This window comes from Battus philenor, unplaced genomic scaffold (genome assembly GCF_028537555.1).
Source record: "Battus philenor isolate CCGP_79_NKW_IND1 unplaced genomic scaffold, ilBatPhil1.0.hap1 SCAF_1, whole genome shotgun sequence".
NCBI lineage: Eukaryota > Metazoa > Arthropoda > Insecta > Lepidoptera > Papilionidae > Battus > Battus philenor.
In genome coordinates this window covers 11,979,722-12,123,900 of record NW_027181661.1, presented here as the reverse complement: position 1 = coordinate 12,123,900, position 144,179 = coordinate 11,979,722, and the positions used below count along the sequence as shown (strand labels likewise).

The following is a 144,179-nucleotide window of genomic DNA, read 5'->3' as shown; positions in this document are numbered from 1 at the left end:
ATGCAACGCCAGCGACCACATGATTAATGGCGTCCGAATTTAAATTGTCGTTTGTGTTTGGATTGGAACGCGCAAGAACTGTTTGACACAATATTAAATGTGAATGCTACGTGGCTGCTACCGAGGAGTGATGGCCCAAGCAGAAGTTCCCTCCTGGAGGCCCTTGAGTCCGGTGAAGTTGTAGTATGTAGCAACACGTTCCGAGGCTCTCCTGAGGGCTCGTGACCTTCGCTACCTTAAAAGAGTTCCTCTAGGCTAAGCGCCCTTTGCGCTCTCGAACTAGCAGAATGTGCAATTGACACTAAAACAGCAGCATAATTCAGGTAAAACTAAGGCCAGTACAGTACTCGGGTAATGTTGAAAGCGTGGTTTTAGTTTACTATTATTGGCTTATAGTGCCACAAGTGCAAAAGTATTATTAATAATACATACCATTAAAAGTACTTCAAAGATTTATTACCGAAAATTTTCGGAGGTATATATTCAATTATGTACGTTTATAAAATCATAAATATCCAATTATGCAGAAAAGTTAGTAAATATTTTTATTCTTTTAGCGATGTGAATACCATTAATTAAATTATATGTTTTATTAAAACAGAGCGATTGTCAAAATTTACAAAGCGCAAAATTAAAAAATGTTGCCAGTAAGTCATCGAATCTAAATTTGGGAACGTGCTTAAAGATCCAGTTCATTCCGGTTCTAAGTCAGAGTAAACACGCCGCCTTATGTAGAAACAAATCGAATCTCTTAAATATTATAGATTAAGACGTATAAAACCATATAGTCGACAGAACACGAAACAAAAAATAGTGTAACAAGGTCGTTTTCGTAGAAGCTTGCTCATAATGATTTAATTAATTTTATAAGTGGCCAAGATTTGAATAACACAAGGATGTTACCCATCGAAACGAAAATCGTAAAAAAATATCATACAAGTAAAATATTCGTATATCCATAATAATACCGAAAGATATTATAAGGTTTTCACTAACTTGTGAAAAGTATTGACAGAATTACGTGAAAATATTAGTAAAGCATTCCATTTTTGAACTGTATTATTTTAAAACATAAGTTTTAATAGGCCAGCTATATCCGATGTACATCGTTCGTATCAGTGATTTATAGCACTACTTATTCTTTAAACACATGAAAACGTAAATTGAAGTCATACAATTTACGAGCATGTGATCAAAGTATCAGGTTTGATTACATTAAGGATATTAATAGAGGGCAAACGGAGGCACAGAAATACGACTTGGTCCGAATAAACTTTTTTTTATACACAACTCAGTGGCCTTCTCTCCAAATTGACCTTTTAACCAAAGTGGGTTCTTGATGTTGTATTTACATCGCAACAAAAAAAAAATTAAAAATCCTATTTAAAGACCAAGTGTATTAGCTCCGTAATCAGACCAAAAGCGTATCGTTACATCTTCACGGTTCTAGATTCAATTCTATTGTTTTACATATCATACATACGAGTCACACATGAGTACTCGGTACTGCTCGCACTTAACTATAAATAAATAAAACAACGATTCACTATACAGGTGGTTCCTAGGTGTGTAGCGCAGATTACAGGAATATGTAAGTAAATAAATTCCGAGTTAAAGAGATCTGCTAAGCCAAGTCTCATGTTAATGTAATAATAAGTGGGACTAGCACACACGCTGTACACTTAAAAATGTGATAAAAAAGACCTGACAGTTATTTGACTACACAAAGTTCACAACATCGCAAAACTTATTTACTTAAAAAACTCAGCAGGAATTCCCATAAATTGTTTACTATTGTGGCTACATTAAAAAATTAGATCACGTTTCAGAAATCGACCCGCGAAATCACGTCCGCTTTGCGAGAAGTAAATGTAATCCTGATCTTATCGAGCTATCGATACTTTTATGGAGTATTTAAAACAACCGGGCCTGCTACAACGAATAACAAGTACGCTCATAAAACCAAAATTGTGCGGTTTTGTTGGAAATGTACGGATTGAATAATTTCCTGAAAAATACATACATATTCAATGATAGCTTTATGATCTTTTGTTAAAATAATAACACCGGATTTTCACTGTTGCCTAAGTGGCAATTGCAGAGTCCGCTAATTTGAAAAAGCAGGGGACGCCTAACGTAAGACCTCTCTTAAGGCAGCAAAGCTCTAGAGCTACCAGGGTAGCCACGGCTCGAACTGCTACATTCCACCGGATTCCAATCCGCTATCCTCGAAGCCGCCAAACTCTTACATCGCTTCGGTGGACGCTCCATAGAGTAACTAAGCTATAGGACCTGCACGAGAAGATCTCCGGTTTTATACAAAATGAACAATTGTTGAGGACAGAACATAATCTTTATATTTGGTATAAAGGTACCAGTCAAAAAGTACTAAAATAAGTATTATTGCTGTCGACAGTAGTCAGAATAACAAACACGGACGAAAAAGATTGTGACGCCTAATTCTACCCCGTGTTCTTGTAACTTGTAACGTGCTAATCTTTATTGTTAATGTCGCAAAATGTACACCGGATCGCGTTAATTTTGACTTAGATATATATTAAAATCTTCTCTCTATTTTGGAACGAATCATAGAACGCTCTTCCTTTCCAATAAGAACGGTCGAAAGAGATCAGATCAGAGAAGAGATCAGATGCATTCAACGTTTATTGATGACTTTATCAAAGTCAAATGTCCACCTTGTAAGTGGACGTCTTACGCTGCGCTTAAAGCCCTATATACCTTGTTCCCTGAGGCCCCGGCAACGATATGCTCTGCGGACTATGAGACCTATACACTGCCACTCTCTCTTCAATCTTAATTTAGTCAAACGAATACTAAAAGTATATGGATAGACTCGAGGATCATTTAAATCCAATTTTCTGCAAACATTTTTTGTTGATGACGCTGTGATATCTCTTATATTTATTAAGTGTAATGTCTCCACTTTGATGTAATGAGGATACAGCGCACTGGGGGGGCGCACAGAACAATATACAGATGTAAGGATAATTGAGACATTTGCATAGACATCGACAGTTGTAAATCGCAGGACGTGGCCCATTAGGCGGCATGCGACGTGCTGCGATGACCACGCAGTACTGTCGACGCTACCGCACCAGATGGTTAGGTTAAATTTCATTTATAACAAGATTTGACCTTTAAGTCTATATTTAAATGCCCTACCTAACAACACAATTTTCTAAATCTATATTGATTAATTAGCATCTCAGTGTAATTAGACAGAAATTATGTTGAAATGAATTTAAAAGAAAATGGTACAAAAGTTTTTCACAAAAATTTATTATTGTAAAGTTATTGTAACTTTTGTTTGCAGAACAGAGTACGTTTTTATTTGTACTGATAAAAACGTGACATGTATTTATATCTCAGAATAACAAGTCCGCTTGTAATTCTGAAGTATAAATGCGTCAATAATAAAAATACAAGAGGTGAGAAGTGTACTCATTATTTATAGATTTTTTTGTTCATTATCATCTTCAAAAATATATCCGGCATATGAGAGTAGCGATCTAGCGATATGTATTGACGCGAGAGGTTCTAATCACTATGCCACGATTCCAACTTTTAAGATCGGTGTAGTGTCCACTCTTTCATTGAGTGATATCACTTAAACAGGATCTGTATATTTTGTGAATTGAGATATAATCGATAAAGCAATATGTCATAGAACATAACATCTAGCGTGATAATATTATAAAGGTCTTTAATTTTATACTTTGAGCCTGGAACGAGCATAATGAACAAATGAACAAATAATTGAAGAATTAAATCATAAATTATAGGTTCATTAGCTAAAGCATCGTTAGTAAAAATATTATTATTAGACTAAGTTCATGTTAAATTACTTAAAACGGAAGGTTACGCCATGCGCCAATACAGTGTCTCAATTAAAAAGATATAATTTAAATTTATTCGCTTATATGTTTAGTATAACTCTACCAGGGTGGATTCTTGTGCTATCTTCTGTAAAAAATTGTAAGTCTTCTTTATAATTTTAAATATATGACAAAAATAACTTTTCAAATTTAATCTTGACTAGATTAATACCACGACTACGCGATTCTTTACAAATTACAGTATTTTTTTTGAAAATTTAATTATTCAGCTAATACTATTTAGTACATTAACTTAATATTTAATTAAATTAATTTGTCATCTAATATTATTATTTTAAATTGTATTATTGTTTTATTTTTACTCAATTACCATTTAGTTAACAAAAATAGTTAAAAACAAAAAATTAAGTTAAAAACAAAATTCCTTAACAAAAGGTACACACGTGGCTTATGTAAGATATTAATGGCTTAAAGGTAAATTTTCACCCTCAAGCCATTCGTCCAGATAAGTTATTTTTTTTGGACCAGACTTTCAACCTTGCCCAAGAGGAATTTGCGATTTCCGCGGTTTTAAAGGCAGCAGGGTGCAGTGGTCGCCTAGCTTAAGACTTCTTTTATACTATTGAAGATCAAGTCTCTCGTCTGGTGCCTCGGCTACATACAACTATTTTTCCGGATTAGAAAGCCGCTGAGCTCCTAGATCGTTTTGGCAGACGCTCCGAACGAGGGGTTTTCAACTTGGGATGACACTTGTTGATAGTACCCGTTTAACATAAAGAGACAAGGGTGCCCGAGAGTGCCGAACCACGGTTAGTTCAAATGAGCACTTTGCTCATCTCATTGCTATTTGGAATTTATTTTGTCACGCAAAATTCCTCTGCCATTAACTGGCAGAGAATTTCTGTAATTTATTTATAGCTTAAGTTCAATATAGTCGGGCAGTTTTTAAGTGTAATGTACACCTACACTTAAATACAGCACGGTTGTTGAACCGTTGCGCTTTGTCATATAACAGGACTTACAATTACACATTTTCCATTTTTGAATATAACAAAGTAAGATACATTGTTATATTCATCGCCATTGTACTTTATTTTTATTTAAGAATATTGTTAACAGCTACGGTTTTTTTTTTCGGTTAAAAAATTACTTTCTCAAATATTTACTATTTAGGGTTACAATGTTGTATGAAAATGTTTGCAGGACCTTGCAAGCTTTATAACAGCAATCTAAAAGTTGTTGAATAGAGATATAAGTGAAGAGTGTGAGGCATATAATATTTGTTAATTCTTTGCGATAAAATTTGTTGTTTATTTTCCCTCGCATACGTGAGACACCTCCGGTTAATATTTCAATACTTGGTCTATATGGTAACTTGTCTATCTTACTGCGAAAATAATGTACACCCTAATGATCATCCAGTTTCCTTAGGGAGCAAAGATTGAGAGCTTATACAACCGCTGTCGTACTGGCCTTAAGAGCAAAAGGCGACCACAAAACGAGAGGTGCTCAGTTGCGTTCATCAAGCTTCATCTCTGGAGGGCGACGCTCGACGAATGGAACAGGAGGTACGAGGAAGGCGAGATAGATTCGGTAACGGGTGTATTTTCCCGGACGTCGAGTCGACCTGCCGTGCGTTTTGCAAAATCATGCTGGACACGGACTGGCCTAAACGCTTTCGTAGTATGGTGGATTCTCAGAATATCTACCCAGGTTCAAGCTCAAGGAGAGTCTCTCGTGTATCGGTGACCCAGCGATAGGCTAGCCCGTGGTGGAAGTAATTGTTGTGCTATCTCGTATTTAGTAGTCATAGAGCAGGTACAGCTAAGAAGGGGGTTAGATAGCAAGAGCTTAGTCAACAACCAACACTTGTTAGGAAATGGCGATAGTCGTCACATATTCTTACGCTACAAAAATAACTGTGATGAAGAATGGGAGGTGACAAAAGGAACTTTTGTAAATAAAAGTAAAAAAGAGAAAAAATTTATAAACCGAAATGTTATTAAATTATTAAAGAAATCAAAGGCCCTATTTCAACAATAACAGGGATAGGAACTAACTATTAAACTCTTATGCTTTAAGCGTATGCTAAGTAGTTTAACGTAAAGCACTAGTTCAGCATCAAGAGGCTTTGGACAAAGTTTACTTTCAGCCAATTATCATAATTTATACACGAAATACTATTCGTAGATTGTAACTATTACTTCTGGAAACGATATTCGTTGACATTGTTATAATCCGCATTTAAGTGAAATATTTTTTTCTTAAACGCCTTATTATCGATAATCAAATCATAAAAAGTATTCGATTTGATTAAATAAAATCGATTTTGATAATAAAATCAAATTTTATGGCGTTGCGAATTCCTATTCGATTAAATTTCTTAAAAATGATAAAAGCATTATAAGTTGTATTTTCTTGATATCCTTTAATTAACTCCGGAAAGGATAAATGATATTTTTGCAGTGGACATTGATTTAAATGTTATGCTTGGTCGCCTGGAAAATCTGGACAGGACGAGAGGAAGTAGTTGCCCTATTGTATATTCACCTATAGCTAGATTTTAATTTTTGGTACAAACGATATATGTATATATATCGTTTGTACTAAATATTAAAATAAATAAATAAATAAATATATATATATATATATATATATATATATATATATATATATATATATGAACATACATATATATACATAGACATATGTATACATTTAAATTAAATAACTTGGACACTTTTGTAGCGTGCCTAAAAATATGTACTAAAATAGTGCCAACATGTGCTAAAAGCTTTATGCAAAGATGTTTTTACATGCTCGGGTTTTACATACCTTAAGATCTGATAAACGAATACTTTCTTTACAACTCCTTATTTATTCGTAAGGTGCTCTTTTTTTCTAGCTGTTTTTATTTATCTTAAGTGTATGTATTGCATTTCTTAATTTTTATTACATTACGTGTTTACGATATTCTTAACAATTTCGTACATTGTACATGTATACTACCCGCTATTTTTACCGACTACTTCTTCCAAATTATGGTTTTCTCTGTAAGATGCCTTGGGTGATATGATCACCCATTGTACTTTTACTATTCATATTTCTTTCTGTTACCTTACAATAAAGAATATTAAATTGAAATGCTAACAGAGATTTTACATAATTCTAGGATAAAAATGTTTTTAACTAAGAGTTAGTGAACTTTAAAACTTCGAATTTGTTATACAGCTTTGTGGTACCATATTCAAATTCTAGGACTTTTATAATACAATTTTGTGCCTTTTCTAGATTTATTAGTTTTGGATTTATAGGACAATCCCAAGCAGAGATCGATTTAATAATTATCTGATGCAAATAAATATGACACAATTAAACTTATTAGTTTTATTTCTAAACAAATTATTTTTTTAAATATAGGTTTACAAAGATGATATTTTAAATTGCTAATATGTGTTTTCCATTTTATTTGTTTGTTAGCATTAACCCCTAGATATTTAACATTATTAGTTTTTGATATGCGAAAATTTAAAACCTCAGGAGAAATTGAGCAGTTGGCGAAATTATTTGAATGATACAACATGTATGATACACGTAAAAAGTTGAAAAAGAGCTTTGTTTATTATAATCCTCATCTTATTATTATTATTTTAAAATATAATACAGTATCTCTATATTTACGATTTCTTCGAGCTGATGGTCATCATGTCTTATAGTTCTGCAATTTAATTAAAGCAAGATGCTTTCGTTTCCCTAAAGATTCTTTATAAGATCTTCACCTTCTAGCAACAAGCTAACAAATTCAGTTGAAATGAAAATCTAATTGAATATCCATGTGTTGGACCTCGTGGTATGTTATCTGTAATCTTCGGGTATACTGTGAGTTAATTCTAACAAGTAGTAGTAAGTAAGTGAGGAGGGCGTAAGCGATTTTATAATACCAAATGAAAAAAGCATTAAATGTCTTACACATTGAGGTAAAAATCAGTACTCCTTGACTAAGTAGCATTATACAAAAAATGTCTCACTTTAGTCGTGGGCTGCAGAGTGCCAATTGCCCAGTGACAGCGCTTACTACACAGTTTAAAATACTAATATAGTAAAATATGTTTTTATCGGGGAGGAGTATTTCAAAAATGCCATTGCTCGAAGTGTATAGTAGTTTAAATGTTATTTATGAATTTAATGCATTGTTTATTGAACAGGAAGCTGAAGAACAAGCCCGGCGACGAAGCGGCCCCGTCGTAAATCCTTCCTTCGAATCGGATGAATTCACCCCAACCAGGTAAGTCAGGACTCCAGGTGATGCAAGCATCGATCTATTTCCATATTCATGAACATCATTAAATCATTACCAATTATATTTAGAATAAAACATTTATTCGCTGCTACATCGACAAGTATGGTCGCATTTAGACATTCGCACACGTGCTAAAACGCAAGCGTTGATAAAAATTGTGGAGGAACGATATGATATATAAGCGAATATTAATATACGAATTATATATGTTTACTTTAGTTATGTATGTTATATATGTTTACTGTAGTTATGTTTACTTTAGTTAGTAGTACTTTAGCATAGACTAACAACAAACCTAACCTTACCCGTTATTGCTTTTACTTAAATTTTGTTGTTCCAATTATTTATCGAAACTAATTCCTTTTATCAGTATATGCAAATCAAAACAAGTATATACAAATCAAAAGAACGTCTGCTTTTCATTTATGCGTATTGTGAAAGATTTCTCACTTATGCCCGGCTTATGGAATAGTACCTAATCATCGTATAATATATATAACCGTGTAGCAGTATACGGTTACATTTTATCACTGCACAACTCTCCGTTGTTTCCCCGCGGGCACTGGCATCTTAATAGTTGCACTTTCAAATGTTTATTTGTTAATTCTCTACAAATTAATAAGTCGATAACGTTGGAGCCGTCGCTCAGCAACGTCAACATCTCCTACAGGCACACGACTATTCATAATTTGAAATGTTTTCTCCTCACGACGTATACAAAGAAAGCCAAGTGTCGAATCTTACAAGAACTATTTTATGGTCTGTGTGTAGAAATGCCTCTATGTTATGTCAATACCAACATAATTTAGCAATTCGTAAAAGAAAATAAAGAACAAATTAATACAATATAAAAAATAACCCCAGTGTTGTGAATTATAAGGCCCTTTTTAAAGTATACCTTACTATACCTTATTATCCTGATTACGCTTTGCCTTTTATTGGTGAAAACTAAAGAAAATTTCTGGATGATGGGGTATCCGGTGACAAATTTAGATAGTATATTAAATGTGACAGATGAGGAATATCTGACTCCGTCTGTCGAAATAGGACGGTATGTATTGCAAAAAATTACAATCATTATCTCAAAGGCGATTACAGAATTTTTATTACATAGAGTCCGATGATCTCTTCTTAACTTACGATTTGAAAAGATCACGGCTAAGAAAAAAAATATTTTATAAAGAAGAATTTTTTTTTGATCTGTTCAATTTTAATTTCCCACCTACAGCAAGAGCAATCAAATTTTAATGTTATTTTAGGGAAAGGCCTAAGTTTAAGCAATTTTTAGAAGCGTAACTAAACGACCTCAGTTTTATTTAACAACTCAACAAATACTATGTAGTAGTAGTACCTTAGTAGTAGATCTTCAACATGAAAAATCTTCTAAAAAAAAAAATTATCTGTAATGATATCAATTACAAGAGAGTCATGAAAATATTTTCGATATAAACCTCTAATCATTTTCTATTTATTTTTATCCAACACAAATTTTTAAAAAAAAAAGTTTGTTTCAAACCTAAAGCAAATATAATTCTGAATTCCTTCTTATTTAAATAATTATCTATTTAAATGATTTAAGTACATTTCTTAGTTATCGTGTGTTATGATTGTGTTAAGTTTATACTTAGCTGAAGTCTCAGCTACTTCGAAGTTTAGTTGTGAAATGTTTGATGTCAACTCGATTTTTTTAGTATCTGTAAAAAAAATAATTTTACTTTTGTACAATTCATGACCTCTAGGGGTATATATATATATAGGGACCAACCATTTTTTTTTTATAAATTAAAACCAGCGTCGGGAGTCACAGCGCGCTTCCACTACACCATTTTAAATTTACGAAGTAAAACCGGACTTTACAATGATGGGTTCATTGTAAAGTCCGGTTGAATTGAATTTTAATTTTTCCGGTTTATTTTAATTAGAAATTAAAACTTTATGTTTGTTTCGCAATTATAAATTATTAAATAAAAGTCTATGGTTAACGTGTTTATTTATTCCAGTCTATCGCCAGTTAAGGATGAAAAGAAAAGTCCAAAAGGTGCCGACAAGGGTATATTCCTTGTTAACATGAATGACAAAAACTCACAAGAAGTGGAAGAGTACGAGCCATATGATAACAGAGTCGTTGACCACCCTACCACGTAAGTACAATAACAATATCTTGCGACGGGAATTACAAAAAGAAATAACTATAAAAATCGTACAGTTAAAATAAACGTATTCCTGAATAACGATAAATAAAAGTAAATTAGGAAGATAAATGAATTCGAATAGTCAAGAAAAATTCAGAGAACACACGCTACTAATATTGGAATATACACATAGACTTTAACGATTCATTATTGTGCGAAAAACCTGAATAAACGATGAGCTTTTTTAAATTACACATTTTTTTACATTTTATGAAGCAGAAATTTATTAGAATATTTTTAAATGATAATCCAATTCATAACTTACTTATTTAAGATTCCGGCGACTTCCCATGACCTTATCTGTGATGTCGGTCCATCTACCGGGAGGCCTACCACCTACCTACCTACGCTGCATCTGTAATGGTCGCCACTGTGTATGCAGGCAGTGTCAGACCGTAGCCAACTTTGCGGAAGGCCTATGCGTTATCACGGGCGTCTAGACGCTGAAAGGATGATGTAGATGATGAATAATACTCCAAATAGACAATACTCCCCATATTTCCATTACACGAGTTTACAGAAATATTGCATTTATTCCCCAAATAATGTTAAATGTTTGCAATGTAAGTCATTAGGTATTATAATTGTTGTCTCACAACAAGTATAATATTTAATTTTACCTTGAGGAGAGCTTAAGGCGGCCGACGTTTGTTGCTTTGTGCGAGCGCAATGAATTTATAATATGCGGTCTATGAAGCCTGTTAACCTTTGCGGCAACAACGGCTCAGTTCCTGTTCCGGACTACAACTATTAAACTCTAAAGAATTTACTATAAAGAATACGAACTTATTTTAATTGATACTTTTAGTGTGATCTGCCCCATTGACACAAACTAAAAAAAATGCTTAAACAATTATTTAATTAAAACTCTAAAATCTATGGATATTTTTGTTTAGATTTGTAATAAACACATATATTCTTACTTAAATTCAATTATAAGAAAAGAATTGAAATTATAGGAACAGTAAATATAAATTATTTATATACTAATAACTAAGTACTATATATAAATAATATATTTATATGTAACGTTTTAAAATAATTACTTCTCTTTGAGTACACATTTCGATTTTTTAACAATCACAATATATCTCGATGTTTAAAAAAAAAGGAAAAGTTAAAATGTTTAATTAGTTAATAATCATTGTTAATTAATTTCAAATATTAATAACATTTGTCGTCTATTAAGACAGCCGTAGAGTGTGTGTATCCTTGTTAATAATGAATGGAGGAAATTTTCCTTCACACGTTACATTGTCGTGTGATGCTCATACAAATTAGCACACGCTGTATATTCCTATGCGGTTAAGAATAAACGTGCAATACTTGAAAACGATGTGAGTATCATATCAATTGATTTGAAATAAAACTGAAATAAACAGATTATTCAAGCTTAACTTTTAAAATTTTCCTCACCGTTTGCAACGTAGACAATTCATTAATAAAATATGATAAAAAAACTTTAAATTTTCATCTAACACTGAAAGGAAAAGTTGTAATAAAAAACCATTTATTTATAATTAAAAAAAACGAATTTGGATTATCGCATCCGCAAGAAATACTCTTTTATGCATTGCACCAACGTCAAGGTTTACGAGACGGTTAGAATTTTAATACATAAGATAAATTCTTACACTGAACGCGTTTCAAATAACTGACGTCAACAATAAAACGGTTTCTCAGTAAAGTAGATGTTTACAAATCAAGGAAAATCGTAAAAATTGCCTAAAAACGTCGTCCGTCGACTTTAATTACATTTTTACATTACATTTAATTACACTTTAATTACTTTTATATTAGATGTGTGTTTCTTATTGGGACTATCCTTGTTTATAGGAACACAGAAACTCTTCTGCATCTATTAAAAGGCAGTTTAGGGACGGGTATCTTAGCGATGCCCCACGCATTTTCCAAGTCGGGCTACGCGGTGGGTGCCATTGGAACAGCAGTCATTGGACTTCTCTGCACGTACTGTATTCATGTACTCATGGACTCCTGCTATGCGCTGTGCAAGCGGCGCAAGGTGCCGTCTTTGACTTACACAGCGGCTGCCGAAGCAGCTCTTTCGGAGGGTCCAGATTGGTGCAAGGCATGTGCTCCCTATGCAGCGTCAGTATCAACCTATATATACATATATGTTACCGCAAATATTTCCCATAAAACTAAAATTAAATTAATTACCTGCACGGCTGTTTTATTCGTTAACACTCCATAAGTTTAATTTTTTTAATCATGCGTTAACAACTTTGTTTCACTCTTCGATGAGAGCTGTTAACATTTAACTAGTTTTTTTAATACATACTATGGTGTAGTTTCTTAAATTTTCCCCGGATATATTTTTTTAACCAGCATTATTCCTATATAAACAAACAATTAAGTACTAATGAATAACATTCGTCTTATGTATAACTAGTCATTTGTCACTTTTAATCAATTTATAAAATCGGGAATATTAGCTAAATGGGCTAATTGTCTTCATTATGTTGCAGGCACGTAGTCAACGCGTTTCTGCTGATCTATCAAATCGGCACTTGCTGCGTTTATGTGGTGTTCGTGTCAGAAAACATTCAATTCGTTCTAAAGAAACAGTTCGGCTTCAACGTCAGTGTCACGGACGTCATGTTGTGGATACTGTTACCGCTTATACTTATCAATTGGGTGCGCGATCTCAAGTACCTTGCGCCGTTCTCCGCCATCGCCAATGTTGTTACGATCATCAGCTTCGGAATTATTCTTTACTACATATTCAGAGACACGCCGTCGATCGAGGGCAAAGTAGCGGCAGGCAAAATTGCAGACTTCCCCCTTTTCTTCGGAACAGTTCTCTTCGCTTTAGAAGCTATTGGAGTGGTAAGTCGAGTGAATGATCATAGTTAAAAATAAAAAAAATCTTGAGAATATTGTTACTAAATAATGTTAAGTATTGCTAAGCTATCAAAAGATATATTTGTTGAAAATCCCACGTGTCTGTGCTTAGATTCTCCCGCTGGAAAACGAAATGAAAACGCCTAAAGACTTCGTAGGAAAATTCGGAGTGTTGAACCGCGCGATGATCAGCATCATCATCTTATACGTCGGTATGGGCTTGTTCGGGTACCTTCAATACGGAAACGCAGCTGCTGGCAGCATCACGCTCAATTTGCCGTCGGAGACGGAAAGGTAAGTTATTATTTATCTTTTTTATTTACCTTGATTAACTATAACATACGTAAAAAATACTTTCCTTGTAGCCCAGTACAGGTTCTAGTTATCTACAATGATGGGAGGAAGTTGAAGGATTCCTTCTTGAGAGCAGCTTTCGTTGTTTACCAGGGAGGCCGTTCGATTTCTTCCAAAACGTACAGACTTCATTCCTGTTATTCGGTCTTTTAAGATCGCATTACCATTCAAAATGCCAGGGTTAACAAACATTATTATCTGTCATTCACCGGAGCTGCTACACTCAGCCCATCATCACACATAAATACAAACACAAGAGAGACGGGTTCTAGATTAAGTTAACGTCAAGTTTCCAGAGAGTTTAATCATCATCGAGAACTAGACTAGTAGAGAGAGAGAGTAATGAATAATGTTGCATATGAGATCGGAACTAAGGAATTTTCTCTAAAAAAATCTATGTTCTTACACCGAAGCTAAATGCGCATGATCAAATAAGAGCATATTTTGTGTATATTTCAATTTGATAAGTTGTTAAAGACAAAGTTCTTTGACCAATGAATGTTGCCAGTTTTGACGTACATATCCAAGACGGTCGCTTACTAATATATAATAATAAGGCCTTAGAAGACTTAAAATCACCCAGAGAGCTATGGAGAGAGCTGAGCTCATAGCTTCGCTGCTAGAAACGAAGAGATCCGTAGAACTAAGGTTACCGACGTAGCTCGGAGAACTGCTCATCTAAATGCAAAGCAATGGGCGGGGCAAATCGCAACCGAGGGCCGTTGAGTGTCAAAATATTTTTGGATGGCGACCACTAGTCAGTGGACGCGGCGTCGGTAGGCCACTCACAAGGTGAAGCGATAACACAGTAAAGGTCGCGGAAAGTCGCTGGATGCAAGAAGCGCAGGACTGGTCATCTTAGCAATATTTTAGAGAAACCTATGCCATACAGAAGTCTGTCAGCTGATATGATAAAAATTATTAAAATTTAATTTACAACCGTAGCCTAGCAAGTGTGGTGCAGTGCCTGCTCGCCTTTGCAATCTTCATAACGCACGGTTTGGCCTGCTACGTGGCGATCGACATCCTCTGGAGCGAGTACGTCGGCACCCGCATCCACTCCTCGCGCCGCATCCTCTGGGAGTACGTGCTACGGACGTTGGTCGTGCTTGTTACCAGTTAGTAACCTAATCTTTAATACTCTATAAACTACTAAAATATGTCTTTGAGAACACATTCAAAAACCGGTCATCACGCGTGAATTTTGATGCTTTTTCTCAATTATCACACATTAACGTGACATGACTTTAACTCTTAATACTTTGCAAAGTATTAACCGTTAAAATAAAGTATTATGCAAATGTATAAAATATATATTAGTTAAAATATTTTAGCAGAGATTTTTAAAACTTGTGAATAAGTGTAAGAACGAAAAAAGTTTGTTGAAAGAATGCTAAAGTGCGTTTCATTTCAGTTGGCATAGCTGCAGCGGTTCCCGAATTGGACTTGTTCATCTCCTTGTTCGGTGCCCTGTGTCTGTCAGCGCTCGGGCTCGCGTTTCCTGCCTTCATCCAGACTTGCACCTATTGGTACTACGTTTCCGACTCGGAACGCATAAGAATGATCATTAAAAACGCTATAGTGGTGCTGTTCGGTGCGCTTGGCCTCGTGGTCGGTACCTGGACATCCCTAGAAGGCATTATAATAAAGTTCTCAGGACAAAATCACGGATCGGTCGCCAACGCTTCCGAGATTTTTAACCAAACTAGCATAGCGCCTTGAATAAATATGTCTACAATTTTTATATCAGTGCCATTATGTAGAGTACCGTCCATGCCATATTTAAAGTACAACATATAGCTGAGAACTTAGGATTCTTTTGTGATTTTTTCGTTATTCCCTTAGATCTGCCTTATTTCAGTAAATTTTATAACCTTGGCAAAATAAACTATAATAGGTTATAGAGATTGGTGTGACGATTGCTCATCAAGTACATAATAGTGGCTGTACATACAAATTGTTATTTAAGTATAGCCTAGCTTTAATTGTTTGTTTAGGTCTAGAAATAGCGTTGATACAATTTTTTTTAAATCGTGAATATTTCTATTTTTAATATTTTCTAACCTGAAATAACAGCTAGTTTAATATTGTTTTAGAACAATAAGTATAATTATCGAGTATTACATTTTATATTATATTATTTTTATCCTAGCAAAGAAAGTTTATTATGTAGACTTAAAATATTTAAAAATTAATAATTTAAGATTATTTTAAAATAAGCATTAGCTATTGTATTATTATAATTTCCGAATATATAAAACACTTAAAAATTTCCATAGAATATACTTATCTTCAACATGACATTAAGGTTACATAATGAATGTTATAGCATTTTTAAATTAATATTAAGTACGATTATGTAATAAAACAGAGTACAACAGAAATAACAGTGTCTATATAATACAATTTTATTACTTATTAAATACTGGCTCTTAAATAAACTTTTAAATAATTGTAATTTTACAAACCTCGCGGAATTGTTACCGATTAGTTCTTTTTTTATTTTTATTTAGACTGTCAAGTATGCGGATGTAAAATATTATGGTCAGCTAAACAGGAACAACTTTGCCACAAAGTAGATTTAATCTGCGTTTCTATCCCTACACCGTGGCGGCATCCGATTATTAATTATTTATAGTCTGTGATGTTAATTATAAATAAAATATTAATTAAAAGTTATTGTGTCACTAGAGTCTATCTAATAAAATTAAATAAAAAAACGAATAAAATTTGGTGGCCAATGGTGGGAGAATTTTCAAAATATCTCCAAATGTAGCACAAAAATGTTCTTGATACTTTTTGTTGCTTTTTAATAAATAACTTTAAACTATAATGACTAAGAAATCGATTGGCATTACAGAAATATACGAGTATGAAATAAACATACATGAATGAAAATCGATTATTTTAATGTTTACAGTTTTTGAAAAACAGTACCTAGTCATAGTACTAATTTATTATACTACTAGAATCCAAAAACAATAAATTTAATAAAAGATACGAAATCACGTTGATACAAACATAACAGATTGATGAACATAATGATAACAAACCTTGGAAAGAATGGTATGATTTAGTTCAAACTGACCTTACACCTAAACAGTGTTTTGGAATGTATTGTTTTAATTTAGTATCGCTTTAAGAAAATTTCTGAAAATAAATTGTTACCAATTTCAAAGTTAAATATCACCGGCATTGGATAGACTCTGTGTGCGTTATTATGTTTGATGTGATGACACGTCCGTGATATTGTGCTCATTATTTTGGGAATTCCTAATACAAATGTGAAATAAAAGTTATAATATTTTAAAGGAGCCTTTTATTATTCCTTTTACAGTTAAAATACAAAGAGAAAAGAAAGAAGTAATTAATTTTTGTGACCAAGTATCTCATAAGAGTCGCAGAAACTGAAACGATGTGATTCTGGTGACATATGTCACGAACGGTCCCAAAAATTATAATAATAAGGTGATAATTAGAAAGATATACTGTTAAATTTATAGAAATAAATTAATATAATAATGAAAAGGAATGGTGTCAATTTTTGCTAGCATCGTATCCGGGCATAATAGTGCGCAGTGCAAAGCGGAGCTGTTCATTGACGCGCAAGGCCGAAAGCTCGGGCAGCTGGCGCCGGCAGCACGGGCACGCCATCTCACCAAAGTCGTCCGCCTCGTTGCTCTGGTATGCCAGCTTCAAGCACGACTGCAACAAATTCACAAAATATAATTTATTGTTGGTGTGTAACATCTTTACTTTAGAGTGCTGGATACTTTTTGTAAATGATTTCGTGGAAAGAAACAGACAGATCCACATAGGATCTGAGACGGTGCTAACCTTTTTTGCTTGAGCTTGGTACAACGACGTGTCGTGTCGCCCGCAAACATAGGTTTGAGTGTATGCGTAACGAGAAAGAGAACGAGAACGCATCAGGTGTGAAATTATCTAGTTATAGTATTGTATAGAAACTCTGATATTATCATATATTTATAAAACAATAATCCAAAAACCTTTACCCAACCTTCCTAAGATTGTCAGTCCTGATGAATAAATAGGCTTCATGTGAAAAATATCAGATGTTACAATTCACATACGAATATTGTAGACTCTTTCGTTTTTTATCTTGTAAATAATAATGTAATCAGCGAAACAACGAAGAAAAATGATTAAAAGCAGCTAGATGTGTCAACTTACCAAACAAAAATTATGAGAGCATTCTGTTGTGACGGGATTCACGACAATGTTTTGACAAATAATACATAGAAAAGTCTCCGTAACAAACTCCACGAAATCCTGTCAATCAAACAAAAATAGAAAATGAGTTTAATGCGTTAACACCAGAAATTTTGAAAACATCATATAGGTAGCGTGGGACAGAGATAGCGCGCTACGAAGGCGAAATTAGCCAATTGTCTCTTTCCAAAGGTCAATGTGCAATATTTCTCGCCGGGTACTGTACAGTTGTAAATGTCCCACAAAACATTATAACAATTTGTAAACACATAAAAGCAGTTTGAACATTTTGTGTTGTAATTTCGGCTGGAATATTAATGTACTTGTGTTTTGACTGTATTTTTTATCAGTAGCTTGTCCCTTTCGAAGTTTAGTTGGTAAAACTCTCTATTAATAATCTTTATGTCTTAGACCTTATATTTACTATTTATTTTTGCACTCAATATAGTTTGAAATGACTAGTCTAGACAATTTCTCCTCGCTACAATAGCATACACATAGAAAAACCTTATATAGCAAATAACTAACCTTTTTTTCTAAATTGCAAAAAAACTCGTTCCACAACTTGCTGTTGACTGAATCCGCCGTAATGGCTTTTAATTCTTCAGATGAAAGCAAGTGATTTTTCTGTTTTCGACCAACCCGCGTGTTAATTTTCGATTTTAAATTCTCCTCTGCGCTTGGTTTATCTTCATTTTTTTCTAAAATTTTATTTGAATTGCATTTAATAAAATATAAACTCTTCAAAGAGTTAATTTTTTTTGAGCGATGTTACAATTACTAATTAGAAAAGACCAAAACGTTACACAACAAGATTAATCTTTATATCAGTAAATGCTAACCTTCGGGCTTTACTGATATTGACTCCTCAATCTTCAGCTTTTTGTTAGGATTCTCTTCTTCCTCTGATTGAGATGAACAATTTTTATCTCTCAGCGGCCTTTTCTTGTTATGTTTAATACCTTTAACGTGTTTTTCCTTAAGGTTATTTTTTTCTTCTTCTGCTTCTAAATACCCATCCGGATACTATTAAAAATAGTTTTATTAATGAGTTAATTAACATATACAACAGTGGATAGGATGACAATAGGTTATAAGAGCGAACGTAAAATTTCTTACGATAATAGGATACTGCTTGGCGTCCTTCTCCCAGGGCGCTGGGCTCGGGTCATCCCTCCGTAGCAAGTACTTCCACACCTTGAACCCAGACAAGCCCGTCTCTTGATAGTATTTTACCACTTTATAAATTCCATCATATCTAAATAAAAAAAATAATCAGTGATTTTATCATAAAAGTGTTACTGTCAAAACTATCTTATATTCAACTTCAAAATTCCTATGTTACAGATAAAACCACGTTTTGCATAAGAGCGCGTTTTCACGGAATAGAATTCATTTAAAATAAATAACTGTTAAAACTAGAATTTCCGTGGATATATTTGGTTTTAAGATAAACCAATTGATAACTTGGGAATACCAATTGTTGTTTTTAAAATAGTTATGAAAAATATAACGTTAATATTTAAAATATATATTTTATACTGATTTAACCGTAACATAAGTATTTAGAATATAGGAGTGAGAATGTATACCTTATGCCCTCGCTCGGCGCGTACTTGGGGAAGTGGCGCAGCATTTTGTAGGATCGCACCACCCGCACGGGGCGGCCATCTCGCCACGCAGCACCCGCGTCTCCGCCCTTCTGCGACACCGGACCCGCGGCGCAGTTGCGGGCTAGTGCCCTGCAAACGACCAATTATACCTGCGATCATTGCCTTATCAAGTTACGGCCAAAGGAGCCTTTCAAGCACGTTCACTATAAATAAGGAGGAGAATCGTTATTGCGCTAACAGAGTTAAAATATCCTGCCAAAAAATAAGTTTGTCCTAATGTCTCAGTCGATCCAGCAACCAAAACTGATCTAAATTGCCTATCGATGACAGTAACACGAGAATCCAATCAGTAGTAACATCTTAATAAGTTAATGTTAAATAAGTTATCATGAGCCATGCCTTAAGCGAGAACACTATCGGAGCCGAAAGGCTGCATCATTATAGCTTATTCGATTACAATTTCTTTTCCTTCAGATATTAATAACTTATTTAAAATTTAATAATTATTTTCTTTTGTAATTTTACTTTTATGGATGGTGTCAAACATAAAATATCAACAATGTAATGTTACTTATTCTGCCGCGTCAGCGTCTGGTCGCACGATTGCTGTGCAGTGCGTTTGTTGCCGGAGAGATTGCGCCCGCCACTGCCCGTGTATGTGAACTCGTAGCCATTGTCCACGTCGTCCTCGTACCCTCCTGTGACCGATCCACGTTCATTGTTACCTTCCGCACATTGCACACACGTACCAAAACTGTATATCAGCTGTTGTCAACGGACAGATATGTAAACAAATTATAATTTACCAGAAAGCACAATACTGTAAGCGCCTTCGACGTCCCGACCGTGAATACCGGATACTGGTGGTCTATGTACGCCGGACTCGGATAACTAACCAATAAAAAGTAACGAATTAATACAACAAAAAAGAAACCATTAAATCAAATATAGACACATGACCAAAACATTATGCAATCACCTGAATTCTAAATCTCCAACGCATGCCTACTTCCACACCAGGAATTGCTCCAAAATGGTTGAGTGGCATTGCGCAGGTTTTCGTTTTACCTGCAATTAATTAACATCATGTCCCGTTTCCGTTGATATTTGAATTATATAAAATTTAAATAAATATTACTTTGAATAGTCAGTACAATATACGAATTGACAGTAAATGAGCTATCACTCTGTATATAAGAGATATCTATGTACTGATCACGACAACTATACAATGATAGGGCTGAGAGACTTGAAATGTAGGAGGGATATGCATTTCGCCGAACAGAAGTCAGCTTAAAACTCAGATTGTACCAAATTCAAAAGAAGGACCTACCGACGCAGGCCATGCCACGGCCCCAGTCTCGTGAAGTCCGCACGTTCTTGTGCGGCTGCTTGCAGGCTCCCGGCGCCACAACCTCTGCAGGGTCGCGCACACACTTGGGGCAGTACCAATCATCCTCCGGCAGCGCCACAAGCGGCGGCTGCAGGCACTCCAGGTGGTAGCCTAAGTCGCACTCGTCGCACAACACTATCTGCGCATCAAAATTACTTGCCATCTCTAACATCTTTTACATAAATGTAACCACATTTGTTACATGCAAATAAACAAACATATCTATATCACATATGATAAATAATTACATCATCACTTCACAGAGAGGAGAGGAGATGAGTTAATCCAGATATGTAAGCACTTAATATATTTTAGAATATGGTTTGAGAAATGTAATCTAATTTTTTAAAAGACTCATTGGTTATTAAGTCACTAAACTTAATTGTTTAATAAATTCATTTAAATTTAGTATTATTATAAGACTCATTATCAAAGTAATCATTTATAGCCAAGCCACTTGTATGTACTGTGATTAAAAAACTATAAATCTGTCGTATGTTCCGGCTTTTGGTAACCATGCTCAAGACCGTTATGTTGAAATATTTTAAATTAAATTATTATAAAAAAATAATCTTTATAAACAGCTGGTTGATATACTACGCATGCTGACAACAATTAAATTCTAACATAAGCATAGGCGTAATATCACAAGCCGTTTGAAATCATCATTGAATGAAAATTGTGTGGTCAAAATTTGACTTACAAACAACACGTATCTTTTAAAAACCTCACCTTCTCCGGATTCTGCTTGCCCAAACATACGCAACAGCCACATTGTCCGCACGGTACCGTCTCCTGGTCTCGGCAAGATCGACAATTTATTCCTCGCGATCCTGTTATATCAAAAAAACATAATAAAGCAATAGAAGTGATTGAAATTGGTTAATGTTACTTATGATTTTGTACTTGTTCCTCTGAGACAGTCGGAGACATTGCTGGATACACAAACTTTTATTGAACTAGATTTGATTGTAGAACTAGGTTACAGAAACTAGTTCAGCTATTCAATAACTTTAAATTACATATTTTTCTTATTTACTTTGATAGCTAAAGTTAAACTAAGTGATTTTTATACGTAAGAAAGTTGAAATTATTTAGTGTAATAATATGATTGTACTTAATCAGTTTTATACACATTATAAAAGAGATACTTTATAAAGAAGACACCGAAGACGACTATGGCAACGTCGACGTCGAAGTTCCCGACGAATAAGAACCGACGATGTCTAAGAAACGAAATTAAGGAAAACAACTACGACGGCGATGATGACACATCAAAATATGATATTTGTGGATATGTTTTTATATGTGGTTGGATTAATAATAGTCGTTTGTCGGTGGTTTCTGACTAAATATTTTAAAAGCAATCGACGATGAGAGCGAAGACGATGACTATTTGTGTTGATGGTGGAGACGTCAAAAACCTCTACCACGGAGTTGCAACATCGACACCGACCACCGCGAATACATCGAGGCCAAAGAATATCTCGGTGCGTTTACATGGTAGACCACGATAACGACGGCGACGACTACGACAAAATAGGCGCAAAACGCAATCCGTTGATAAAGATGACGCAGTCGACATTTATAGCAACTGCGATGCCTTCAACTACGACGACAACGATGACGATGAAATTCAAATTAAATATTCGATTTATAATTAATTATTTTTGAGCATCGGAAATACATCTTACACAAGGATGTTGTGTTCTTACAAAGTTAAGTTATACTTTCTGTTAGTTTCAATAGTTGCTGTTGAAGGACATTTGACATGAAGAAATTCAATGACATTATTATAATACAACTACCAATTTCCATACTCACGTTTTTCAGGTTGCACTTTCATAGCTTTATGGCACTTGTCAGATCTCTGAGCAACAGGAATGACTTCTTCAATAGCAAATATTTTGTCATGAACTTTAACCTTGGTGTCATGCTGCGGCACAGAGTCCTTTCCCAAATACATTGTGCCCACTAACATATAATTTTTTCTCAACTTGGTAATACCTTCAACTTTAAAGTCGTACCTGTTAGACAGCATTTAGTAAGTTTTGTTAATATGAATAGAAACTTGTGAGAACAATTTTTCTGAGCTTGCTATAATTCACTTGTAATATATGACTGGTTCCATTTTAAAAAATTTAATGGTGACAAACAAGGTGGACAGAGCACCAAATTAAGGGAATTAGGGAGAGACCTTTGTTCAGCAGTGGATGTTGTATGGTTGAAATGATGATGTTGTCTGATGACAATTACATATTTATTTATTTATTTAATATTTCACAATGAGTGTAAAGTAAAGTAAAGTAAAACAATAGGTAGTGTAAAAATATTGTTATGATAAAATTGTGCCCTAAATTTTTGCAAATGGCTCAAAATGTCACTGTGCTTTGACATTTATCATATACATATTCACCCACTTGTTCACAATTAAATCTCTAGTTGGGTACAAAAACCAGAAGGTTCCAATAATAACTGATACAGGCATGAAAGAGTGAACTGTATCATTATTTCAAATACAATGACATAAAGTAACAACAAAAATATGAAATGTGATAAATGATTTGAAATTATTATGTATCCAACTTAAAATATCTAATTACATTATTAATTTTAACTAATTAAGTAATATTTTGTCCAGGTAAGTTTTGATCTTTGATAAAAAATTAGCAAAACTAACTTTACATAATGTGTCTTTTACTTACCACTCTCCTTTTTCTAGTGGATAATCAGGGTTGTAATTCACCATGACTTTTTCTCCAATTTTTAAATCATTTATTTCAATAACAGTACGAGCCCTTGGTCTTAATTCTGACTCTTTACAATATAAATTGGAATCCACATTACTAAAACGTTAAATTTAAAATTATAAATTGCTATGTTTCAATAAGCTTCAAGCCTGGCTCTTAATATAATATTAGGAATAATTTTGTTCCATGTCTACTATTAACGTAAACATACCATTAAAATAAAATGTTTGTGAACATGAAAAATTTTTGTATATTTTGATTTAGATTTAAAAATTATAACAAGTCACTTCTTGCATGTAATAATACACATGACAATAATGTGGGCATCCATTAATTAATTGCATCATTATTAAGGCAATGTCAAAAAGTTAAAAATAAATGCCGTAACCTAGAGCAATAACGGAACTTATTTAATGTTTTGGAAATTAATGTTACTTAAAGACAATACTTACTCATCGTCTAATTGTATCTTATACAGGAGTTCTTTCTTTGTGGCATTGTGTTTTGGTAACACTTTCTCAGTTGTACAATGTGTAAAATATTCAGTAAAATCTTTTTTTACAGCTTTACTTTCATTGTTTTTATTATTTGTGATGGTATTTTCAATTTTTCTTTTGCCTTTACTTGGTTCTATATTTTCTTTACTAGAAATACTCAAGTCATTTAAATTTAAGGGGTTAATACTTTCAGGATCATACACTATTCTAACTATTTTTCCCTCTAGCCATGCACCTCCATGTTGTAGCTTCACATCAACTAAATCTTCCACAACATATAAATCACTTTCGGCATCTGAATAACGACCAAAAAATAATCATAATTAAGATTGAAAATTTTGTGGCTCCCCTTAAATGAGAGTATATTTTAATGACATGGACAACAATGACAATGCAACAATCAGATTTATCAATCTTTTCTACCTCTCTAGTGTGTAATTGAGTAGATTCTCAATATGGCAAATAGAATTGGAATTTGTAAGTTTGCAACTCAATTAAATCAATATGAAAAAGTCTGCATATATTTATATATATATATATATATATATATATATATATATATATATATGTGTGTGTGTGTGTGTGTATATAAATATATGTATATATATATGTTTATATATATATAGTGATATATATATATATATATATATCACGAGATTTGTAATTTTATAAGGCGTCTTTCTTGAGATTAGAATAGGTGACTTTCAAGGCTATATATAGGTAGAAAACAAAAGATGCTCATTTTCTTTGTGTTAGCACTATGTGCACCCATTTATTCAAATGTTTTTTTGCATTTGGGACACTTTTTATTTTTTGGGGTATACAGTAATTTATAAGAACAGCATATATTATGCAAAATTCGTTTCATGATATATATAAATATGTAAATGATACTGGGATAAGTTTAAATACTTAGTATTCCAAAAAAAGAAAAATTTAGGAACAAACAACAATATCGTATTATATTAAAAGATAAACCTAATTAATAATTTTGAAAAAAAAAAGTATTCTTCAAAACAGGTGGGTAAATGCATTGGTACTTTGCATTCTTTGCACTGCTTGGTGGGGTCCTTTCTAATTTGTTTCTTAAAACAAACAAAATCTCTTTTGAGTGTTCCTTGCATTTGGTTGGTGGAATACATTCAGAGAAGTGTGCCCAATTTTTCACCTGTAAATGAAGCAGTGTATCGCCAGTTGCAGGATGTCTATGGGTTTTATAATGTTATATTTTCAAAATTGCTTTGGTAAATATTTAAACGACAGGAAACAATGCCTGTTTTAAACATGCTAGTAATTTTAGAATGCCAAACATATGCATTGTAAAAGACCATACATAGTAGAAATAAGATTTTTTATTTCCTCATTAAGAGAAAGCACAAAGCATGCTAGTAGTTGATCATACCTTTGCTATATTCAATAAAGAATAATGGTTTTATAATATTTCTGACATCACCATCTTGTGTTTTAGCCTATTCCCAAAGTCTAGTAAATTCGCATTTGAACATTTTATGCTAAGTAGGTACACATCTTTTCTATCTCTCCATTTTGACACCATTATTTCACAACAGGGAAAAGCTTTGAGTTCTCTTTTTTTCAACTTGAGTACAGCAAACTCCTTTGGCATAGTCTTCTTATTTTTACTATCAGTTCAAATGGTATTCATGTTATATTTCACGAACTATAGGAATAATTCAGGTGATGAATACCAATTATCCATGTCCAGGGTGTAGCTTTTATTTGAAATGGATCTCACGATTTCCTTGTCTACACTCTCAGAAGCAGGTTTATTACTTCCCATTAATTTATCTCAGCCAACATAGATTTTGAAATAAAAGCAATAACCAGCTGAAGATTCACAGAATTTATAAAATTTTGGTAATGAAATTATTTATCCCATTGCAACTGAGACAAATTATTTTAAAATAAAAAATTAACATGTTAATTATTGTCTCAATTTCAAGGACATTTCAGAACATCCTGCGTGACTTTGGCCAAATTAATGAATGAGATTCTAATATGTTGAATGCGGTCAGAGAGTTAATATATCTAAATATTTAGATGCATCAACAAGAAGAGAATTTGAGCACTAAAAGGGACTCAATTTAAAAGAATAAGTAACATATGAAATAATTTAAATTTCACATTTGATATTCTCACCTTCATATGTATTTTCTTTAGTTACAGCTACAATGTCTGTTTTACTTTCTTTTTCTGTGCTGTCAGTTGGTTGCAACTTAACCATAAGCTGAATTACATCATTAAGCTTAATATTGTAATCATGAAAAGTGTAGCCATTTTCTAGCTGTAATGTAAATTAATACTTAAATATCTCTCTATATTTAAAAGAAGTATTTTGATTATAAGTCACTGTCTACAATTTTTTAGCAAAAAGTCAACCCATTAGCTAATATTATTAATAATGCTTTAATCAATATTTATTTTATTTTTAATTACTCAATATTAGAACATCATATGTTTGAAGAATCAATATATCAATTTTAATAGTGTTCAATATTTCAGAAAACACATTTCTTTTTACATGTACACTTTTCTTTAATCTTACACTGATAACAAATAACATATAAATTGTGTTTAGAATAACTTTTATATGGTTAAAAAGCAAAACAAATCATTAATTTTATATTGTGATGCTTCTAGTCTTTATCTACAACATGCTAATTTAAAAAAAGTTATGGTCACAGGAAGTCGCTAGATGTGGACAGCAAAAGACCAGTCATTGTGGCAATCTTTAGGGGGCCTTATGTCTTTAAGTAGGCGTCTATTGGCTAGAAGGAAAAAGAAAAAAAATTGTATTGTAAGTGCGCACACAGATAATTTTACACTAAATGGAAAATGTTATCAATGAACAATCTTAATTCATAAAAACTATTCACATACACAAATGTATGAAATGGTTTTGTATGAAGGTTGTACAGTTAGACTTGTGCACATTCTGCTTTATCAGAAACAAGCTTATATGTAAACAAAATTGGTCAGATGGTGGTCAGGTCATTGAGTGACAAAGAGTATCACACTAGTGTTACTTTTGTGGTTTGTGGTGGTTGTTTGAAAGATTAGGGTTGGTCGCTGTTAGTAAGCAAAATCTAGTTGGTGGCCAAAAATGCTTTTGGATCCCTTCTCTGACCACCCTCTCTAAGAACAAAAGAGCGTGTTTAATTATACTTTGGAACAAAGATATATTCAGTAATATCTTTATATAATAATTAGGATAATGTAAAGAAAAATTTCTTCAGTACTTTAGAACCAATTAAGAAAAAATGTTTCTTTTAAAAGAAGTTAAAAGTGGGTTTTTTTTTTAATTTAAGCTCCCAACACCCAACTCGCCATCACCTATTCACTCAAGCTGTTGCATTAGACTTATAATGAGTAATAGACAGGTACATATTTAGGTTTTTTATCAAAAAACTCGTTGTAGCAAATTGTCATCAGAAAAGTAACATTAGTTTGTCCTTGAAGTAAATAAAAATTCATTTCAAGTCCTGTTTCATAATATAATCACCCAAACTAAATTAAGCCCCTAGATACCGCAAGAAAATATCTTAAGTTATTGACATTTAATGACATTTTCTTGCAAATTTAGATTTATCAATATAGTTTACTTTTACTGCTGTGCGCAACCCTTTTTAGTTATTAGCCATTTTATGTACTTTATAAAGATATTCACGTTATTTAGTTAGTGCTAGATAACCTCAAAATTAAAAGCTATGACTTACCAGTTTCCCGCCATAGAACAATCGCTGCATCTGGGGTTCGACATCAAATTTTTGTCTTATTATTTTTCTTAACTGTTCAATCTTTGTGAGTTTCGATTCCACTACAACAATGCAATCCGGTTTACCGTTAATCCTAACTCTAACATGCATTTTAATTTTATGAATTTTAAATGAGAACTAAAAGATGAATTTCTTAATAAATGGCGCGAAATACTGACAGTTCTAATGTTGACAGATTTGCTTAATGTTCATTCATTCTCCGTGTTTATGCCCTTCTTGTTAGTTTTATTTTCATTGCATAATCTAAGTGAGTTTTGTATTTAAACTTGTGGGAATGCTTTAAATTTACTTTATTAAAAAATGGAGTCTCACGCATGAATAACCAAAGTCTTAACCAAAAACCTTACCAACGGTAACATAGTTATTTTTTACAATTTATAAATTCGTTTTATTTATATGTTCATTTTACAGTTTAGTCATGATTTTTTAAATAAAATGCATGTTTACAATACACATGATATTACTGTTTGTGTCTTGATCCTTCAGACAACATGCAACATGAGATTACGCGTAAAACCGTTAAAAACATCGAATGTGATGAATATATATATAATTATTTGCTAATAAAATATTATATTTTGTTTAAATAAAAAGTAACAAAAATCCTATTGAAAATCTATGGTTATTATTTCGGATACTATTACCCAATTAGTACTTTTATCGCAATCGGTTATAAATTTTAACAAGCAGTAATCAATTTATTTTATAGAAACAATATCTAAATTTATATTAGACTTACTCACGTATTTTTTCACATGAATATTGAAATGGCTTTCGTAATCGTCGTTTTTTGTGTTCTTTTATGTTTCAATAATGGAAATACTAAACTTGCCTCTATGGTGATTTTTCATAAAACACGGAGAGTAATTTACGTTATTCGATAAAATAATTTTAATCTTCTGATTTCAGCACCCCGTTTTGATTGCCCGCTCTTCTTTAGATTGGATGCCTAGCCGAATTAACTCTCTTTATTCCGATGTCGGAGCCTGGAGCGGAAAATTTGTATGTTATCTCTGCTATCCAATTACTACATTAGTTTATTTAGCATTTATATATATTATTACATTAAAATAAAATAATTTATTTTATAGAAGACCAAGTACAAAATATTTAAGTACATTACAAAATGTTCTGGTTAGTTGTGTCTACATCTACATCAATTATCAAAGTCTAAATCAATACATCTAAGTCTACATCTTCGTTTAAATGAAAAATTTAACTTGTCTTTCTAATATTTATCGGTTTAGAATTTTAAAATAAAATTTTCATAAATTTAACAAGGACGGCTACCAAAGCCAAATAAATCTAATCTAGTTTATACATTATTGGAACGGTTGTACAAAACAACAACTTATTTTTCAGAGACCAGTTATGGATGAAATAGAATCAGATGAGGCACTTAGGTTTTATCAATTTTTAAATTATTTAGACGGCGGAAGTTTTGGAACCGGTAAGAAGTCAATTTATTTACCGTTTCATTTAAAATAGTATAAACACTCGATTACATAAAGTAGAACTTTTTTTCAAGAATGCCGAAAAATAATAATATAATTTAATAAACGTTTTCACCTATAATTTATTAACACAAAGTCTATAATTACAAACAAATATCGTAACAAAAATATATGATACAATTTTATTTTTTATCTTGAGGGTTTACTTTAGTTGAATAATTCTATGATGTATAAAACATCTAATCGTCTCCAATAACTTATCAGACCTTGTTTGTCCATATTATTTAATCATTTTAGGTCCTATCGATGAGTTTGTAGACGCTATGTCTAGATTAGCTAGTTATATGAAGCAACAAAACAGTAGAGAAACCCAAGTAAGAGGTATGCGGGAACTTGAAGCAATTAATGGTGAAAAGGGTAATAAAAATTGCTTTTGTTTTTTATTTATTTACTTTACAATTGTTAATTTGCTTTTAAATAAATTATTCAAAGCGTTCCTTGCATTATTTTTAGGCAATAGCATTAAAACTGTTTTGGAAATTAGCACAGTAATTATGAGGAAGAAAAGAAAGTTTTTTTGCACTGGAGAAGTAAAAGAACCGATTGTTAATAATAAAATTATCTGTAAAGTAAGTATTAGATGAAATATTCTCATAGAGTTTTATTTCGTTAAAATTTTCTTCTCTTACAGGATAGAATTTTGTTACCCATAGCTGGTACGTCATGTAGAGACGCAATAATGTATTGGCATCCTGATTTGACTGAAGAGCATTATTGTGTCGGTGCATTGGAGTCGAAAAGCCCTGTTCATATCATGGATATTGAAGGTGATTTAAAAAATGAGACTAAACCGTTTATTAAATTAAAAATAGCTATAATTGCTCTAAGTTACATTTCATATCGGTTTCTTTTTCGTTACATTTATACAATTACTCGATTATTTAAATATTTTACATGTTCGTAAATTGGACGGTTTTCAGAGTGCAATTGTATAAATGACGTAAAAAATGTCATTTCTTAAAAATGACAATCAGTGAAATTTTATTAGATAGAAAATCACTATGCTTTGCATCAGGATTATTGTTATTATTATTAAATGAATGCGACACGCGTATGTCGCACTTGATTCATATTAGAACAAAAATACTAATTTTTGTCTAAAGACGCTAAAACTATAATATTATGTTATGATATGGACTCTTGTTGTAAGTTAGGCATCTGAATCTTTACCAAACTATTTAATCATGAATTATAGTTTTAATTATCCTATCTCTATATAATGCAGTGAATGTAATAAAGAACAAAATTAACAATAAAAAACTAAAATGTTACTTGAGTTGTATATATGTATCTATGAAAAATATATTATTTAGTTATTAAAAATTAATATGTTAGTTATTTATTTTAAGCGATGCAACGTATGGAATAGCACAACGAGAGCATTTTAACCTAGAAAGTAAGTTGTACTATTTCTGTTGCAAATACTAAAAGTTTTGAAAGACTATTTGTCCAAAACATCAATAACAATTAATAAGATACATATTTTTAAATTACCCTAAGGAAATATAATCATACTGTTTAAGTTAGTACTATTGAATACGCTGCGAGTAGAAACAACTTCCATATAAAAATTTAAACCTGCAATCTTAATTAGATTTTATAACCCAAAAAAATTTTTCCTTTATATCAGCGTCCGTTCCGTGTTCCAATCTCCTTTATATTATACTATATACTTTCAAATAACAAATTTCAAATTCAAAAGAAATCCCATGCAGATGATATTAAAGATTTTATTTTATATATTTATATATATATATATATATATATATATATATATATATATATATATATATATATATATATGACTACACCAATTCTTAATTTAGCTGGAACTTAACTTGAACTTAAACTAAATATAGTCACTACGATTACAAGTATGACGTTGCTTACACCCTACTGGTCGACGTTTTCGTAACCCAAACAATATTTAAGATAAAATGAAAAAATAACCATTACTTAAGATAGTGAAATCACGCATAAAGGTGTAATTTTTCTCAAAAAATAATATAACATTACAGGAGAAATGTTTTGTAAAGGAGATGACTATTCGAAAAGAGAATATTTACTAGCGTGTGATTTTTATGAAGATCAAGAAGCTCCAGTTGCTGATTTACTTCAATATTACCCTGATCCGGATCCAGAAATAAGTCCCAAACTATTTTAAAGATATTCGTTTTTGAAATTCATTTATTCCTCTTTTATAAAAGTAGTAATATATTAAACGCGATATTTACTGCTACCAGAAAAAAGATGACAAAAACACTAATAATAATTAATAACACTAGTAATAATTATTAGCATATTTCAATTGTTACGATAAGTCTCATACCTTTTTAAAAGAATATCATATTCTCACTCAATTACAAAAGAAAATCTTTTGTTTTTTTTATTTACCCATAAACATTTAATTTTTATATGGAATTAAAATTATTTAAACTAAGGCAACTATGTTAAAAATTGGAATGAATGATCTGTAGAACAACCATTAAAATTCTAGAATCGCAAATATAAGAATGTAACGAAATGCTCCTAGTTTATGTTTATAATATTGTAGTTATATTACCTGGACATAAATAGAGTTTAACGAAAATAATGTATTTTTCCTGAGCTTTTGAGAACTGGAGATGAGCATTTTTTTCAAAGCGAATACATCTGGTATAATAATACCGTCTAGAACTTTCTATGTATATACTAAAAAAAAAACAATTTCGCTACACACCTAATGGCAGCTAAAGACAGAGGAATTATACTGGCGTACTGAAGGTAACTTTATGAGACTACCACACTCGTCTGGTCAAGTTGGTGTGGAGTACTCCTGTCTGAGGGAAAGTGCGGAGGGAGTCCGACTTGCCACCGCGGCTGCCGATCTGGTAATTCATACCGACGGCAGCCGCATAGAGGACAAGGTGGGTGCTGCGTTCTGCGTCATGCGGGACGCCGCAGAGTTGTACACAAAGAAACTCAAGTTGGGCAACTTCTGCACTGTATACCAGGCAGAGCTGCTGGCTCTAGCGGAAGCAACGGGGTACGCGGCCAGCGGGTCCGCGCAGGCATACGCCATAATGAGCGACTCGCGGTCCGCCCTCGAAACTGTCGCAAGATCAGACACCCTCCATCCTTTAGCGTTCAGAGTGAAATAAAATGTTATGAAAGTGAGAGAAAAAGGGAAGGATGTAAGATTATATTGGGTGAAAGCGCACGCGGGGACGGAGGGGAATGAGAGGGCGGACCAGTTGGCCAAGGACGCGGCCCGGAAGAGTAAAAGAAGACCTGAATATGAGAGATGCCCCGTTTCATTCGTCAAGCGACAACTGAGATTGGAGTCGCTCGACGAATGGATCAGGAGGTATATGGAAGGAACGACGGCTTCAGTAACGAGGACATTTTTCCCGGACGCCATTTTAGCCTGCCGCGTGCTCCGCAGTATCAAGGTGGACGCGGTCTCGGCCCAGCTCTTCACGGGGCACGGGGGTTTCTCTGAGTACCTCCATAGGTTCAAGATCAAGGAGGACCCATCGTGCTTCTGTGAACCGGGCGTGGACCAGACCGTGATCCACCTTGTGGGACTCCGGCACGGCTTCGAGTGTCGGTCTGGCGTTGAAACCCGGGAGGAGACAATACCCTCCCCGATAGGCGGAAAAGAAACTATGAAAGAATTCCACAGTTATTGCAAAAGAATTATACAATATGCAATAGAAAAAAATAAAAGTTAGGCATCAACAAACAAAAACAAAAAAGATGTGTAAAAATAAATAATATTAAACTGTGATAAAAATAAATATAAAAATGTGATACAACAAAACTATAAATTAAGAAAATGTAAAATGAAAAGAGGATGAAAGAATGGTAAAACAGAGCAAAAGGGAAAGAAAGCAGAATTGTGGTATAAAAGAACAGAATGAAAGATTATGTGAAGAATGAAAGAAAGGAGAATGAAAATAAAATAATTAAGTGGATAAATTAAATGCTAATAAAGTCCCTATCCCACCATAAATAGGGGTGCGAGAGGCCCCCAATAGCGGGGGTCATAAAAAAAAGGTAATACTTTAAGAATATTACAAAAATAAATATTAATTCCTTATAAAATTTGGAAATTTGATAGTAGTAGCTTTATAGTCTTGTGTTACATATTTGTAACATACCTCAATAAGCAAGCTAAAATGTTTAAAAATATTTATCTCATTGAGATCAGTGTGATAATCTTTTAACAATCCATACCGAACAACTTAGTTAACAATAAAAATCACAGATGACGCTATTTGCTGATTTAAGCCACTGAACTTTGTGCGTTGTTGAAAGTAACAATTTTAAGCTCGACCCACATTGAAATTTAGTAAAAAAATATCAAAAGTGTATAAAAGTGTTTTGTTTTCATCGAAACCTATAGGTAAGTGACAGATTTTGTTCATTTATTGTTAATATTACAATGTTTTACTTTTTTATGTGAAATACGTAACTTTTTATATTTGTACCAGTTCCGTCTCGACTTAAAAGCGGAATTTGCAATGGAAAAAAAAGAACCTTGTTCTAAACGACTATCAGTTGCTATTTACGGCAATTACTACTTTACGACTAAATTTACTTGATCTTGATACACATATTCAATTTTTTTTGTTTTTTCCCCAAAGGATTGATAAGTTTTATTACTGATCAAACAAATCTCTATATTAGACAAAAAGATCTTAGCCAATCCTTTCAAGTAACTGATACCAATATCCAGTAGTTCATTGGCGCAACTTATATGATGTCATTGATACAATTACCAAGAGTAACCAGCAATTGGAACACATCTATTGGTACACCAATTATTCAAGAAACAATGCCTAAACAAAAGTTTGAAAAAATCAGACAGTATATCCATTTCAATGAAAATTCTAAATTACCCACAAATAATAGCAACAAGCTTTTTAAAATAAGACCTATTGTAGAAAAACTGAATGAGATTTATAGTGGTGATCTCTTGGAAGAATACCTTTGTGTAAATGAACAGATTTGCTCCACTAAGGCAAGAAGTAATTTAAAAGATATAATCCCAAGAAATCCCATAAATGGGAATATAAGATATTTGTTCTCAGCAAGGTATCAGGATTTGCTTATAAAATTGAGATTCAGAAACAGGAGCAGATAACATTGTGCTTCCAGAAGAACCAGACTTAGGAACATGTTCAAACATCTTAGTCATAATGATGCGAAGCATACCCAGACAACAGAATTATCAACTTTGATAATTACTTTACTTCCTTGCCATTACTGGAGTGCTTAGCTAAAGAAGGTATATTGAGTCTTGGAACAGTATGTCGCAATTGAATACCTGATTGTAAACTACCTGCTGACAAGGTTCTGATAAAGAAAGAACAGGGATTCTCTTTTGAATATGTGGTGAATATGGACGAAACTAATGTGTCAAATGTCATATAGAAAGATAAAAAAGTTGTAATGATAGTATCATAGTTTGCTGGTGAATTGCCTAAAACCAAAGTCAGAAGGTATGATTAAGCCAATTAAAAGTACATCAACATTGATCTCTCTTATATTGTCAGAGAGTACAATTACCACATGGGAGGAGCAGATATGATTAATGGTATTGTGGGCACATATAAAATATTGACATAAAGTAAAAGGCGGTATGTTCGAATGTTCTATCATTTGTTATACCTCACTATGGTAAATGCTTGGCTGTTATATTAAAGAGTAGACTAGCAAAAAGTTGCAGCGACAAACAACTGTCTTCAGCAAATTTCGACTTGAGATTGCTGCGACTTTATGCAACCTTTGTGTGAAGCCTAAAGTCAAGCATCAAAGGTTGATTTAAAATGATATTCAAGTCAAAAAACACAAGGGACCAGCGCAACTTGTCCCCCCATTGGCAGTAAGGCAGGATCAAATCAGCCACTGGCCGGTTTAGGTAGAAAAAAGGGTTCATTGCAAATTGCCCAGGTGTATAAGTGTATCACAAACAATTTGCAAAAAATGTTGAGTAGCTTTATGCTATAATAAACCAAACAATTGTTTCAAATTGTTCCATACCTCTTAATATATCAAACGCCATGGGGGTCACCGGTGACCTCACCCTTCCTCTACCATAGCGCCATGGGGGTCACCGGTGACCTCAACGTATAGTCATATTCAAACTACTTTTTCTTGTTGCCGGCCATACTGACTGTTACTTTATTCGTACTCTGTGATGGTGCTGTAGAACTATACTGCGCAGTGGGACAAACATACCTTGTAAGGAATTGAAAAAATTGAAAGATAGCAAAAAAAGTAACCAAAATAAAAATTCAGGATATATAATTCGATTGGTCTTTATTATTTAAACGAAAATTAGCAGTCTTTATTTTTTAACTAATCACAAACTATACAATCAGTTTTACTTAAAAATAAAATAAATATAATAAAGTTCTCATTAGTGACCATAATTACAAACAACCATTAGAAATATAAATAATTAGCCATAATATTTAACAAAACATGTTGTAAAAGATGAGATAAGAAACTTTCTTATAGCATCAACATATTAGCGATGGACATAATTGAAACATTTTAGACAAAAGTGAGGCTCCCCTTGAAGATTTGCTCTGCTTATTTTCATTGTACATGACCCAAGCGTTTACAACTGCCATATTTAGAAGTAGTTCCATTGCCAATTTTTTATACCATTTTACGGTTTTCCGCAATGATGAAGAATAGGCACCCATCTGGTCACTCGTTTCTACAGACCCTTTTGATTTATTATAATCCAAAATAACTTTTGGTTTACGAATCTGTTTGCCTTTTTTTTACCACCACAGCAATTTTGTCAGAATGCTTTGTTGACAGCATAAGCATGTCCCTCTTATCTTTCCATTTAAGCACTGTTACTTCATCTTCATTTTCCATAGCCATTGTTTCACCTTTTTGCAGTTTCGAATCAACAACAGCCTTAGGCAATCCTCTTCTGTTTTTTCTCAATGTGCCAATTAAATTTTGCTTCACCAATAACCGATAAGCCAGTTCCAAGCTAGTGTACCAATTATCAGTTGCTAGCGTGTGACCTTTGTCAAATATATTTTCACATAGTGCCATCACTACATTTTTTTGGCGTAGTATTTATTGAGACAATGTTTTTCCCACTACACAAATTAAGTTTGCAAGTATATCCGGGAACAGTACATAACTTAAATAGCTTCATGCCATACTTGTGTCGCTTACTTTTATTGTATTGCCTGAATATTATTTGACCTCTGAAAGGTACTTGGCTTTCATCCACACAAACACCTTCTTTAGACGAATAATACTTCTGGAAAGTAGCATTGAGAACATCAATTAAAGGTCTTATTATGGCAATATGATCATTTCTGTCGGCAGATAAATTGTCGCTAAAGTGTGGGTATTGCAGTAGTAACTCAAAGCGGTTCCTACTCATAATGGTGGCTGGAAAAGTTTGTCCAAGTATCTTGTCTTTGCTCCAATAATAAGCTAATTTCGGCAGCTTTACTACGCCCATGAACAAGACCAGCCCAAGAAACTGTTTTATTTCTGTCTTGTTTGTTGGCTTCCATGAATGAGACCTTGATCCAGGCTTTGTTTGCCTGGCTGTGATGTTTTGACTTGCGAACAAATTTGTCTGTTTAGCAATCATTTCAAAAATTTCTTCAGGCACCAATAGATCATAATACTGGTCAGGGCCAGCTTCTTTCAGCAAATTAGAATATGAGGGTTTCATACCCTTAAACTCGGTTAAAGGAATCACTGATGGCTGTCGTCTTTTTGGCCTCGACCATTTTGAGGAAATATGGTCATTTTGTGATATATTGGCGGCAACAAAATTTTCAGCCGACTCACTGTCACCACTCGCGATAAGCAAACGTCTTTTCTTTTTCAGTAATTGCATGGGTTCAATATCCGTTTTACTAGGAGAGAGTCATTGTTTATAGAAGCGTTCGAAAAAGAAATTTCTAACGTGTTGATTTGCTTCCATTCATCTTGCGTAAACGAAGTCCTCCATAGCTAAATCCATATCTAAAGGCTTGCACATTAACTATTCAATAAGAAAATGATGACAGCTAAGATAGTACGAACGTAATTGAACTAGTAACACACGTTCTATCACCGTAAGCGCGAGCGTACTACTGGTGTAGCGGGTGGCCGGCGGGTGTGGCCGGCGCGGCGCCTGGTACCGGAAAATATATTTTCTGCATTTGTGTGCCATGGGGTGCACCGGTGACCTCAGCTATGTATTTGACTGTAACTATGTAACCCATAATTGAATAAAACTTATTTTCTATACGTATCGTAACATAATAAACAATTTACGACCAAAAGTATTTTTACGATTTTTAATTTTTTCTATCGGCGTTTAACGTGTTAAGTACATTTACTTTTCTTTTAACTCAATGTTACAGTTACAGTATTTTTGTTTTTTTATGATCTTGGGCTAATAGGGTTAAATAAAGAATACTTTCCATAATTAATTAATTATTAATAAGCCTTTTCTTAAACGGGTGATAGCAATATTTTTTTGCGATTACATATTGAAGTACCACAAGTAGTTGGATAACAGGCTAATTTCACATGACATTAAGAATGTTTTTTTTACCATTTCGGGGTAATTCTAACACGTTATTATTTTTTCTAATTATTGAATTAGATTTTTATAGATGTGAATTAATTCTATAGAGTACATTTTTTTGTACTTTATAGTTACCTGCTACGAACAATTATTCTCTTTAATCTTCACAATTATAGTAATCCTATAATAACTCTCTATTAATTGACAATACTAATTATAGTGTTATTGTTGATTTTGTTGTTCTTACTATATATACCTTTGTTTTTATTTTAGGTGTTTGTTTTTTTTTTGTTACAGATAAATAAATAGTGAAAACACAAACAATACGTTATGTAATTTATTAGATATGAAAAATCAACGAGGTTCACCGTCATACTCTTCTTTCCGGTCATCTCTTTTTTCATACTAAACCCGTCCAAAGCTGTCATTAACGTCATTGTAATCATCACCACGCGTTTAATTTTAATGGTCCAGATCATTGAAAAATCCATCTTGTTCACTGTATTTTTCTTTCATTTTTTACTTAATTCGTATTTCAGTTACCCGAGCAGCGAAAAATAATTCACATTTTATATAAAACGATCAGATTATTAAAACACAATATTCTTGGAACAATAAAAGTAGATATGTTCCTGAGGGGTATAAATAAAACAATGAAACTATGAAGAATGATTAAATTATATTTTATTAAAAATAAGTTTTAATCGGTAAAAAGAAATTAGAATGAATAAAAATATCAAGTAATATCAGCCAATCGTACAGAGTAGAATTTTATATAACTTTTGTTTTTGTTGTCGAAAAATTAGCTTATATTTATTATATTATATATTAACACGAGCATTTCGTAACCGGGCTAATTTCATTTTGTTAAGTTCGTAAACCGTCCAGTTCTACACTGAGTTTGATGATGAAGCTTAGGTAAATATATATAAATGAATAAATATATATGAAGTGTTTATATTTTACATTACTTCACCAAAAACTTATCAGAAATACGAAACTAATTATTTAGAATAACGTTTAGACTAAATTTTACTCATAAACTATATTTAAAAAAATAATGGGTACGTTATAGTTTTGCGTAAAACGGATAATGTCGTCTCTGGTTTGCCCCGCATTCTTTCTACTCTGCGTATCTGTAGTTCTACCTTTGTTATTGATTTTGCAGTTTGTTCAAATCTTTTTGTTGAAATTTTCTTGCTGTTCTAGTGTGTGAGTATTTTTTATTAATATTTCATAATATATTTTGATTGTAATATATTTTTATTTGCACACAATCGATTATGAAAATATATTTCATCTCTTTTACAATAACTCGGGTAGTCCGTAAAATAAACATTGAAATTACTACAATTATATTATCGAATATCGGAATATCAGTAAGATAATGTCGAGAAAGGTGATATTTCATTTACACTAGAAAAATTCGGACGTGCAATGTAAGATTTCGTGAAATAAAATGGGCATGTTTTTAAAGTTACGCCATTAAAATCTATATGAATACGCATTAAAGCGTGACGATCTTAAAATAAAGTGGCGGAACGTTCGAAATGCACCTAATTCATAGCCCGAATTTGTTGCAGAAAATGGCAATGCTGTTGAATTTGTTGAAAGGGTAGATACTGATTAAGTATCAGAAACTAAAAACTATCCCAGAGATATCCCAGATCCGAGGGTAGGTATTAGTATAAAAAGTACAAATAGAAACACTGTCTGCTACTCCTACTGGGATTCTTAATCGTCATTGCATCAGATTGCAAAGCAGCAGTGGAAGAAGTTATATATTATCCAAGGTGAACTTTCTTTTTCACTGCAACCAGAGGTTCCTGTTATAAATGACACAAGATGAAACCAATTTGGACTTTATTGCAAAACTGCATACACATGGTGCTTACAATGCTAGCCAACTAGAGTTATTGTATTCATATACGTTTTGCAAGGTGTAAGTTTAGTACTCAGTAATATGGTATGGATTTATTATGAAGTAGTCTATTATACTACATTGAAATAAAATTGAAAATGTATCTCTGCTATAAATTAAATAATATAGCAAATAGAAGCATTCTATTGTATTAATCATAGTTATAATTTTAAATATGTTAATGGACAATACAAAGATCCTTCAAGTCCCTTCTGATCTTCATAGGGTGTCATTACAACTTGAGAGCTGAAGTCTTTATCTAAACCTAAGCAAAAAGTGTAATTAGATACATATGTAATATTATCAGAAACTATACACATATAGCATTAGACTATGCGCAAAAGCCTTAGGAATACTCATATAACACTTGTGCATCATCATAAATTATTTATCTTTTTAACAATACAATTAATGGCAATAATAAAGTACTATTTTAGGATGTCTTATGGATTCTTAAACATACTGCCTGCAAAATCTGAAAAAAAAAATGTTTTTGGAAAATTATATATGTTTGTCTTGTGTTGACTTCCTTCATTGACTTTATCAAAATAAGACGGACAAACATTCCATTTAAATTTTGGATCCCTTAAAACATTCTCTGTCATTTAAAATAGTATTTTGTTGTTGTATTTTTGAGCAGGTATGTAATTTTTACAAAATTATTTGTGTACATAGTCACAAATATATAATTGTTTATTTTTCATTTCCCTCTTTTGTTTCTAACAATCATTAAAACTGATTTTTTATGTTCCATATTTAGTACTTACAGTTAATACCACTATTTAAGTCTAAAGATGTCACTGCAACATGTCAGGAGTATTCAAGGGGGTAATACATTGCCCCCTCGTGATGACTCCAGCGATGAATGATTCCTGCCTTATTCCAAAAAAGACAACATAACAATGTTTTCCAAAGTAAGTAATGATTAGAAATAGGATAAGGATATAACATTTTTCCGTAAAATGTACAATTGCAAGAATCCCATTGCCAATTTTTGAGTTTCTATATATTGTTGGTCTAAACATATACACAATAACATAGCATTGCATAAATATTTGGTTTATAATATATAACAGAGTTAAATTTTTTAATTAACTTTATTAAGCTATGAGCTTTGCGAATTATTAATATGTACTAACTTACCTGTAAGATATCATGATTGACCATGAATAATAAGTTTGAACTTTAATGGAAATTAAACAGTAGTTGGTAAAAAATTGTTTTGATGATTTAGGGATACCATTACAAATCAAATAAATTGTATTTTTTTCTTTAAGAACCTTCCCCAAAGTATAAGGTAACTTATAGTGAAATATCAATAAGTTAGAAAAAATCGTTTTCAAGTTATGGTATGACCAAGATGAATAGGGATACATTGTTTATTTATATAGATTTAGTGAAAATTTCTTTCCAAATTATCACGTTTTTGCTAAATATGACATCTAGCTTTTTGGCGAATTTTACATGCATTTTGGAAAGTTTTCATGAAATAAAAGATTTATTTTGCTAAGCTTAAAAGTCGTATCACATGCAGTGTTGCATTTGACAAGATAATATTGTATCATCTTTTATATAACTTGTTTTGTTTTTTTAATTACACATTGATACAAGTGACAATGACTAATGCATACAAAGCATTATCTTGTTATGTTTATAACTGGAGTTTTGAATCTGAAATTATATATTTACTGGCTTTTATATGTGTTATCAAAATATCCCTAGAGAAATCTTACATGATTATGAATGATCATATCTGTCTATCATTTATTACTACCGCTAATTGCAGATGATACCTATTAACAATTGCAATGAGCTTTGAATTTCAGAATTCTATATAATCTAATACAGATTTATCTGTTTTGGATTGTGGATTGTATTGTAAAATGTGTAGTCTCAAAACAATTGTTAAAAAGTACATGTTCACCCAGAGAAGGAAACTGGTTGATGTAGTACCACTAATATTGTTAATTGTGCATTTCATCTATGTCTTTAGTTTATGTTATATGTTATGTCAATTGCTTTATTTTTTTTTTTATAGAGTGCACATTTCTTTTTTGTGGAATTTTTTTTATGCAGCTGTAATTTATTGTAAATAAAACCTTTTAATTACATTAATAAAAGGTTTACTATTGATTGAAATATTACTTTTTATTTAGCTTTCAGTGTCGTCTGATTCCAACACTGGCGGAGAGTGTCCAACTAAAGAGATATTATATTATAGATTGCCAGAACATAGAAATAAATATAAGAGACACACAAAGAGAAATTATAAAATCAACAAAAACAGTAATTCTTGAACTATTTCCTATATTTTTGCATTTTGTAGGTAAATTATACTAACAAATATAATCATATAAGAGGTCAAAATAAATAGTAAATTCTTTTATCTTGTGAAAATCAATTTTTGAGTTTCTTTAAAAAAAAACAATTTTATATTTTCATAATATTATTATTAACCATGTAAGTTAACAGTGTCTGAATGAGTAAACAGGATCAATGATAGATAAATATTTTTTTCTATTTTCTCAATTTTTATTAAATGATGCCTGCAAAGCTCTTTAGTAAGGAGATGATATAACTTACATGTAACTAACTGGATTTTCTCATATTTCAAGAGTGTATGTAGAAGAGCTACGAGAATAGCATACTGTATTTGATACTTAAAAAAGCTGATAGTTTATGCAATATTATAGTATGAATTTAAACACTAAACATACCACCTTTTGCAACAAACAAAAAAAAACACTATGAGAAATGGATAAAAAATTCATATTTTTTATGGTTGTGACAGAAATAGTCAAATTATTATTTTGTTTAATTATAATAAATTTAATCTTTATTTTCTTACTAACAACCATATTTCTTACAATTAAACAGGAAACAAAGTTGGGTCAATTGATCTGCTACGGTAGAAATAGGTGCCTAGTATGTGTTGATACGATTAGTGTTAATGTGACAATGTCTTAGCATTTGCATAGCTTAGATATTGAAGTGGAGAACGCTGAAATGCTGAAGGCAGGTTATCCTAACATTAACATTCATTCCAATCTACAGTGAATTTTTTTTGCCTAAGTCGATATTTGATCAATTACATTTTGACTAATGGATTGATGTATATATAGTAAAATACCTTTTTATAAAACTTTATTTTGCCGATTTTTGTTAATGAAAATTTTCAAGAAAAGAGGTAGACTGTACCATGAATGAAGTTAGGTTTTATCTAGAAGGAGTTAACATAGATATCACTTATAATATTGTTATATTATAGTACAATTGTTGCATACATTCATATCAATATGTGATAATGTATTGCTTGTATGATTTGACTTGTTAACGCTTCGTTAACAAGTAATTGTATTTAAAACTATATGAATAATTTTTTGGTTTTTAGATGGATGCTATATCATCCTCACCTTTACATAATAGAGAAGTGAATGATCCTGTGAAATATGTACATAAGATAAATTTATGGTTCATAAACGTAAAAAATGAGTTGAGGAAAATTTGTGGACCGCGCGTAGGAGAGGAATTGCCAAGGTATGTCTTAGAAAGAAGAACAACTTTATAAAAAATAACCAAAAGCTATTTTATTCTTTTAATGACTCATTATTTAGGATCACATGCTAATAAATAGAAGAAAGTTTAGTATTAATGAATGTTCAATTGACTGTTAATTATAACTGGGTAAAGAAAATTAATATTTTTTTTTGTTAGAAATCGTGGCCGTGTATCGCAGTTCCGGCGAATCCCTAGAGAACTCATTATCCAAACAAATAATGGGATACCAATGTCTGGTGTGTATTATCATAATACTTTAAATAACATTAAGGATAATAAGACTAGCAAATTGAGGAATAAATTAGATAGAGCTCAAAACTTATATGCTCATTTAATTAAAATTGTGATTAGGAAGGCACCATAATGAACACAAACTAAATATTTTTTTTGCTTTTTCCTCATTTTTTGATCTTGCGGATGTTGTAATGTTTTTTAATCTTGTGGGTGTTGTAATGTTTTTTTTTAATCTTGCGGGTGTTGTCATTTTATTATATTTAAGAACACCTAAATCTCATCGCAGCTCAATGTAAATAGTATCTTTACACCATGCAGCTAAAATGGTGACACTAGGAAAAAGTAAGAATATGATGTTCTAGTCGTTTTTTTTTTGTCAAGCTCAATCCAATAAGTGCAGCCATAATACATCTCCAAGTATTATTATGAACACTTATAAACGTATTCAGTTTATAATGTAATTTACCAGATTTTGAATGACCGTCGATCTTTGAAACGACAATATTCTTATGTTATTAAATACATATTTATTAAAAATATCAAATAAATACGTAATCATCCCTGAAGATATTTATATTTGATAGGGGGATATACCATAATCGCCACACAATGCAGGCTAGGATGGCGTTCGTAGTGTGGTATTGTGGTATGCAGAAGTCGCTGCTGCCAATTCTATGGACCCTTGTGAGCATTAATGCAGAGATAATTTCAAAATTTCAAAGAAAGTTTGAAATATATGTTTGTATCCCGGGAATCGAAACCGCTATCTACGATGGCAAGACTCAGTTCTCTACCGCCGGGCTACCATTACTGTAAATACCTAATTGTTGCTACACTCCGCGACAAAAGTATAACCCCCCCCCCCCTAATTTTTTCATCCATAGTACTAGAATCAAGAAAACAATGCTGGCGCGTTAGAAATTTATTTACTTGTATTTAGTTTTACAGTAAATATAAAAAAAATTCGAGGGGTGGGTTATACTATTGTCGCGGAGTGTAGTAGGATAAATGTAAATACTTTTATTTCAAACGTGAAAATCATGAGCCCTTACAATTATAAAGTAAAGAAATATGGAGGCAAAAGGAAAAATTACTATAAAACAATATAGAAACATTCTCAGTGTTTAATAAAAATATTAAACCTCTACATGGAATTTTGTCTACATAACGACGTTGTTTTTATCTGTACATTATTATTTGATGTTAAAATAAAATACTTTTACTTTACAGGGGGGCTGTCAATGATAAGGCTCGCCAATAAGAATGATGGAGTATATTTTAAATTCAACCATAGCAAAAACTATCAGATAGCACATTTATCATTCTTATTAGTTTCCGATCACAGGTTTGTAGTCCTACTTTCTGATATAATATAAGCCAGCTTGCAGGGGCAACATTACGTTATCGTCGACGGCTTCCACTCAATCCACATAAATCAGGTAGTTAATGTACGTCGGTATAATAATACGGGCGAAGCTCGAATGAATATACACACTTCTACTTTCGATTTCGTGTTGTTACTACTTCAAGACCTATGTGCCCTAAAAAGAATCGAAAAAGCTTATTTATGTCTGGAACAAAGTTGTGTTAGTTACAAAATTTATAACGTCAGAATGAATCCCAATATTTATGTTTTTTGTATTCAATGGAAATCGGATAAAAAGTATTGAAAAAAGTATTATTAAAATATTGTATAATGATATATTTAATTAAAATTTTCGTATTAAGTTTATAATGTATACTGTTGTACTTAATAAAAAAAAAAACAATAAAATTTTGTTAGTTTTAAAATCAGTTAACTGCTTTTTCAATGACTGTTTGGAAGTGGCCCAGGTTAGCTAATATAAATATGCTTAAACACACATTTTAACATGTATTAATGTTGAGAATTTTATAGTAAAATATTGAATAAATGCCTGGCAGTTTTCAATGAAAGATGTCATTATGTTATCTAGTTCTTTCATAACTGGGTTTGTTTTGGAAATTTCAACTGTAAATACTTCTTAAATTGAATTTTACTATAAACTGAGCCATAATTTTTTGTGGACATAATAAAAGTATATACAAATGAGCAATATTTTGTAACAGGTTCACTAATCCTCAATTTTCACCTCATGATAATACATACAAGCATATGGAGGCGATGCTGGAAGTAAGTAAATTTAAATTAATAAAAACCAACATCATTTCTGGGTCTTAGTCCCTGGTTGGGGCAGATTCATACTTTTTTTGTATTTGTTTGGTAAATTGTATTATCCTTATTTGTATAAGTATTACTGGATATTTAGATCACTGTTTACATTTTATTTCTATCTGTTTTATTTAACATGTATATGCTTAATCAATCGTGCATATTTTCTTTCAGATAGCAGATTCGTTATTCTTTAAAAATGAATGTCTGATTGCAAGCAACATCATAGAATCTATCATTTATCAGATGCAATCTGCAGTCCATCCACACTTCCGCATAAGCGACGTAAGCACTCTTAAAAAAAGCTATCTCCATGCATTTTGGTAAAATAATTTAATATGCCTTGTGCGGTAGTTTAGCAGGCAAGGATCGTAGGTTATGATTGTAGGTAGGGAAATCGAACTCTTACAGGCTCACGCATTGTGGCGAAATAAAAACCATCGTCCCGCGAATGGATACAAGCATGCCAAAGGATTTAGATTCCGTTATGGTGATATTTAACTAACTTCAACATTTCCATAGAATTTGTTTATCTCACCCTTGCACGCAGGCTAGGTATAAATAGGCCCATATTTGGAATTTTACTTACCTGTTCCGATAGTTCCAATTATTTCAATATACACTATTGGTAAGTTTCAAACATTTAATGAAATGTTTCTTTATGTCAGATAGCTAGAGAGATTTAGTGCTATTTTTGGATATGCACGGAATATTCGTATTTAATATGTCGGCACAATGTCTACTGACAGTCAATTGATTGTCAGCGTTTCGATGCATAGGATAGTTAATTGACTTTTTTTATTTGAACGAGAAGTAACATTTATCTTGTGTTATACATCGAAGTTTAGATTATTTTAACTTAGAACTGTATGCATATTTTATAAATGAAACAACTACTGCCTTAGGTAACAATTATTTATCATAGGATTTCAAATACAAACTTAAATAATAAACATATTTTAAAACATTTAGTAAAATAATGGTTTGTCAAGTTTGTAAAAATATCACTTCACACATGCTTCTTTAGAAAGTAGTTGTTTTCTGTACCTTGTGAATAGGTAGAATAGAGGTTAAGAAAATTCTAGCTAAATTAGCAATATCTGCATGTTTTCCTTTATTGTTTGCTCCCAAGGGAAAGCATTCATAAAACTTTGTAATAAATTCTTTTTTAAATATTTATGTAATTCTTAAGTTATTTGCCTTTTATTTCTAGGATTTTCTACATACTTGATTGACTGCTTAGTAGTACGTGACTCTTAAAAAAATACAATAAGCTGAATCTGAATCATGATCACCTTGAATGGTCAGAATTTAGTTTTAAATGAAAATCTGTATTTTAGTTCTATTTTTAGTTTCCGGGAATGCCTGTATCTGCGTTTATCAATAAATTGGATTTGTCATATTGTGAGGTATTATTGCAGAAATTGATGAAAAATTAGATAAAATTCAACTGTAGGACAATCATTAGTATTTGGTTAATTAGTATTTAATTATTGTTAATTATTAAATACTATTTCATTTACATTTATTTTTGATTAATTTATTCGCTAGTGACTTGAATATCATAATTTATAGATTTATCTTAACTCTACTATTTATGCTTTTAGACCATGTGCCGCTTAGAGTATAGATATATAGAAAACCGAGCTTTTCACATTGCATTATTAAAATATGCATATATTGTAAGCAATAGAGCATGCCACAGAACTGCTCTAGAGATATGCAAAGTTTTGATGAATCTAGATCAATCAGATCCTCTGGCAGTTGCTTTTGTGATCGATACATTCGCAATAAGAGCTAGGGAGTATGAATGGCTAGTTAACGCTATTGAATATTTGAACAAAGAAAAAAGTGCTTCAAGTATGTTTAACATGGCTTATTCCCATGCTTTGGCGAAGTACCATCTAGCAATTAGAGACAACAGTAAGTATATTTATGTTTTATTACAAATAAATTTTAATACAAAATTTTTGAGAGCAATCTTCCGTTTATATGTAAATAAAAGGGTAGGTTTAACTTGACAGTTGATATATATATATACGTTCAAAGTTGTGGAACCGAATCCCGTCGTAAGTCGAGAACTGACTATATATATATAATTTTGGGAGATTCATTTGAAGGACACAGTTGCTTCGACACGATCTGGCGGTCTGGTTTATATTATATTTTTTATATCTATTTGTACTAGATGAAAGAGACAAGTGCGCAGCTACTGAACTATTGCGGAACGCCATATACGGCTTCCCTGTGATAGCCATGTTTTATTTACAACTTGCAAGTTGCAGAGAGGCAGTAAATTTCCCAACCGACCCATTCTTTTATTTACACAGTCACTGCGAGTAAGTATATAATTTATAATGTACATCATGAAAATGAATTGCTTGCCTTTGCATAACAAATATGACAAAAATTTGTTTGTTTCAGGATCAGGTTAGAATTAACATATAATAGATGCTGCAAAATACATAAGTATTCGTTTCTTGAGCTTCTTTTCTTTGTAACCACAGTGAAAGGGGAATTCGTGTTTTGATATTATTACATATTGGTTGTAATGTATTGTTTGAAATGTTCTTAACCAATTTCGTTTTCATTTTCAGAGATGTAACTAAGGCTATGGAACAAATTTACTTTCTGTATGCCAAGCTCACTTTTTCTAGATGGTGCGAGCCGGGAGTATTTGGTTGGCTAAAAAATACTGTGTTATTTTGCGTGCAGCGATATCATATGGATACCTTTCTACAGGTATGTTTTCTATTTTCCGGATTTAAAATAGTTAATGAGTTTATTGTTCCAATATGCGCCGTTTGAAAAGAGACTACTGTGTCGTTTAATGTCTTTTATGATTATTCATCGTATCTTTTTTGTTTCATTGTTGCCAGAGAGACATCTATTTCATACGTAGGCATGTAGATTTAGTTTACCATGAAGTACCCATTCAGCTACTGAGACATCTTTGCGTAATTAAGTCGATGTCCGGTTTCGTCGCCGATGGAGTAAGTACTTTTTTAGTGGAAATTAGATAGCTTGTTGATTATAATTGATTGTTTAAATTAACATTAACATACATTATTATGTAAAAGTTAGCAAATAAAATTGTATTTATTAATCATGTAATAACGATTTCTTTTCTTGTGGCAGAAAAATCATTTTGATTTTTTTAAGTAATCAAAACTTGCAGTTGATATATATAGTAAAAGTATGATTTTATTAATGTGTTATAATTTGTAGGCTGTGCCTTACTTAAGTTTGACGCGGTTGTCGGATCCCCTTCCGGATGCAAAGACCCTGGACTGCCCGGGCTATTCAAACTTCTCATCTAATTACTCACCATCACTACGACAAGTCATTGCATCGAACACACCGTAAGCAGCTTCATTTATTGAATATTTAGTTATTTACTGTGGTTTTTGTTATGAAATCTATGAACATTTGCTTTTTAACCTGCTCTGTTCTATTATATATAGGTTTTTTTTTTTATTTGAGCTTAACATCTTGGTGTATTCAATAACTAGAGTTTATAATACTCGTTTGATGTCACATTTTTGTACAGTTTTGATATTAATTCACAGTGCTATATATGTACCACCACCAAATATGGAATCAGCGCCGAGGTCGACGGAAAGTAATGCAACAACTTCGCAGTTTGGTGTTTTTGTCAATATCCTTATAAACACATTGCAGTTAAAAAAGATACTTTTAACTGGACGTGGAAATAGTGCTCAATTTTCTGATGAAGCATACTTCGATAGTGATTAAATACCTCCAACCTCTACCTCCTACTAAAATTATCAAGTTTTGTTTAGTAATGAAAAATTCTACCTTTTCTTTATTTTTTTTTTTGTTTTGGTTACTTATGCTCAGTTTAATTTTTATTTAATACATTAAAATTGTCGTTTTGTTACGTTTCAAAAATTAAAAGCGTATGTGCCAAATGATCTCTATTTCATATTTGATACACCGTTATGTATTTTGTAGCAAATAAATTAATAAGTGATGCCAAAGAATAAGAAGCGTGCTTGTATAAGTATATTTTGTTAATGAAATAGATTATTTACATTGTTGGGAGTAAGTTAACTGTTAATGTTAGTTTTGTATTAAAAGTGTTGATTTTTTTCATTGCCTATCTGTTGTTGATTATTATAAGTTATAATGTGTGCCTGAATTTGTAATTATAATTATAATTTAATTTGTTTCGTGCAATATAAAAATTGCTGTATCTGGTTGGGATTAAAACCTTTTTGTATTGAATTGATGTTGTTTATAAAAACGTAGTGAACATTTAGTAATACTTCTGTGGAATTTTTTTATCCGATTGTTAAGGTGGTTTATGTTGGTTGTTAATGGTCTTACCTTTAATGTTAGCAAAATGAATGTAATTCTGAAAATGAAATATCTATGTTCCTTGTATAAACCAAAGTTGTTAATGTTCTGTGTGTCAAATGTATTTCGGTTTTTAACCGAGTAGATTTCATTATATTAATTTAAATAAGCGAATAATAACTGACCATGTCGTGTGGTTAAGTTTTATGTACTCTCAATTATTTCAGCATATAAAATGTGAATCTTTAATGCATTTAGTAGACAATGTATAGTGAGTAAATGAAAAAGGTTTGTGATATTAATTTATTAATGTAAATATTATATCAAATTAGAAGTAATGACGAAAGTATTTAGGTTTTTTTTATTCAGTTTTTCCTGGATTATAACATTGAACATTATGTCTTAAAATGAATGAATATAATTGGTACTAAAATTAAAGTGATTATTGATGTCAGAACTGTTTTATTTATTAGTGATAAACGCTATTTTATTTTTTTGCCTTCACTAGTCCAGTTATTGTTATGGCGATTTGTGCCGTCGCTTTTTAACATTATAGTTCTGTTTGACTTCAACAAATTTTATAATTTATCTTCACTGTGAGTATATTTATATAACATACAATAACGTAAAATGTAAATTATATAGTAATGATGCATGATATGGCTACAAAAAATTATCCGAAAAACTTTTTACGCAAAATGAGGCAATTTATTTATTACAATTAAAAATAATTCCTCCTTAGTGTAAAACAAAGATAGTCACAGTCATATTTTTGACGACATCATCAAGGTCAATACCAGAATTTACATATTTCTAAAAGATTTCATTAATAAGGACCAGGTGCGATAGTTGACTAGATAGTTTATAAGAACGCGCTGTAATAATTGAGGACATAACGAAATTAAAATAAATACTAAACTATATTCTAATGTTGATGCGTGTTGTTAGCCGTTTTGGCTTTACTTTTAAACAACAATGGAATGACGCTCCACGTAAAATACAGAAAAGTATCATTGCAGGTTACAGGTTGATGAATATTTAGTTCAGCTGCTGCCAACTGAAGTATGGTACACCCTATTCAAAAACCAATGGTTTCAGATGTCAAAGATTTGTTTTTTGTCTGAAAAAACCGTTTATGTGGGAAATAATAATACAGAAATGTCAGCCTTTTCTTGACATTTCTGTGTTATTATTGCAATGTTAAATAATTGCCTAAAGCAGCTATCATAGAGTAACAAAAGTTTTTTATTCAAATGTTTTCAGGATTACAAGAAGGTTACAAAAATGATTAAAAATGCGTATAAATCACATAGATTAATTCCTCGTAATAGTTTTGTGAAAAGGTATAAAGTCCCAGGCGTATTTATTCTTATATGTGAAATTCTAGAGCGTAATGCGAATAAAATAATAATAAAACAAATGTTAAATCAAACATTAGTTATTTTATTCGTGTTTGAACTTATATAGTACACTAATTCAAGGCCTGATGATTCTGCAGACTTCCGCCGTTTTGTGCTGCACGCGGACTTAAACTCGTATAGTTTTCTCACCAAAATATTACGGAACGTTGTATCGTAGTTTGACAAAGAATTTCTATAATATACATAATATTCCCGTGAGCCCCGGCCGACTTATTTTATTCGCGATTCTCCTTCAAACACGCTGCGCGCAAAATTACCGAGCAGACAGCAAAGTTTTCTTTAGACAATACTTTTATTTCAATTTGGATTTGTATCCAGATTTTCCAATCTCTCTACTTGTAAAATAATAATTAATCAGCATTTTTTGATATGTATTGTTTATGATGAAATCGCGGTTTGTCGCCGCCATACTTATACTGTATAAGAAAACTACACCAAGACTCTACCGTCATAAACAATGTAATCTTCAATCTACTTCGCATAACAAGTTACTTTCATATAGAAAATCAATTTGGCGATAAAAGCTGTTGATGTATATCGAGAAATCTAGAACCAACAAAACACGTGTAAAACCGAACCTGCACTTCCACGGCGGTCGCACCCAGGAGTCACCAAACGGTGCACGACAATCACGGGACGCGCACGCCCGCTGCCAACTACGTTCCGGCCACTGATGTCTACCAATTCACATCACTACAGAGTAACACCGATCGTAAAGCACCTAGATCCACCCAGGAGTCCCAGAAACCCGGGCACAGCTCTAATGTAAAACAGGTAGACCCGTCATCCTAGGCTATTAGCAAAAAAAACCGGACAACTGGTCCGGACGGTTCCACCACAATCGCCCCTACAGGCCCACCACGACCACCATCATCATAAGATGGTGTTTGAGCTATCTCTCTATGTACATCATCATGTAATAACAATCAACCTACCAAAGGTTTGTACAAGGTCCTACGCGCGCTCCGCTCAGAAACAGTCGTGCCCGTGTCGCTTGAAACCGCCGTTCCCAAAACAAAATTCAAAAGTTTGGGAAATAGTGCTCCAAAATTTTGACTTTTTACACCAAAAAAGCGCGCTCCTCCCCCGAGTGCGTTCGGGAACGTTCGGAAACCAGAAAATTAAAAATCAGACAAAAACTGGATTTATTATAGTGAAATTAGTGAATACAATACTTAAACGCTAAAACAAACAAGTGAAAACGCTGCACGATTTTCAGTGGGAAATCGTGCAACGGGAACTGTGGCGACGTGGGCCTAGACAAGGCCTATCGTTTGACCTATCGAACGTATTTTTAAGGCCAGGACTGCAGGAGCTCCAGCCAAGATAAGCAAAATGCAATTGGAAAAATCAACAAAGTCCAATTGGAATTACGCCAATCGCAATTTGCCAGTACCAGGAGTCATATTGGTTCCGTGGCTGACGAAGGAAGCAGCCGGGAGCCAGGAGCCGCCCTGGTACATAGGATAAGCCGGATAAGGAAGACTACGTGCACCCGAAGTCCTACAGGCCCTTTCTGGGCAAGGCCCATTCTGCCCATTCTGGGCAAGGTCCTGGAAAAGATGATGTTCCGTAGGATCCGGTGGTACACTGTGCCTTATATTAGTCGCCACCGATAGGGCTTTACGCCGCAGAGGTGTACTGAGGACTCCCTGTATGTCCTGATCCAGCATCTGCGGACTCGGTTGAAGGAGAAGGAGATCACAGTGCTGGTATCATTGGACATAGAAGGAGCCTTCGATAACGCCTGGTGGCCTGCTAATAAGGTGCAGACTGGCAGAAACTCGCTGCCCCGCGAATCTGCGGCGCCTTGTCCGACAGCTACTTTAGCGATCGCAAGGTGTCCGTACGGTATGCGGGGGCAGATTGGGCCAGAGAGACCACCAAGGGGTGTGTACAGGGATCCGTAGGCGGCCCAACGTTCTGAACCATTCTCATCAACCCTCTCCTGGAGGAGGTGGCAAAGACCGGGACACACTGCCAGGCGTTCGCAGATGATATCGTGCTGGTATTCTCCGACAGCGATGTATCTGGCGGTGATCGAGTCGATCATTTTATATGCGGCGAGTGTCTGAGCGCCGGCGCCTAGAAAGCTGCTGGTACGCAAGCAGTTGGGCGCTGCCAAGAGGGGTTTCGCACAAGATCGCGAGGACCCATAGGACCGTGTCCTTGAACTCGGCCCTTATCCTTGCCAGGCTACTTCCTCTGGACCTTAGGTTCCAAGAAGAAATTGAATTTGAAATAAAACGGGGTTACTCTCGGCAAATGGTAGGGGACTGGGACCTGGAGTTGCCGGTCAGCTACTTGAGACTTCCACATCCGTCTGGTCAGTTTGGTGTGGAATTCTGCTGCCTGGAGATGGGCGAGGAGGCTGTTCAACTTGCCACCGCGGCTGCCGAACTGGTTATTTATACCGACGGCAGGCGCATTGAGGACAAGTTGGGTGCGGCGTTCTGCGTTATGCGAGACGCCGCACAGCTTTATAGTAAAAAGCTCAAGTTGGGCAGCTTCTGCACGGTATACCACGCAGAGCTGCTGGCTTTAGCGGAAGCAACAGGGTGCGCGGCCAGCGGGTCGGCGCAGTCATGTGCGATACTGAGTGACTCGCGGTCCGCCCTCCAGACAGTCGCAAGATCGGACACCCTCCATCCCTTAGCGGTAAGAGTAAAAGAGTGTAGGAGTGGTCGTAGTACGGTAGCTTCTTGTTCTTCGGTAGCTTCTTGTGCTTCGGTAGTTCGTCGGTTGTATCTTGTTCGTCGATCGCTTCTTGTTCGTCGGTTGCTTCTTGATCTTCAGTTGCTTCTTTCCTGCGTTGACCGCACCTCCGCTAGCCCTTATAATGAGCGCGGAGACTCTCAACAGCGCGATGCAGATTTTCGTTGCGTCTACTGTGGCGCCATCTGTCATGTATCTGTTTCACTGCCGCCGCCGCCATGCGATTGACGGTCACGTGGGTAAGAGCTTGGCGTTTGAGTGGCGCGCGATATGCACGCCACAAGAGAATTGTATGATAGCAAGAGAAAATGGCAAGAGCGTTAGTTTCTATTGGGTGAAAGCGCATGCGGGGACGGAGGGAAACGAGAGGGCGGACTAACTGGCCAAGGACGCGGCCCTAAAGAGTAAAAGACGACCAGAATATGAGGAATGCCCTATCTCATACGTCGAGCGACAGCTCAGGTTGGGAACGCATGACGAATGGAATAGCAGGTACATGAATGGAACGACGGCATCGATAACGCGGAAGTTCTTCCTGGACGCCGTCGCGGCCTACCGCACGCTCCGTAGCATGGAGGTGGACGTGGTCTTGGTTCAGCTTTTCACGGGGCATGGAGGGTTCTCTGAGTACCTTCATAGGTTTAAGCTCAGGGAGGACCCCTCGTGCTTCTGTGAACCGGGCGTGGACCAGACCGTGATCCACCCGGTAGCAGAATGTCCCACATTTGAAAGGCTCCGGTACGAGACCGAATGCCGGATAGGAAAAAAGATTGTGGAGGCCACACTCGCCTCCATCATAATGGAAAAGGTGCAAGAGAGTCCGTCCTCAAATTCTTTAGGAAAGTTGCACAATACGTAATTAATAGGAATAAAACATAGTTTAACATAAAATATTGTAAGTCTTATTATATATTTAATCTTATTAAGATAGATTAATTGAAATTAAATAAAAAATGTAAAAATCTGTGAAACACATTGATGTACATGAGAAAAATAAATAAACTAAATAAAGCTGTGATACTGCAATAGAAAATACAACTGAAGTGTTTGAGGATGGATGAAAGAAAGGAATGGATGGGATTATGAAATGATAGAAGGAAGAAAAAGATATTGTGAACTATGGAAGACGAGGACGAAAATAATAAAATCATATGAAAAAATTGTTAAGAAATAAAAAACCCTGTACCCAACAAAATAGGGGTGGAAGGAGAGGTCCCAATAGCGGAGGACTCATAAAAAAATGATTTGTACAACTCACCCGGGCCAAGGCTAAGTACTAACCAACCGTCATCGTGAAAGATTCTTACCACTCGAGGCCTGTGACCGTCTTACCAATCGGTCACAGCACAACACGGCTCCACCTATGCACTTGACAACTGATGACAACATCATTTCTAAACGCATAACGTTTTCTCTTAATGAAGCTCGGTCTTCATCTTTTTTTATCAACTTGACATAATCTGTCATAAAAAAATAGCATAGCCATAACATATTATCAGAGTCACATTGCATTAATATCGCGGCGAAAAATCGGGTATTTTGCGACAGAAGGTTATAACAGCGCTCCATGACCGCTCATTCCGTATCATCGCTCTAACGAAAGATCATTAGCCACAACAGCGACGAGTCCTCGGCGCAGCTCAACCCTAACTGTACACTCCTGTGCGTGTGCTGAGCCGTATCTCTTTTGCTGCCATTAATATACCATAATAGTGGCATATGGGTTTTCCTTCCCTGCGGTACAGGTACTTACCGAAGCAGCCACGGTCTAAAAGCACTTGCACCAGCCAAAAGTTTAGAGTACAGTGTCGCTTGTTCACTCAGTCTTCTGAGACCCAACGAGCAGCATCGACAGTGCTGCTCTCTGCTCTTGGATTGCTTTATTGTTGTTTCCACTATTCTAACAGCAACTATAGAGTACAGTACCTCCGCAGTTCCAGTTTCCTTGGCGGAAATCGATCGCGAGCCAGCAGCTTCCATCGCTTTTCATAGATCCAAGCTTGCCTCAAGATCCCATGGATGGTACTCTCGCCAAAACACACGTCGCCTTATTTAAACTATTTTTCTTCCTAAAGGAACATTACCTTTCAGATCAGAGTTATAACCGATGTTCCTCAGGAGAGGATCCAAAACCTTGTGGGGCGACGTTTTTTCTGTCTATAAAGGCCATCCCGTCCGCGATATGCGATAAACCTTTTAGAGACGTGGTAGAAGTAAATACACTCTGTGGAAGTGAATTCCAATTTAAGTCTAAGTAAAAACTCTTCATGAAACATTTTTAATATTTTAGCGAAATTTTAACTGGCTTCCAAAATTTTCCACCTCTAATTATAAACCACCCAGGCCCTGAGCCCATGTGGCTCATGCTTAAATAAGGATTAAAATGTTATAATCTTGAGCAGTGGGTTTTTAATGAGGGCTGATATGATGATAAGCTTTGAGTTCGGAACGACAAAAGGGGTCGAAATTACTAATGTGAGTTTCTTTTTAATTTCATTTTTCAAAATTACTTAAAATTTAAGTTGATTAAAAAGTTTCTAAGGAATTAAAAATAAACAAGCAAATTAAACTGGCGTGTCACATAATAGATTGACAAGGTTTCCATTGGATCTTTAGTGTCTAATGTGATGAGACTTGTTTATTTTAAGAAAAATGCTAAATAATTTTTAATTTATGGTGTCACTTCGCTTTAACATTACTACATTTGAATATAACACATTTTTACTGATAAACGCCAGCCAAAATGTTTCACAGCCATCCCACATCAATATTTTGCATAATAGCTACAGAATTCTGCGAGAGATTTTCTTTCTGTGGCTTGAGGAGTAAGTAAAATGTTTGGTATTTACCATGCAGATGCCCAATTTAAATTATATGTATTTAAGGTCATCTGGTAATTAATACTCATATTACGGGTATAGCTTTATCTTCTAGTTTTAATAACTAAAATTTTAAATATTTTCTATCTAGTAAATAATTATGCAAGATTGAACTTTATTCGCTAAATACGTTATTTATCTTTTACGTTATTTCACTTTCTACATTAGCACTTCTGATTCGTGTCAATTATTATATATTCCTGTGAATTATCTTATAAATAACTAACCAATCTTTGTTTTTTTATTTATGACATTGTTTTAATTATAACATGAATAAGTTTCTCTTAATCATAATTAGTGTATAAAGTTTACAGCCTTCAATGTTTATTTATTATGATATTTAATCTTTATAACATTGTGGAAATAACAAATGTATGAAATCGTACAATTATCCAGTTTCTTGTGTGCTCCTCTCAGACCAGGGCGCGTGTGGATCCCTTGGAACTTTAAGTAGAAAGATGCGATTACTCAATTGAATTGTAGTCTCCATTGAATTTGGGTCTAACGCATTCATCTAATGACATAGACGTAAATAAATGAACTATTATCAATTAAGATAAAGAAAGTTTTAAATTAAGATAATTTTTACGTGGTGAAGTTGTTCAAGCAAAATTAAATTTGTATTAATATTGTGATTAACGGATAAACGATATTATATAAATAAGTGTGACGACTTCTAATATTTATAGACTTTTATTACAATCATCATCATCATCAGAATCACTTCAGCGGTAGGACGTTCGCAAATGTAGGACGTTATGTTATGGGTAAGAGTTGGAAGGCATAGGACATGCTGCGCTAGCCGAACACGGATCTTCACTCCTTAAGGCCCCAGCGGCCGGCAGTTTCGCGAACTATGTGGCCTGTCTGCCCACTGCCACGTTTAGGTACTTGCTAATCCGCTGGGTTATGTCGGTTATCTTTGTTCGTCTACGATTCAACTCATTACTAAAGTAATATTATTGTATTACTGCGCAGTGCATTTAGAATTAAGTGCTGTGCATCGGCGTAATTATAAGACAGGAATTCTCAAAGCTGTATGTATTTGTGTATATGATCAAAGGGTCGAAACCAGTGTCTTTGGGGTCGATCTAAGCAAAGTCCGATTTTTAGAATCGAGGAGGTCTAAAATCGACCCCCTTTTAATTGATACAAATTATTTAAAACTTCCAAGACTATTTTTTAAAGAAACCTTTAAAGTAACCAAAAAATTAATAATTGTCAAGTAGTTTGTATAAATAAGAAAAACAGACAAGATTTTTAAGTATTTTTCCTCAGAAATTATTAGTCTCATTTATGAAAAGGGGTCTGTTGCTTAAAATAGTATGATCAAACAAAAGTTGGTTAGTTTTGGAAAGCTTCAGCTCTGGTACTGTTTATATTGATCTAAGTCTATTGATAAACAAAATTGATTTAATAAACAAGTTAGAGCCGAGTTGGAGGACAAGTTTCTTCGCATTTTATGTGAAATTTCAAAACAAGGTTACATGTACTATTTGCGTAAAGACTTTTTCGCCGACCTAATGTTATTTGCATCTAGTATTAGGGTGTAGCGTGTAATATCGATGATATGTAATTAAATTACGACTATATCCACGAATACAATTGTTTGCAGCAATTCTGTCCTTGTATTTGAGAAATGTTCTATGCCTTCATGAGAATGCTGCTACAGTCGTGTACCATATATTTATAATGATGTGCTATACGATGCCGTTGATGGGCGCCATATTGGCTGACAACTTTATAGGACGATATAGGTAAATTTATTATATTTATTTTTTAAATATATTAATATATTTGCAGTGCACACAATACATAAACGGAACGGTATTTGTTCTAATAAATAGAATAAGGGCTAATAAAAATAAGTGGATAATTAATTAATTAGAATAAAAATACGGAGATTATTTGCGAACTATAGTTGTGATAAATATTCATAAATATTTATCTATGAATTCAAATTTCATTAAAACATGCTACATACCGAGAGACCTTGTATTATCAACAGTAAAGTAGTAATTTTGACATTTAATAATCTGAGAAGATTTAAGTAATAATGTGATTATAATTACGGTTTTACTAGTTCTAATAGAAATGAGTGTTTGACAGAAGACAGGTGTTTTGAAAAGAAAGAAATGAAAAATACTTTTTATAAATGAAGGAAGGAATGAATATTTTTTCCAAAAAATTTTAATGCTCATTTTATCAAAAAAATTAAAGTTCTTGTGTTTTCTATATCCCTGCAATTTTTAATTTTATCTGTACATTAGACTATGCCTAAGTTGAGAAAATATTTGCCGAATTAATCAAAAAGTTTAAGTCTTGCGCTTACTAATACATTTGGCTATATATAATTTATGTAACACCATAATGAACCCCTGCGGATTGGTCCACTAATTTTGTCTCTTGAAGATATGCAGGTTTCTTTCTATGACAGCGGCAACTGTTTATCAATTTAACAATCTATTTTTATTTTTCAGAGTGATTTTATATTTTTCAATTATTTATTTAATTGGAACAATATTGACTTGTTTTTCGGCTATCCCGCCATTGAAATTGCCGCCTACGTAAGTTTTTATTTAACAAGAAGTCGTTTAAGTAATGGTTAATAGTATTCGTTTCAGCCTATAGACGCCCATTGCAAGGCATAGGACTCTTCTTAAAGATATCTATGGGATGATATACCATAATCTTGCTTGCTGCTTGACAGGCGGGTTGAAGATCGCAGTGTGATATTGTAGTAAGCAGAGGACACTGCTGCCTATCGTCTGGAAGCTTGTTTTTGAGCAGAGGCAATCTTTTATAACTAATGCACAATTGTAAATTATCGCAAAACTTATTCAATCTACTACTGGGCTGCCACTGCTGAAAAAAAACAATAGTATTGCAAAGATGGTATTCTGAATAGTGTACAACGTTTACGATTATGTATCAATTTTTTTAGAACAGATACCAGTTTTAATGTAAAATATTAACGAACTATTTAAAGTAAATTATAAAGAATATAATTAAATAATGATGGACTGGATGTTTTAGAAAACTTGGTGTTAGTTAAGCTATACCAAAGTAACGGATATTGTAACTGAATAACATAGTACATAAACCGAAGATCTAGATTTCATTTCTATTACTTGAAATTAGAAGATGTGTATAGAAATTAGTTCAAGTGTATTTAATTTTTAACTGTCATATATATTTTTCTTTCTTTAACAGTTAAGTTAATAAATAATATAAACTATTATTTAGTGAAGACTTAGCCGATGCTAATATACTTCCTGTGTCGATAGAGAAAAATATATTAGTGTTCAGTCATCAAAAATCAACCTGCCAATAATGTCTTTATGACCACTGTCATTTCAAATTATTACATATTTGCGATAAGATTCTAACGCAGTTTATAATAGGGGGTATATGTCTTAAGGCTTCAAATGATAACAAATAGATTTATTTTTCGCTCTGGATCTACTCTGTTTTTTACAGATTCTGCAGGAAGAGCGCGAAAGGCACTTATCATAAACCTCGTTACGTAATTTAGCTAGTGAGGCACCCGCCGGAACCTCGGCTCGAACCTTAATTTGGTCAGTTATTGTTATTGTTATTGCCTGGCTTGCATTACTACCACTTATAAAAGTGTGAGATTTGGGAGAAAAAATGTCGGGAACTCCACTTCATTGCTTCTATGCTAGGTAATCGGGACATATAGAAGGGATTGATAAAAATAATCAACTAAAATTCCAACAAAAAGTCGTGAGACTAGGCTAGGCTTTAAGTCATGAAACGTATGGAGATTTTAGAGACAAAAATTATAATTAGAATGTGTAACTTATACACCCATTAGGATTTTATATTTTAACATTTTATTATGTTTAAACTTTATTTTCCTCTAGATCCACTTCAATGATTGGCCTAGCTCTAATCGCGACCGGCACTGGTGGAATCAAACCCTGTGTGGCAGCGTTTGGAGGAGACCAGGTCGAATTTAAATTTATTTATCTATCAATATACCTAAATGTATTTAATGAAATGATACTTAAATGAATAAATGCATTTCGCTACTTAGAAATACAATACCGTGCCCTTGTCAAAATTTTCATTTTATTTTTAATAATTCTGGATCATTTAAAGCATACATCAGCTAAGTCTCTGTAGCTATATAATGACATCAAAATTATTTAGAGAGAGGAAAGATCGAGGTGTCCCAAGTTTCATACAATACCTTTATTAGAGGATATTTATCACTGCTTCTCACGATAGTTTTACAGGAAGCACCAATGCATGGATTGTTATCATTTATAAGGTGAAAGTATAATCATTGGTATTCTAAAAACTTAGTCTCACCTTTCATACATCGTCGTTCCAACCCATCGGCGCCCACTGTATAGCATAGGCCTCCCACAAAGATACCTATAGTTAGATATACCATAACCGCTACGCTAGGCAGGCGGGTTGGCGATCGCAGAGTGGTATTATGGTACGCAGAGGACGCTGCTGCCTGTCCTCTGGAAACTTGTTTGCGAGCAGTAGCAATCCTATATAATTAATGCACAAAGTGTAAATTATATATGATTTTATCTCGGAAATACAACTGCTTCATTTCATTCATATAATCATCATACATCTCATAAAATATTTTGGAGAATTCCTCACATGGAAACATTCGTGATGCGATAGATAAATATAGGAAAGATCAAAGCTAAATGGTATCTTTGATCGTTGCATGCACAGTGGACACAGTTTTAATGGAATGAGCGGCATCAGTTTTCAAGTAAATTTAAATCTAGTCATAGTGGTTGTAGCCGGCGAGAAAGAAATAATATATTAATTTTCAAGACTATAAACGTTATTTGATTTACTAAAACGCTTTGTGTTTAATTATACAAATACTGTTTTTTATTACATCAATATTTTATTTGTATATGATTGTCGTATATTTTTACATGTAAACCGCGCACCGCATGTGGTTCGCAAGGGAATCTATATGTAAACTAACTCAGCTTAATCCGTATAATAGTTACGCGCCTTAAGTGTGTGAATTGTGTGTGTTCGCTATAAAAATAAAATCAAAACGTCTGTTGGAAAAAAATTGCTTTACGAACAACCACACGGTTATGCAGTATGACATAAAATTATTATTACAATTGATTTGTTGAATATAATATAGAAATATAAAGAGTATGTCTCCACACAACCTCAAGAGAAGTGAAATATAAACTGCTGAAATACGAATTCAAATAAATAGTAGTCGCAACATCCAATTAGCAGTATAATTTGTATTGTCGTTGCGTTCGAAGAAGATTTATATGCACTAAATATCTATGTTTAATTAGTAAAGGTAATTTTTTTAATCGATTTCTTCTCTAAAGACATGGAAAATTTATGCAGGTTTCGATTTAGTTACATGTTTGTTGTATGCACGAAGGATTTTTTATTATAATGTAATATTGAAGAATACTTATTCAAGAGTATCAATATATCACATACTTGTTGATTCCTAATTGAAAGTAAGGTTTGTTTTGCATTTGACAACTCATTGTTTTATTTTGAATTTCGGTCTTCATACCTGATGATTTATTAAGACCAACTAACTTTGAGCTCTGACGTTCTATAAGCCCATCAGTCTCTTTAAGGTTTTTGGAAAAATTTACGAAAGATTAATTCCCGCCGGGATTACAAGTTTCATGGAGGCGAAAGAATTGCCTTCTCCCGAACAGTTTGGTTTTTGGGCTTATCACTCTTCCGATCAAGAGCACCATATCACAGAGCATATACTGGCCAATCTTATGAGCGGATATAACACAAGAACCATCTTCCTCGACTTGGCTAAAGCTTTCGACAAAGTCTGTCACAATGGACTTGTATTCAAGCTATACGATACCGGTATGCCCATTCGTTTCATAAGCATAGTGCGAGATGTTCTTATTGATTCGTATCACGTCGAGGTAGTCTGCTCCTATCCACGCCCTGTCCGGGTGGACGAGATAAAAGGATAGGTCCAATTCTATACACGCTCTATACCAACGACAATCCCACCTGTCAAGGGTTTAGAGCTCGCCCTATTCGCGGGACCAAACTTGCATTTACATTTCTGGTATCGCCACCGGCGTCTTCATCAAACACCTCTCGACCGCAGCCAACATTCCAGAATGATGGTTCCGGAAACGGAGGATCGAAATGAATTCCTTCAAAAGCGCGGTAATGCTCTTTCGAAGAAGTTCATTACAGAACCCTAACTTTAACTTGGCCGCGAGATACAAATTCCCAAACTGTACGTGCCGCCACCTACAACACTATAACACCCGGTACATTCAAACACCCCACCGTCTTGACTACACTGCACACCGTCATCGTCGCCATTGGATAACTAACCGGTGTCTTCGGAATCGACACCGGATCGTATGTGATAGGGGAAGCTAAACCCAGATTATAATAAAAGCGTTGCTGGTGTTTCTTTCGCCTCTTCTTCTCCCAGCGCTACAGATTTTTAGTAATGGTTGTAGTGTTATTAGCCAGGAAATAACACTCTACTAAAGTGAGGCTAGGCCTTCTCGGGGGCTCTTGCCTCGGAACACTAAGCGGATAATATCGACAAGTGATAGCCCAAGCCGAGGTCCACACTTGAGCCTAGTCAGACTATAGAGCGTCTCCCGAAGCGAGAGGTTGGCGGCTTCGAAATGCAGTGAAATAGTAGTATTTAGTAGGCTCTGCTTGGCCACTACATGGAAGCCCTCGCAAAAGCTCCTCGCGGAAGCTTCGCTATCTCTAAAGAGATCATAGATAGGCTCCTAGAGCCCTCTGCGCCCTGTCTCCTCAAATCTGTGGTATCTGCAAATGTCATTTAGGTGAGAGAGAGAGAGTCCAGTCCAACAAAAGATACCGGAGGACTATTTAATTAAAACTAGGCGATGATAAGTTGTGTTGGATAACCATTTAGACCTAACCTCAACGGGTAACTATTATTGGGCGAAGACTTAAAAATTTCAACATCATATCGTATGAATTTGATTATAGTTTCGGCTTCCTGAGGACAATCAGCGCTTGCAGAGTTTCTTCTCGACCTTCTATTGCACAGTAAATCTGGGCGGATTCATGGGAATGGTGATAACACCTGCTCTACGTCGCAGTGTCATGTGCTTCGGTGACGATGCCTGTTACGCCCTTGGTTTCGGCTTTCCAGCGTTACTGGTTCTCGTGTCCATTGGTAAGTTAAATATATATTTACAATTTTGTGTTGTCAAAATTTAATCATCAGCATCATGTTGGCCGGTGGGCGCCCTCTGACCCCCCCCCCTCTCCTCTTAAGATCACTACGATGACCTCTCGCAACGTCTTCTGCAACCTTGACCGTGTCATCGGTCCACTTAGTAAGGTCCCGCTCACGGCTTGTTGTAGTCAATCGACAATATTTCGACCCCGAAGGCTGTCGATTACACAAGCAATATGTCCCGCCTACTGCCACTTCAGACAACTACGGACACCGACGCAGCTTTCGAGTTACGGTGCCTGGTTCTTCTGTGATTTCCTCATTTCTGATTCGATTCCGCAGCGAAGCTTCGACGCCCCTTTTAATACCGCTCTGATAAAAATATTGAATAATATAGTATTATTACACATGTATTACGCTACAATTACTCGAGTTCAGTTTTAACTAATTACGATTTATCATTATTTTAATAACGGTTATTTATGTTTACAGTGATATTTATAGCGGGGAAGCCTTGGTATAGAATAAAACAACCAAGGGATAACGTGACTTTAAAATTTGCTTCGTGTGCTTGGGTGAGTGCATTTTTTATTATTGAATTTAATTATAGAATACATAACAAAACACGGCCCAATAAAATATAAAAAACTTTATTTTTTGCGATTAATAAGTGATGAATATAGAATGCATCACTCATTATGTATACATAGTAAAAACAAACTTGGGAACAAAACCATGTATTATTTTTTATACCACACACAAATTGATGAAATTAAAAATTGATTTCTGTTTTGAATTGTTTTTAAAAACATTGAGTTTAGCGGAAAATATTAGATTTTCGATTTGTATATTAAAAAAGCTAGACAAATATTTTTGACCATCCACGTCATCTCGTTTCGTAAAGGTTATTTCAATATTAATATTTACTTATTTCTATAATATTTTACTCAATTACATTGTATCGAGAGTGTACAGCTGTGGATGTTTCTTAAAAATTATGACAATAATGAAATTATAGATTGTACGATTGACATCGAACATATTTTTCTATTAAAATGACACTTGTGACGCAGTTTTCCGGTTCCGATATTGCACATTGATAATTAAGGCATGACTCATTTATGCTAACTTATTACACATCAAATTAACTTATGAATACTGAAATAATGATTAGATTCTCAACTGAGATCGGCTTTGCTGAACTGACTTACCTTGAGACATTAGGACTCTATTAACAAAAGTAATTATCTGTATAAGTTACGATGTAAGTTTTTTTAATTCTCTTAAATTTACATTGAATATGTAACAATGTAAGAAACAAATCATGTATTGTTGGCAAATTATGTAGTACATCATCCTGGTACAATCGACGTGCCAACAATTTCACCATCAATCAATATCGCTATGTCATTCAACTATTTTTAAAGTTTCACATGAAATTACGAAAGAGCGTTTTCGAATTTTATTTGTTAGCGCTCTGATCCGTTAAATTTCGGAAACCTTACAGGTTTAGCCTCAACGAAGCAACTTTTAACGAAGCGGTTATGTTTGTTAATCATTAAACACTGTTGTGTGTTTGTTCTTAATCATGCAACATTGTTTGTACGTGATCTCAGGACTAAAACGTTCCAACTTTGTTATTCTTAAAATACCAAAAAATAACTATAAACTTATTAGTTTTCTTCAATTTTTTGTTATTGAGTAAAACATTTTTATTTTTTCTTTAATATATTATATAACTATAGTATTACATAGACAAGGTCACAGCGAGCGGCGCAAGACCGGCCATCGTGGTGATTTTTGTGTGAGGTCTGCCTTGCAGTGAGCGCCTATCAGCTGACATGATCATGATGAATACATTATAACTACATTTCTATGGTCTCAGATCAAGTTTACGCTGTTAGCCCTAAGGGTTTTTACAGCTCCATCGGAAACGAGTTCACGGAACCACACTATAACTGTGTGAACTAATCACACTACCCTGCTTCTATAAATTCGCTGACAACTGTTATGCGTGTTATTATATGTTGGTGATTTTTGTTAAAAATCTTTCATTTGATTCGGAGAAATTTACATTTATTTTGGACATGGATATTTTTTAAAGAATAGATTCTACAGTAATTAGCCCAGTGGCACACTGGAAAACACTACGCCAGTAGTATTGAACACAGATGGAGGCCATTCGATATATTGCTTACATCCTATGATTGATTTAACTGTCAAAGTGCTACGAGCCAGGCAACACGACACAAGATAAACATCACTACATCTATAAAGTTATATGCTAAAATTCGATCTGGAGCAATTTGCTACTAATTAATATACGGTAGCCGATGTTCTTGTAGGGCTGGCATTGCTCCAAACGTTTGCGAAGCGTTAATATTTTAAATTAAAGTTTACATATTGTTTTGTATTTAAAAGTCTGCTGAAACCAAGCCTGAATAGTGGTGTCAATATTATGTTATACAGAGTGAATGGTTATAGGCGTAAAAGCCTTAAAGGGGTGAATGTGTACTTCATTTGTCTCAATGTATGTACAGTATACCCTAGAAATAATAAAAAACGTACTGATAATTTAGAAAAAAAATGTATTTAAAAATTCAGATTGTTATTGTTTTCAGTTGATAGACGCCCACTGCAAGGCATAGTTCTACCCCGTATGTCACCACGATGACGGTTCTTACGCTGCGCGCATATAGCAATTTCGGGCGACTTCAATTATGTCATCGGTCCAACTGACGGGGAAAAATATTCCGATTACCACGTCTAAAAATTAATTATTGTTCACTTTTCCTGCAAGACTGACTGCCAGAAGTTATTGCCTTGTCGTATTCCAATAGAAATTAATTAAAAATAGGTGTAAAAGTTTTTAAAGCGTTTTGCTGATAAATGAGTATACCTCATTAACCCCTTTACAGTATTTACACTTATAATCACCTTTTATGTTATAAGCAAGGGTTTACGCATAAAGACAATGTTTGGTATCGGTATGCTGAATTAATGTGTGTCTATCTATACGTATGTAAGAGATTTCCAACTATGTACTGACTAACCACTATACTTCTTGAACTATAAGGCTTTTTAATTTAAAAATTATTAACAATATTCCTTTCGGCGGTTAGAGATTAACTAAGAACGAAATTTCGTGAAGCGGGCGAACAGCTTAATTTGATATATAATAATTTTTATTTTGTTGCAGTTGGATCATTTCACATTTACAATTTTCACACAACCATAATAGATTAAATTTGTTTTACATCTAAGGAAAAAACTATTTTAAATCAAAGAAACTACAAAAAAAAGACATATCATTTGAGTGTTGTGACGTCCTAACAGGTTCTGCATATAGCATTTGGGGCAGCAATTCAATATGGAATTTCAATGAAGCTCTCGCTGTTTTTATTATCCAGTGCCTTGGCACTAGCAAGCGCAGCCTAGGACGTCCACCCACAGGTTGTACAGAGCTCCTTGTTAATGTCGTCGGCCGACGCTGGATGTAGTCCTCTTCCTAATCGTTCCATTAAATATCTTTAGTGGCTATCCAGCAGTTAACGTTCCAAAGTTTAAACGAAAATGGTGATCATCGTAATTATATTTAGAAGAGCAGTGAAGTTTGTTTCTTGCTATCCGTAAAGGAGAAAATACTTCATATAAAAAAAAATCATGGGTGACGTAACGGATCTCTGTTAGAAACCATAAGGTTCTTGAATTATTTAAAGACAACTGTTTTAATTTTTTGAGATTTTGACGTTTTAAGATAATTAGTCCTCCAAATGGGGGCATGCAGATTATAGCAATAATAACACGGCGAGCTTATAATTATAAAAGTTTTTTTTTTAACATTTACTTTCAAATTTTGTTGAATGGTTTAATAAAACAAAACAAAAATTTGTTTTAAATCTTTCTCTGAGTAACGTACTAAAACCAGGTCTGACGATAATCTTCTCAAGGATAATAAGAGTTTCTCACTCATATTTGTATAAAAATAAAATTTACCAAATAGTTCGTAATTTTATGAACCCGATTTAGCTTGTTTCTTTGCGTTTGCGTCTAGTAGTAGAACGTAAAATTAGTTAATTAATGAATTATTAGATAGTCATTAAGCTAAGTCATCGCTAAAATGCGCTGTTTCTGATTTTATAATTAACACTTCTTATAATCATATTATTCGTTAACGAGACACCCTATTGAACATAACGCGCTAAATATAAAGGAACCATATCGCAGCCCTTAGAGACGGGGTTGCAATTTAATAAGTTTACTACGAGGTTACCGAGCCATACGGTGCACCAAGATATTAAAGGTTTAAAATTTGTCAAAATAACGCTTGTTTGGTTTATGAAAAGTGCGTTTTCGGGATCAAAGAAAAAACTGCATTACAGGGTTTAAATTAATTTACTTTGGTAACGAACTTCCTTTAACCATTGAATATTTGTAAATAAAAATATTCTTGGCCCTATATTTACGTTCATGATTCCTGTGTACTTTCAACTGCCTCTTAATTTGTTCTGCCGTTGAAAAAATTAGTATTTTTTCCATTCATGTTAGTGTTATTTATTTTTATAAACTTTTTAAGGGAAGAATACTTTCTGTAAATGGATTTTTGCAGATTTTTTGCTACAGGTCCATAGGTGACTTTAGAAAAAATGTTTGAGTGTGACTTTAGAAAAATATCGTTGGGAATAATTTTATTCGGTGAATACTAACCGTACTGTTGTTTAGTTATGCGAAATGTTTATTATCTGGTTTATGATATTAGACAACCGCAATTTAATAAAATTCCGTGGAAAGAATATTTTTTAATTTTGTATTCATTCTGTTTATCGCCATATCGGCCAGACAGACGTCTACTGCAAGGCAAATATCGCCACAACCGATCTTGCGCTGAATGCATCCAGTCAGTTTCCGCATTCTTAACTATAGCGTTTACCTACTGTTTTGTAATACTAAACTATTAATACTTACCACCTTGAGATATGACTCAGGATAATAAGGAAAATCAATATTAGGTTCAATAAAACAGATATAGAACTAAGCGACGACATTATTTACTGAGACGGCTTTTGTACGGGGTTATTGGTTATAAATATAAATGTTATAAAGGGGTGAAAGTATACTTTATTTGCTGTCAAATAATGAATGGCAAACCCTATGTAAAATTAGTAATGATGATGTAGTAAGTAAGAAGCTTTTATAGAAATCAGATTACTACGTAATATGATAATTATTGTTTACAATCTGCCTCTGTAGTAAAGTTATTGGGAAATAGGTCTTATTCTTTTTTCTGACAAATGAGATGAGCATCACATGTTAATGATACAAATGTAACAACGAGAAAATTCTTTTACACTGTGCAGACGGCAATTAAAAAGGAATTTTTGCATCCATGTAAACGCATCCTTAACACGTTATTAATAATCTTAAGTTGTGCATTTTATGATATTATGTCCGATGTCCGAAAACAATCAGTTGTAAGACATGCGCAATAAAATATAAGCACATGTCATCGTCATCACCGCTTCACCCGTAGGTCGTTAGATTTTCAATAGGTCGGGTTATATGTGAAGGCACCGAGCATTTTCCGAAGGCCTAATTTAGCGGTCGTTTTCCGCGAACGAATAAGTAGTTGAAGTATTAAAATACGTATACAAATTTTATAAGTTTTATTGTTATTTCGCGTAGTTTAACTGTCATTTTTCTTCTGTAAACGATGTTTTTTTATTTCTAGTATGCATTGAGAAAGCGCCTGCATCACGACCCTTGTACAGACGGGCCTCCGTTGGACCATTGGCTCGATTACTCGGTCGACAAGTATGGCCAAAAGTTGGTCGCCGACATGAAAGTCGTTTGCTCGATCCTTTATTTGTATCTGCCGGTGCCGATATTTTGGTCTCTCTTCGATCAGCAGGTAAATGCTTAGTCTTTGTATCTGTTAGTACTGAAACAGTTAAATTATATTTTTACTATTGTTTCACGATTTGCGAATTCTATTTAATATAGCATTAAATGGAATTAAATGGTATTAAATGGCACTGAATGGCATTAAACAATTTGTGTCACGATTAATCAAGGTTCATTGGTTATAAGCGTAAAAGCTTCAAAGGGTTGACTATGTTGTTCATTTGCTGTCAATTAATATAAAGTATACCTACACATCATCCAAAAATCAAGAGTTTGAGAAAATGAATAATGTAATGATAATATAGTAAGAAAGGCGTTTCCAACATGAAGATTACTGCAAATTAAAATTTTATTATTGTATACAATATACCGCTGCAGCCTTTGTATTGTCATAACTTATTGGCCTGTCGCGTTGTTATAGAAAAAAAGAATAATGTAACATTTCAGAGTGATTACATTATACAGGGTGGTTGGAAAAATGTGATAAAGCTTTAAATCTTTTTGCTAACATATATAACACCCCTTTATAGGTTTTACGTCTACAACCAATCAGCCTGTATAATGTAACTAAGACATAGATAACATAAATTTCACGACTTAAAAAAAAAGGTCAGGGATCATTGGTTTCGATATACTGATAGTTGCAATGTGATGAGATATGTCTCTCATAATTATAAGGCAAACAAAAAATATAAGCGCGTGTACCTATCTATAGCGTATGATCACTTTTAGTTGGCGTTACCATGTGACCTACATCCGCACTCTAATATTATTAAAATCTATCCTTTTATAAAGTTCGTGTTTTCCATATTTTTCTCCCACCATATTTTTAAAAAAAGTAAAAATTTGTTATTACCAGGAAAATGGGATAAAGCAAGGCAGCAGCTAGCTTCGTAGAAAACATTATTAATCTTTTTTGTATGTTTTACAACTCTAGTTTCTAACATTGTTTAATTAACATCATTTACAAGAAATGTAATTTTCAAAGCGTTAACATTGCCCATTTTATTATTTTTTTTATTTAAATTTAATGTCATAATTTACGACGTTGAAAGTTAACAGGACGTTCAGAATACATTGTGTTATAAAATTTACTAATTCATTTTATACTGTATTTGTAATTTGTACATAAAATGGTAAAAAAATATGTCAGGGCTCCCGATGGACATTTCAAGCATCAAGATTACGGAGCGAAGTTTTTGGCATTACCCTAATGCCTGATCAGTTACAAGTTATGAACCCTGCCATGGTGCTGGTAATGATACCCGTTTGTCCTGGTGGCGTTTGGCCAATCCTTCCAGATTTACCGCCGTTACAAAAGATGTTCATTGGAGGAATGCTTGCCTCTATGGCATTCATTTCCGCTGGTATTTTGCAAATAGGTATTGAGGTAAGATTACATTTTATTAGTTATTTAATTATGGATGTATTGAAGACGCTGGTTGCGTTCGGTACTATTGGAAATCTATGGCAATTGCAATATATTTTATTATGTTGTTTAACTCTCTTATGTATGTTAAATTAATCGCACTTGGTGGTCTGCATGTTTATAACTAAAATAAGTCATTGCCGTATTTCAATTTTTCGTGTATAATTTCTGTAACTTCTATTTGTGTATCTATCGGAAATTGTATATCTCTCATTTATAATTAGATTAAACCGTTGGAAAATAAATTTTATCGAGGTATGGCTAAACGCCGCCTGTATTAAGCAGAGAATGTCCTACGGCTCATACAATGATGATTTAAGTAATAAACTAAAGTGAACAAAACATTTATATTTATTTAGTCCCTGTATTGAAAGTAATGTAACTATTACAGCAGCTTGATTTAGCTTGATTTTATAGCTTGATATTGAAACGTAATAACCTAATTTTTAGTAACCTGTATTAATAACATAATTTGAAGTTATAAAAATATCGCAAGATTCGATTTTTGTAATGTAGAATGCTTAATAAATTTAATATAGAATAAGCTGTTAAAGTAGTGACATTCCTATTTCCCATTTCATTTGAAAAGTGCGGATATTACGCCTAACAGACCTCCGCCGCAACATGATGGCCGTCATCTGGAAGCGTTCTCTGGAATACTTAAAAGTGCATAAATTGCATTAAAGTTATGGTAAACGTTTAGACATAATGAATGTTATTTTGTTTAACGCTGTTCGTTTGGGAATTAGGACTATATTGTATTAATAATTAAGATTGTCTAAAATATTATGTGGCCTAGACCAAGTATGGCAATTTTATTAAATCTTTTCATACGGTGGGAGTGCGCCTAATATATTATTTATTTTATGTATTTTTACTTACGACTAAAGTTTAAACCAGTTATATCTTACGGTAGTGAAGCGCTGTCTTTTATCGCAGCCCTTATTGCTAGATTGCAATTGAAAAGTCTGTGATCGGAATTCCAATAAGAGAGAGAAAAGATTTTTCGAGATCTGTAAACGATCGGTAGTAACTGGCATATACTAGTGGATTGGCAAGTTAAAGTAGCGGTAGGCAAGCGATATAGCAAGCAGAACTGGTACACGCAGACCGCTGGGGTCTTAATGTTGTGGAGTTGGTCGGCAAGCGCAATTCCGGATGTCCACCCAGAAGATAGACAGACGAGCTTGTAAGATCGTTCGACCAACGCTGGATGAAGGCCGCTTCCAATGTATAGGGGAGGCCTGGGTCCAGCAGTGGATGTAATGCGACTGAAACGATGATCATAATAATGTACTTTTTAAGCGTTCGACGCTACAAATACCAAGACACGGCCAAACAGGGTTAGTTGTTATGAATACACTGGCTTGTCCGGTGGAACTGGCGGTGCGCGGTGAGGGCATAGCTCCGGTGGAGACACATGGAACGGCGCTCACGTCTCCCTTGCCCCATCACAACTTGGGACTATCAGCTAGCTGCCCGCAACACTGTGCCGGTAGAATTATGAAGCAGCACGTCGTTAAAGCATCATTGCATACTGTTTCAGGCATGGTAAGATTAGGTTCCCACTAAGGTGTGTTGTAGTAAGAGTTGTAAGTAGTATACTGGATTCACGTATCAGCCTTGTATGTATGTAAGTGCATACATATTCAAATTCGATTTATTCAAATTTAGATAGACCTTTGTTTTGGACGCTAAATACGTATAATAACTACGTATAAGAATGTATAATATATTTAAATACTTGTAGTTAAATTTATTATGGTAAATATCTAATAAACACTTCTGAATACTGTTAGTACTAAAAAAACTTTTGTATGGAAGTGTGTACTTGTTCACGCGAGGGAATTACTTTAACTTTTATTTAAAATTATTTTATAATAAATATAAAGCGTCGTGTCTACTGAATAAATTTAGTCGTTGTCTTTATTTGTTAATTTTAATTTTAATATGAAGAGACTTAGTGAGTTATTATTTACAGTTTATGCCAGTGATAATCGGCCAGAACTCGGATGACCGGATTAAATTTTACTTTATGGATCCAAACCAGTTTGGAAAGTCTTTAACAGGCAAGCCAAAACTTAAGTAAGGATACCTTATTTATTATACTTACTTTACTTGTGTTATAACATATAAATAATTATTAAACTATTAAGTTACAGGCATACAGTGTAATTAGTTATATATGTAAAGGCTTTGAAGCTTTTTACTTACAAATGAGCACAGCGCACCACTAAAGCTTTTACATTAATAGCCAATCACAATTTACCAACGTATATGCTCATGTTTATTAGTACAATCTGCACTCAATGTTTGATTAATGTTATATATTTATATTATATGGTTTTATCTATGTCCTATTTGGGATTTTTATTGCATGCAAGCTTATTCCACTACGGCCAAGGAGGACCTTATTCCGGCGAATGTGTTTTTATATTATTTATCACCATTAGATCCTGTGTAAATATATGTGAAATACGAAGAAACGTACTCTCTAAAAATGCATTGCATTGCTAAATAAGCGAACTACAAACTCCAATATTTGTTTCTTAATGTTTGAAAAAAACATTACTACAAAATGTTTTAAATGATCGATGACAATTTCATCATCGTCATCATCGTTTCATCCGCAGTATGTTCGGTGCTGAACATAAGCCCTCTCCCAAGGTTTCCAATGAAATTGTTACAAAGCGGCTTGCGTTTTTGGCGACTTTACTAAGGTTTTTTGTCTTCAATGTGGTAAGACGCCTTATGCTGCGCTTGCTGTTCCTTGGTCTCCATTCAAAACCTGAAGGCCCCACTACCTCTCCAACTTGCAATTCCATTAAGCTGTACCGGTTACGTTTTCCGTCTATTCTCCTCATTACTGCAAGCCAATTTCGAAAATCCGAATTTTCAGAGTTGTTTACGTGGGCGACACGGGGCCTAACAAGAACGTATCAATTACTGTAGAAACGGACAAACGTCTTAATGATATATACTACGTATCCGATGCACCCGTCGATGATATCGGAGAATCCGCCTACATGTGTCTACAACCAGGCAAGTGAGTACTAGACGTAAAAATTACGTTAACAATGTGTTGACAAAGTTTAGTGCAAAAATAAGTAGGAAAATGTAAGATTAGGTGTGTACAAAAAAAAAAAACATCGATATGTTCTGTTTTGGTCGCAGAGAGCAGTAGTAGTAATTGTAATCTTCAATAATAATAACCTCGTTCGTAATCCGAAAAAAGCGTGTTTCAATCATAAATGTAGTTTCTTGCGTTTATTATTATATTTCTTTTATCGTTATTAATGACTCAGAGAGGCTTTAGAGATTTTTCATAAAAAAATAACCGCGGTGAATTAGAGTTTCCCCGCCTCGGTTTGAGCGATTGATCAGGTGTTCATAAGATATTGCGAAAAAACGGCTAAATTTACTGCTCCCATGCTTCAGGATGTACCTGTAGTGCTACTGAAACGGCTGTACTGTGTGTTAGGTAAGTCTGTGAGACGGTTGTATGGGCTGATCTGTTTCGTCATTTGCAACGTTCGGGCGGCGGCGATGTGGTTTTTTTCCTCAGCCCCCACCTCGCAAGCATATCTAGCGTACGGTACAGCAGTATCGGTAATACTAGCGCGCATTCTTATGCTATGATTTAATGCAACTTAACGTCGATATCTAATGATTTATTATCGTCTCATTATCTTTTAACTTACCGTTTGATTTCAACCTTTTTTTAACTTCAATTACAATAATTTGTTTCAGATTTAAATGGCACGCAACGAGTGCACACGGTGAGTTATCTGGATCGGGCGAAGGATTCGTCCGCGCCGGTGGTGTATACGTCTTGTGCTTGCGGGAGAGATTAGGAAGACTGGATGCTGCAGTTCTCCATGCTCCTAATCCTCCTAACGAACTGCATCTTGCATGGATAGTTCCGCAGTATCTATTAGTGTCGGTAGCCGAGATAATGTTTGCCGTATCTGGCCTAGAATTTTCCTTCACGCAGGTACGAGGTGATAATTTATTATTATTAAAATAAATTTTTAATTTTTCAATCAGAGTTATACGTTTCACATACATTATAATCCATTTTAATTGAGTTAAAGGAACAAATTATTCAAGGTTTTTTTAACTAAAAAGTTTTCTATAAACAGCAAGGCTCTAGATAAAAGTAATGCTAATTTATTTAGTGTTTGTGAAAATTCCAATGTAATAGTTTGTAATTTTATTTCCTCATTGTTTATATAATTTCCAGTGTATAGTCGATTGTCTTAACCCTTTCCATTTCAGTGACAAAATTCAGAGTGTATAATATGTGTTATTGGTTTCATAATCTTATCGCATATTGACAATGGTACATATTAACTTTCTAGGCACCTAAAAGCATGAAAACCATAACAATAGCTGCATGGTATGTGTCGGTGGCGTTTGGCAACTTGATCGTGATATTGATAGCACAGACCAAAATCTTTGAGTCCAGGGTGAGCTTACATTTTATATTGTGCCTCTCGATATTGGAGTAACAGTAACAGTACGAATTTACCTCATAGCAGTAAAAGTTCACAGGTGCACAAATATGTTTAAATATATCTAACAGATTCAGGCGTTACCTCGCGGAAGTTCATCCTAAGAAAAGGACTAATAATACTATATCCGCTTTGCAGCAGTAGTCGTGCAATGAAGTTCACCGCCCGCCAGCCCGCTGATAAATGCGCGTGCGGTAAACAATGCGAAACACAATTACCACCGTTAAACTACTCTACATGTGTTTCACCCCTCCACGGGGCATCCTCAGGAGATGTTAGACAGACCCACGTATACCCCATCACACCAACCACACTTCAACTATTGCGGTTTGATGGGTTTCGTTGCTCACGAGCGACCGAAACCCTCCGAACCCCAAACCGGGTCCCCTTCGCCTCCTGAGGAACTCAAAGCCCTCGCACAATACCTAGCCAATGTAGACCTCGACGAGGTCTGCATTCTCGCCGCAAAACTAGCCAAAACCTCCGGTCCCTTGGAGCGCTTTCTCTGTATTGCAAAACACTCAGCCCTTATCGTCGCCCTTAAAGCGGAATTTAAATAATATCCGCTCCCCCGTCTCAACGCCAGTTTACACGCATCACATCGAGCCCCGACGGTCTCGATGCACATGTCATGCACTTACTCATGACACGGCGGCCGCGTCTGCCTAACCCGCGTTCAAGCGAGGGCGGTCCGGAGAGGCTCTCTCCCGTCCGTTGAGTAGTCCTCGCTTCGTGCTACATACACCATACCCCACTCACTACACTATACACCTACGCGGGTATAGTTTTCCGCGTGTAGACGTCTTCGTCGTAACTGAGGTACGATCCCCAGCGTAAAATTTTTAGTCCGTGGACCGCTGTTTCCACGGACTCAGTTTCGATGAAGCTGTACAAAGCCTAGTCCGGCTAGCAGCACAACATCAATTACAACAAATAGATAAATAGCTCACTCGGTGTTTGGCACTGGTCAGTCTAACATCTCCTGAGGATGCCCCGTGGAGGGGTGAAACACTTGTAGAGTAGATTAGCGGTGGTAGTTGTTTCGCATTGTTTACTGCACGCGCATTTATCAGCGGGCTGGTGGGCGGTGCACTTCATTGCAGGACTACTGCTCCATAGCGGAAGTAGCTATATATTAGTCCCTTTCTTATGTTTAAATATTTCTGCGATTCCCTTCTATATACCTTCAGCGTTCTGTACTTACAGGGTTTAATTCATAGACATAAACAGATAGTTAAATAGTAAAGGTTAATTGAGACGTCAATATACGTTGTTTTGCCTTTAGTTTTTGAGCAGAGTTTAGACATCAACTCTTAACTAAAATATTTTTATTTATATATATCACTTTGAATACTGTACGAAATAGTAAATTCGCCTCGGATTTATCGGAAATTAGCCTCGGAAATTAATCCGGTGAAATAGTAGCATGCAGAGGCCAATACCGATGCTCGCCCGTGAACTCACGATCTTCGCTACCTTAAAAGATGTCTTAGACTAGGTGCCCTCTGCGCTGTGCTATCTTAAACTCTGCCGATGACACTTGGGTAGCAGTGAAAGTTTGGTCCGAAAATAAACCACGGTGGTTTCGACATTCACAGTTTATCGACAAAAATGGGAGGATTTTTTAAGTAAATTTTTATGTAAGTTTGTTTATTTTGTGACATTACGCAGGCGTCCGAGTTTTTCGTATACGCTACCGCTCTAGCAATTGCCATGATGATCTTCTGGCGCATGGCACGAGGTTACAACAGCAGAGACATCGAAGGTGACGCATCATCAACGGAGAGTCGCCCTTTGCTCCGGCATAGATCGAGGGTGTGTTGCCTTAAAACTATTATATTATTATACATTAAATTTCACATTAAAATTTAAAATAGCTCTGGATATACGTATATCACTTACGGAAGCTGTATAATTAAATTATTTGGAATTTCAACCCTCGCATTTTATCTTTCAAACTGTTATAGTTCTTTAGAAAACGATCGTGGTCTTATCGCCCACCTCATTATAAAATAAGAGTAAATAAGGAAATGTATAAATTCTTCATTTAAGTAAGTAAGTTCATTGTTGTAGAAACAATTTAGTAACAATTTTCGGTACATATTTAGTAAAATTGACAAGGAATACATATTCTGTTTTAAAATATAAGGCCTTTTGATTAATAGGTTTTTTTAGAATTTAACTTTATTGATAGATTTTTTTTATCTGGCAGTCATAATTTTATCAGACGTAAGACTACTGTATATAGGCTTCTCCCAAACATTTTCAATAACATCCGTTGAAAGCGCTCATCATCCAGCGTAGGCTATACTTGCACAGGCTATCTGTTCTGAACTCTATGTGGCCGGCTCACACCTTGCCTGTTCGCTCAGTTATATCGGATACTTTCATTCGTCTACGAATTTTCTTATTTCTGATTCGATCCCATAGTAAAATCTCAAGCATCCCTTTCTTCATGGCTTGTTGAGCGAATGTGAGCTTGCCAATGTGGCATGAAGTGTGTTGGAAGTTCGATACTGCACAGTGCCTGCCGTGGCAAAGGGAATCCAACGTCATTTGACCATGACCAATCCGTTTGATAAGGATCATAAAGACATCAAAGTGAAGGACAACGTTTTATTGTTACAAGTCACCACTGACACGCGTTGGTCGTAGAATTTTCTTAATAGCCAAGCTCAAGGGTGTAATTTAATGATTTTTTAGGTTATATCGGTGCACTCGCTGTCGTCGACGAGTGCACGCGCGTATGGGGGTGCTAAGGATCGCACTGCAAGTGCATGGCCGCCGCGTGCTGCTGTTTGCCTGGCCACACCGAGCAGCGGCGATCTACGCACCACTACACTCGCCAAAGACTAACATGCTGACAAAGAAAACGAAGACACTCGTTTATTCATTAATTGTATTTCAATATTCTTTTAAATAAAGTATTAATGCCTTATCTACCTTTACACTTTTTAACAATGTGGTGCCTAGTAATTAATTACAAAATCTTGAGAAGCAACGAGGTAACCCCTGTGCATAGCAAAGCAAATGTTAATTACCGCCATACTGCCTGGCACTGACACGAGGGACGGAAAGGTGCGCTTTAACTTCGGGTCTTTATACTGTGAACCGCCACGTGAGGCGTAATCCACCCGCCAGATGAGCAGACGATCTAAGATTGACGATTAAGGGAGGAAGACAGGCGCAAGCAGTTTCCAACGTGACCGTCTACTGTTTGTTCATTCGGCATTAGTTGTTCGAGGTTTCGGCTGTGCTTCAAAATTGTAGTACTTAGCGCAGGAAGATGAGGATATCTTTGTTACAAGCAAGCTATATCACAGATAACAGAACCCAGGTAATTAAAATTTTCTAACTGCCTTATTATGAGCGGTCCAAAGTAAATAAAATCGTTTTTTTTTTTTTTTGGTTAAAAGTCATGGGCCTTATAGGTTCTATAATTAGTTAATGATTTCAAAAGCTACCTATCCCTAATACTTTTAATGTTATCCCACTCGGTCGCTTTCTTCTGGATCATGACAGTTTCACAGGAGGAAGCCTCCGCCCCCCACGCCGATATTCTACCACACGCTTGCAGGCAAAAAAAGATCCTATCCGATAATCCGCCGCTCACACTACTACGCCAAGCGTTCCACGTGTCTTTACGAGTTTGAATTCGCCGCCACCATGCGCCCAATCCCGCAAGCATAAGGGAGAGTCCGTCCGTAAAGCTCTTCGGCGAACTTAGCACGGCATAACGCAGGCGCACTACGCCGTTCCCGTCGCATGACTGCCTCGAACACTCGGTCTGACTCGATACTGCCACCGCGGCGGAGGGAGCTAGTTCGGTAGTAAGCCTCGCAACCGTCTCACCAGAACGCCCAGGGCCGTAACGCGCGCCAGGACTGTTGCCGCCTCGAATAATTTCGTGCGACGTGCACGTACGACCCGTATGGCCATCCTCCCTTGTAAGCTCTATTTGTTATTTCCACAGCGTCGAATGGCTAGCTTTCGCGCAGGCTACTCGCGTCCCCCGAGATTAGACAGCAGTCTGTGTATGGCATTCGTTATCCGTTCAATATCCGGGGGACGAGGCGATCGAAATTCTCTTCGATGACCCAGCACCTGTTCAGATGGAGGCACTCTGTACTTTATCTAACGCTCTAATGCGATATTACGTCCACCAAAGCGGAAGCGCGAGTCGGGTGGTTCCCTCGTACGCGGCAACCTGTGGAACATAAGGCTGAAGACCCGACCCGGTATTCTGTCGGGCCCGGGCGCGGTGTTTCGAGCTCTGCAGCAACTTTCGGCTCGATCCAGTCCTGTGCTGTCACCCCCATACCGTCCGCCCACTTCCACGGTAGTCCAGTTCCAGTGAGCGCGCGTAGACTTGACCGGTCTGCCTGAAAAAAGTATCCAGTAATCTCTCTAGGAATGCCAATTATAATGTCTTCGTCGTCCAACGAGGGCACGTTATAATGTTCCGCAACCACTGTCAAGGCTTGTATTAGTAAGTGCTCAACCAATAGTTCAAATTGTCTTTGAGGACGCTGAAGGGCAAGAAGAAAAGTCTAAGCAACCTCCATTTCCAAGGTAATGGCCGGGGCTATGGCAGGTGCCGCTGCATATGTCCGTATATGTCTGGAGCTCCCGGTCCCTACTGAGATGGTTGTTTGTCGTGTCGGCACAAGCCGAGTGCGCCTAGCACATCACTGCACTAGTCGCATCCTCTGTCCCATCTTTTAAAGATAGATACAGGATACAACCGCAAGTTTAAAGGACTTGCCTTGCGGACTTTATAGTCTTTGGCCGTTTCTCAGTTCTCAAAGCACTTCAAAGCACTGATGGTCCGCCTCGAGCCCTGCCAGTTTTGGTCCATGCCGGATCATGTCCGATATCATCCATGTCTGGGTTACTTTCTTTGAATTCATATTTAAAATAGAAAAATTTACATTTCACAATAAATGCCAACTGTCATGTACGAGTATAACGCGTATTTTCATTTAGCGTAAAATATTCCATATTCTGAGCGTAAAAGGTTAGTGGATGTGGCAAATCCTATTAATTTTTAAAGAGCTTTGTTTTATATAGGGTCAGGCTTTTTACTAAAAACTTTTAGCTTTACTGGAAATGCGTTAGACCTAATTTGTTATAAAAATGAGAATCAGGTTTTTTGGAGTTGTAATATTTTTTGAATAGTCATCGTACTATCTTAAACATTGATAGCTTATCAAAAAAGGCATATTTGCGATAAAAAGTATATTGCTTATATGCTAATTTTTTGTGTAGATTTTAATTAAATTAAAAAAAAAACATTGTCTTTGACTAATTAATATCGATTTTAAAGGCGAATTTGTATTACCATTCTATAAACCTTGACCAAGAAAAAAATTATTTAGGTTTTAACATTGCATTCCGTCTAGATTTTTATTACGTCAATTCAGTGATTTAAATCGTTTTAAAAAGGGGCCAATTATATTCAATAGAAAATCAATGTGGAGGTTTAGTAAGTCTATCAACTTTAATAAAATATAAGCTAGAATAAATTGATTCCCTGGTTTGACTAAAAGGAAAAAAGTATGTTGGAAAAATGTGAAATAAGAAATTGCAAGGCAATTTTCCGGCCGCACCCATTTTGTAATTTATTGAATTAATTGGATATTGACGCTGTATGTTCTAAATGAGTTAATATAACTTTAAGTTGAAGTCTTAATAGTATATGATAATAAATAATAACCAAGTTTTTAAAAACATTAATGTTGCTTATAGTTATTTATGTTGCTTTCATTACAATTGGGTAATTAAGAAAGTCTGTTTTCATTAAATTACAAACAGAATCAACCACCGAGTGCATCTGAGTAAATATTTAACTTTTAGGGCGATAAAAGCAACATGATGTTCTGTTTAGTTTAGGTTATAACAAGGTGAACTACGTATAGAAAATGACATCCCAAAAATTGCACATTCTTAGTATATATAAAAAATTTTATTATTAGATTCATGAATTCCTATTTAAAATATCGTTACTAACAAATGTAAACATTAAGAACATGAATAATATAAAGAACAGTACTTGTAAAAAATGTAGATAAAAATGGAAAATAAATGTAAGTAAGAACATGAAACCGGTCGATTAGAAATAAAAAGTAAGGAAAATAATTAAAAACTGGACAAATTGTTAAGTTGAAAACGCAACGGAAAAATTAAAATTGATTTTTACATATTAGAAGGTTTGCAAGTGGCGAAAATAAATCATCTAGTTCTTGGCCCGGGCGTCCACAATAATTTGATCACGAAGAATGTTCTCCGACGAATCTTACATCGCCGCTGCATCCTTGATTCAACCGCGCTTAGTCAGGTAGAGTAGGGAGAGTGGTTTATCGTTATAACAACATTCCTCTCAAAGCAGAGACAGTTTTATTCTCTGCAGCTCACCTACTCTCTTTGAAGTGATCTCGTTAAGACCATCAGAGCGGTCGCCAACGGTAAATCGATCCGGCCAGGTAGGTTCATCATTACTTTACCATTACTGGGAATGCCTGGGATATTATTTCCCATTTATTCATAAATTATTCTTGTCTCTTGACTCAAAGTTTCAAAACACTAGTCGTAAGTAGGTAAGTAGTTGAAAGACTCTGCTCATGGCTGACAAATTAAACAAAGTTACGTTAAGACTTTCACGTTCAATTCCTATTAATATTGTAAAGTATAATACCCTCAGATTACTTTATTATTATTTATTTACATGTAGTAAATTATATCATTAATTACTTGTTACAGTAATTGTTGTCGGTATAATATGTTTACACGACGCTGCGTTACTCGAAAACATCTCGGAAGCGGAGCTCGGAGATCTATTTAAAAGTGCCGGATATCCTAAGGTTGGAGATATACCTCTGCTCAATAGAAAAGTACGTGTCATCTTATTTACAATTTTCGTTACAAGTAGAATGTTCTAATAATTTAAAAACTGATTATCTTTTTTTTTATAAAAGAGTCGTTTATTTTGAGTTAATAGATTTGGTATTTTATTAATAATTTAATGTCAGGATGTTACATTCAGGTATAAAAAACGAAATAAGGGTATTGCCAAGACGTGCATCTATTTTCGGTATGCTTAAAATACTACAGACAAAAGAATACTTGTTGGGTAAAAGTTAGAGCTTTATTCTGGCTAGCATATTAGAAAATTGCTCACTTTAACTTGCAAGAATGGTTCTAATATTAAGGAAACATCGAATGTAGCAAAGCAATAGATACTTTATTGCTTGAAATATTGAACATGCTTTTACTTGAACATATTAGGATCTGCATACTGCCAAGTTCTGCTTAGTGATGGACTTACTGAAACTTGAATATTTATGTTTTCCTCGTTCCCTCCGTCAAGTAAATTGTGTGCAAAGCTTGGATTTTAATTTAAGCGTGTTGCAAGTTTAAAATAAGAAAAATTTCTTTAATACTTTTGTAAACTATTTGCCATATCTTTTAAGAGTTATAATAAATTTCTGTTGCGTTGTAAGGCAGTCTTATTTTACTGTTTTTCAGTTACAGTAATATGTTCGTAGGTTTTCAAAGCGAGCCGTGTGACAGTCCAGGAGCATCCGTACATTGTCAGTGTTAGACGGCTTTTCAGTCACTACGTGACCGGAACTCTACTGACAAGAAAATTAACCATCACCGTTGCTCATCCTTTGTCAAAGTAATAAAAATTAAGTAATTACATGATTCAAAAGGTTAACAAACAAGAGAGTCTATTCTTTGCTTATTACACATGAGCGAACATTGGCTTCCTAGAAGAATTTTTTCATATAGAAGCCCCTGCATTTTCTACTCACATATATGTCAATCATTAGTCAGGCCAATTCGCAGAGTCTGTGAATAAACTTCGCATCCGTTATTCGATATTTGCTTATTCGCTTTATGTAGAAAGCGTATGATTCACAGTATGATTTCAGTTAGAACAGACAGTTTTCGAGAATAACGTGTAACAGAATAAATAGCTTTAATTCACTCAACCGTTATTACCTGTTGAAATCAGATTTTGATTTATTAATAATTTGGTGAGTCCACGATAAGACTGATTACGCTACAATTAAAGTTTGAACTTTAAGGCTAAATTTTAATAAACATACCAAAGAATGGAAATTTCAATTTCGTTTATTTGTTTTATTAACGAATGAGTATTATTGAATTACTGCTCTTCTACCTTTCCATTTACCTGTATTTAGTGTAGCAGAAATTTTCTTGAGTACTAAGAAAGTGAAAATAGTTTCTATTCAGAAGTAAAGTTTTATTGTAAAACGTTATTTACAGAAATAATATTATACACGTTGAAATATTTGGTAATCTTGTAATCATTTTAAATAAATGTATCTAGGTTACTTCATTAACAGCAGTTTATTTAAATTTTATAATACCTTTGTGTATATATCTTATATCTTTGTAGTTTTCATTTATAAGTCTTAGTAATCAGAAAAAATGAAACAAAATAATTAAAAAATGCATCTTTTTATCTTATTTTAAATGCTCAAAGCTTTAATTTTTTTGTAGAATTAAATTAAGATTGGCGCTTAACATAGGAAACAAATGTGAGTGAGTGTTATGGTTTACTTTTAGTTCTTGTTAACGTCCTAAAATAAACTGAGTTGTGTTTGTGATAATTAATGAGGAAACTTAAATTATTAAACTTCGTGGTTGTAGTACTATCAGATCCCTCGAGGTATCCTAACATAGAAGGGCGCTCTCCCCAAGTGCATTGCCCTCTTCAAGGTTTATATCTCCCTGTGTAAGATTTCACGACCATAGAACAGTCCTACTTCATCTGGCGTCTACAAATCTGGGGCTTCCCAACAGCAAATAATTTTGCCAATTGTAATACCATTTTCCCATAAATCTCTAAAGGCATAAGCATGCTCAACCATGTCTCCCCTCTTACGCCTAGAACATTTAACTTCTGCTTAGCTAGATGTAATTACGACGTACAAGCAGCTTTTTAAAGATAGGTCAAGAAGCGACAGAAGATTCTTGTAGGTGAGCTTGAGAGTCCACAGCCATGTACCATAAAATTGTGGATTTCATTCGCAATTTACGCTTATGCAAAGCGTCGGGTTTATATCGCCTAGTCGCCTGGTCAAATTCCCACGTTCTATCGGCCCATTAGTCTCTATTGTTATTTTGGACAAATATCCGAAAGACCAATTCATAAAACTGGTTAGTATAAATAACTCTGTTTTTTCCATCACATACACAAATTCGGTTCGGACCGTATGCTACAACACAATTCCTCTGAGAACCTCAAATGTTACGCCGTTTTGCGACCGAGATACGTTTTTATATATCGATAAGTCAAGTAAAGTTTATGATGATAATACACTGAGAGCCAGTCAAAGACAAGTTGCCCTCGCCGGCGAGAGTGGCTTGTAAACTAGAGAGTATGACAACTCCAAATGACTATCGATACAAACGTTGCTGGAAGCCGACGATTTTATATGCAGCGAGTGTATGGGCACCGGCGGCTAGGAAGCTGCTGATACGCAGGCAGTTAGACGCGATCCAGACGGGTTTCGCTCAGAAGATCGCGAGGACCTACAGAACCGCGTCGATGCACTCAGCCCTTATCCTTACCAGGCTATTTCCTCTGGACCTTCGGGTCCATGAAGCAGCCCATTTATTTGAAATAAAAAGAGGCTTTTCTTGGCAAATGGTAGGGGACCGGGACCTGGAGTTATCGGTCAGCTACCTGAGATTTCCACACCCGTCTGGGTAGTTTGGCAGCGTCTGCACTGTATAGCAAGCAGAGCTGCTGGCACTAGCAGAAGCGACAGGTTCCGCAGCCAGCTGGTCGGTGCAATCATGTGCCGTACTAAGCGATTCGCCGTCTGCCCTTCAAACAGTCGCAAGATCTGACACCCTCCATCCCTTAGCATTAAGAATAAAAAAGAATATCTTGAAAGTGAAAGAAGCAGGGAAAGATTTAAGGCTATATTGGATGAAAGCGCACGCGGGGATGGAGGGAAATAAGAGAGGGCGGGTCAACTGGCCAAGGACGCAGCTCTGAAGTGTAAAAGAAGACCAGATTAAGAAGAATGTCCCACACTTGGAGTCCCACACTCTCATTCGTCAAGCGACAGCTCAGGCTGGGAACGCTTGACGAATGGAATAGGAGGTATATGGAAGGTACGATGGCACGGACAACGCTGAAATTTTTCCCGGACGCCGTCTAGCCTATCGTGTGCTCCGCAGCATAGAACTAGACGCAGACCTGGTTCAGCTCTTCAGGGGATAAGGGGGGTTCTCCGAGTACCTTCATCGGTTAAGCTCAGGGAGAGCCCGTCGTGTTTCTGTTAACCGGGAGGAGACTAGACCGTGGTGCATCTGGTGGTCAACTGTCCCACACTTGGAGGACTTCGGTACGAATCCGAAAGCAGGTTAAATAAAAATATAAGTGAGGACACCATCGCCTCACTAATGGAAGAAAAATCCGACAGGCCAGTGTTTCTTGATTATAGAAAAAAAATAGTAAAATATATAATGAATATAAACAAAAGTAACACAGATAATTGCTAAAACAATGAGAAATAATTGTAAAGAAATAAAACAATGGCGATGAATGAACGGTAGTTAGTAAGGAAAAGAAAGATAGAAATTGTAGAATGTAAGTAGAAGAAAGACAGATCATGTAAAGAATGATTGAAGAGTATGGAAATAAAAAAGAAAAGAAAGTGAAAAATTATTAAAAAATAAAAAAAGTCCCTGTCCTATAAATAAGACAGAGGAACATGAGGCCCCCAATAGCAGGGCCATGAATTAAAATAGCGTTGCTGGAGTTTCTACTACTACTTCTTCTGGCGCAAACTCTTTCTGAAATGGTTGTAATGTTAGCCTACTAACTAAACAGGTCGAAGATCAACTCTCCTCGGTACTATTTAATCGGAATGATACATGGGTTCGACAACTAGCTCAAGCCTAAGTTGGCCAAGTTTAGGCTAAGCGCCATTTGCTTATTAAACCCACAGAAATCTGTAAATACCAATAGGGTAATAAAAGTAAAACAAGAAAATAGTATGGCTCCAGATGATTTTGTAGTGATTTTTAATTAGTACTACGTAGAAAACAATCCAAGTAACGTGATAATATAATAGTGCTCGTTAGGATCTGTCACAAGATATCGAACGGATTTCGAAACGCCTGCTTTGATTATGGGTAAAATACACGACACGTATCTTTTTCAATTATTCAAATAAGAGTCATTTATTTCACACATTGAAGAAACTTAAAAAAACCAATTATATTATTAAAGATCACATACACAACAAGAAGTCATCACAAAGTTTTGGCGTTAACAAGATTTAATAGTGTGGACCTACAAAATTATAATACTATATAGAAACTTAGAAAAGTAAGTCAATGAGACAAAGATTTACAGCCTACAGATATGTAGCAAAGACTTAGAACTAAAAATTTCCTTAATTTACTATAAGCCAATATTTTTTTTCTTAACACGTTCACTGCGGCTTGAGGTCGATTCAGCCTCATGGTAGACTTTGCACTGGTGCGGCGCGTAAAACTCGTGTTTTCTCTCTAGTGCGGCGGCTGTTTACACTCAACCGTATGAGGTATGACAAAGACAAATATAGCTTTCTTTATGTCTGCGAAGCATTGACTCAATATTGTAAAACAATATTGATGAACATGAGGCAGAAAAGGCCTCAACCGCACTACTAGGAAGTTCAGCTTGAGGCTGATTCGACCTCAGCCGCACCAGCTGAAAGTTCTTCAAAATTGGGCCCGCAGTGAACGGGTTAAAATAGTGTTACTTCAACTAAACAAGTATAAACCTTTAGATAGATAGATTTTTAAATTGTGTGCATGTGTATGAAGCCTTTGCAGTACCAAAGCATTTCACCGTTTTTTTTCTTTTAAGTTTTACGAACTTATGCGGATAAAGATATCACTATATAACTTTGCGTGTGTGTGCTTGTAAGTACGCAATGTGTGTGGTAGTGAGGAGGTTGTAATTCAAGTAAACTCAGTATTACAATTGACTACTTCCCTTTGTTGTTTTAACATTAGAAGAAGGTATCCATTAGTTTTTATTGGAGCAAATATCCAGGATAAAATAGCCTATATTTTAATCAAGGATATGATCTGTGAATGTGTCAAATTTAATCTTAATGTAACAATAATATTAGTAAAACAAACATATTAGTGAGGTTATTTCAAAAGTAATACAGAATAAATAAATTTACAACTTCTGTCACACAAACACAAACACACAGAAGGTCGCTGTATTTGAATCAGCTTGAGTCGCACATAGCGCACACTAACATGAGTTGTACATCTCTACCAAGATACGTTTTACGCGGATACAACTGTATCAAAGTTGCCAAATTATGAATTCACAAGTATGCATAACAACGAAACGAAATATGGCGAGTCGAGAATGTGAGAACTCTGATATACCTTTTGTTTTTATAATGATATTGCAAGTTGACATGTTTCTATAATTTTGTTGTGATAATTTAAAATTAAATTAATTTTACGCTTGTAAAAATATCGGGATGTCTAAGTTTTACGTTTTGTTACGTAAGTAGAAAAGGTTTCTCCATTTCAAATATATATGAAATTGTTGTTCATTGGCCAGCGATTCTTTCGTTACACTATTTTTCAATTAGTTTGCGCCTTATGCTTTATCGGCGTATACAATTACAGATATAAAATTTCGAGACTAATCATTGTTCGCATCAAGGATATTGCATTGCTACTTCTCAACGTTTCGTTTATGAGAAATGAATTACATAATTCTTGTCAAAAACTTTTCAAAACTTTTATTATTATCATTTATATAAATACCTACATATACAAATATGCATACATACACATACATATATATATATATATATATATATATATATATATATGTATGTATATATATATATATATATATATATATATATATGTATGTAACAAATTGTTAATAACTAATTTTTCTTATTACTTATTGATTACTCTTTACACGTATTTTTTTAAGTTTATGTAGAATTTGTGGTAAATAGTTCTCTTTGTTTTTGGGAAGCTTACAATTATGCTTGTTAAAATTAACAACTGATCCAGACGAGTTAATGATTTAATTATTAGTAATCGGCACGCAATATTAGCCACAATTCTCAATTATAAGCTTTCAAGACTTGTTTCTCTAGGATCTCCTAGGGAAAGATACAACAAGCTTATTTTTAATTTTAATACCCATTATGCACATCGCCATTTTTCTTAAATTTTGGTATACAGATAAGATTATAATATATATATATCACCTAGGCAATAATTCGTATATCTGTCAATACATTATTTTTATTTTTCAGTGTTCCTTTATACGAATTGGGTGTTGTAGCTGGTGAAACATATTCAGACCGGGGCACCATGATAAGAACTGTTGTGTTGGTAATCATCCATGAGAACTTCAATCCCTACACTTTGGAAGCGGATATAGCACTTCTTCGATTATACGAAGAATTCGTCTTTAAGTAATTATTATGATATTTCCTTAAACGAAAACATCATCGGTAAAACTTCTTGCAATTGTACTTAATTTTTATTGAAAGTTTATTAATTACTGTGTTTTAGGATTTCTGTGAAGCCGATTACCATGATACCCCCTTCATCTTCTCTTACTAATCAGAGAGTTTTCGTTACTGGCTGGGGACGATGTGATTTAACGGTAATTTTTTTTGCATGATTATCAACTCCGTTAGCAATAAACACATGTAAATATTATTTCTGTCATTCTTGTAAAATAGATACTACGTCAAAAAAAAAAGTTTGAGAAAAATTACGACAAAATTATTCATTTCTGTGTCAACTTTTGTTTAAACAGAATAGTATGTTCATGATGGTCGCCACTAATTATCATTTTATTTAAAAATATCTTGATATCAACAGTCTGTTTTTCACGCTGTTGAGAGAACTCAAGAGAGCATAGAAATGCTTATACACATTTACATAATGATAGGAACTCTTAAATCTTAAATAACTGTACGAATATATTTATGCGTATATACTTAGGATGGCCTGTTAATTGCATTCCCTATTTCTATACGTATTTAGATAGATATAGTTCCACTTAGAAACCAAAATCTACAACGTTTTGGGCCGTAGCACATCCACTGCTGACCTGCATCGAATTTTTTGGACTTAATAGTTTGAAATATAAAGTAATCTTTATTACTTTACTAAAAAATTATTGTTAGAATGCATACAGAGAGCTATATAGATGTGAAAAATGCCCCTCATGAATTAAATTATTATTACCTAACACACAGTGTCATATATCCGTCAGATGACCTGTATAAAAATAAAGCTAATAAAGTTACTTGTTTTGGAAATATCACTTTGACATTGCTGTAAGATAATTTAGAACATGTAACGCTCCAGTGACGACAACACAAACTACTAACCACACATATTTCGGTAGAGGACACTTAGTAAATACTTGCTTCAACCGGGCATAGAGGACGTTCCAGCAATCTCTGCCTGCTTCAGTGATTTCAATATATGTTAGTACGGTTTATTGCTGTTACCATTTATTTTTTTGCATTTAATCTACCAAGATTTTCTTTTTTTGATCCATGAACATAATTCAAATACATTCCTATTTTCATTGGGTTTAATGACTAATGTGACTCGTTCATTACTTCCCTTCATACAAAAGACGTAAAATCTGCAAAAGCTGGGGATATACTGCGAAAAATATTTTTCCTCCCCTGAAGCTCCTCACAGGCCTTGCCAACGGCGGAGTCCGCCGTGCCTACCAAGCCACAAAAACGCGAAGTCCCGGCTTTGCTAGAAGCTAGCCAATCGGTGGCTTCCACCCTTTTTATCCGACAGTGCCTAAGGCCAAAGCGCCACGCTCAGGCTGTAGCCGGTTGGTAGCGTTCGTTGTGTGTCCGTTGGGAGGAAACAAACTAGCAATAGTCTGCTCTGCCATGCTGAATACATATAAACATGCAACGTCGACGAATCAAGGCACCAAGCTCCAGAACGAGATAGCTGACGCGTATATCGCGTTTCATGCGTGGGGAAAGTGTGCACTTTCACACTTATGTACTACCGGAAGACAGAGTACTTCGCGTAGCATTGAAGTATATTCCACATGAAATAGTAGTGAAAAGAAAGAAGATCGTCCAATCGCTCGAAGAGCAGGGGATCATTCCAATAAGCGTCTCAGATTTATAAAGCAAAAGAAGCGTCCTAGACAAGAGTATGGAGAGTAAAAAAAAATTTCTCTGCGCTCTTTCTGCATCTACTCTTCAAGGTTAGACTATGCACGCCCTAAACGCATAAGTGCCTAGGCCATTACGGCACCTCAGATTGTCCTCGTCTAAAGGACAAATTCCTGTTGTCGAACTTCGGGCCTCTGGCCGGCATCTTCTGTCGTCAGGCACCAACCTTTTTCGTGAGGGCTCTCCAACTGAATAGGCCCCAAGTTCCGGCACCCTCATCTTTCCCTTCCCTTTGGCCAATGAGCGGTGGCACCGGCGATCGCGCCACATGCAGCGAAGCCAGTGGTATCGACTCTTAAAGTCGCATCACCTAAGGATTATAAGGCTACTATCTACCCAGTCTCCAGAGATACCACAGTTCCCAAACCAGGTTCCAAGAAGTCTATCTTTAAGTTAGCGCCGGCCCTCAACTTCGACGATATATGCCTTCGCTAATGCCATTTCTGAGGCAGGCGACGATGTCACCATGAAACGTACGTGCTATCCACTACCTTTAAAAGTCTTGAAAAGGTGCAATAAATATTGACACACTAACCTTTCGACTGCTGCTCACAGTAAGAATAGCGGCAGAGTCAATCCAGTGTAGTGGACATTGCGTTTTACATTGTGCACGGAATGGCTGATCAACGCGACGAATTAACATAATCGTCCGCGATCGTAAAGTTGATATGCTTCCAGGGAAGGAGACATTACTTAAACCTTCTAAAGGGATCCGAATATCTCTAACTATAGCTTTGTTTGAAATAATGTAATCGATGCACGCCGGTTCCATAAATGTTTTATACCAATGACATCCCTCGTGTCAAGGTTGTATAGCTCGCCCTATATGCTGACGATATCTGCGTTTACACTTTTGGTGTTACCACCGGTGCCATTACAAAATATAGATACTGCTGCCAACATCCAAGAACGATGGTTCCAGAAACGAAGGATTCAAATTATTGCCTCCAAAGGCACGGGTACGCTCTTTTCGAAACGAAATCGCTTTCTCCTACCAGCTTCGGTGACACTCATGGACAATGCCATAGGTAACTCGAATCAGCTAACTAGAGGATAAACTCAATTTCCGTGCGCACGTAGAGAACGCGCGTAAAAAGGCATCCATGGTAGTCAACCGCCTCTATCCATTGCTTAACAGCGGGAGTTAAATGTTCCTGTCGAATAAAGTGACACTATGAAGCTGTAGTCAGACCCGTCCTCACATACGAAGCCTGTGCTTTCCGCATGCTAATCCGTCTGTTATTCACAGATTCCAGGTCGTACAGAATAGGTTCATGTGTAGAGGAATGAGTGCGCCGTGGTACGTACGCAATGAAAATCTGCATGTTGACATGGAACTGTAAACAATCGCTCAGTTCCCAAATCATCACTTTTACTCTGCAGCTAGAGACACAAATTTATTGATCGTTGGTGCGATCGTTGGTGCGTACCTACAATACAATCACATCCGGTACATTCGAAAGCTACACTGTCTCGAGACACCTGTAAGACAAGCCATGTACACTACACACCGTCATCGTCGCCGTTCGATAACGAGGCCAGGTCGTATATCACAGGGGACGCAAACCTCTGGTCATACTAGATAAAAGCGATTCTGAACTTTCTTCCGCCACTTCTTCTTCTAGCGCTAACCATTTACGAAGTAGTATCTATGATGTTTGCCGTGCACCTTTATAATACTAATCGGGTACAATTACTCAATTAATCGTAAATTTGTTTTACTTCTTTTTTCAAGAATATATAGTGGTTGGTTATAAGTGTAAATATTTCAAAGGGGCGAATGTTATAGCTCATCTACTGTCAATTAATGCGTGATACACCATCCCCAAAAAATCATGCTTGTAATAATAATAAATAAATCGGTGATAATATAGTAAAAAGAAACATTTTTAATATGAATTGTTTAGTATCTGTCTCTGCAGACTTTAAGCAGCTGATAGTAATAGTCCTGTCAAATTACTATAGATCTTACGTTTTAAAGCTTTTTGCTGAGAAATGAGTCTTAGGCATACGTATAATTTTTTTGCTTTCTTAGAAGTAAAAAGTATTAAAAATCGGTGAATTTCTTTTTCGCGTGTTATGTTAATAGCTGTATGGTTTCTCAAGTTTTTCAGGTGCTCATAAGTTTAATGTTGTATTTTGTCAGTGTGTTTAATGTTAAAATAGTACTACAGTTTGAAAATGGTTTCAAGAAAATTGTGAAACCGCATTGTTATTTCACTGCAATTCTTTATATATACCAAAACCAAGTTTTTTTTCGATACATAGCGTATTTTTTCTGTAACAATATACTATCTAATAGTTCATAATGTTCTCTTCAATTACTTATTTTTATCTTAAATTTTATTTGTTTATTTCGTTCTTTATAGCAAAAGAAATACGCGAATCTATCGATTTGTATTCAAAATCTTTTTCGTATTCATTGTAATAAATGAGATTTTATTGGAACTAAGGTCCGTCAGAGAGCGACAGTTTAAAACGATTTCACGTCATCCTTTGAACCGTGGAACGTACACTGCTAGAAATCAGTCTCCCATACAATTTTCCATTAGGACTAGCGAAAAGCGGCCGGCATTCAGAATCTTTCGCTCGCCTTAACAAAATCATCTGTCCACGTACAAGACCATACTCAGATACAAAAATTAGTTTAATTTTTAACAATTTTTTTATGAAATTTTATTACAAGTTAGATCAGCGTAGTTAAAGAATCAAATTGTTGACATTATTTAAAATTTAAATTCACCGGGTATTTTTACAAAGTTATTTACTTGACCACCTAATTAACATCTAGTGTGCAACGTTCTGCTAATCATACTGTAATAATAAGATATTATTAATAAAGTTTATTTTAAATCTGGTGAGTCCATTAGTAAGTTAATAAAGTAAGGTAACAATTTTTGTTCTTTAGTTTCTTTCCCAGCCTCGACCGGCGAAGGGCTCGCAGATTGTATTAATTATAAATTTATTGCTATTTTAGCGATGGGTAATTTTAAATGTGGTCATTTAAAATTACTTTATTTTATTTGATATTAATTTCGCAAATTTTGGTAACACCTGTTTTGATTCAAATTTAAAACAAAATTATCAAAACAGTTGAAAATAATATTAAAAGTTCAAATGAATTCCAAAGGAAAAAGAACTATGCCTGCCTCGTTCTTCGAAGTTTTTCCCTGCTGAGAAGATAGATCCCATGATGAGGACAATATCGTTCGTTATAACGTCGCCTAATTACTACTGCGAGGGATATGAGCGAGTGAGTTCAAACAACTTTGTACGCTTTATATATAATTATACATAAACAAATTAGTAGTAAATTGTACATGATTCTGAATAAACCTTGAGTTGAAAAAATTATAGTAATTCATTTTTATACGTGGTAGATTTTGTGTTATTTGCTATTCACCCCAAATTTGTATCTTCAAGGCACGGGTCATTTTTGTCGTTTTATATTACATTGATTTATCGCTTCTATAAAACACATGTTACCACCGAAGAAGTTTAAAATTCATCTTAAAGGCTCTTACTTATGAGCTAATTTAGAAATCCTATGTCGATCCGGAGCGTAGAAAGCACGAAAACTATTCGCAACACGAGGATGACTAAAGCATGACCTTAAAGTATTTATTTAGAAGAAAACTGTCTGGAACACTAAACACACAACACCACTTACGTAAAAAGTGCATGTAGGATAAGGATAGATCTGTGGGTAACTATTGGCAGGCAGACTTGGGTTTATCACAAAAACCAGTAGGCTGATGGCTAACTTAATGATGTCGATACTTGTGCAATAAATCCGACATGATATCGGTCGATTTCACTATTATGAGCTAACTTAAAACTCAAAAAGTACAAATTAAATTTTCAGTTCAAAGGATCGCCATCGCTGATATTAATGAAAAGCACACATGTAGACGGGTATATTAAAAATTACGCGCTCTACGTTGTTATTGGGTGGGATAAGTCACTGGCAGTTGGTAAGGTACATAGCTGGCTGCTGGTACCTTGTTTGGACGACGCTGGATGCAGACTGCTTCCAACTAATCATATTGGAAATCTATAGAGGCGGCTTATGTCTAGTGACAACAGTGGAAATTCTACGGCTGGTTTATCATAGTGATAAAAATTGCGTTGTTACAGCATGAAACCCCACTAAGGTCCGGAATGCTTTGCCTAGGAACAGCGCGCGAAGAGAATGCAGTGGCGCCGTGTCTAGCTGTACCAGGGGCACCACTTGTCATTAACGGACATCTAGCGGGATTTCAGTCTTGGGGATTCGGCTGCAGCTATCATAATGACCTGCCTCTGGTTTATACAGACGTCCGTTATTATCAACCGTTAATATTGACCTTTTATTTTTTTAATTCTAAAGTGTGTTTGAAAAGTAGTTTGTTTTCATCCTTGGTGCTGAAACTGTAATTATTTTCTGGTCCTAACTGAAATTATATAATAATAAAAGGGAGAACAGTCATACAAAGCCATTGTATCCATTCCATTCTGGGCAGTATTGTCAACTATCCTGCTATACACACGGTTACACTATACACTGCTATACACACGGTACAAAAATAATAAAATGTACATTCTATATCAGGCGTATAACGACAGTACTATTTTGTTGACTTCTCTATTTACAGTGAAAAAAGTTTGGATATTGCCATTTGGATGCCATTTACTGCAGTACTAAGGAAATGTTTTAACTTAAGTGTACAAAATACACAGGGTGTATTTTTTGTACACTTAAACGAATGCTTACGTTACAGAAAATATTTTGCGTAAATAAAATTGCCCTTTTAAAAGTAAACATCACGTATTTAATCAACTTGCTACTGCAAAAACTTAATTACAACCTTAAAAAAATCAAGCCGCATTCACACCAGAAAAAAAATACAATGCTTTAAAATTTACATCTTAATTTGCATATGCAAACTTCAATACTGCTTAATTTGCTAGCTGTTATCACGAATAAGTTTTTACGTTTATATTACGTGTATTGTATACGTGCGTTGTATTTCTATATTGATATTTATCGTAGATCTATCATTAATAGATAATTTATTCTAACGTTTGTGTTTCGAATTCAAATGCAATTTTACACAGGAAACAATCCATAATGAAAGACCGGATTTTCCACAATATGTTACCAATGACTAGTAAGTTATTTTGTCCACTTTGCCCGTAGACTACCGGATAACTTCGATAAACTACTGATTGTAGGAAAAATAGACGGTAAAAGACCAAATGAGCAGACTGATCAAACCAAATTACTAGCTAGACTCCCTATTACTATTGCCAAAAGAAAGTATGTACAAAGAGCTTATCATCGATTCCGTTAAGACTTTTCTCACTTTCATCAATGTAGAGCTACTGAGAAGAACAATCACCACAATACAGCTACGATTATTTACAATACTTTTACTATAGTGAATAAATATAATGTAATTATAAGAAAAAAAGGAGGTTTTAATTGACTTTTATGTCTTACAGGTGGATAGTGCACAACATACCCATATTAAGAAATCTGACACAAAACAATTTAACAGATATATTCGAAGCGACTAAGGCATATACTTTATCCAAATGGTTACGTTTAACAAGAGAAAATGTTGATCCTTTATCGATTAAATATGTCGGCAAAATGATTTCACAGACCAATTTAGATAGTGCGTTGGCAAAATTAAAAGGTTCCATATTTGATATTAGAGATTATATGTATTTTGGACAATTTCATCAATTGAAAAATAAGCTAATGGAAAATATTAGAAATGTCTCGATTAAAATACAGAATAACATTACCCACTTGCATTTAAACAATTTAACTGCGCAGCCATTTTTGAATAAAAACAAATTTAAAAGTGAAGATGAACTCGACGCAGAGTCATGAGCTCTCATTGAATTTGGTTTGTTTATGAGGAATATTTTGCAGTCATTACTAGAGTATCTACAATTTAAACGATGAGTTACTTTATTAAGGAAGGTAACGAAGTGTTCAAGAAAAGTGTAAATATTTCTACGTCATTGAGATATAAAATTTTAAAATAATATTCAGGAAAAAAACTACACAAATTTAACAATGTGTATTCCTTCAAATGAGGCAATTATTACATAAACACTTGTAAAATCGGACTATACTCAGACTGTTTCGTTACATATTACATGAGGATTTAAATAAAAAATCATTTAAGTTTTGATTAATTTATTTGGTTTTTTCCCATTGGTTAATTCCACAATATTGAAATGGTAATTATTTAAACATTTACTATAAGAATACTAAATTAACGAATATAACATAAACTAATATTTAATATTGGTAAAAATATGACACATTCTTAGTGTAAATAAAAAGTGTTATTAAGTAAATGACAGGTTTCAAAAGTTAACTTTATTATTCATAAAGAAATGGCTTTCAGCAGTCTTTTTGAGTGCCAATGACACAACTAAATTAATCGAAATAACATACACAAAAAAATATCAAAAATCATATACTTATTCTTTGTTATCTAATGGAATGTAGATATTGAATATTTTCTAAGAGATTATCGATTAATTGAACTTCTACACTACGGAAAGAGTATATTGGTTTCCTTTACAAGCATCTAATGCGAGAATCCAAAAACTCTTAATAATTATATAGACAATAAAAGTTTTATTTCGAGTTAAAATTGCATAATTTATAAATCTGTAATTTGATGATTATTTTGAAAAAGATTATGCACAAAACCTATCAAAGACTGTACAATAAATAAAAGCAGTAATTTGGTAGTAATTAAAGTTTTTAAGCATACAACGTTTCAACATAGTGCATGAAACTCTGCCAATAATAAAATCACAAGTCATCACTATTACATATATTATGAGAGCTGATACGTTAATGATAACATAAAGAAAACAGTATTACAGATTCACGGAAAAGCAATAGATTTTGCTTTATTCTACTGACAAGATATATTTACCGTCGCCTATTAGTTTATCTTTGGTATAATTAAAATATAATACATTTAAAATCGTAAATGCTAATAAATCTATATATGTACGTTTATATAAACGCATGCACAGATCTAATATCTGAAGATAAAAGGGATAAATATTTAGATTAACGTTTAGATACATCCTTGACGACGGTACAAGCGCATTTCGCTAGTAGCCACGGCAATCCATTCGTTCCTGGCGGCATCGAACCAAGTCAGACCAAGAGTATATTTTCCGTTGATGTTAACATGTTGGCAGTGAGAAAACCACCATCCACCTTCATAATTGCCAGCGCAGTGCGTGTTAGAGATGTCACGATCGCGATCGATGGTCGAAAACTCCATATGGTTTTGATATTCGAAGGCATCGCTTGCATTGCCGCTGAAGCCACCTATTTCCAATACGTAGCCAGTATCAGCACTTCCGACGTAGAAGTTGTCATATTGAGCATACCATATTCCTCCATAGATGTCAGTCATGTCGATGCGCATGAACGAGCAGTTGTTGTTAGTAAGCTGGTGCATGGACTCAAGCCCAATCCAGTACTCTGAAGCGGGATCACCGAAACCGCGAACGTACTCAGAAAATTTACGATTGAAGTCAACGGTCCCGTTGTAGCGACGTTGGAGGACTGTACTGCCGTTAACGCACCAGGTATCCACGGGTGTGTGTCCAGGGCGGATCAGATAGTCGCCGGGCGGACCGTTGACGCCGGTACAATCTTTAGGCAGTTGATTTACAAGGTCTTCATATTCCCGTTCTACAGGTTGTAGTTCTTTAACTTCACCCATGAGCTCCGGCAGGGAAACAATGGTTTGATTGACATTAAAGTCGTTGGCTTCACTCTGTTGTAAAGGGTAAGAATTAATTAATACCTGTTATTGTTGGAGGACATAAGTGATTGAATATGCATATTTGTTACAAATTCTATACAAGTACCTTTAGAATATGGTCGTTGAGGCGGTAGAAATGCTGCCTTGATCGATTCTCCAACTTGGCAACGGAATCGTTAATTTTAGTTAGTTCTAGGCGGTCCAATTCGGCACGGTCAATGGTGTTGCTCACGCTGACAGCAATTGCTTTCACAGACTGTCGCAGGTTTTCTTGGTCCTCTTTCAGATAGGACGACTGCGCGTTAAGCTATTGGACAAGATAAACATATTAGAAAACGCTTCATATCAAATAAAGATATATCAAACATATTTTTGCATATGAGATTGCTTCTCTAGTATCTTCTTTTACTACTCGCGTGTATTATTAGAGAGAATGTTGTAAACGCTACGCATGTGTACACGCACATAACTTATTTGAATTGATACTTACTTGAGCAAAGTTGATATCCAACTTAGAAATTTCTTTCCGGAATTCAGGTATTGTTTTGTCGACTTTGTTCTCGATGCTTTCGACATCCTCTCGGAGCTCTAACATCGAAGTGTGAACTTTGTCGAAGTCCATTACTTTCTGCGTGGTATTGGTAAGTTCAGTGCGGATAACTTTGTTCTCAAGCTCTAGAAAATCTACTTTAGCTGTGATAAGATTCCAGTTTGGTTCTTCATAACGGTCAAGTCGGCGTTGCACGTCCAGAATCTGAGTTTGTAAGCTCTGCTGGGACTCGTCGAGCTGATCCTGACTACGGGCCAAACGTGAGATCTGAGCGTGGACCATCTTGTTATGACGCAGTTTGTGATGGTGAGCATGTCTGATGTGTTCGTGGGGCCTTATGATTTCATTTTTCGTATCAATGTTTAATTCCTCGAACTGTTTCATTTTGACCTGCAAATAAAAAAGATATTACTATGCGCGATCCCTTTTATTTATGCAAAATGGCAATAATATATTATATATAAATGATTAAATACATTCAATGCACTTAACATGATACTTAATGCATATTTTGTGAATAATATTTGTTTTGGGGCGCATTTATATAATAATAAATTTTGAGTAGCAAAATATTGAATCATAGTGTGTTATTAACACAAAAATAAGAGCGCTGTAAAACGCTTGTAGCAGTGTGGAATATTTCATAAAAATATAACACGTAATGAATAAATCGCTCATTCATATTATACTTTAGTAAAATATTTGTATTGTATTTAAAAAGCTTTTTATAGATTAATGACATTTTTTTATTTTTCTTTAAAACTTTTATATTTAATACTTTAAAATTTTAATCTTTCTTTAAAAAATCATTTGAAAACTACTTAAAATGCTTTAGCATAGCCTAATTAAAAAAGTGCACTAATTAATTAAAAACCGTTAACATAAACGTTATTGGGTATAAAATAAAAAATAGACTTCACGTTTCTATATACGGAAATTAAATATTCGAAAAGCATGTTAAAACTTTTCCGTTATTTTAAAACAGAATACAATTATGAATTATAAAGTATATTTGAATAATTCGCCGACAACAAAATATACTGAAGGAATAATATAATTTATAACAAATGTGCATCATCATAGAGTTTGAGTGCGCTAAGCAAAATTTAAACTTTCCGATCGACTTTAAAATAGACTATTGCAAAAGATGGAAAATAATCTGGAAATGAAACAAAGGTGAAATAGGAACTAGAAAGGAAGTTCGCAGAAGCTTTGAACGCTAAGACAGGATGCGCAGGAGGAAATGTGGAAATCGTTTTATAATCTCCACGTCCTTTGTAGATCCTGTTCTAAGCAATTAACGATATCTTCCACAGATCAAATATATACATAAAAGCCACTATAAACAATTCATTTTAAAATCATAACGTCTATCATACTGTGTATTTTGGCATTATTAAGCTTTTATTTAACAAATTAACAATAATTTGACGGTGATACCTGTATATAATATATATAATAATAATTCCTGAATTTTTTATAAAGAAGTAAAAGAATATGAACCGTTTACCTCCAGACGCAATGTAATATTGTTATACTGTAATTTTTACAATGCAAGAAAACATCGGTGTTATCAAACAAAAATTAAGATATTTTATAAAAATAAATAAAGTTACTTTAGTAGAGACTTACTTAAAAAGCTACTTTTTTGGTGTATATTGGAATATTAAATAGCTCCACTATTACATATTCCCACAAAGAATTGCCGTTAACAAAAATTGCAGTTCGAAATGATTGTCCAAAAATTATATCACACACAGCAAGTTATGTGCACGTATTAGAAACTGTTTAACATTCACGTAATACCTCATAAACTGGGAAGGCTAAAGAGCTGTACAGCGATCGCTTGAAAGATTTAACATCTTATTCTCGTTTCCAAAGATACATTTGTAAGACCTACTAGCGGTTGGCATTTACAGTTCGTAATTTATATAAGTTGAGCGCCATCTGCTTGAAACATTGCTGGTGCAATTATACGTCCCTTGGAAACCAGTTTCTGCAAGAGGCTGCAATCCTTGACACCCGTTACGTAGCGATATGTCGCTTTTTAAGTTGCATATATTCGAATATTTTTTATGCTTAGAAGTCGATGATAGGGATGTTACGCTGATTGGAGAGTTTTCAATTATTTCTTTTTTTATAATTTGTGTCACTGTTAGATCTATTCGCAATACGATTACGATCTCTACTCTTTAAATTAAATTGTTAATAAAAAAAAATTAAAGTAACATCATAGTTGTAATATTTAAAAACTACGTTCAGATCTTGTAACTAATTTTCTCTGTAATTTAACTTTTTTTGATACACCTTTTTTGTTTAACACAATATATTAGTTGGTTTTGTATTTTTTTCTATTATTAGTTTACGGTTATAATTGTAAATTAAAAAAATTTAGCATCTTAACAGTAATTTAATCTATTAAGACTTACCATCTTTGAGTAGTCTTACATGTCTAAACATATCAATATTTATGCTGTATGTTAACAAGTTTCATTGTTTTAAAACGAGATAAATATTTCGTATGTTTAGAAAAAGACGTTTTTTACTTAAAAAATCAAGTAATCGTGAATTATAATATTTAAAAATAAAAAATACCATTATATTCGTAATAATTGTAAGAAACAAGTTCGGTATTGATATGATGCGCATCGGTTCGAGTATGGAACCCAGGTGTGCGCGGACGCACGCTGCTCTCAGTCAAGATGGTCACGTTCGCTTACATCTATAGCTACATACATTAACAAAGCATGCTTATTATGGAGGGCAGCAGGTGGTCCCGGTCTGATAAAATATATATCTTGTAGGATAAGCATTCGCAAGCCGGTTATAGTAACCTCTATTTGCCGGTCACACGTTCATGATCGTTTTTTTATACGAAGACAAATGTTTTAATTCAAAAATGTGATATTCTAAGTACTTTTTCGTAACGCGCGAAATGTAGACACTTTTCAGCAAAACATATTTTATGTAGCGTTGTATTCCACTTTCACTCCTTACCGTTGTTATCTTATGACATTAATATACTAATGGAATGTGGAACCCAAGGAAACTCTGTTCAGATCGATATAAAATTTTACAATACATAACATAACAGATTAAACAATTTCAATGAAGAAATAAAGTTTTAATTGGTTACTGTACTAGCGTCATTTTAAGATTTTGTTTAATTTGTTTTATTTTAGAACAACTGGTCTTTGGTAAGAGTAAGCTCGAATATCAGGGACGTATCCGCTGCCATTCGAAATTCGTTATTTGCCCGCCGAAACAAAAGGAGCTGCAGGATGGCGTACACGTATTCACGAGCGTGGAAACCGGACTGAGCGCTCACACTGTATGGACTGCAAATTGCTGATACCGAGCTATTGCACTACGTACATAAATAAATTGGTCAAATTCAAAAGGTTTTTACTTCTACGATTCCCGCTTTAAATATTGTATTATGTTACTAATTACGTATTTATGCAAGTCTGTGCAAATTTATTAAAAATATAGAGTAATAAGTTTCTAAGTCTTTCATTGTATAGGTGCGGTAATGCAATCATCACATAGCCAACATCATAGCCAACCTGAACTATGCACACGCATTTTGACAGGCGCTGGCTATATGCTATATAAAAATTGATTTTATAATGTAAAATAGCTACGAAACGTTATCGTAGTATCGTATTTCACATTTTATGATTTTGCTAATTTATTTTAATCACTAAATCGTTTAATTATAACTAAGTTTTTTTATTAAAAGTTAATAAATAATCGGTCAAAAGAATAAGCATGAGCTTATGTTTCCGTTTCATTCAAACGTAAAATATTATTATTGTAAATGATCAAAAGGTTCACCGGCAAAACCACTACTAAAGCAATCGTACCGTCAAAGGCGACTATCTTCGCTACAAGCGACGTTTTGTGATGTAACATTTCTAGTTTCACATAATGCATTCTGGAATTCTCCTTTTGTACCTTCAAATGTGTACAGTATCGAAATATTGGGCAAAATTCTTGGAAATATTTCTTTACATGGCTCAGGGAAGCTGTAACAATAGTCTGTTAACAATAACATTCTTGTGCCATTTTTGCCTGCGTTTTAAAATTTAGTTCATGACACTATCTTACGTCGTCCAAAAATTGTTTAATACCAATCATTTTTACATTGTTTAAAACTAACAAATTTGGAACAGATATTTTCATTAGAATTTTTTAGTAGGTATAACTGTATTTATTCATAATAATTAAAGTATAATTATAACTATAGTCATCCACTTTATCACAAATAACTATAATCAAACCGCTTTTCTAGTATGTTATTTTATTAAAGCGAAAACAAATTGCTTTATGAAGTGCATAATATAAAAGCACAGTGCGGTACAAGGCTAACCGTAGAATTATTAATTACTGCAACATATCGAATTTCGTACAAAATGCTTCGTACGGTGTGAGGTCTAAGTTTTTTGTGTTCGGCAAAGGCTCAGTGGCGACCGGGGAGTTCCCACAGGTACTCATTCTCACGACCTCTCTTTAATGCTCACTTTCTCGTTTCGTTGGACACAAATTTAATCTTTTATTCACAAATATTTTAAAGCTTATAACGAAAAAAGGAAATACCATTTGTATTACGTTTTTGCGTTAGATTATAAGATTTACTTTATTTATGTGGTGCAAGATGATACACTGTTTAATTTAAATATGAACCGATGGGACATTATTGGGATTAATTAAATTGGAAGAGGAATTACTGTTGGCAATTCCATTTAGTTTCTATCACGTCAGCAAAATCAAATACATTAGTGTGATTGTATATGCGAACATATAAGTAATGTTTATACTATACGTAGTCTTTGTTTATAATTCATGTGTTTATTATTTATTAAATTAAGTTTATGTTCGGATAATCTAGCAGTAAGAGAACTCTGATAACACTTGTGTTATCCGTGAGCTAATAATATCTGTATGCATTCATAAATATTTTAATAATTACAGAACATGCTTGTATAATATATAAGGTGACAACAAGACTTGATACTGATTTTATTTACCATAAAAATAAGCAAATTAACAACGTTAAATATCAGTGAGGTAACGTTCGTCCCAGTGAACCCGTTTCTCGATACTAATTTATTTGAACATTGTTCGCCGTTTTCATTCAAGCCAATCCCTGGTAGGCGGCTCTGCCGTCCGGTTCTCATTGTACAACCGCTGAATGGCACTTCCGTATCACGAAAAGAACGCACAGGTGTATGCATATTTAAAAAAATATATTTTTCACAATTCAAAAAACTCTTTCTGTATCATTTTGCCATCTTTTAAAATAGATCACATCTATTTTAAATGCAATACAATTATGTTATTTTCTTTAAATGCGGCCGTCGTAATATTAGACGTACATAATATGTTTCGTTGTTATTGACTCATCACAATATCTCTGTAACTATCATGTTTAAAGGTTTGAAATTCAGCGAGAATGTTTTTGATTGCTAAGTTAAGGTCAGATAAAAACAAATTTTTTGAAATTTCACCCCCAAACATGGTTGTTGGCGCTTCTATTAAGGTCACGAAGTGGGTGGGGACGGCTAGTACAAATTTATAGAAAAAATAAAACATTAATATCAGACTTAAATGTCATAAAATGTGATGGATAGTGGTTATTTACACATAAAAATTATTTTATTTTATACGTTACACGTCAAATAATTTGTAGGAACAAAAGCAGTGTTTCCAATGCACTAAACCCCATGTTCATTATGCTCCGCTTTGATGGTCACTAGAGGGTTCCACCAGTAAGCATATTGACCGGTAAAAAGTCGCAGGCAAAACGGTTACCGACCGTTGCACTCATGTACCGTGAAGAGGGATCGCACCTGTTTGTATTGTAATATTTCCCTCCAGGATCGACTTTATTATAGTGACAGAAGTTTTCGATTATTTTTCACCAAAATTAACAGACAATAAATATTGCATCATATATTAATTTAATGCAGTTACTAGTATAAACATAAACAAATATATTTAATATTAATGTCTAGTAAAAAATTAAGCATATATTTGTGAACTAGTAATTGTTATTGCCTTAAAACAGATCATTCTATCCATTGTGCGTTGCGTACATTTGCCAACGTTTGCATCGTTTCCTGCTAATTTCCGTTACTCGAGGCCACATGCAATTTAGCTACAGCCTTTGATCTTTCATGTAATATAATCTTAATACAACCTTAATTACATAGTTTAATAATTAAATAGGTCTTAATAATTGCATCCCTCATTGCATTCAAACACGTTAAAGAAATCTAATATCTTTGAACTGTTAATTTACAGAAACAAGTCTTATTTTTATTAACATCGTTAATTAAATGGTGTAATTAATTGACATTTTTTAGTAAATAATCACTGAACATAGAATGAGACTTTAAAATATTAAGTGAAATTTTATTTAAAAACTTATTCAAGCTATCATATAGTTATTAAAATTAAACATTATTCGCTGTTGCTATGTTACATAACTGTGTATAATTACAGATTTTAAGAAAACAGAATGTCAAGTTATGTCGAAGATAGGGTGATATTTTTAGATTAGATCACAGGTGAAGATGAGAAACAAAATGCTAAACACTAATAAAATATCAACCGAAGGAGTCGCGACTTTATGAAGTGCGGTAAAACAATACTTGTTATCAAAAAAGAAGAAAAAAGTAAGTCATGAAAATGTTATTTAACTGTAGAATTTGAACTATAGCGCTACTGAAAATGCTGTACCGTGCTTAGGTATGCGAGCAGCGAGACAGAAGGGAATATCAGCCGTTCCGTCAGTCGGCTGTCAAGGCTCGGTGGCGGTGTTTATGCTTTTTTTCCTGGGGCCCTACCTCGCCGCGTTTTTCCTAAGGCACGGTAGAACCGATTCGGAAGCATCATATTAGCACACATGTATAACTCTACTGATGATTATTATTGTGTTCCAATAAAGTGTTTTATTTAGTTTTTTCGCGAAGAGTTGTTAACGAAAAAACATGTTTCGAATTAAAGCTTATACCATCACGATAGATACAATTTTCCTAATTTATATTCAATGAATTTAGAGACTCAAGTATAAAGCAGATAGGTAATAAAATGCTTAAATCTTTTGTTACATGGCTTTCTACGATAGCTTTACTTACACTTTTGAATGATTTGACACGATATGCTTGCATTTATGTTAACAGTTTTATTCAACATTAAAAATAATGATTTGTGGGTATAGAAATAAAAAAATGTAATGAATAATGTGTTTTAAAAAATTTTGTGTTTTGTAACAAATCTTATATAAACAAGTATTTTAATTAAAATAAATATAGTACATGTAAATCATGATGTGAATCAAAACTAATGAAGTTTTAAAACGGAAAGAATCCCTTGTAGTTTTTATACGTAATTCAATTTGAATGAAAAATCTGTGATGAATTTACTAACCTCTTTAGCCAGCTTGGAGTAGAGCAACTTAACCCCGGCGACGTTAGATCTGAGCTGCTGATTTTCGTATTTCAGACGACTCACGTTGCTGTCCAATTTGTCAACTCTGGCCTCGTGCGTACGAGCCAGATGGGCTAGATCAGATGTTTCCACAAGCGCCTGCTTAAGCTGTCAAATAATAAGCAACGTAGTATTCCTTGTCTATAATTTTTACTTTCTGATTTTTACCTCAAAAATAATGTTTTAAATATTTGAATTCATTATAAAAAAGAATTCATAAGTAGTGTATACTGTATATTATGACAATAATATAATGACAATAGGGAAACAAAGAACTGACGTGTGCAACAATTTTCATTATATATCCATTTAATTCATCCATTTATTTATATATCAATTTTCATTATATATCATTTAACATCAATATCAATATCACTAAAAATTCACAAAATAATATTTAAATTGCGGCATATTTTCATTCCACGTGTAAAGGTTTTAACCGCGGAATATATTGGTGTGCGTTTGTTGGGCGTATGTAAATTGAACACGAGTTTTTTGACTAAAAGCTATGTTCAATTTATTATTCAAAACAAAAAAATCCGGCATCGGTCAAGTCATGTAGGTCACAAACAAACGAAGGTGATTTTTGCGACAAGTTGTATGCAAAATTCAAAATAAACTTTTAAATTAACAAAGAAGTTAGGAGTGCTATTTATGTATATAAACAGAAAGTTTCGTGTAAATTCATACAAAAGTTTCGGAACATCTGAACGTTTACGTCTTATTAAAAGTTATGTTTCATTTCTTTTCTATAATTGTGTTGCAAAAAAATTTTTTTCCTTATAATATTACCTACTGTTTGCCAATTATTATTGATAAATTGATATAAATCTATTTCTAGAATTTTTTTTTCATTACATAAAGTATGCTACGAGTGCATAAAAAGAAAGGTGAAAAGCTTTCAGTGATTGATAGCAAAAGAAAATTCTTTTTGGAGCAGAGGTGAGAATTGTTTTTTACTTTTAAAAATGATTTAATCTCACGCACATGAACAGTCCACGGTACACGCTGCAGACGATATCTCGTTGAATACAGTCATCCTGTTCCCGTATCAAAAATGCTTTACAACTTACTTCGTTGCGGATGATGTGAAGCTGGCGAAGGAGTATCGAGTTGTTGATGCTCTGAGACATCTCCTTCATTTCTGTACGCAGCTCTTTCATCGAAGTCTTCGCCCACTGCAGAGTTAGTTGCTCATTGCGCTCGTGGTTGTCCGTCGGCTGAGGTGGGTTCCTTCTAATAAAACAGTCCTTTTTAATCTTTCACTAATTTTTTTATATTTTTACTGTAGAGTACTTATTTTAAAAATAACATCTGTAGCATGGTTTAACATTTCTCATGGTTTAGAACCATGAGAAATGTTTTAAATAAAAATATGGAAGGATTCGAAAATTGTTCAACAATGGCACATTAAGAAGTTTAAAATAAGATGCCGATCATTTCATTAAATTTGACGTCAAAGAAACACATGCATGAAAAAATACAATAATGATGCAGCATTAAGTGGTAATACGGGAAAGAAAAATCGCTTCGTAAAAAGGCTTCGCATAAGTTTTTCGCGGATATTCTTCAGTGTTAAAACCAGATTATTGTGTATTTCGTATGTCAAATAATTACTTATTAAAATCAATTATGCCATAAATTAAATAATAAAAATTCGCATAGCGTACCTATATTTATCAGATCATATTATTATTAAGTAAATGCCGGATAGCGAACAGTACGCCCTTAGTTTCTTAATGGGTACATATTGTCCTTATGCCACAAATATTGCGATTACAAAATATGAATTTTCTTTTCTAGGGTTTTTAGGTTGTTGTTTTAGTTTAATCTAAACGAACCGGCTTTTGAGGTTTGATTAAACTAAAGGTTTAGTATGTTTGAATACAGTCACAAAGAACATGCATGTTCCATCTGCAAGTGTTTGATATCCCACTAGGCGGCAACCGATGAACGTTGTTTGCTGACGTTACGCTTCAACGTATTCCATCGTTTAATTAAAGCGCTGTGTAGTATTAAATTGAAAACTTCACAATAGGGCTGATGGCGACCCTGTTAATTTTGTCCAAACTATAAAGCCTTTTTAGTGAAATAACGCATTATTAATATTAGAAATAGCGCGCTATTTAAGCGCATACATGAGCTCACTGGCTTTGACAGTGAATCGGAACAAACGAGCATGTTAGATAAGGGTTATGCTCACATACGTGTCCTCAGGGTTAATCGATGTTATTACTTTATTTACATTACACTATGTACCAAAATAACCTGGATATCTGTTGTCCAGCAGTGGACAACTTTTAGCTGAAATGTTGATCAAAATAACTTTATGATAGAGATACTTCGTTACACTTTTTGACCTAAGATTTACAGATATGTCACATCATCATTTCATATCATATAATCATATATCATATATCATATCATCATACGATATGCTTGCAAAACACTCCTACCCTCGCCATTTTAGCTACAAGATAGAGTTAAGTGTACTCGAAAACTTGCATTTTGTGTAAAGGTTTTTTTTTAATTCGGTTCGTTGCAGCGGCTATGGTCAATAAGAGCTGGTTACGATAGAGACAGCTCGATTTGTACACAAATAATTTGAACAAAACTTCGACTTTGTCAGCTCACACTTTATGCTATTTGTGTAGAAAAGATACAGGCGACAGAAGCGCAGACATGCGGACTTATGAAGTGGATACAAAAATAATTGATTTATTAAAATAGACAAAACACACAATGGTTAGACAAACCGTTGATGGTTTTTCTAGAAGAATTTAACAATTGTTGCAAAATTAAGGTTCTTATATTTATCGTCGTGCACAATTTTTTTTAATTTTACTTGTTAGATCTCTCCGTGGTAAATGGGAGCAGAATCTCGAAACTGTGGGACATAATGTTGTATATATTGTCTGTAGCTGAACACCGGAACAAGCGACACGCTAGAGCGCGCAAGGGTCTCGTTCTAAACGCGATGCGCCATCTCTTAGTTATTACGTATTTAAATGTCAGATGGGGGAAGTGACTTATTAAACTATATTAATTAAAGATTGCATTCTTATTACATTGCTTATTTACTAATATGTGTAAAGATATTTATTTACATTTGTTAGTTATCAATACATAGCCGATGCACGTGACATGGGTAGCTATCCACTAGGTGGCCCGACAGCTATAGTCAATATCACAGGAAGTCGTTGGTTGCGTCTAGCGCGGTCATCATCACCATCTTTAGACTAGGTTCATGAAGAAGATATTGATATATAGATCGTGACTTGTTTCATGGTCTCAATTACCAAAAATGAAATGAAATAAATAAATAGAAGCTGAAATTATTTTTGGATTAAACCATTGTGGTTTAGACGTAAATAATAATAAGTTATGAAAATATATGTGAGGAACTGTTAAAGAAAAAAAGATGAATGAAATTGAGAAAGAGAGCAATAATTGCAAAATAATTTAGAAGATGTCTGCTAATTAACTATTATAGTGTGCATCAGTTTTGTGAGTCGAAATAAATAAATCAATAAATTGACATTTACAAATAAGTCAAAGGCAGTCGGCGAATTGAACTGAATTTTGTTTATAAATTGGTTATTTGAAAATGTGGGTCGCCCAATGGAAAAAGACAATAGATTGAAACAGTCTGTATTGAAACTTTAACAATAGAGTTATTGATGCATTTCAGAATATGACAGAAGTTAAAGGCTTAATTAAAATCGTTTTTGTCACAAACGCATCTCGATGAACTGTTGGAGTGAAGCAAATAAATTGTTTACAGAAAAAAAAGGTTTAGTGAAATCTTTTGACAATTAACAAAATAAGAGGATTATAAAAATCAATTGTATATTTTATACACATATATCAATGTTTGCTATTGCGGAGAGATATAAACGGTCATCTAAAAACCGAAAAAATTTGCCGCTTTATACATTGAAATACATTTTTTTATGAATCTATTGTGGTTTTATTCCTGAAAAAAGTATGAAATTGATAGAACGGCAACAGTGTTTGATTACGTTATACGCTGTGCTAAAGGAAAAGTTGTATGGAAAATACAAATATAGGGCTTGCATTAGCGAAGGATTATCAGAAAATTTATTTCTTTCTAATAATCTAGTGCAACAGTAAAGTATGTAACTGGTTTGTCAATAAACATGTCTTCTTCTTATTGTTTTCAGCCGATGGACCCCCACTGCAAGACATAGGTCTTCGCCAAAGATCACTACGATGACCGGTCCTGCGCTGGCTGAATGCAGCGGCTTACTTCCACGATTAAATTCTTAATCATCATTAATCTTAAACGGTAGAAATACTTTAAAATCCTTGTACTTATTAAGTGCTAATTACGTGTAAAATTATTTTAGTCAATTTTAAGAAAAGAAAATCAAAAGGGCTATACGACTTTATAGCTCATGAAAACGATTTAATCTTTAAATACCCACTAGGTCTACTGCAGTATTGTTCATAGCACGCATCTATTTGTATACATAGGTTGGCCTAGATTATTATTTCATCCTTTATTATCAAAATAAATCGATGTTTTATTTTGTTCTTTTCTTAGCAGCAACGGTAAAGGTTTAGTAGAAATCACTTAAAATAGTTGGTGTGAATATAAAGCGGCTAATAATAGCAAGATGGAGCTGATCAATAATCAAGCAGCGTTCATAATATATGTATATCCATGCGAATAGACCTCTTAGTCCTGGACTAGTGACGATAGAAAGCAAGAATAGTTCAAGCAAGTCATGTTATAGACTTAAGAATATCTATGAATGCACTGCAGCTTGATTTTAAAGATTCGCCTCGGAGAATTCTTATATATCATATTAAATAAAAAATCATAAAATGTTTGACTATCTTTTATAAGATTTTCAGTTTAAATTCTAGATTCATGTCATAATTTAAAAACATTTTGTTGAAATCTTCTTAAAGAAAACAGAATCAGCTTTAGTATTTCATGTACGTTCGCAATAGAAGAAAAATATTTTCAAATGAGGAGAAGCGCAATAATTAAAACAGAGCATGCACAAAGACATTGGTCGTTACAGAGCTCTTGTGGACTGAAATTCCCTCGGCTTACACAGAATCGAAGGATCCGTTCTTTATTGAAAACGATCCCTATTCAATAATGTGTAGTCAAAGCTTTTACTAGAAGCGTGCTTCTTCAACGTTATTTTAAATCAGCCTTCGGTCGATTTTTAAAAAATCTATCTTATTTTATTACGCAGTTAGAATTTTTTTTAGGTAAAATGCATTATAACCAAATCGGTCAAAATATCGGTCAAAAATATTGTATTACGTTAAGCATATGTAGCTTATCGAATGTTTTAATACGTAATTAGATCTGTAAAATTTCATCGCATATCGTGATATAAGCCGATAAATATTACGGTTAATTATTATGTACAACGTGTCAAAATTATTATTAATATTTACAATATAGTCAAGTAAGTCTAGGTAAATTACCAAGGTCCTGATGGGAGTCTAAACAGTATCAAATGATTTGACACTCTCTCTCAAACGAATGTTTCTTTTATTTTAATGCTAAAAATAATTCAATTTGATGTAATAAAAATCAAACATATTTAGTGAAGCCTTATTGAATATAAATATTGTCGACATTGTATACAGTTTTCGCTCCACTTGTTATCCGGGTCTACACTTGAAAATTGGTGTAAATAATGATGTCGCTCATGCAGCCCATTTTTCAAAGCGTAAACAAAACTTGAAACTTTTAACTTACTAGATATTGAACGAGCATGATGTTTGTTAGCATCATACTATAACTTTATATGTTAATCAAAACCGAAATCACTAGAGAAGTTAATTTTGAAGCGTGTACTGCAGTATATGGATTCATATGTACATTTGTGCATACAATACAATCCGTGTTTGCAGGAAGCAAATAGTTTCAATTTCAATTTCCCCATTTATACATATTACTTCATTTGCTTCTGTTGTATATTAATCAATTACGGTGTTGTTGGGCTTTTTCATGAAAACAATGTCAATGATTAACAAATGACTAATTTTGGTATATATCAATCATATAAATGCGTAGTACAATAAAAAGTTGTTTAACTGGACAGCTTTTTGTTTGTTTTTTGTTGTCTTTTAAAAAAATTCTTTATAATTGAATAATAAAATTATTTACTTGATTCTACTCTTGATATTTTGGTATTTATCAATCATATTAATGCGTAGTACAATAAAAAGTTGTTTAACTGGACAGCTTTTTGCTTGCTTTTTGTTGTCTTTTAAATAAATTCTTTATAGTTGAATAATAAAATTATTTACTTGATTCTACTCTTGATATTGGCTCTTGGTATTGGCTTTTATGATGTGCCTTTCTACAAGCCTCCTCTCAGATGTGCCTAATCCACCACTCGGGCTCAGAGTGAATTGCAGGACGTCACGTGTGAACAGAATTATTGTATCCTAGAATAGGTAGGTTATCTCAAAGTCCTGTGTTTCATCTTACATATTTATTACTGGCACAAATCATATATTTTGGTCAGAATAATCATAAGTAGAAAATTAGAGATTTAGGTTTATCTAATTTATATGCTAAAAAAATTCTGTGAATTGTATCATAATTAACAAATATGTAGACTTTTTTTATTTAATATTATATAACTAAATTATTATATATATAATAGCCGCGTAGAAATAAGTTAGTTTCTAAAACATGTTAGGTTTGTAATTTGCAGATACATTTTTAAATTGAATTTATTAATTTTACACAACAAATAATCTCAAGTTAACATTGAATATAATATACATAATAATGCGTATCTTAAAACTAATGAGATGTAGCATATCTGACGTAAAAATATTTATATTATAATAATTGTATTTAAATAATTTATATTTTTTAAATTATATACACAGGACACGTCAACGTACACTTAGACCGTAATTATTGCAAGTCATACCGCACATCTTTATTAGAAAATAAATATCATTGTGATTCATACAAGACGATTTGAAGACTTTATATTCGGAGGGAAGAAATTTGTATGCAATCAATTTAAAACTACAAACGAAAGACATTGTAAATGAAATTAACATTGTTAACTATACTATTCCTTGTTTAAATTAAACTACCAAGTATTATATAAAAGTAACTAATAAACTCGAATAGTTTCTAAACGGCAGATGTAATGCCATGTGTTCACCGGCGCAGCCGCATTACAAAAAAAAAACTCGTTCTAAAATCGTCTTTATAACAGCGAGCCTAAATTCCGTTCGAGATAAGAAATCGGAATATTCGAAACAAATATACATTTACCGATACCATAGCCTGTATTACAACAGTTTAAGACAGTTTTTTGCTGAGCCACGTGGCCAAATTCCCTTAAAAAGTGAGCGTTGGCCAAATGTCGTCGAATTAAATGCATCATAGCACCTGCCGATTACGCTAGACGTTAGAAAAAAAACAAAAGCCGATACGCCTCGTTTGACCAACCAGTTCGACATCTACCAGCAGATAATAAATACTCCTTAAATTGTTATTAATTTAATAAGGTCCGTATACAAATTGATACCACAACCATGATTAAATATTGAGAGTTTAGTACGGTTTCTAAAAGAAAGATGAATTTAACTAAATTTTATTATCAATGTAATCATCAACGCTCTTTAGACATTTGCATACGTTTTAAAGAAAATATCATTTTAACGACAAGTTACAAATAAATTTGTTGAAAATATTCTCCACCTATTTTTATTGTAATTAGTAACTAGTCATTGTCCATACTTTAAACTTGTTAAGAAAATTACCTTACGTTTTGGAATTATGAATTATTTCTTTTGATGTAAAAAAGCTATAGTTCTTCTATGATTTTTTTTCTTCCAACTTTGCGCACGCACGCCATTTGCGGCCTACCTACCGGATGTGGGCTCGCAGCATATTACTTCCGGTAGGGATATAAATAAACAACCCATTAAAGCCAGATGTTCACCCCCATTACTACTATTACGAGAGCCCCTTGATTTAATTTATTTACATTCGAGTATTCCTTTCTATAACATTTTTAACCGGAGCTATCAAGACGCTTATAATTGTAACGAAAATGTAATATGAAATCGGGATATGCACAATACTCAACAACAGTATCAATATTGAATAGTAATCTAGTCCTTTATCCACCCTGCCGACTACTATACTCCTAATGGAATTTATAATGAGAATAATCACTGCTTCCCTTTACGCAACAGACATCCAGCGATAGTTCATTTGATTTCAACTATAAACTAGTTTCAAATATCAAGTAAATGTTTAATGGTCATATGAGCACCTCACCAAAATAAATTTAATCTACACCTTTAACCATCAGCATTTATTAAAAAAATGTTTAATAGGCTCTGTTGTGAATCTAATCACAGCTAGTTACTTAATAGCGTATAAGTTTTAACTCTTAAAATTGATACGGAGACAGTGAGCATGACAATTTTTTGTAAAATTACGAAAAAGTGAATGTTTTAACGTATGAAAATGATCGCATACATAGTAGTCATATACGTTACACTTGTTCCGGGTAACAAAGGTTTTATGAAACATTCCAGTAGAAGTTTATTGCACTTTTACATAACATAACTTTTTAAATTTCAGCGCTGAGAGGTCTTAAACGGTATATTAATTAAAGTTGCAATTTATACAAAAGCTGAACACTTTTCATGCACGAAATATTCAACGATGCTACTTTTGGTTGTCATGATGTTCACATTGACAGAATACTTGTCGATTATTTTTTTTTCGTGAATCATACTCTGTGAAAAATTACATTATACGAGTTTAAGCGATGTTATTATTTATTGAAAAAATTCGATTACGGACTTAAAAAAAAAGTTATTTGTATTACCTATTTTAATTCGAAAGCATAAAATATAATGTTAAACATAAAAATTTGCGCTAAACGTAAAAAGGTTAAAATTTAAAAAAAAATAAGACTGTAATCCTAAAAAAAATTTATAATTTAAGGACAACTTTCTACCAATAAAAAGACTAAAGTCACGTATGTATTAAAGAGAGAAATGCATTAAGCGATTTAATTCCTTGCAACATGTTACTACGAAAATGGAAATTATTTATTAATTATTCTAAAAAGGTTTTTTCAGATAAATCGTACCGTTTCCTCTAAGGAAAGGAGCGCCGTACACGTTCTACGCGGTACACGGGTACTACCTAGGTACTACCTCTGTCACCAACCATATTTCGAACGAATTTTTGGAAATGATGAAAGAAGTTATCTACTAGATGAGTCGCTTTCGAAATAGTTACTATTGTTAGCCTCCACGTAGAGAAGGTGCGGTAGGATAAAATAAATCCCTTAATATTTCGTATAATCTTCGAATGTTGACATAATACCATTTAATAATATACCTCTAACAAGACCACAACCTTGAAAAAATATTCGGTACTCTTAGAGTAAATTTCATATTCGTAAAATTTTACTTCGCAGAAAACCCAATCACACTTAGACATTGGCCTATTAAAATTTGCTTTATGATGTGAAATGTCATCTCGACATAACCCGATTCCAGAGGGGTACTCTTTTTAGAAGCTTCAAAGCAGCGAGCGCGCGCTAAACCCTTCCTTCAATCGAGCGAAGACGATGAACCGCTTGTTCATTTCAGGGCTTGAAATGATGTCATTTAAAAATAATAATGTATTCAATATTTTCACAATGAGAATTGAAAATAATGTACTTTTTATTTTATGACAATACATCTTTAATAAAAAAAAGTTAAATAAGTTGAAATTGGGACACAGCTAATAGGACTGTGCACGCGCTGAAATAATTAATAATTACTTATTGTACTTTAATTCATCATAAATCTTATGAGTCCAAGTTAAAAAATATAATTCTTATAAGAATTCGTACATGTATTCTTCAACAGAATGAGTAGGCTGGCCACAGCGACGGGTACAAATTTCCATCTTAATCGGCGGTGTCAGCGGACTTTGTTGCTGGAACGGGGTGAACCCAATGTAACTAATATTTAAAAATCTCGTAAAGTAAAGGCTTCCGATTACGAGAATATAGTAATTACCCACGTCTCCAGGAACTTAAATAAAGGCACTTAAATTATCATGAAGTTTTACAATATCTGCCGAAGTACCGGCGGTAGCAACCAAATTAATTTTTATTGTAGTTATTTTTTTTCTTTATTCTACGAAGTATTTGGTGTTTTTTTTTTAGAAACTCGTGTACATGATTTCTATCAATAATGCAATCGCAGATAAATTGATAATAAATAAGAGAGTTTTAGCTTCAAATTATATGCTTTTATAATTATATTAATAGGATATATTTTAATATTAAAGTTTTCAAAATTAAAATTTTAATAATTAAAATAATATTATTCTATTGTACAATTATATGTTTACAGAATAAAACGCATCAAGCAACTTTTGGGAATTATGTATAGTAGTAATATACGCCCATCTGGTAATTAAAATTTTTTAAAAGAATAGAGACAAAATAAAAAATAACTTTCCATATTTATTGGAACGACTACAAGAAAAAAGCGGATACAAATAAAACTTGACATAATAAAAAAAAACTTAACATAATGAAAAGAAAAAAAGAATTCGATAAATTTAATAGAAATAATTTAAAGACTTCCTTGTTTTTGTTAGTTGGATTACAAAGTTTTATATTATTCTATAACTCGCTCGTGCATTAAAGGACTTCGCAGTAAATTGAAACTAAAATCTATATTGTTGAATCCGCAAAGCAGTTCAATAAAAATACATCATACTATTTAAAAAAAAGAAAAATCCCTGTAATTTAACAAAAAAACATGATATTACAAAATATTGAAATTATATATATAAATAAATTCACTTACTTGAGATCTTCAATCTCATTCTGCAAACGGGTGACATCGGCTAGATGAGAAGTTTTCAGCATCTCAATCTGTTCGGCCATAGCTTGGAGTTCTTGCTTGATATTAAATTCTGCCGCTTCCACAGATAAATAATTAAAACAGTACATAAAAAGCAGAACACAAATCTTTAAGCACTTCATTTTTACGTGCGGGTTTCGAGTTGCGAGAAAGGAGCACACACAACGCGTGTCCGTCGCGGTCTGACACCAGTGCGGGAATAACTCGACGCGGGGCTGCCTTTACTCTTAATACAGCGGGCTGTGTGGCGCAGATGTGCTCAACAGTTGTCCAGAAGCCCGAATCCCGCGTGAGCCTGTTTTTCAAACGTACATTGTTAGTGCGCTCAACTTATGTATGTTTTTCATACGTAGTTAGTTACAGAGCCATGTTCGTTAAGGCTTCTTATTAAATCTCTGAAAGGGTTTTCTGTTTTCATGGCAACTTATTAACAATTATTAACTCTATTTTTTCGGTTCCTTCGACATTATCGAATAAAATATTATAAAAGCTTTATTCATAATTATAGCTATTAATAATGATAAGATTCCAAGTCCAAGATTTTTCTATTAATGCTAAATTTTTCGGATAATTTATTGTCATTGGATAGTTATATAACGCCTTTTTGACAAGTTATTGATTAAATATCAAATGTATTATATGCACACGTATTTACATATATACACCACAGTCCTTAGTACGCAAGAGAATTTTATAAAAAAAAATAATTTTCTTTGAGATTGCTAACATCAGTTTTAATTGTCATTACCTTGATCTTTATCTTTACCTAATCACTCTCAGTATTGTCTAGAACTGTAGGCATGCCATTCCTAAACGTTATTTTGACCTAGCTTACTCTACTAGGCTGCTGCTACTCTAGCCTTTGCAGGGGGTAGAGTTTTTTTTTTATAAAGAGTAGGTTTAACAGTAGTTATGATGTTATGAGGATTAAATTATTATTATTATGTTTTATAAATATGTAATCAATAAAATGTTGAAATTCATGTTAATAATTAAGATAAAAGAATAAAATTTAAAACTATTATCCGACCAATATTTAAAATTATCTTTTCACAAACGCGAATTACAAAACTGGAACGTCAACGTTCAAAACATCAATGAGAATATATAATTAAAGATTCAAACTTTAATTGCTTATACTGTATTTAACGTTTCTAAAGAGAAAATAATTTACATTTGCAGCTGCTGCTGTAATCGTCGCGTATTCATAAAAAAATAAGTTAAAAAGCAGGTCTGTCAACGTCTTACTTAACTTATTTTATAAAGCATAGTTGGAGTTGGTCCAATCATCGTCATTTTATCCATGGAACATCGACAGTTGGAACGGACGACCAACTCTAAAAAGACTTATTAAAAAGAGCCTATCCGGACTCTTCCAATACCTGAAGGTAGTTTTCAATCTTGTGGGTGGACATCCCTCGCTTCGCTGGCCGCTCCGTGGTCTTTATACCAGAGACTACAGTCCCCAGCGGCCATCTTTTCTAGGTGCTATGTAGCCTGTTCACTGGCACTTCAACTTCCCTGTTCGCCATGTCGATTAATTTAGTTCTAATATATAAAACACTACCTTCTACAATTTCATTAATACAAAAGAACTTTAACTGAATACTTCAACAATAATTAAGATACTTTCTGCTACATTCCTGTTGCCTTATAATAAATACATATTCTTCTTTTTTACCAGTAAGTAATTGTTGTGATTTTATAAACAAAAAACTCGTGAACTTACCAACTACCATACCAGTGCATTTAACCATACAATATAAAAAGTGCACACCGAGCTTGAATTATAAAAAAATAGAACAAAAATAGTGCCACTTAATTTCGATCATAAGATTACAAATTGAAATTTATTTACTTACATATCTATATAACTATAAAACAAACTTGCTTTGCTTTTTTTCCGAAGTGGGAAACTTTGCTTACACTTTTTGCTCGATCTTTAAAATGAGAGTTACGTACTCTTTGGGAAAAATCAGTATGGAAAATATTACAACACTACATGGTCATACACAATTGGCTTAAATGATCCTATATGGGTAATAAGTTATATATTCACATTACCTTAGTTATTAAAGCTATGTTTAAAAATTATTTGACACTATACAGGATATCATCATCCTGTTCCAAAAACATTACCAAGAATTTTCTAACATACCTAACGTCAGCCCTATCAGAAAAGAGTTACCTATTAAAAGAATACGTAAAACAGTAAAGAACTTTGTTACTATTCGACATAAACTATTAATATAACATAATTTAAAATAGCGAAGACTTATCACATCTAAAGCAAGTTCGCTAAATGAAAGAAATTCTATAAATAAACATTCTTAACAGTTAATTCCGGAGGACCGTAAACTCTAAATCGGAAGGAAATAATTTATTCCGTAACGAAACTTAGTCATTTGTAGAGCAAGAAAATTGCATTTGAAGATCAGTGCTTACTCATTGAAACTTATTTTATTTAACATTTGAACAATTAAACGATGAAGAAATACCAAATTTCTTCTTTATTTTAAAATTTAACTAGTAATAACTCATACATTCAGCGTATTATCTTCGTAATACGAGGGCCAAACTGAAAGTTTTTAGAACTGGCAACTTAAAAGCATTATATTAAAAAAATAAGTTTAAATTTTTAAAATAGAACTCTTTACCAATAATATTGAGTATACATTTCATTCATTTGTCATTTGTTTTACGATTTGGCGGCAAATTGAAAATTGTCTGTGCACGTCAGAATGAATTTAAGCCGAGAAAATTTTCGTGCAATGATTTTTTATGACTTTCGATGTCATATAAGTCAACAAGAAAGTTATGATAGACTTCGATTGGCTTTTCACGATGAAGCCCCATCTCGTGCCACAGTTTACAACTGGTTTAATGAATTCAAACGTGGTCGAACTAATCTCACCGATGATTTGCGTGAGGGACGGCCTTCTACAGCGACGACTGAAGACAATATCAGTGTTGTGCGGCGTATGATAGAGACTGACAAAAGAGTGACCTATCAGCAGATTCAGACAAGTCTAGGCATAGGTATGAGTCAAGTGCACAAAATCCTCCATGAACATTTAGCGGTCAGGAAGCTTTGTGCCCGCTGGATACCGCATAATTTGACCGAGGCTCAAAAACTCCTCCGTGTTGATTGGTGCCGAGAAATGATCCAAAAATTTAACGGAGGTGACTCAAATGCTGTGTTCGACATACTAACGGGTGACGAAAGCTGGATTTACTGTTATGATCCGGAAACCAAAAGACAGTCTGCTCAGTGGGTGTTTCCTTCCGAAGAGTTGCCAACTAAAGTGAAGAGAGGTCGAAGTGTTGGAAAAAAGATGGTGGCCTCGTTCTTCGGAATGACAGGTCATTACGCTACAGTTGTCTTAGAGGATCAGAAAACGGTTAATGCAGAGTGGTACACTAACAACTGTTTGCCACTTGTCTTGGAAAAATTTCGAGAGAAACGTCCTCGCAGCAGGATCCTCCTTCATCACGACAATGCCTCGTTGCACACCGCCAGGCAAACGATCGACTATTTGGCGACCTCAGACGTGGAATTACTGGGTCACCCGCCGTATAGCCCCGACCTCGCACCCTGCGATTTTTATTTATTCCCGAAAATAAAAGAAAAACTTCGAGGAAAACATTTTATGGACGCCAAAGAAGCAGTGGCTGCGTTTCAAAACGCCGTCGAAGAGACCCCTAAGGCCGAGTGGGCAAGGTGCTTTTCTCAATGGTTCCATCGAATGCAGCGATGTATTGATGTAAATGGACGCTATTTTGAAAAGTTATAATAAAACTAATAACTTGCTAGAATGCTTAGTTTTTGATTTTCTAAGAACTTTCAGTTTGACCCTCGTATGAACGCTTTATTAATTATGAACGCTGTAACTACGAACGCCGTTAATAGATGGCACTGATAGTTAATTATCTCGCGATATCGTTTGACGCAAGTGTCGGATAAAAAAGTTGCTTGAATTTGGTTTGCCATACAATAGCAATCGGCCAAATCGAGGTTCCACCCTCACGGACCTCTAGAGTCGGAATGCTAAGCGACAGCCCATAATGAGGTCCCTTATCGAGGGCAAACGGCTTGGGCCGAGGGCGTTCGCGAGCTTGGTTAATGATAATGAGGTTGAGGTTAAGCTTCTTATCCTGTCAAACCTCCAGAATTAGTAAATGCCATAAGACAATACAAACGGTCAGGTAAAAGCAATGGGTTTAAGAAAAAAGGATGATGGTTTAGATAAACTGTATATTAATTAAATAATTTCAATTTAGACTAGACAATCACTAGCGTAAATAGCCGTTTTTTGTCAATCAAATTTTTATATTATTTTTTGTTGCGTGTGAATTTCTATAAATACTTATGCGTTAAGAAATATACAACGTCCTTCATATAACGACATAATGTGCGCTTTTAAAATACAAATTCGCTCACATCGCGTTGCATCCTATGAACTGAGGAGATAGATTTATATAACCCGGTAGTTTCCTAATATTACTTTACGACTGTTTGATATCGTTATAATACCCATCTATATGACTCGTTCCAAAAACAGATCGTTTTAGAAAATACAAGACCCATGTTGATTATATCGTTGTAACTGATATACATATTAACTTTCAACGTAGATTAAATAATTAGAACAAATCTGAAAGTATTATCAATATGTTTTTAATAATTTATTGTTCTGAAATAATTGTGCACTACATGTGACGTTCATTATAATGTGAATGTAAAAATTGGTTAACATTACAGTTGTTAATTGATCAATGTTTATATTTACTCAACATCAATTGTGGATTTAAATGTAGAAATTAACCAGTAAATCATTTACTTGTATATTCAATATTTATTAAAACGTGCTTTAGGGAATATATTTCATTCAGATTGACTATAAAAGTGTAGAGGATTTTTCCTAAAATAGCAACTACATGAAATTGGTTGACCTCTATTTCACATCTGTATACTTAAAATAGAGCACCTGCCAAAAGCCTTCAGATTTTTTCATCTCCAAGAGTTGAGTGACGTCTTACTACATGCACCAGCACTTGTGCCGGCAATCATTTTAGGCGGGCCTATAAAAATAGAGATAAACCTCTTTTTTCATTCATAAAAACACTACACCACAATACTCAGACGTCCACCGCAAGGCATAGGCCTCTCCCAAAGATCGCCACAAGGATCTGTCTAGGGATCTTGATTTAATTGTCAGTATCGATTCGAGAACCATTCGGCTCCAACACTAGACGGCTGTACGGCGATGTCCTCGGCCCACTGCCACTTCATACGAGCAATTCCTCCACTTACGTCGGTGATTTTGGTGCTTCTACCGACCTCTTAGCTGTCTCCCTTGCACTTTTGAGGTTCACCCAGAGCCTTCTTTTAATGCCTATCGTAAGCGACTAAGTTTTGTATCCGTATGTCAACATTGGAATCACTTTTCGGCTAGGATTGGGAAAGTGATCCCTTTATCAAAATTGGACTTCGGAATAGTTTGTCTCATGTATATAAAATTGTCTACAGCTTCGAGCGTAGTATCTCCACAATTACCTAAGTAGGCTCGACATGGCCATTAGCCAACAACACCATCTTGTCTACATTCACCAGTTCTGTCCACACAGCCCGTAGTTGTACCATCCAACCGTCTCAAGTCCCTAGAGATGTTCTTCAACTATACCCTTTCCATTATTCACCACAGTCTAAATGATATTTAGACTGTGGTGAATAAAGGTCAAATTTCTCTTAACCAGACGACACTCTCAGTGTCCAGTTTTGAGGAACAGTTACGTTTAAATCTCGGAAGGCTTTATTCCTCGCAATGTATTCCTCCATAGCTCATAGGTTAGTCTCTATAAACATATCCGGTTGAGACACTTCAAGCTAATATCGCTTCACCCAGGTAGATATCTCTTCCAGAAGTAAGCAAGCCATCGCTATTAGATCTTTGGTACGATAATGCGGGAAATAGGTCGAGCCAGTAAATTTATATAGATATCTCTAGATTTTAAATTATATGAAGAGTAGGCAAAATTTGTTTACCGATTGGTAATGGCCAATTAGAAAAAATAATTATATGGTTAGTAAATTAAAAAATGTAAGACTTAAATTAAGAATAAAAATACACAGACTACACAGAGTAACAGTTTTTTTTGCTATAAATTCAAATAATTATTAACAGTATTACTAACTACATTCCGAATCGCTTTAATTACGGCGTATAGATTTTATTTTATTCCGTACATATTAAAACAAAATGCACTGAAAATTCTATTTTATAACACAAATTTTCCCAGTATGTATGGTAATAGCAAAATATTTTTTAACTAGAATTACAAATTGTGGTTTATGGAAGTTATATCTTGTTATGCGTCGTTCACTGTGAACATTATTTCCGGGTGATATTATTTTTGTAAGAAAGCAGCAGATAACAAGATGGAATTGTAATATGATTATAAAATAACAAATACTGAACTATGAGAAACAATACTAAACAACAATTTCGTTTGTAAAGCTCACAATATCATTCTTAAAACTTGCCAATATGATTTCCAATTATAAAACTTAGGACAAGTGCTTCTGTACAAGTTAAGAATCCATAAAAGTACAGTCTTTAACAAACAGCCTTTGAATCGTCAAATTTTCATTACTCCCGATCAAAGTTCGAATAAATTGGGAACTGGGACTTTACCATTTTATTAAATTGTGATACGACTTTTCATTTCTCGTCTTCAATGAAAGTAACATTTTAATTTGAAGTATTGGTGGCTTCATTTACATTGATTGGCTTTCGCGACACGCTAATTCTTCAATATTACGTTATCAAATTGATTTAAAATTTTCCTTTATTACTAGTTACGGATCGGCAGCGTTCGGGAAGATTCGAAACCGCTTCTTGTTCAAAATACCACAATGTGTGATGATCTTTGATCAATATGTGTTGCCGATGATGATATGCGGATACCAAACACTGTCACTTACGGTTGGCCTCTTAAAATGGTAACCCTGGAGCTCTCTCCGGAGGCCAAGAAGGTCTATAACGTGAAAACGTTGTGCGGCCTAAGCGGCATAAAAATAGGGGCCCCTCACAGGAAGGGTCAGGTAGGGCAGTGCCACAACTGCCAGCTATACATGCGCGCCCCAGATGCATAAAATGCGTCGGGGACCATAGCACGATAAAGTGCGACCGGCCGGCAAACTTGGCCGACCCCCCAAGCTGCTGTCTGTGTAAGGCCGAAGAGCACCCCGCCACCCGGCACCGAAGGTCTCGGCATAGGCCAAGCCCCTGCCAGGGACCCAGACCGCTCGAGCTGCAGCGGCCGTAAGGCCGCAACCACCACCAGCAGTGACGAGGAAACCTACAAGGGAACTAGGTGATCTAGGCGCGGGACTGGAATCTATAACAGGATTCCTGGACCGCATAAACATCGAGAGCATTCTAGCGCTCTCTATGGACCTCCACGCCGCCATCGGGTGAACGAGAGAATGGAAGTGGCTATTAAACACGCCGCTACAATCAGCGCTCTGAAAGCAGAACACTAAGACAGGTACTAACCACAATGGATAGTACGCCAAAAAATAAAAGAACAAAACCTAAATCATTGACTGTCGCGCACTTTAACGCGGCCGGACTCTAGTTGCAGAAGGACAAGATCAGCTTTTTTCTTAGGGAACATGATGTAGACATCATACTCATCCAAGAAACATTCCTTAAACCTGCATTGCGCGATCCAAATATCGCAAACTATAATATTGCTAGACAAGACAGGCTGACCGAACCTAAAGGCGGCATCCTGATCTATTACAAAAGGAAATTACACTGTGTGACTATCACACCTCTCCCTCTAAAGAACATTGAAGCCACCGTGGGTCCATCAGTCCTACTAGCAGGAAACCTAAACAGCAAGCACACCTCCTGAAACGCTTCTTAGTCGAATCAAAACGGTAAAGTGCTCTTCCATCTAGCGGAAACACTGAACTTCGACATAGCCGCACCGAATAAGCCGACGAGGTACTCACCTATAATCACCCATCGGCCATCCACCATAGATATAGCGCTGCTCAAAAACATAACGCTAGAAGTAGCAGCAATAAAAATGGTCCGTGATTTTACATCTGATCACCGACCCGTCATAATGAAGCTGGACCGGTCCGACGAGGTCCCTTTGACCAAAACTGTCAACTGGCGTCGCACGGGATCAAACTCAAGGCCACGACCTCCTAACATTTGGACGAGATTCCAGACACAATTATACGCCCGACAGAGCCTGTCCAGTGATCAAATCCCTAACAGCTCATCTCTCGTCGGCGATCAAAGAAGCCAAAAGGGTGATACCCGAATCGGGACCCCGATTTGGGGTTCTCCACGGCTCCATTCGAAGGCTGATAGACACCCCTCGGAGGAAAATAAATAGAGATTGCGCCGCCTTCAAAGGCTCGTAAAAGCGTGCGTTTTCAAACTACAGACACGGCAGTTGGGATGCGCTACTTCCAAACCTCGAACCATCAAAAGACGCTATCTGGCGTCTGGCTCGAAATCTGAAGACAGAGGACTACGCAACCGACTCTCCCTTAGTTAGAATGTTTAGCCGATAGCTTACAGAATCAGTGTACTCCATATACACACTACACATACCCTATGCACTTACATCTGGTCAACACAGAAGTAAGTAGGAGAACCGCCCACCCCCCGAAGGGCGAAGCATTATCAAAGGTAACGGAGGTAGAAGTTGCTTAGATTATCGACGATCTCAAACCTAATAAGTACCCGGGCCGGACAGCATAACCGAAAAGCTGCTCAAAGCCCTGCGCGGGCAGCTAATTACTCTACTTGCAGGAATTTTCAATGTCTTATTAGCCAGCAGCACATTCCCCGAGGAGTGGAAGGAAGCGGACGTCATCGGCATCAAAAAGCCGGCGTAGCCGCCCCATCAGCCTCCTCTGCAAAATGGGAAAAGTGTACGAGAGAGTCATCTTGTCCCGACTGTAGAATTTCGCATTCGGCCATAACCTCATCCCGGACGAACAGTTCGGTTTCAGGTCGAATCACTTATGTGTACATCAAGTGCACAGACTGACAGAGCAAATCCTGTCAGGCCTTTCAAAAAAGAAGAGACCCGTCAGCACCAGTGCGCTTTTCTTCGACGTCGAGAAGGCGTTCGACAAAGTTAAGCACGAGGGCTCAATACATAAGCTCTATCAACTCGGAGTGCCCGACAGGCTCGTTCTCACAATACGAGCCTTCTTGAAGAACCGCACCTTCCGATATCGTGTGGAGGGCGCCCGATCCTCCAGACGACCACTTCTAGCAGGAGTTCCGCAAGGCTCCTGCCTATCCCCACTCTTAATTTCGCTGTACACCAGCGATATACCTAAGGACCCCCAAGTCGGACTAGCCATGTTCGCGGACGACACGGCCCTGTTCTACTCTGACAAGTATCAGGGCCGAATCACGATCCCACTCCAAACCGCAGCCAACCGCCTAGGCGAAAGGTTCCGGAAGTGGAGAATTAACATCAACCCGGACAAGAGCAAAGCCATACTTTTCAATCGAGGCTTCGTAAGAAAAAAGAAGCCCTGTCTAAAACCACTACCCGAGAACAGGAAGCTCGGGACCATCACTCTCTTCAACTGTCCAATCCCATGGAAAAAATCGGTCAAATATCTAGGAGTCACCCTGGACTCGCATCTAAATTTCACACCTCACATTAAAAACATGAGGAACAAGGCTGCATTCGTATTGGGTAAACTTCACCCGGCACAACGGCACAAAATACATCTCTACAAGACTTGCGTAAGACCAATAATGTTCTACGCGAGCGTAGCCTTCGCTCACGTCAGTGAGCCAAAATTGAATCGCCTGCAAGCGATCCAGAACCGCTTCGCCCGGAAAGCAACCGGAGCAGAGCCCTACCAGAGGAACGTCGACATTCACAGCGACTTAAACCTTAAAACCATAAAGGAATTCTTTGGAGAGGCGTCAAGGATATACTTCCAAGACGCCGTACACCACCCGAACCATTTAGTGGTCCAAGCGGCCAATTACGAACCAGAACAAAACTCAACAACAATAAAACGTAGGCCACGCCACGCAATGCCGGACGAGGACACACCGACCCCAAAAGGTGTCAAAAAACGCCCCCCAAAAAAACCAAGAAGGTTACACATAAATGACAAGACGCGCCCAAGCAAGAGGGCGTACCGAATAGCAGCTACCAGGAGGTAGAAGCGAGAAGAAGAAGAAGACAACACACCGACGCCAACACCAACACCATCGAAGGAGAAAAGCAGCAACACAGCAAGTCCCTCGCAGCGCACCGAAGCGCCGGGAGGCGGTGAATAGTATAGTTAAAAAAATTTTATCAGCTCGCGGGTCGAGCCCTAAAACCGACGAAGCCCAACAAGGCTAACAACGAATTCACCAACCTGAATACAGAGACACTTACGGTTGGCCTCTTAAGAAGGCTCAAGGTCAGGCTATGCACGGTTCGCTGCGTGATCGAAATAGAAATGATGACATCCATAGAAGAACCAAGATCAATCACGTAGGTCGAGGAATTGCTCGTCTGAAGTGGCAGTGAGCGGAGTACAAAGCTCGTGCAACCGATGGCCGTTAGAGCCCAAAGGTCGCTGACGACGATGATTGTAATAGTAAGTATTAAATCCATAAAATAAGTTAAAAATACAAAATTTAACATTTCAAATTATACATTTTTTCCTGTAATTTCTAAAAATCGGTGGACTGAAATAATTATAGGGCTAAAGAAATTATACTCTTTTTAGATTCTTGCAACTTCAAAATGACTACCTGTGTCTACAATTAATACACGGTCTGACGCATTATTAATTAACGCTTAAATTAACTGAAATTAAATTTAAAATTATTTCAGTTCAGTTTATTTAAACGTGATAATCGTGATTAATCAAATCCTGGTTGAATTACTTTCATAAAATAAACTGAAGCGATCAATTTATTGAGTAACATTCACAAATAAAAATTTTATTATACATTATGAGACTGCTGATCTTTCTCATAGTATCTGTCGTTTATACTCATTTCCAATCCTACCTCTAAGCGTAAGTAGTCCTATTTTAATAATATATTTCATCTAAACTAGAATTTAGAGTAGGAAACTCTGCAATACTTCCGTGCATAGGTCCCCTACTTTACGACTTTAAAAAAACTGTTGCAGAGACTGAAGTGTCTGATCACAACCATCAGTTATGAGTCACCATCAGTTATTTTGTTTTCTTTGAGGCATCTATGACATGCTTACTACTGATGCAATACCGGAAACAAAATATTTTATTATAAGGATTAAAACCGATATTGATGAACCATTCTATATGAACAACCCGTGAAACTGTCATATTAATGGTTTGTTTATCCAGAAACTGATTAACATTTAGGCTAAAAGTTATAACTAAAATATAACAAGAAATTATACAAAGACGCGGTGTATGATATCGTGTTGGGAGTTATACGGAGTAGTTCCATAACGAGGGAAAATCTTTGGAATAACATTACTCTCATCGCTCGCGTGCGACTGACAGTCCCGTAATATTCTATTCCTCCACACCCTTCTGGATTTCCTGCAGATTTAGATTAAAATCGCGTAATATGCACATGAAAAAGCTAATCAAATCCAAACTTTATCGGCTTCTTTTTATTACAAGTTTATTTTTATTAAGAATAATGTTACAGAACATTACCAGAAATTATTTACTTACTTAAATAAGGTATTGAATGATAAAACAACAAAAACTTATATATAATAGTAAAACGACTACAGAAACATTCCACTTCAGTAACTAGGTCAGGTCAGTGGAGAACACGGGGCGGCAAGCGCAGCATACGACGTCCACTCGCGTGGTAAAAGTTGTTGAGTCCGCTTTTAACCCGTCCAATAGGAGGTCTAAGAGGAATGCCTTGTTCAGTAGGGAACGGCGTACGGCTGAAATGATGATGGTAACATGAAAAAGTTCAACACTGTCCACACCCATTGTGTCCACTCCAGAACTTTAAAGCTCTACTGGTTAATTGTTTTGCACGCTATGCCCGCTGTCACATTAACTTATCAAACCTAAACCTTTCACATAAGCTGGGCTTGGCGGTTACTTGCGTGAAACGCCATCGAGTCATTCCGAGTTCAATTTCGAATGAATAGTTCTCTTTCATCATTACTATAATAATTATAATATTGAATTGAATGAAATTAAGTAAAGCTGCTACCAAAAAGCTCCGCATCGTCTGTAAACTGGCAGCAACAGTAGGCAATTTGAATATTTGATTCATTTGACTATTCACCACAGGTGTTTTATGTTAAAAAAAAGGAACGGCTAGAGCGAGCTCATTCTTCTGCCACTATTATATAAACAACATCGTGAGCATCAGGATTTCCACCACGTAAAACCAGAATGACCAACTTAGCACACCTTGTTTAAAGATACGAGGGGTGTTTGATAATCCTCAGGGATTTTTTATAACTCAGGTTATTGAATATTTTTCTAACGGAAAAAGAGTTTTTTTTTTTTTATTTTGAACATTTTATAGTAAATCTAGATTTTTTTCTGCCAACTGATCGTGATAAAGGACTTGTTATTAAAGATATAAGAATTTCACACATTAAAGTGCTTCTCTGTAGTTCATATTTATGGTACTACTGATACTTAACTCATTATATAATAATTACCGAGAATAAAAACAAAACTTACATACAAAAAACACTTCTACGTAAATATTTCAAGGCGGGCTATGAGTAGAGTGGTCGTAGTACATTTCTAAATTATTATCCATTGGTTTGTACAAGTAACTTCGTCGAAGTACTGAGTGCATTATTTTAGAGAAAGCTCAGCATTTTCAGCTTTCCTTCACTTTATCTAAACATTATTTTTAAAATCAATTTGTTAACAAATTTTACAAGGCTTTAACTCAGCGTTATAGTTAAAATTTAATTTAACGGTTATTTAGTTTATTTAAGACGCATTCAATAACGAACATGGCAGCAGGAGGTTAACAATAGCTCGGATACGTAGTCGCGCCGTTTTCAATCCCCGGTTGATCTCTTTGAGTGTCAACATCGGATAACTAGTCACCAAGCGAATGAAATGTTTTTTCTACCAATCAGTACTTAGTACTCGCGGTTGATTACGGCCTGCACTACTCGGCTAAAAGTGACTTATGTTCTTCATCGCCATAAATATTATAGCTTAATTAATTACTGAATAATTTTAGATCTATATTATATCCTGTGATATGTGCAAATAAAACGTAACCATAATCATTTATATTTCGTATTGTTATAACCTCATTACTTGTATAGATTTGTTACATGTATTCATAAAATGTGACAGGCCATATTTATTTATAATTCGCATTAATACAGTTACAGGTATATTATATATAAATAGATGAGAAGTCAAGCCACGAGTCATCCCATAATCATTCCTTGACTTAAATGATTTTTTTTTTAAATCACAAGTATAAATTTGATTCTCAAGAGCCAGATTTTTTGAAGAACATAAATGTGTCACAAATTCAAAAATTCTTTGTTCAATATACGACGTTTCCATTTGACTTGAAGTTAAGTCTTTCAACTGTATGGTCGTAATGCTCCAGACCTGAGAAGAACAGATGAAACTCAAAGGGACTTTGTTTTTTTAGGTAATCTGAAATTACGTATTTTAATTAAAATTGAAATTGCCTGGAGGAAAACACGTCATTCACAAAGTGTGTTATCTTTTATGAAATCATTGTCTTACCTTGAGCACAGAAACAACATCTGATTTTTTTTTTTAATTCAGCAATAGAACCTTTCTGAACAATTTCTAAGATCCTATTGTTAAAGCGTTCATATTGGCAATAATTTTCAATTATTGATAAAACTTGAATCTTTGGTACAAATAATTTGTTTTTAATTTTGGTATGTAATATATATTGTAATTGCAGCAATAATTCGAAAAACCGGTAATGTTTTTTTGGAATGATACCGTCGAATAAAAAATATTATAAAATAGAAAATACGTTTTGGTTTTATTTATCGATTACATTATCTGAATTGTTTATGTAATGGAATTTTGGGCTGACGTGCCGCCTTTTATTTTTATCACTGTTATGCACTGGTTTTTACTTAACAGAAATGTTTTTTCATGGAGCCGTTGTTGTCCGAGATCGGCTTTATCTAGACATCTGATAATACACCCAGTCGCTTTGTGGTCAACTTAACAAAAAGGATAAGGCAACGTACAGAGAATAATTCTAAAAAGTTTTAAATGAAAAATTGTGAACAATAAGAAAACTAAGATAAAAATTAACCGTTGTTAGATGTCACTGGTATTTTCTTACTTTAATTTTTTAACTTTGTATGCGCGTTTTATTTATCCGAATTTTTTTTCCTAAAATAACAATATTTAAAAATGCTTCAACAGAAACCTATAAAACTTTAAAATACCTTTTACTATAATACAGGATACTTGAATAGTCTGCAGGATGTAATCCTTAAGAAATACGAGAAAATAGTATCAACGTCAAGAAACACTCAGAAGATGAGTTTCAAGATGCAATACACACCAATGCACTCACAATTCAACTCTTTGTTACAAAGAACACTGACTGGTGCTGGAATTACGCGATAATATTGTCTTTTGCGACGAAATAAGGCTTATATCTTATTAATTAATTAATGTGATATTTTTAAGCTAATAGTAAGAAAGGGTGCTATCATTTACGGATGAAAGTCACGGTTTGAACCCGCGAACTCTTTTAATATTTTTCATAGACACTTTTTAACTTTTCTTACGCAAATAAATGTTTTTTTTTAGAATTATGCCAGATTCTTTGTAAATTGTCTTAAATCACAATTACACTAATTAAATCTTAATATTTTCAATCATTCCTTTTGAAAGCAAAGAACGGTATGATATTGAATTCAATTCAGAATGCTTAAGCAGCTTTCGTACATTGGTTAATATTAAGTGCCTTAGTAATACTGTCAAAACCGAGCCATAGTAGAAAGTATGATAATAAAAAAAAAATATTTTTATCTAAGAGATTTTTGTATTAATAAACAGAAATAATTATTACTTACGAAAGTGAAATGCGGTCTCACTTCGGACTTCATTAGCAAGCCCACAGACGCTAATCAAACTATAGACCTCGTCATACTCGGGATTTCTCGAAGATATCAAATCAGGAATAACGATAACCGTAGAAGAATAAAACTACATAGGTTATGTAGACCATGGAATTGCAAGTTGAAATGATAGTGGGCAGTCAACGTAGCGCGCAGAACAGAGTGAAGAACACGACCGGCAAGCCCAGTATAGGATGTCCACCCACAATAATACGACCCTATTAAGTTCGGGGAAAACGTCCAGAATATCCATAGGGGACGCCCATGATGAACAGTGGACGGATGGCCAGCGACTGAAATGATAATAATGATGATCATAAATACTTATTACAAATCTTATTTTAATAAGTTTTAATAACACTAATAATTATAAGAAAATTACATAAAACAATAAAACGTTAGTTATATATGTCAGCGCATTATTTATTATTATAAAAAAATACGATAAATAATAATAAGAAGGAAAATTTAATCTACAAATATTCAGAAATAAACAAAGCGTCGTCGCCTTTCCGCTTTAGAACTCTAAATAAGTTTAATCCGCTTGTCGGCTATTCTCGTGTACTATTTTCTAGCTCGGAGGTGGAAGTTGAACTGGTAATGGAAATTTAGTAAGCTGACTGTGTTCATATTGCGGGAAAATATCAGTTGTATAAAATGAAATCAGGAATCTGTCACAAGTACTAAAATATTGTTTTAGCCAACTCTGCAGTTATTTATATTTTTGTTTTCCAAGAATTCGCAACTTAGTTAATGATTATTTTTAACTTTAGTTGTCTAATTTATTTCAACCACTTCATGACAATATAGCCCCTAGTTGGCAAAGCGTCGCGAGGATATCTTCATGCCGTCGGAGACGTGAACTACTTCTGTGAGTCTTTTCCTTCCTTGAGAGAACACAACAACTTAATTAAGTGTATATCTGAGAAAATAACTAACTCCATTAAGTTTTTCATGTTGCAATCACGAGCCGGTAGATGCGGCGTTAGGTCTACCTATTAGGTAGACCGACATTATGGTCAAAGTTGCGGCAAATTACTGGATACGGACAGCGCAAGAGTAGGCCCATCGGCCGATATGCTAATGATGATGCCGATAGAGATAAATATACGCACCAGCTTCTGATTAAAAATTAAGACTTAACGTAAGAAAATTGAGGTTGATTACATCTCAAACCATCACAGTAAATATCAGGTACAAATTCTCTAACATCTCGAAGGTCGAGAGTTCTTTGAAAATCACAAAGCTGGGGACGTGTTAATAGACTTACCTCTACTCAGTGATGGTAATAACGAAATGTAAATAATGAAACCACGCACGCCATAAAAATCGAGCGCATCGCATTTACGAAATTTTATTTCATAGATACATTATTATATCACTGCGATTTAAACTGAAATTGAGAGAATGCCGCTTAATTAAACATTTTGTATTCAGTGGTTCGATGTACAGGATATTTTCCCATGTGCAATGTATGGTTCTCGCACGTTTAATTTAATTGTAATCTAATTAAAACATGCTCATTAACTGAAAGCTGCTATTGCATTCGCCGGACAAAGACGCTTTTAAAGATTGTGCACAAAGAAGCAAAGATTTTTTTTTCATTCTCAACATTCTTCACATTTATTCTCCTTCTCCTGTCTTAACATTTAACATAAAAATGGGTAACTAAGACAGATCGTTAAAGAAACGAATGTAAAAAATGCACCAATAAAAACAGCGATTTTTTAAATATGTTTATGTTTTTTAACTACGTCAAAACGCAGATTATAAAATCAAAGTTTTCTGCACTCATATTTTAATCACAATAAATATGATATTGTTGTCAATTTTAGTTTTAAAAAAGCCTTATTTTCAGTATCAGTGTTTCAAGTGTATTACTTTTTAGCAATTATTTAAAGAAAAAAAAAAGTAGAGTGGCTGTGGGTGTTAATAACAAAATTGTTATTAGTAGTGTTAAGAGAGAGTAATGCCGACGCAAATAATATGCATCTACGAGCTCGTAGACTCAAAGCCCTGCTGTAATCTCTGAATGCATGCAGAATATTAATCTGGGCCGCAGGACTCCGCTGCCGAACCCGGAGCGGGTGTTTTAATCACAGCCAAGCCTTTGTCTGCAAGGTTAAAATTGTATCTGCGATATCACACAATAGTGTACCTTTTTCTAGTAGTTACAGAGACTATTTTTATATGCAGAGTTCTTTGAGATCTTGAAGAAAAAATGCAAAAGCAGAATACAAAGGGTCGGCGGTTCTATGTGCAAATGTCAAGACTAACAAGTTTTAGTTCCATGAGATGTACACTTTGCTTAGATAAACAGTGTGAATAGAATGGCCGGGATGAGTGCACTGGGGGTTGAGTAGTCAGCTTTTATAATCTTCTGCTTTAACGGCGCTGATAATATTTGCATTTCGCTACTTACATGAGGAAAGCCCGTGAGCATAAATTAGTGTATACTCTTACGCTACCTGATTACATGACTAACAAAACTTTTTTATTAAGATAAACTATATTATTTGGGATGCTATATATTCTTTCATTAATTCATCTTATTGAATTGATTAAGATAAATAGTTATAAATTTGACAGTGTCTTTATCTTATTACTTCAAAGAGCATCTCCAATACATTGCATATTTGGAAACATATAACTCGAGAAAGCGAAAGCAATGGTTAAAAAATTTCCTTTGGCGATTAACAGACACTATCTAAAAACGCCTTTAATTCGTTTTTATTAAAATTACTGATTGTCAAGATCACAGTGGTTAAATGAACCATAGAGGGCAGTGTTCGGGATTTCTCTATGAGATCGAATCAAGAATGAGGAGACCTCTTAGAGAAATCTGTCAGAGGATTTTACTGATACAACCCGGCGGTTTGGCAAGATGAAGTGGCAGTGGCCATATAGCGCACACTGCTTACACTGCTGGCTTAATGTTCTGCAGTCACCTACCGGCATCTACTACTCTACCCACAAAATAAACAGACGAAAAGTAGACGCTAGACGTAGGCTTTCAACCGGTTCTACTAGAAATTAATGGGATAGACCTATATCTAACAGTGAATTGAAATAATGAATTTAGCCGATAGAGTTATAAACTAGTATTTCGCTTAATCCACTTTTTCTACTAATTTATTTGCACACCGTCTTAAATGTGTTTATGACTCACCATGATTCGCTGCATTGTTAACGCAAATTGACTGTAATGTATCGCCGCAAGCGTCAGCTCTTTAATACAAGTACCTGAAAATGTGATATTAAAACTTTTTGATTTATTTTGAATTTTTAACATGACAATTTAAAATTTCCATCTAAGCATTAAGCCACATATATATATATATATATATATATATATATATATATATATATATATATATATACGTGTGTGTGTGTGTATACATACTAGCTGATCCCGCAAACGTTGTTTTGCAAAAAAAAAATAAAGTTTTTAATTAACAAATGAAAAATAAGGCTTGATCGAAGAGGGGTGAAATATTTTCAGTTGTATGTATTTTTGTATGCTGTACCATAAAAAAATAAAAACAAAAATTTTGTTAAAAAAATAAAAAAAATTAAAGGTGGACCCTTAACATTTAGGGAGATGAAAAATAGATGTTGTCCGATTCTCCATAACAATATTTATTTATTAATACAAATGCTCCTATTTTTAATAAATAAAAATTGCAAGCTTTACAATTAAGCCATATACTGTTTAATACATATTGTTTTCGTGTCCTCATTTTATTGCAACATGACTTTTTGTTTTGATTTCATTCGGACGCGCACTGTGAAAAAGGAATTCGCACCATTGTCATTTTATCAAATTACTAAAGTAACACGAAGCATTGGCGCGACTATAAGTGCCTTTGTTACCTGCCGCAATTCTTTTTGAACTTTCAAATATATGTTTATTCTCGTATTCGTGAAAAGCTCCTTTAACGCATGATTCAATAATTTTATTGCTTCCCTAATTGGTGTATCTGTCATGCTGTGACTTTTTTAACTTAACACTTTTTAACTATTTTTTTTTCAATTCAGTAATTCGTTTCTGTTTACAATAAATTACCCGATTTTCCTATAATTATGTAATAGCTTATACCCTTCTATTTAAATACATTCATTTTAAAGCAACAATTTTTTCATGAACTTTTTTCAATTAATATTTAAATCGAAGCTTAAAATACAATATTAACCTCAATATTTTGATATTATTAAAATTTCAAGATATCTTTATCTGCAGTGAATATTTAGTAAATTTTATAAGGTTAATTACAAAATTAGGTCATGATTTATACAGCTAATATATATTAAGAAATAAATCCAAAATGTTATGCTGAAACTAGGAAGTAATGCTTCCTAGTTTCAATATAATATTTTTATCTTAAATGCTATTTTTATTATGCCTGAGCCCTGATTTGAGGTTGTTTCAGAAGAAAATGTAAAAACTTTGTTAACACACAACAAGACTATCCATGAAATAATCTATAGATTGGTCGCTAAGAACTAAGGATATTCTATACAAGAACATTTGTGTAAAGAAGATAATTTCGCGTTGGCAATCAAAACTTCCTAGACACTGGGAAAACTTAGCTCATCCGCTTTACAGACCTGATTTAGCTCTGTGTGACTTATAGTATTGTAGGAGATAAAGTTGACCTCGCACGAACATTCACTAGCCCGGCTTGAGAAGGTGGTATACGAAAATACCTATTTCAGATCATCAAATGTGCTTTGAAATGATGGTTGGGAGTCGTTTAAAACGATTTAATAATAAAATACACTTTATTAACAAATATACAGGACGATTGGTTTTAAGGGAAAAAGCTTTAAAGGAATGAATTTACTTTCATGTATATCGCATTAATTGTCAATTAATGTTTGGTACACCCTATCCAATAATCAAGTTTTCAGAAATAATAAATAGCGAAATAATTATTTAGCGAGAAAGAGCATTTTTAAAATTTTAATTATTACAAATCAAATTTAATTATAGTTTAATATCTGTCTCTGTCGACTTCTTACTATTAGTAGCTGCCTGATCAATTTCGATATAAAAAAATAATTGTTATAACGTATTTTTTTATATAGGTTGATTTTATATAATATAATAGTTGTAAAGCTTTTGCTGAGAAATGAGCTATACCTCTTTAAAGCTTTTACATCTTTGAATATTACCCGTATTTTTTTTATTTTTATACCTGTTGTACGAACACAAGTTTATATAAGCCCTGTATATTAAAATATTTATATAATACTGTCTGCTGAGAGATCGAATCAAAAATGAGGAGATCGGCAACCACCAAGGTCACCGACGTCGTTCGAAGAATCGCCTGTCTAAAGTGGCGGTAGACGGGACATATCGCTCGTGCAGCCGAAAAGCATCGACCGCAAGGCGATCCTGAATCGGCAGATAGGTATGGGCCACTAGGAGGACCGTCGACATAGGCAAGGCCAGTAGAAGTCGCTGAATGCGGGCAGCGCAAGACCGGTCGTCGCATACTTTGGTGGAAGCCTATGTCTTGCAGTGGGCGTCTATCGGCTGATATGTTGATAGTAAATAATAAATTTACCATCTAAAAAAACATTATTTAAAGTGAACGTATACTTTGTGACCTGTTGCATTCTTCGACAACAACAAAAATAGCTGCGATAAATAAAAAATTTTAATATGTAAATTAATACTTTAATTTTCCAGTCTAAACTTGATGCCATAATCCAATCAATATAAGGAGTTAGACGAAATGTGAAAAATAAAAAAATGAAATAGAAGACACACGCTGAAACTTTAAAGAAAACAGCGGACTCAGTGTTCTTAGAAAGTTCTAATGTGACAACGTGTGTGGTTTCTACCACACACATTGTCGCAATGGTATATTGGCCATACCAATGGTATGTTTAGTGCCTTGTGTTTATCTAATTGCAACGTCGAGAAATTGCACTACGCCGGAGGTCTTGTAACACTAGATTAGAACAAGCATTATCTTACACATTGCCTACGTGTCTACGCAGCAAAAATAATCGATGAAGCGCAAAAGTGGGTAGGAAAAGTTAGAGGTATCGACAACTGTTGCTAAGTTTGCGTTCTAAAACTATTCATATCATTTCTTTATCTTTCCGATGTGGTTTTTCATGGTAACTAACGAACACATCGAATTTTTTCATGTTTTAATTACATTGTCGTTTCAGCACACGGATGGCTACGTTTACGCTCGCAAGAAGGTTCTATCTCGGAAATCGAACCCGCGACCTACGATTGCAAGATCCACTACCGGTGGGCTACCACTGCTCAATCAATTAAATACGAAATCTAACAATCATGTAAAACAGCAGTAAGTATTTTTCATGTATTAAAGAATTTATCTATATCTTGAATCTATCCAGTAAAGATATATAACCTACAATAATAAATTAAAACCAAAGTTTCCTTCGAAATTTCTAGAGAAGTCAACGCCAAAATAGCATTTCAGGATACATATTTGCCAATAGATAGTAATTTTTATGATAAAACATAGTTAATTAAATATTACAATAAAAATATTGTGGTTTTTTAAATTCATTTTTATTAGCTTGCACAAATAAGAAGTGAATACCAAGATATACGACGAAAGGTTTGCATAAATTTCTAAATAAACAATTATTCATATAAAAATCTAGAAAAAGCTTATTCAAATCTTTAGAATCCATGCCGAAAAACATTATCTTTTATGTAAAAAGAGAATTATTTCGATATGTAATAATAATCTCAAAGGCGATACGTATTTATATTTTCTGTTTGTCTTATATTATTTTGTCACATAGTATTCTTTAATATAAAATATCGGTTATTCTAAATGGATGAGCAATTATTGAAGACTTAAAATCAACGTCAGTATATAACACATTTGCACGGTGTATGTGTCAATCCCCATGCAAATTACCTTACGTTTCCTTATAAGATAAGATCATAGCACATCAGATCATAAGATATTAAAAGAACTCGCTTAAAAATAATGACATAATTGTAAAAAAGGTACTATCAATTTTTTTTTAATTTGGCACAGTAGAATAAATATAATTAATTATTCACAACACTCAATTATAAAAAAGCATATTATAAAAATGCCTAACTTAGAGCGATAGCTTGCGGCATAAAATTTGACCCATACTCACTGGAAACTATTTAACCTAAATAACTACTTTAATTAATATCACAAACCCAACCCCTAGTACCTATAGTATTTTTTAGTTCACTCGCACGGCTGCCTAAGTGCCATTTGCAGATTCTGTGAACGCGAAGGGGCAGAGCGCAGAGTTCGCTTACCCTAAAACCTCTTTTAAGGTAGCGATGCTTGAGGGCCCCCAGGGGTGCCCCCAGCTCAGGTTTTTACATACCACAACCACCGGATTGAGAGAACACTTAACTGGAGGCTCCATGGAATGATTAAGTTGAAGAAACCCTAAGAGGAGACCATGCCTTAGACTGTCACTAGTCGATAATACTTGTTTACCATTCCAACCAAAGGCGTCTAAGAGGGCCGATCCTCTAATTGGTAGGTTAATATTACCTGCCTAAATTCTAGTAGACCAACGCTATATAGAAAATATACCATATAACATCTTACGAAGCCGTGGTAGGCAGAAAAATAGTACTTGGTGGACTTACCTTCCTGATCAGTACAAACTGAGCAACCTCCTTTAGTCTCTCCTATATCTTGAATAACATATATACATATATATATATATATATATATATATGTGTGTGTGTGTGTGTATGTATATATATAAGTATGTACCGTAAGTGTGTATGTAATAAGGCGATATATAATTTTTCAATATTTTTGCTAATCTTACACAAATTATAAATTGTTGCTACGGTACTGGGCTAAATTGTATTAAGTATACTCCTAGCTAGTATACTCACAATTAATATAATATACTCTAAATGAATAATCCAATATCGTTATACAGATCTTAAGATAAATTTACATTAAGTCTCTATGTTTAATTCCTTCCACATCATCGACAACTAGCCATTAAATTTTGCAAGACTGATTTAATACTAAATTGAATAAACAGTGAATTGGAACACTAAATAACCATCTTTTGTTAAATATACTTATGAAACGTAAACTAAACCGGTTGGCGCGTGCAGCATGCACATTCGACATCGTTTCCGGGTCAGAGTAGTATTTTGAACATCGATAAGTCGGCAGCTGCGTCAAAACTTAAGCAATAAGATTAGCGCCGCGTGTGCCCGGCCAACTTTTAGGCCGAACACATTGTTAATAAGGACAGCTGCACGGATCGGTCATTAAAAAAATGAAAACAACCAAATGCCTCTACCTGGCTTACAGTTTTTTGGTTTCCCCGCAACTTTAAAAGTCGAGACCAGCTTGTATAAAATATTCGAATTTAGTGTAAATTTTTGGTTGTTAGTTTTGTACTTAAAACGATACACAAATTTTGAATCAAATAAATTAATTTCTAATGTTATCTGATAGCTGTAAAATACGTATGCAATCAATACCGCAGATTTTTATTGCCTTAATTATATATTTTAAGTTTACAAGTTTAGGCCTTAATTATGAGAAATAAATTTTAAAACATCTTCACGTTAAAAATGCAACCAGATTTTAATTTTATTGTTACATTACATTCTACGGAATGCAAGTTTCATTGATTAATTCTTATGCAAAAAAGAAAAGTTGTTGAAAATCTACAGATTTTAAATGATTCTTCCTTTACAAATCAAATAATATTAATGCAACTCACCCGAAACTCAACAACGAGCGTAAATGAATTGGCGGAGATTAACGTCGACGTGTGAATATATTTATATGGTGCTTAAAAACACCTTAACCTCACCGTTAAGTGCCGTGCTCGAAAAGGAAAAAGCATGAATCTTAGCGAAAACCTTAAAACTCGTTATAACAATAATCGCTGAAAAATATTGAATAACCGCACTCGGGTCCAAAAAAATTATAAAGATTTACTTTATTAGACATTCGAATAAAAGTAACAAGTACATGCAGCCCATTTAATGTTAATTAAAGATTTATGATAAAATGTTTGATAATAATATTTTCTTAGTATAGGCCTTTCTATTGACAATTAGATTTGACCTACTCGTTCATGTAGGGTGCTAGTATATTTTTTTTATTTCTCGTTGATTTGTGTAGTATGTATTCCATCATCATAATTTTAATCGTAAGACGTCCACCACTGGACATAGGCCTTCCCTCGAATGCTTTCGGTTTAATTGGCACCGCCGTTGCTTAAGAGATAATAAAATAAAGTAAAGTAAAGCGAGATATTTTAAATCAAATATTCTTAATACACTTGACATCGAACCTTTCTACAGAGCGTGCCTGGCATTCGCGTGCGTGGCCAGGCAGGCGTGGTTAACTCAGTATTACTATCCATTAGCATCCAGTAATTTCTATTACTCATACTATCCGGTAAGTCTATAGAATGCAGCGGCTCGAGCCGAGGCTACCAACGAAAACTCGCTACCTTTAAAATAGGGTTAAGCCAAGCCAACCAAATCCCCTCGAAAACGTGGGATCTACAAATGCCAGTTGGTCAGCAGTATATTGTAGCTAAAAAAAAGTATACTCAGAATAATTCCCTTCTTTTCAAGTAACCAGTGCAGCCGAGGTAGAGCGTAACAGCCTCTTCTCGGGGGCGACGCAAGGTTTCTCCACGCAGCGTCGCTTCGAACGGCAAAATAGCCCAGAGGCCTTAAAATCTCATAAAACATAGTTATGTTATCCCTCCAGAGACTCTCGAGATACCGTGTCTTCCAGTTTAGATAAAATGTAAATGCTCCTCAGGTTCCTTCTATATCGAAAAATATAAGTATTACAAACATGAGGTTTATCGGTTCTTATTCACTCGAAACACACATTTAGATACACCTGTAGATGACATGTATGCTTAAGTGAGTGGATTGTGTGAAAAAAACACATATATTTATAATAATTTTTTTATGACTAAATAAAGTATTAATAAAAAGAAAAAAACTATGAGTATGTACCCAACCCTCTATAAGTCTCACATATATAAGTTATACCAGTTTATGTCTTATTGTAATAGTTTTGCCTTAAGATTTATATCTGATGTACGTGTACACTAAAAATTATTAAAGAAATAATACGTAAAAAAGTTTCATAAAAATTTTTAAACGGGTTAAATAACAATATTGTTAGTAACCGAGGTGATGAAGTTCCTTTCATCCGTCACCAGTGTAAAATAATCAATTATTTATCATCAAAATTTAAATACTTTGATATTCCTCCATATTTTTTTCTTTAAAGTATTTAATAGATTCCGGTTTATTCAGAAACTGTTACTGACGGTAATGACGTCCCAATAATATTTTTTGGTAATAACGTTGGAATTCGTGAGGACAAAGTCTGCAGAGACCGATAATACGCTATCATTAATTTTAATATGTAGTAATCAGAATTTTTAAAACGGTTTTTCTTCTGTATTATATTAATTAATTTTGAAATTACTGGCTTGGATAGGGTGTACAGCTATGAAGCTTAAATCACCCTGTAGAAAAGCGACAGCAACAAAAATCATTAACTGTTTTAAGGAAATATTTTATTACAACTTATGATTGTAATCTAATATGGATGACGGTCATGGTTTATATTATTTTAAATGTCTTTAATCTTAGACAAAAAAGAATTGTTGTGACTTTTTTCTAAAATGTTTGAACAATCTAGACACTTTAAGAGCGGTAGCATCGGCTTGTATAATAGAGGTTGTGATTGATTTTTTAAATGAAGGCAACTAGAGGCCGATGGCGGGTGGCCGGAGCTCCACGACGCACATGTCGTC

General features: G+C 34.3%; 8 protein-coding genes across 14 annotated transcripts in view; 5 read left to right on the top strand and 3 right to left on the bottom strand.

Moving 5' to 3' along the window:
• LOC137927077 (proton-coupled amino acid transporter-like protein CG1139) overlaps positions 1–16,870 on the top strand; it is a 41,512-nt gene extending 24,642 nt beyond the window's left edge. Inside the window, exons 2-8 of the mRNA XM_068770899.1 lie at positions 8,063–8,142; positions 10,158–10,298; positions 12,186–12,458; positions 12,839–13,199; positions 13,327–13,508; positions 14,514–14,686; positions 14,983–16,870. Of these exons, the coding sequence (XP_068627000.1) occupies positions 8,063–8,142; positions 10,158–10,298; positions 12,186–12,458; positions 12,839–13,199; positions 13,327–13,508; positions 14,514–14,686; positions 14,983–15,290 (1,518 nt within the window). The 3' untranslated portion in view covers positions 15,291–16,870. The remainder of the gene's footprint in view (positions 1–8,062; positions 8,143–10,157; positions 10,299–12,185; positions 12,459–12,838; positions 13,200–13,326; positions 13,509–14,513; positions 14,687–14,982) is intronic.
• A 2-nt stretch (positions 16,871–16,872) lies between these two features.
• On the bottom strand, positions 16,873–27,989 carry LOC137926987 (E3 ubiquitin-protein ligase UHRF1-like). Its single transcript, XM_068770788.1, has 16 exons — positions 27,789–27,989; positions 26,212–26,356; positions 24,010–24,349; positions 23,513–23,653; positions 22,632–22,834; positions 21,540–21,640; positions 20,748–20,946; positions 20,394–20,482; positions 20,221–20,305; positions 19,986–20,112; positions 19,394–19,543; positions 18,921–19,059; positions 18,644–18,827; positions 18,330–18,502; positions 17,763–17,861; positions 16,873–17,273 (listed from the first exon to the last, which is right to left on the bottom strand). The coding sequence occupies exons 1-16, from the start codon at positions 27,936–27,938 to the stop codon at positions 17,106–17,108; spliced, it is 2,493 nt and encodes an 830-aa protein (XP_068626889.1). The 5' UTR covers positions 27,939–27,989; the 3' UTR covers positions 16,873–17,105.
• Positions 24,512–31,735, top strand: LOC137927157 (uncharacterized). 2 transcript variants are annotated; one of them, XM_068771054.1, is made up of 7 exons: positions 24,512–24,531; positions 28,758–28,850; positions 29,211–29,298; positions 29,600–29,719; positions 29,816–29,931; positions 29,994–30,129; positions 31,381–31,735. In XM_068771054.1, the coding sequence occupies exons 2-7, from the start codon at positions 28,794–28,796 to the stop codon at positions 31,524–31,526; spliced, it is 663 nt and encodes a 220-aa protein (XP_068627155.1). In that variant the 5' UTR covers positions 24,512–24,531; positions 28,758–28,793; the 3' UTR covers positions 31,527–31,735. The 2 variants fall into 2 exon arrangements, with proteins under 2 accessions (XP_068627155.1, XP_068627095.1); XM_068770994.1 differs by lacking the exon at positions 24,512–24,531 and adding an exon at positions 28,603–28,687.
• Positions 31,736–33,659: 1,924 nt separating this feature from the next.
• Nulp1 (Nuclear localized protein 1) lies at positions 33,660–50,565 on the top strand. 6 transcript variants are annotated; one of them, XM_068776926.1, is made up of 16 exons: positions 33,660–33,749; positions 38,211–39,125; positions 39,497–39,588; positions 40,272–40,474; positions 40,595–40,748; positions 43,226–43,371; positions 43,549–43,628; positions 44,857–44,971; positions 45,715–45,778; positions 45,992–46,102; positions 47,425–47,740; positions 48,006–48,156; positions 48,242–48,559; positions 48,697–48,810; positions 49,046–49,179; positions 49,387–50,565. In XM_068776926.1, the coding sequence occupies exons 5-13, from the start codon at positions 40,737–40,739 to the stop codon at positions 48,345–48,347; spliced, it is 1,101 nt and encodes a 366-aa protein (XP_068633027.1). In that variant the 5' UTR covers positions 33,660–33,749; positions 38,211–39,125; positions 39,497–39,588; positions 40,272–40,474; positions 40,595–40,736; the 3' UTR covers positions 48,348–48,559; positions 48,697–48,810; positions 49,046–49,179; positions 49,387–50,565. The 6 variants fall into 6 exon arrangements, with proteins under 6 accessions (XP_068633027.1, XP_068633017.1, XP_068633009.1 ...); XM_068776916.1 differs by lacking the exon at positions 40,272–40,474; XM_068776908.1 differs by lacking the exon at positions 40,272–40,474 and having other exon boundaries at positions 39,497–39,706.
• Positions 35,770–37,204, bottom strand: LOC137920429 (piggyBac transposable element-derived protein 4-like). Its single transcript, XM_068763795.1, is given in 3 exon segments — positions 35,770–36,141; positions 36,143–36,439; positions 36,441–37,204. Coding segments are annotated over 3 exon segments (1,194 nt in total). The 5' UTR covers positions 37,068–37,204; the 3' UTR covers positions 35,770–35,871.
• A 6,451-nt stretch (positions 50,566–57,016) lies between the features above and the next one.
• On the top strand, positions 57,017–79,053 carry LOC137932794 (solute carrier family 15 member 2-like). Its single transcript, XM_068776472.1, has 15 exons — positions 57,017–57,098; positions 58,768–58,909; positions 59,633–59,719; positions 61,040–61,124; positions 64,161–64,350; positions 64,846–64,928; positions 70,082–70,261; positions 71,408–71,644; positions 72,989–73,234; positions 73,665–73,768; positions 74,583–74,729; positions 75,434–75,677; positions 76,045–76,152; positions 77,869–78,012; positions 78,901–79,053. The coding sequence occupies exons 1-15, from the start codon at positions 57,017–57,019 to the stop codon at positions 79,051–79,053; spliced, it is 2,232 nt and encodes a 743-aa protein (XP_068632573.1).
• Positions 79,054–82,270: 3,217 nt separating this feature from the next.
• LOC137932767 (trypsin alpha-like) lies at positions 82,271–97,335 on the top strand. Its single transcript, XM_068776441.1, has 8 exons — positions 82,271–82,283; positions 82,957–83,087; positions 83,742–83,875; positions 89,538–89,699; positions 89,800–89,893; positions 94,585–94,707; positions 95,592–95,788; positions 96,939–97,335. Exons 1-8 carry the CDS (start codon positions 82,271–82,273, stop codon positions 97,333–97,335), a joined length of 1,251 nt encoding a protein of 416 aa, XP_068632542.1.
• Positions 97,336–98,219: 884 nt separating this feature from the next.
• Positions 98,220–118,364, bottom strand: sca (scabrous). The gene is made up of 6 exons (XM_068777612.1): positions 118,161–118,364; positions 108,371–108,533; positions 107,238–107,405; positions 99,744–100,193; positions 99,360–99,560; positions 98,220–99,265 (listed from the first exon to the last, which is right to left on the bottom strand). Exons 1-6 carry the CDS (start codon positions 118,337–118,339, stop codon positions 98,552–98,554), a joined length of 1,875 nt encoding a protein of 624 aa, XP_068633713.1. The 5' UTR covers positions 118,340–118,364; the 3' UTR covers positions 98,220–98,551.
• Between the last annotated feature and the right edge of the window lie 25,815 nt (positions 118,365–144,179).

Coding starts and splice junctions, on each gene's coding strand:
- LOC137932794 (XM_068776472.1), top strand. CDS start 57,017: ATGTTTCACAGCCATCCCACATCAATATTTTGCATAATAGCTACAGAA. Junction 73,769..74,582: donor ACAGGCAAGCCAAAACTTAA/GTAAGGATACCT, acceptor CCGAATTTTCAG/AGTTGTTTACGTGGGCGACA. Junction 74,730..75,433: donor ATGTGTCTACAACCAGGCAA/GTGAGTACTAGA, acceptor AATTTGTTTCAG/ATTTAAATGGCACGCAACGA.
- Nulp1 (XM_068776936.1), top strand. Junction 47,741..48,005: donor TCTAGCAATTAGAGACAACA/GTAAGTATATTT, acceptor TATTTGTACTAG/ATGAAAGAGACAAGTGCGCA. Junction 48,157..48,241: donor TATTTACACAGTCACTGCGA/GTAAGTATATAA, acceptor TGTTTGTTTCAG/GATCAGGTTAGAATTAACAT.
- LOC137927157 (XM_068770994.1), top strand. CDS start 28,604: ATGAATATTGAAATGGCTTTCGTAATCGTCGTTTTTTGTGTTCTTTTA. Junction 28,688..28,757: donor ATACTAAACTTGCCTCTATG/GTGATTTTTCAT, acceptor TTCTGATTTCAG/CACCCCGTTTTGATTGCCCG. Junction 29,299..29,599: donor CGGCGGAAGTTTTGGAACCG/GTAAGAAGTCAA, acceptor TAATCATTTTAG/GTCCTATCGATGAGTTTGTA.
- sca (XM_068777612.1), bottom strand. CDS start 118,339: ATGAAGTGCTTAAAGATTTGTGTTCTGCTTTTTATGTACTGTTTTAAT. Junction 108,534..118,160: donor AATGAGATTGAAGATCTCAA/GTAAGTGAATTT, acceptor CTGTTTTATTAG/AAGGAACCCACCTCAGCCGA. Junction 99,266..99,359: donor TCAACGACCATATTCTAAAG/GTACTTGTATAG, acceptor CCTTTACAACAG/AGTGAAGCCAACGACTTTAA.
- LOC137926987 (XM_068770788.1), bottom strand. CDS start 27,938: ATGCATGTTAGAGTTAGGATTAACGGTAAACCGGATTGCATTGTTGTA. Junction 19,060..19,393: donor GCGCCGAGCGAGGGCATAAG/GTATACATTCTC, acceptor TTTTTTATTTAG/ATATGATGGAATTTATAAAG. Junction 18,828..18,920: donor CCAAGCAGTATCCTATTATC/GTAAGAAATTTT, acceptor TATTTTTAATAG/TATCCGGATGGGTATTTAGA.
- LOC137932767 (XM_068776441.1), top strand. Junction 83,876..89,537: donor GTTGCTCATCCTTTGTCAAA/GTAATAAAAATT, acceptor TTTATTTTTCAG/TGTTCCTTTATACGAATTGG. Junction 95,789..96,938: donor GACGTCCGTTATTATCAACC/GTTAATATTGAC, acceptor TATGTCTTACAG/GTGGATAGTGCACAACATAC.